Source organism: Neophocaena asiaeorientalis, unplaced genomic scaffold (genome assembly GCF_003031525.2).
Source record: "Neophocaena asiaeorientalis asiaeorientalis breed wild unplaced genomic scaffold, Neophocaena_asiaeorientalis_V1.1 scaffold322, whole genome shotgun sequence".
Taxonomy (NCBI): Eukaryota; Metazoa; Chordata; class Mammalia; order Artiodactyla; family Phocoenidae; genus Neophocaena; species Neophocaena asiaeorientalis.
In genome coordinates this window covers 2,602,916-2,747,094 of record NW_020185329.1, presented here as the reverse complement: position 1 = coordinate 2,747,094, position 144,179 = coordinate 2,602,916, and the positions used below count along the sequence as shown (strand labels likewise).

At 45.1% G+C, this 144,179-nt stretch overlaps 1 protein-coding gene across 2 annotated transcripts; it reads left to right on the top strand.

The window, feature by feature from the left end:
• The first annotated feature begins 55,576 nt into the window (after positions 1 to 55,576).
• Positions 55,577 to 118,539, top strand: ST8SIA5 (ST8 alpha-N-acetyl-neuraminide alpha-2,8-sialyltransferase 5). 2 transcript variants are annotated; one of them, XM_024734694.1, is made up of 8 exons: positions 55,577 to 55,707; positions 82,624 to 82,731; positions 95,893 to 95,985; positions 105,807 to 105,893; positions 109,288 to 109,432; positions 113,536 to 113,648; positions 114,421 to 114,513; positions 115,640 to 118,539. In XM_024734694.1, the coding sequence occupies exons 1-8, from the start codon at positions 55,577 to 55,579 to the stop codon at positions 116,106 to 116,108; spliced, it is 1,239 nt and encodes a 412-aa protein (XP_024590462.1). In that variant the 3' UTR covers positions 116,109 to 118,539. The 2 variants fall into 2 exon arrangements, with proteins under 2 accessions (XP_024590462.1, XP_024590461.1); XM_024734693.1 differs by lacking the exon at positions 82,624 to 82,731.
• Positions 118,540 to 144,179: the final 25,640 nt, after the last annotated feature.

Here is a 144,179-nt window from a genome sequence, read left to right as displayed (position 1 = left end):
TTTTCAATCCTAAAATTTCTGTTTGGTTCTTTTTCTTCGCTGAGACTTATTTTTCCAATTGTTTCAGAATGTTTGTAATTGCTTATTGAAGCATTTTTATGATAGCTGCTTTAAAATCCTTTTCAGATCTGATTTTAACATCAATGTCATCTCAATGGAATCTGTTGGTTTTTAATTGAATCTTGGACATTGGGGTGTTATGAGACGAATTTAAGTCTTCTGTTTTATCAGGCTTCTTCTGGCTTTGCACTGGTGAGACAAGGGGAGTGTCTCAATACTTCTAGATGTAGGTGTAAGTCCAGATTCCCTCCTCGGCCTCCACTGACACCCCAGGGGGTAGGAGAACCTCCTTACTGCTGGGCAGAGATAGGAGTACTGGCTCCTCGCTAAGCAGGAGCCCTCCTGGTTAGGAAGGATAGGTTTGCCTTGTTACTGTTCCCCACATGGCCTTCACTGACACCAAGGGGAGATGGTTGGGCTCCTTACTGCCAGGCAGTGGTCAGAGTCCTGACTCTCCACTAGGCCTCCTCTGATACTAACACAGCACAAAGGTGGAGCAGGTGGGGTTGAAGGTCCAGGTACCCCACATATTCTCCACTGACAGTGGGGTTAGGATGAGGCTTGATAACGCCTGGCAGGTATGACAATCTCACTCAGCCTTCTCTGACCTCACCCCCCGCAACCAGAGGGGAAGGGTACCTTGTTACTTCTGGGCGAGAAAAGAAGTCTAAGCTTTTCACTCGGCCTTTGCTGATGGGTAGGAATGGGGCTTGAAATTTTTCCTGTGGTGTTTGGAATGATTAATGTCTAAAATATTATTGAAAACACAAAACCCTAAGGTATCAAGGTGTTTTGTTTTCTCAATTAAAAGGCCATATAACAAGTGTTGGCTAATAGAAATCTCTAAGGAAAGAGTTCTGCAAATTGCTAGAAGTGTTTTTAAGAAGCTCTCGGGTAAAGAATTAACAGTGGTTAATCTCGAATAAGCTGTGTATTCAGTTAGTCTGTTGCTTATATGGTATTTCATTGTTTTTTGCAAAGTTCTTTAAATTTCAGTGAACCCCTTGTTGGTCACAGATTCTGAATAGTTAACCTGCCTGTGGTTTTGTCATCCCCTTCTTGCTGGCAGCCATGGCAGAAGGTGAATGATATCAGAGAAGGATTTCCTGGGTGGGGAGAGCAGGAGAGAACAGCTTTTCTGAATACAAAAGTAATACACATTCATTGTAAATGAGTGATTATTGATGTAGGTGGGCTAATATATACCATATTTTTTTCCTGTTTTCTATTTGTTGCCCATGTTCTTTGTTTTTCTTTCCTCTCCTCTTTTTCTGCCTTCTCTAGTTTTAATTGAGCATTTTATATTATTCCATTTTTTTCTTGTCAGCATATCAATTTATTTTTACAATTTTTCTTTCTTTTTTTTTTTAGTGTTTGCTCTTGAGTTGGCAATATACATTTACAACTAATCCATGTTCTCCTTCAAATAACACTGTACGGGTAATGTAAATATCTTACAACAGAGTATTCCCAACTACTCCCTCCATCTCTTATGATATTGCTGTCATTCAATTAATTTATCGATAGCTATAATCACTGAATGTTTTGTTGCTGTTATTATTTTTAACAAACTGTTAAAATAAGAATAAGGAAAATAAAAGATTTAATTTTACCTTCATTTACTCCTTTGATGTTCTTCCTTTCTTCATGTAGATCTGAGTTCCTGACCTATTATATTCCTGAAAATTTTCTGTCAACATTTTTTGCTATGTAGGTGTACTGTCAGCTAATTCCCTTTGTTTTTGTTTGTCTGGAAAAATTTTTATTTCTCCTTCATTTTTGAAGGATAATTTTGCTAGATACTGAATTCTAGGTTGGTGGACTTTTTTCCCTAACACTTTAAATAATTCACTACACTCTCTTATTGCTTACATGGTTTCTGAAAAGAAACCCAATGTAATTCTTATCCTGACTCCTCTATAGGAGGATTTCTTTTTCCTTTGGTTTCTTTCAAGAATTTCTCTTCATCTTTTACTTTCTGCAGTTTGAATATGATATGCCTAGGTGTAGATTTTTTTTTATTATTTATCTTACATGTTCTCAAGAGATTTCTGAATCTGTTGTTTGGTGTCTGCCATTAATTTTAGGAAATTCTCTGTGATTACTATTTCAGATACATCTTTTCCGGATGTATGCCCAGGAGTGGGATTGCTGGATCATATGATGACTCTGTTTTTAGTGTTTTAAGGAAACTCCTTACTGTTTTCCATAATGGCTGCACTAATTTACATCCCTACCAACAGTGTGGGAGTGTTCCCTTTTCTTCACCCTCTGGTATTCCCATTATGTGTATGTCATAACTTTTGTAACTGTCCCACAGTTCTTGAATGTTTTATCCTTTTTCTTTTCTTTGTCTCTTTGTACTTCATTTCTGGAGGTTTTTATTGACATTTCTTCCTTCAAGTTGACTGATTCTTTCCTCAGCCATATCCAGTCTATTGATGAGTCCGTCACAAAGGCATAGTTCATTTCTGTGATAGTGTTTTTTATTTCTAGCATTTCTTTTTGATTCTTTCTTAGAGTTTCCATCTTTGTTCTTATATTACCTATCTGTTCCTTCATGTTGTCCACTTTTTTCATTAGACCCTCTACCGTATTAAGCATAGTTGTTTTAAATCCCAGTCTGACAATTTCAACATCTCTTCCATATGTAGGTCTGGTTCTGATGCTTGTTCTATCTCTTCAAATTGTGTGGGGTTTTTTTGGTAAATTTTTAATTGAAGTATAGTTGATTTACAATATTGTGTTACTTTCAGGTGTATAGCAAAGTAATTCGGTTATACATATATATGTATATATATTTGTTATTTTAAAAATTCTTTTCCATTATAGTTTGTTACAAGATATTTAATATAGTTCCCTGTGCTATACAGTAAATCCGTGTTGTTTATCTATTTTATGTATGGTAGTGTGCATCTGTTAATCCCATACACCCAATTTATCCCTACCCCCACCTTCCCCTTTGGTAACCATAAGTTTGTTTTCTTTGTCTATGAGTCTGCTTCTGTTTCATAAATAAGTTCATCTGTACTATTTTTTTTAGATTCCACATATAAATGGTGTCATATAGTATTTGTCTTTGTCTGAATTACTTCACTTATTATGGTAATCTCTGTGTCCATCCATGTTGCTGCAAGTGGCATTATTTCATTCTTTTTTATGATTGAGTAATAATCCTTTATCCGTTCCTCTGTTGATGGACACTTAGGTTGCTTCCACGTCCTGGCTATTGTAAATAGTGCTGCTATGAACATTGGGGTGCACGTATCTTTTCAAATTAGTTCTTTTGTCTTTTCCGGATATATGCCCAGGAGTGGGATTGCTGAATCATATGATAACTCTATTTTTAGATTTTTAAGGAAACTCCATACTGTTTTCCATAATGGCTGCACTAATTTACATTCCCACCAACAGTGTGGGAGTGTTCCCTTTTCTCCACACCCTCTCCAGCATTTATTATTTGTAGACTTTTTGATGATGGCCATTCTGACCAGAGTGAGGTGATACCTCATTGTAGTTTCGATTTTCATTTCTCTAATAATTAGCAGTGTTGAGCATTTTCTCGTGTGTCTGTTGGCCATCTGTATGTCTTCTTTGAAGAAATGTCTGTTTAGGTCTTCTGCCCATTTATTGCTTGGATTGTTTGTTATTTTTGTTATTGAGTTGTATGAGCTGTTGTATATTTTGGAAATTAAGCCCTCATTGGTCATATTGTTTGCAAATATTTTCTTCCAGTCCGTAGGTTGTCTTTTCATTTTGTTTATGGTTTCCTTTGCTGTGCAAAATCTTCTAGGTTTGATTAGATCCCATTTGTTCATTTTTGCTTTTATTTCTATTGCCTTGGGAGACTGACCTAAGAAAACATTGGTACGATTTATGTCAGGCAATGTTTTTCCTGTGTTCTCTTCTAGGAGTTTTATGGTGTCATGTCTTATATTTAAGTCTTTAAGCTATTTTCAGTTTATTTTTGTGTATGGTGTGAGAGAGTGTTCTAGCTTCATTGATTTACATGCAGCTGCCAGCTTTCCCAACACCACTTGCTGAAGAGACTGTCTTTTCTCCATCATATATCCTTGCTCCCTTTGTTGAAGATTAATTGACTATAGGTGGGTGGGTTTATTTCTGTGCTATCTGTTCTGTTCTGCTGATCTATCTGTCTGTTTTTGTACCAGTACCACGTTGTTTTGATTACTGTAGCTTTGTAGTATTGTCTGAAGTCTGGGAGGGTTATGCCTCCCGTTTTGTTCTTTTTCCTCAGGATTGCTTTGGCAATTCTGGGTCTTCTGTGGTTCTGTGTGAATTTTAGGATTATTCTAGTTCTGTGAAAAATGTTATGGGTAATTTGATAGGAATCACATTAACTCTCTGGATTGCTTTGGATATTATAGCCATTTTAACTATTAATTCTTCCAATCCAAGATCATGGGATATCTTTCCATTTCCTTGAATCATCTTTGATTTCTTTTATCATTGTTTTCTAATTCTCAGCTTGTGAGTCTTTTCACCTTGTTGGTTAGGTTTATTCCTAGGTTGTTTTTGTTTGTTTTGTTTTTTGATGCAATTTTAAATGGGATTGTTTTTGTTGTTGTTTTGGGTTTTTTTACTTTCTCTTTCTGATATTTTCTTGTTAGTGTAAAGAAATGCAAAATATTTCTGTATATTAATCGTATATCCTGCTACCTTGCTAAATTCATTTATCAGTTCTAATAGTTCTTGTGTGGAGTCTTTAGGGTTTTCTATATAGAGCATCATGTCATCTGCATATAATGACAACTTTACCTCTTCCCTTCTGATTTGGATACCTTTTATTTCTTTTTCTTGTCTAATTGCTGGGGGTAGGACTTCCAATACTATGTTGAATAGAAGTGGTGAGAGTGGGCACCCTTGTCTTGTTCCAGAATTTAGCAGGAAGGCTTTCAGCTCTTCACCATTGAGTACTGTGGGTATGCTGGCTGTGGGTTTGTCATAAATAGCTTTTATTATGTTGAGGTATGTTGGGAATTCCCTGGCAGTCCAGTGGTTAGGACTCAGCGCTTTCATTGCTGGGACTTGGGTTCAGTCCCTGGTCCAAGAACTAAGATCCTGCAAGACGCGTGGCCAAAAAAAGAGAGAGGAGAGAGAGATATGTTCCCTCTCTACCCACTTTGGCAGGAGTTTTTATCATGAATGGATGTTGAATTTTATCAAATGCTTTTCTTGCGTCTATTGAGACAATCATGTAGATTTTGTCTTCTTTTGTTGTGGTGGTGTCTCACATTGATTGGTATATGTTGAACCATCCTTGTGACCCTGGAATGAATCCAACTTGATCATGGTGTGTGATTGTTTTATGTGTTGTTGGATTCAGTTTGCTAATCTTTTGTTGCGGATTTTTGCATCTATATTCATCAAAGATATTGGCCTGTAATTTTCTTTTTTGGTAGTGTCTTTGTCTGGTTTTGTTAGTATTCCCTACTCTTTGATCTTTTGGAAGAGTTTAAGAAGGATAGGATAAGTTCTTCTTTGTATGTTTGCTAGAATTCACCAGTGAAGCCATCCAGTCTGGATTTTTGTTTGCAGGGAGGCTTTTTTCTTTCTTTTTTAAAAATTTTATTGGAGTATAGTTGATTTACAGTGTTCTGTTAGTTTCAGGTGTACAGCAAAGTGATTCATTTATACATATACATATATTCATTCTTTTTCAGATTCTTTTCTCATATAGGTTATGACAGAATATTAGGTAGAGTTCCCTGTGCTATACAGTAGGTCCTTGTTGGTTATCTATCTTATATATAGTAGTGTGTGTATGTTAATCTCAAGCCACTGATTTATCCCCACCCCCCCACTTTTTTTTTTATTTCAGATTCTATTCATATCTAGTGATTGGTCTGTTCAAATTATCTGTTTCTTCCTTATTCAATTTGGGCAGGCTGTACATTTCTAGAAACTTGTCCATTTCTTCTATGTTGTACACTTTGTTGGCATATAACTGTTCATAATATTTTCTTATGGTATTTTGTATTTCTGCAATGTCAGTTGTTATTTCTTATTTTTCATTTCTTATTTTGTTTATTTGGGTCCTCCCTCTTTTCTTCTTGAAGAGTCTGGCCAGAGTTTCGTTGATTTTGTTTAGCCTTTCAAAAAACCAGGTCTTGGTTTTATTGATTTTCTTCTGTTTTTTAATCTCTAGTTTATTTTCTCTGATCTTTTTTATTTCCTTCCTTCTGCTAACTTTAGGTTTTGTTTGTTTTTTTCTAATTCTTTTAGGTGGTAGGTTAGGTTAGTTGGGATTTTTCTTTTTGAGGAAGGCCTGTATCATTATGAACTTCCCTCTTAGAACTGCTTTTGCTGCATCCCATAGATTTTGTATGGTTGTGTTTTCATTATTGTTTGTCTTGAGGTATATTTTAATTTCCTCTTTGATTTCATCATTGACCCATTGGTTTTTTTCAGTAGCATGTTTTTTAGTCTCCATGTAATCATTTTTTCCTCATTTCTCTTTCTGTGGTTGAGTGTGCATTGTAATTTTTTTTTTTTTTTTGAGGTATGTGGACCTCTCACTGTTGTGGTCTCTCCCGTTGCGGAGCACAGGCTCCGGATGCGCAGGCTCAACGGCCATGGCTCACAGGCCTAGCCACTCCGTGGCCTGTGGGATCTTCCCAGACCGGGGCGCAAACCCATGTCCCTTGCATCAGCAGGCAGACTCTCAACCACTGCGCCACCAAGGAAGCCCTGCATTGTAATTCTTGTTGTAAGCCAGACATGATCTACTGGGTAGAAGGAACCCAGTACTCATTCCTGTGAAGATTTCTGTTCTTGGGCTTCTACTATTTTTAGGTGGTGATTCTCTATATCTGCTTGTCCCTCTTCAATTTTGAGGGCAGTGGTTTGCACTGTGATGTTAGTTTTCTGCTGGATCTAAGAAGAATTGTTGGTTTTCAGCTTGCTCAGCTTTTTTCTTATTGTTAGGGTAGAGTGACAACATCTGAGCTCCTTTCATGCAGGACTGGACTCTCTCCAGCTTTTGAAGGAGACTGTTGGCCACCTCCTGTGGCCTGCTCTTGCCACTACTCCCACTTTTGCCCTGTGGCATAGAAATCTCTTGAGGAAGAAAGATGGGACAATCATAGGTATCATCTGGTTGATTTTCCCATCTCTCTGGCATTGCTTGCCTTCATTGCCAAATGTCCAGTGTCTTGAGAACTATTATTTTGTATATTTTGTTTTTTTTATTCAGGTAGAGGAGTAAATATGATTGCTGTTATTCCATCTTGGCCTGAGGCCAAAGCAACAGGTTTTATTTTTAATAATAATATTTAATGCCAGTGTTCCTCCCAAACACTCTCTACTTACAGCTTTATTTTTTGAACATGTCTAATACTTTAAGTGAATAAGGCGAGAATTAAAGGAAGCACCCCTTTCTCTACCCAGTGGAGCTGTGTCTAAACCAAATTTGGCAACATTTATCTTTGGTTTTCCAAGCTTCCCTGTTCTAAACTCTTTTCCTCACTGATTTTACCTCTTTTTGTCCAGGATTTAAGAGCCCACGAGGCTTTTCTCCCATATGCTCTTACCTCCAAGTCAGTCTTTTTCTTTTATGTCATCAGATGATAGCTCAACTTAGAGCATCCCCAGCCATGTCTTAAGTTAAAGAAATAAAACTCTAGCAGTATGATTAGGTCCTGGAAAGCATTTTACTTTAGTGGGGGAAGAAGTGCCAGTAATAGCATTCTAACTTAAAAATGCTATAGAGTTGTATTTTCCACATCATGATTTCATCTGAATCTTGTAGTCTCTTTGTATTGTAGGTTGGACAGGTGATGTTTGATGACCTTTGCATCACTAAAGCAATGTGAGTTACCTCTGAGCAGCACAGTAGTCCAGGAAGCAGAAAGGAAAGTGAGCTATAAAAAACCCTGAATTGTATTTTACAATTGACTATTGAACAACACAGGTTTGAACTGCACAGGCCCCCTTATATGTGGAATTTTTTTTTTTTTAACTAAATACATACTACAGTACTACATGATGGTTGAATCTTTGGATGTAGAACCTAGGATATGGAGGGCCAACTGTAAAGTTACACATGGGTTTTTGACTGGGCAGAGCGTCAGTGCCCCTAACCCTGACATTATTCAAGGGCCAACTGTATTAGCTAATTTTGTTCCTATTTTCAGCTTGTACACTCTTCCCCATTTCCTTCCCTGCAGCTGCCTTTAAGGCAGACTCAAGGAAAGCCTCTTTCAAGTTGCTTTACCATTATCCCCATCCTGCCATTTTTGTCCTTCAGGTCCATCTCAAAATTCACTTGCCTCTAGCAAAAAGTAGACATAACTAATGAGGAGTGAAGCACTCCCTGTACATGGTAGAAGATAATCCTGAGTAGCTGGGAGAAGAGAGGAAACTGTTTTGTTAATGTGTACCTTTCTGTAACTTTTGAATTTTGAACTGTATGAATATATTACTTATTTGAAAAGACTAAGTGAAAAGAGGACTTTGGTTTTTTTTTAAAAAAATGTGGCATATGAGCCAATACTGGTCTCTTGATGGTTTACATAATGATTTGGAGAAACCACATATTTTCAGAGATGATTAGCTGTCTCTTCATTGCATTCATGTGTTGGGGATACAGAAGCCCAGCTTTTAATTCTTGAGGAAAACCTTGTTCTATCTCAGCAGGTTATGACGTGTGTTTTCCTGCTTCTTTGTATGCCTAGTAATCTTTGTTTAGATGCCAGACATTGTAAATTTTACCTTGTCAGGTGCTGAATATATTTGTGTTCCTATGAGTAAACTGAGCATTGTTCTGAGATGCAGTTATGTTACTTGGAAGCATTTGATTCTTTCAGGTCTTGCTTTTATGATTTCTTAGGAGCTTCCAGAACAGTGATTTCTCTAAGGTTAGCTATTTCCCACTACTGAGGCAAGAACTTCCTGGTTATTGTACCTAATTCCCCTTGAATTGTGAGGTTTTACACTCTAGCTATTGGGAGTGGGCACCATTCCTGGTCCTGTGTGGGTTTGACATTGTTCCCTCAAATTCTTTTGGATGTTTTCTCCCTAACCTCAGATAATTTCCTCACATGCATTTATTGATAGCCTCTGTGATGAATTCCTGAGGGAGTCCCTCTCTGTTTAGCTCCTTGTCTCTGTTCTCTGTCCTGCAAATTCTCACCACCTTGGTCTCTCTGGACTCTCAGCTCCATTTCCTCAATCCGGGGGATCTGATGGGCTTTGCCTGGGTTCTCTTCTGTGCTGCAGCTTGGAAACTCTCAAGGCAGTAAGCTGGGGCAATTGTAGGGCTCACCTCATTTGTTTCTGTTCTCTCAAGGATTACTGTCCTTGATTGCCTGATATCCAGTATCTTAAAAGCATTTGTTTCATATATTTTGGGGATATTTTGATTGTTGCAGGCAGAAGGATAGATCCAGTCTCTTCTTGGTTGGAAGGGAAGTCACTAAATTTTTATGTTTTGGATTTCTCTCCTGGAATGTAATGATTAAAAGTTCATGATGGAGAAATGAGATATAACACTTTCTCTAATGTTATTTAATTTAAACCATTGTCATAAAAAACATTCACATCGCTAACAATGTTAGGAAATATAGTAATAACTTTTGAGTCTCATTTTTGACTTGAAAAATATTATCCTTGATAATATTCTTTCTGAAAAACGAACTCATCAGAATTGAAACTCAGAGTAATGACATGTTTACCAACAGTGGATTATACTTCTATGCATTTAGCTTGATTAAGTGCAAACTGTGTTAAAATAAAATTCAAATAATATGACAATGACCCTTCCATTAGGAACTGACCTTAATAAGCTAGGTAATCAAATGGAACCTCATTCTACAAAAGATTAAAAGACCTGTTCCTTCCATTTCATATATTCATCACGTGCTCTTCTCTATTTTTCCTGTGCTATTTGTCTCAGTTGGCTGTAGTGTTTACTGAGATACATCTAGTTCTTGTAGAGTTCGTAGGTGTGCTCACTTAGGTATTTTCTATTCTAATATCTCTTTTGGTAGATATTTATAATATCTATCTATATATATATATATTTGAAAATACTGATTGTGACTCACTACACTGATTTCCTGACACATTAAATTGAAACATCGAGTTCTTGCAAAGAGTCTATAGCTATTTTTCTATTCTATTCTGATATCTAACTGTTATTTTAAAATTCTCATTGTGACCCACTTCATTGATTTCCTAACACATTAAACTGGGTAAGCCAGCAGTTTGATAAGCATTGCCTGACAACACTGGATGTTGTCCAGTTCGCCAGGTTCAAACAGGCACCTATTTGAACCTAGCCAGGTTAGTAGCTCCTGCTAGAACAACCAAGAATCCTAGATTTTAAAAAGTACTTTTTTTAAAAAAAGGCTTGAAACATTGATTAACTAGCAAAAAATCAAGGAATTCTCAAGGAAGAAGTTGAGTAAAAGTGGGAGATCCAGAGAGTAAAGCATAGCACTGCTGCAGCTGGCTTCAGCAGTTATTTGTTGCAGTTATTTGTTGAACCAGAGGAATTGACTTTGGCTTTCACAGGCTCTGGGGCATGACTACAGCAAGCAAATCTCAGAGGTTCTAAATTGTCTAATATGTGATATTGTCCCCACAGAACCAGAGCCCAAAGGGCTGTGCCCTTAGTATAAAGATGACATAGAAATAATCCCACTCTATGAGGGAACCACAAGGAATCTTAGCTTTAGCGAAGGAGAGAAATTACTGCTAAACATTGGGAACCACATGGCTTCACACAGTCTTGCGGCTTAAATGCACAGTATTAAATGTTTTGACAAAAACTTCAACCTAAGAAGTTAGTGTCCCTCCAGAACGGTAGTGCTCCATGGTGCCTGGCAGATGTAAATGCAAATTCACTCTGGAAGAACCTACATTCACCCCAGAAAAACTTCTGAGGCAACTGAGCTGCTTGAAGTAAAACAAAAATCTTCAGTTTACGATGATCAAGAGGAAGAAACAATGAAACAACAAAAACCTTCACGGACTTCAGATAATGAAATTATCAAAGACTATAAAATGACCATCTTAGCATGTTTAATGAAGTGAAAAACAAGACTGAAAAATATATGCAATAAATGAATTATAAAGTATATCCACCTAAATGCTGAAGGGTACCAAATAGAACTTGTAGAAGTGAAAATGATTGAAAAATTGAAATCTATGTACAGGTTTAACCACAGATTAAACTCAGGTCTGAAAGTTAACGAACAAGGTAAATGCTTTGCAAACTTTAATGTGCATGAAAATTATGTGGGAATGATATTAAAAGGCAGGTTATGATTCTGTAGGTGTAAAATAGGGCTTGAATTTCTGCATTTCTAAAAAGCTCAGAGGTGAGCAGGATCCTCCAGGTTCAAGGAGGAATAGCAAGAAATTTCAGAATAAGTCAGAAGTCATCTAAAATGCAGCTCAGAAGTATAATGAGTTGGAAAATATAAAGAAGTGGTTATGGGACATGAATGATAGAGTGAGAAGGTCTAATATGTTTCTAGTTGGAGTCCCAGAAGAAAGGAAGAGAATGAATGGGAAAGAGACAATATTCAAAGAGATCATGGCTGAGAATTTTTCAAAACTGATGAAGGATATCATGCCACAGATTCAGGAAGGTAATAAATTCCAAACAGAAATAAGAAATTTATACCTTGACGTATCAGAGTAAGACTTTAGAACACCAAAATAAAGAGGAAACTATTAAAATCAAAGAGAAAATAGATATCTTCAAAGGTTTGACAGTTAAACCAATAGATGATCTCTCATTAGCAACAATGCAAGCCAAAAATGGACACTTCAGTGTACCCTGGAAGAAAAATAATCTAGAACTCAGTACCAAGTGGAACTATCTTTCAAGCATGAGAGTAAAATATAGTTTCACTTGAGAACAGAAATTTGCCTTAATAAACCTTCGCTAGAAGATGATATAAATCAGATAGGATAGAAGGAAGAAATCCCACATGGAAGAGCTCAGATGTGAGACAAAGGCCACAGAAAGTGACTGATTAGCAGATGTTGACTAAATAACAATTCATTGTGGGATTTTAAAAAGGGAAAAAAGATAGAATTAAAATCATAAGAGGGACTTCCCTGGTGGTCCAGTGGGTAAGACTCCACACTCCCAATGCCGGGGGCCTGGGTTCGATCCCTGGTTGGGGAACTAGATCCTGTATGCATGCCACAATGAAAATTCCACATGCCACAACGAAGATCCTGTGTGCTGCAACTAAGACCTAGCGTAGCCAAAATAAATAAACAAATAAATATTTTTAAAAAATCATATGTGTGGCATATGAGTGGGGAGGAACCTAAATGCCCATCGACAGATGAATGGATAAAGAAGTTGTGGTACATATATACAATGGAATATTAGCCATAAAAAGGAATGAAATTGAATCATTTGTTGAGATGTGGTTGGATCTAGAGACTGTCATACAGAGTGAAGTAAGTCAGAAAGAGAAAAACAAATATCGTATATTAACACATGTATGTGGAACCTAGAAAAATGGTACAGATGAACTGGTTTGCAGGGCAGACGTTGAGACACAGATGTAGAGAATAAATGTATGGACACCAAGGGGGGAAAGCCACTGGGGTGGGGGGATGGTGGTGTGCTGAATTGGGCTATTGGGATTGACATGTATACATTGATGTGTATAAAATTGATGACTAATAAGAACCTGCTATATAAAAAAATTAAATTAAAAAATTAAAAAACATGAGTGGCATATGAGTGGGGAGGAAGTGATGAGGCTTTTTATTGGCAAAAAAGAGGCTAAGATATTAATCTGCTTTAGATTACATGTTGTCATTATTGGAATAACTGCCAAAAAAAAAAAATGGAGACAGAGTGAACAGCTTCCAAACTGGTAGGGGGATAAATGGGATGTAAAAACATAACTCAAATGATAGAAATGGAAGATAGAAGTAGAAACATCAAAATTGTGGGATAAATGGAAAGCAAAAATTAGTTGATATAAGTCCATATATCTCAAAAATTACATTGTGAAAATGGACTAAGTGCTTCAGGTATATTACAAAGATGGTCAGATATCAAATAATATGCTGTTTATAAAAGACATTTGAAACACAAGAGTGCAAAAATGCTAAACTTAAAAAGATTAAATTCTGGGCTTCCCTGGTGGCGCAGTGGTTGAGAGTCCTCCTGCCAATGCAGGGGACACGGGTCCGTGCCCCGGTCCAGGAAGATCCCACATGCTGCGGAGAGGCTAGGCCCGTGAGCCATGGCCGCTGAGCCTGCGCGTCCGGAGCCTGTGCTCTGCAACGGGAGAGGCCACAACAGTGAGAGGCCCACGTACGGCAAAAAAAAAAAAAAATCAAACGGCCACAAAATTATTAGATAAAACAATTTAAAAGTTATATGCACCTAGTAACATAGCCAAAATATATATTGCAGAAAATGTAAGAACTGCAGGGAGAAAAAAAAAAAAAAATCCAGTCATTAACAGGAAATAGTAACACACCTGTCTTTGTAAGGGATAGAGCAAACACTTAAAAAATTAGAAATGTACAGAATTAAGCATTAACAAACATGATTTAATGAATATATATAGAATACTATATCAAACAACTGCAGAATATACTTTTTTTAAGCATAGATGGGACATTTCATAAAGATTTCAAAAAGTTAAAATACAGAAGTATGTTCTCTAACCACAGTGCAGTTAAGCTAGAAATCAGTGCAAAAACTTACATGTCTAGAAATTAAGCATAAATAATTCATGGGTTTAAGAAGAAATTGTATGACTATATACAAAACAGAAACAGACAGACATAGAAAACAAACATCGTTACCAAAGGGAGAGGGAGGGGAGGAGGGACAAATTAGGAATATGGGATTAACAGATACAAACTATTATATATAAAATAGATAAGCAACAAGGATTTACTGTGTAGCACAGGGAATTATTCCCAATATCTTGTAATTTATTACAAGATAATTACAATATCTTGTAATAACGTATAATGAAATATAAACTGCAAAAAAACTAAATCACTGTGCTGTACACTCAAAACTAGCACAGCATTGTAAATCAGCTATACTTCAATTAAAAAAATGTTTTATTAGAGATCAGAAAGTATTTAGAATTGAGTGACAGTAAAAACACAATATATATAAACTTTTGGGATATATCTAGAGTAATATATTTTGGAGGGACATTTGTAGCCTCAAATATGTATATTAGAAAGGCTAGGCTGAAAATTGATGAGGCGAACATCCATATTAAGTTAGAAAAAGACTGGCATTATAAGTCAAGAAAATAGAAGGAAAAAATAAGAGTAGAAATAAGTACAACAGAAGAATACAATAGATCAATATGTTTTCACCCCACTCCCCACAGCCTTCTTCCCCTTGCAAACTGTAACCCTTCAGATTCCAGTTTAGCCATCCCCTCATCTAGGGTAGTGGTTCTCTAAGTGTGCATTCTGGGAATTTATCAGAAATGCAAATTTGTGGTTCAGACTTACTGGGGGTGAGGCACAGCAATCTGGGCCTTGATGCTCTGTATACATTAACCAGGAGCCCTTCAGGGGATTCTGATGCCTGTTTAAGTTTAAGAACCACTGTTCAAACCACTCCTGAAACTTGAGTTTGTATCAGAATCCCCTGGAGGGCTGATTTAGTGGAATTTCTAACAAATTCCCAGGGGATGTTAATGCTCTTCTTTTAGAGACCACTGTTTTAGGGGCTTTTAAAACATGCCCAGGAGATTCTGGTTGGATTAATCTGGGCTGTGGCTTTGGTTTGGCAATCTGACAAACTTCCATGTGTTCCTAATATACAGCCACTTCTCCAAGAAAACTTCACCAACAATCTGTGCCCTCCCAAGCTTTGAGCACATCTCTCTGGGGAGTTCTCCTAGCACCCTGTGCTTCTCTTCTCTGTAGCAATTGTTTTGCAGCCCAGGACGGACAACTGTCTACTTGTCTGTCTCTCTCACCAGAGGATAAAGCTCTTGTAGGCAAGGACCTTGTCTCCTTTGCTCTTCTACCCTTAATGCTTCAGTAGGCATTCAGTAAATATTGGTTGAATAATTAATACACGAAATGCCTCTGACTGTTAATAGTGCTTACCAGCTGGGTGGTGATAGTCTCCTTTGACACTCACAGAAGCACAAAGAAAGGCATGCGTTCTGTAGTTTGGGATGAGGTTTCTGGAGGGAGAAGAATCAGTAGGGGAACTGAATCAGACATTCCCTGTCACTTGGAATTGAGCAGTCTGGCAGGACCCTGTCGTAATGGCTAAGAGTGTGGACTGCCTGGGCTCGAATTCTGCCTCCCTGTCTGCCATTTACTAGTGTGATCTTGGCAAAGTTACCTAAGCACTCTATATTCCAGTTTTCTCTTGTGTAAAATGAGGATAATAAAAGTACTTTCCTTTTGGGTTTGTCTTTTTTGAGAATTAAAATATATGTAAAGCTATCAGAGCAATACCTAATACTTATTAAGTACTATTATTCTACTCCCTTTTAATTTATGGAAGTGATGAAAAATTATTCGATTATTACATCTCAGGCCAGAATAAATGGCTCACATTTGCCAAGCCTTTAATTAAGCCCAAATATGATTCTTCCCCCTAAGGATGACCACAAATGCGACCAAAGTAAAAAAATTAGTGAAGCAATGAAAGCTGATAAAATTATTAAACCAAAGGCATTAAAGTATTTGCTAACATGAACTCATATTTTTCACTCAGTTTTGGTATATTTTCTAATTGGATGTATTTGGCATATAATAAGGTTATTACACTTTTCTTACTTTGTAGCTAGTGCCAAGCTTACATTTTATTGGTCTTACTGATTTGGCAATCCACCCCCTGCCCCCAGTTTGAGGTTCTCTGTTAGGCTTAGAGATAAAATTGCTGTGAGCTCTGTAGAGAGGTAAAGGTATTAAAACACAGTTCCTGTACTGACATACTGACTTTATTAGGGATATTTAAAAATAGCCTTTTATGTAACTTTTTTCCCCAAAGAGCTATATCCCATAATCCAATGAGGAATATACAGCAGAAATCTCTCTCTCTCTCTCTCTCTCTCATTTCCCCAAAGGAAACCAAGCCACAGACTGTTCATCAAAGGTCAAACAGGACTCCAAATTGATTTCCAACCCAAGACATTTCCCATCAGGCGTGCTGTCTCTGGAAGGAGCAGTAGCCATCTTACGTGAGGCTTGGGAGGTAGTGGCAGGTAGTCATCAAAGGACACTGTAAATTCACTCATTTCATCCAAATCCACAAGGTCTTACCCCAGTGGTTCCCAGCGCTGCCTGCACGTCCGAGTCACCTGGGGAGCTTTCACAAAGTAACCTGTGACTGGGCCCCACCACAGACCAGTTAAGTCAATTTCTGGAGAATGGGTGTCAAGCATGGACATTTTTTAAAAGCCTGGGGCAGGGGAGTGGGATGGGGAGATTCTAAGGTGCAGAACCATAGTGCCTGGAAGTAGGATAAATATCTGGAATGAATGAGTATGAGAATGAACCCACAGGACTGTAGGAAGTTGCAGTGCACTGAGGCTCAGTCACCTGCCCGTGGAGAGGGTTAATTGTTCCAGAGGCTCCTGTCTACAGGAGAGAATTCTGGCCCAGAAGTTGTCAAATATAAGGATAGAAGGAGAAATAAATATTGAAACTCTGGTTCCTTTTCCTTCTCCCCCTACCCCCCGACTCCCTCTTCCCCTTACACCCAGATTAGATGTTCATCCCAGTTGGGTTCCAGCCCCCAGGCCTTTGTGCTAAGTTAGAAAGTTGCCTGGCCTTGCTGGCTGCCCCACACCCGCCCTTCAGCCCTTTGTCAGAGTATTGCTGCAGGTTCTGCAGGGTTTGGGAAGGTCTGGTTCTCCCCACCCAGACTAAGACAGTCTTCCAAGCCTGGGAGGGAGACGGTGGATTTCTAATGGTGACGCAGTACCCCTCAAGGCTGCTGCTACTGAAGGGGTTGAGTGGGACTGCCAGGGTCAGTCAGCGGTGTGCCAGGAACTCTGTTCCCACTCAAGTCAAAGAAACCTACAATCCAGGAACCAATGATCTGTACCCGGGACCTCTCAGACCTCAGCGCCTCTTCAGTATGCGAGTGGGGGAAGCTTTCCATGTACTTGAGGCTGAATTTCCTGCCTCCTCCGAGGGTGGGGGTAATGTGGAGGTGCAAGCAGGATTATATTTATTTAAAGGAAATAAACACAAATGCTGGAGTTTATGGACAGATCCACTCCTATGCATGCCAGAAAACAAAGGGATTAGCCTTCACTGAGTGTCTAATAAGAGCTAACAGTTATTGACCCCTTACTCCGTGCAAGGCACTGGTTAGCTCATGTAGTCAGCCCAGTGACCCTGTGAGGGTGGAGATGTTGAGGAAGTGAGTGGGAATTACTCGTCCAGATTCACACAACTGCTAGGTGAGGAAAATGAGATTAGAATTCAGGCTGCCGCATTCCAGCCTCTTACTCAAATTGCTGGCTATGTCTCTTCACCTACATCTTCTCACTCAGTCCTCAAAACAAACCTTAAGGCCAGTGATGTTTCACCCACTTTACGTCAAGGAGACTGAAGCACTAGGAGCTACACTTGCCCAACATCTCACAGCTAGTAGATGGTGGACCCAGGGTCTGTCAGGTGATAAATACAAATTCTTTCTAATTCTGCATGTTGCCTCTGCCAGATGCCTCACCTCATTCTGTCTCCCCTCCCTCCCTGAGGGAACAGTTGATGACAGAGCCGGTCCTTGCCTGGTTCAAGCAAGGCAGACACATAACCATCTGTAATGTAAGTAATTATACTATAATGTGATAGGTGGTAAAACAGAGTTCCATGTAAAGTGTTATGGGCAGTGGGGATGGAGTAACTGCTCTTTCTTAGAGGAGGGAGGGCAAAGTTCTGGCAGACAGCCGAAGGAAGAAGGATATTTTCAGGTGGATCCACTCATCCAAGTGAAAATGTCACCATGGGAAAAGGCCCAAGAAGTGAGAGGACTTGTATTTAAGCAAAGGTTGATCCAGGTTTTGTAGAATTTGGAAATTATACGATTTTGGGGTCCCTCTTTAGGAAAATACAATATTAGGAATACAAGGTTAGGTATGAAAGTAAATATTCACTGAGAAAGAAACAGATCACACAGTTCAAAATTTTAAAAGCTAATGTGTTGAAAGTCCCCAAGACCACCCTCAGGCTCAGTGATAAACTAGAAGGCTTCAGAAAAGCTGTTATGCTCATGGTTATGGCTTATTACAATGAAAATGTACAGATTAAAATCAACAAAGGGGAAATGCATAGAGGGTGCTTGTGTTCAAATAACCCATATTTTACTTAGTAATGGCCCCCAAATGCAAGAGTCATGATGCTGGCAATTTGGATATGCCAAAGAGAAGCTGTAAATTGCTTCTTTTAAGTGAAAAGGTAAAAGTTCTTGAAATAATAAGGAAAGAAAAAAAATCATATACTGAGATTGCTAAAATTTACTGTAAAAACGAATCTTCTACCTGTAAAATCGTGAGGAAAGGAAAAGAAATTTGTGCTAGTTTTTCTCTTGTACCCCAAACTGCACAAGTTACAGCCACAGTGCATGGTAAGTGTTCAGTTAAGATGGAAAAGGCATTAAATTTGTATAATATATTTTGAGAGAGAGACCACATTCACATAACTATTATTACAATGTGTTATAATTGTTCTATTTTGTGATGTTATTGTTGTTAATCTCTTACTGTGCCTAATTCATAAATTAAAATTTACATAGTTATGTAGGTATAGGAGAAATCATGGTATATATAGGGTTCTGTACTATCTGCAGTGTCAGGCATCCACAGGGGATCTTGGAACATATCCCCCAACGATAAGGGAGGACTACTGTACCCTCCCTTAGGATACCCCCTCAGAAGGGGGGACTTCTGATAAACAACAGAAATTTATTTCTCATAGTTTTGGAGGCTGGAAGTCTGAGATCAGGGTGCCAACATGGTCAGGTTCTTCTGAGGACCCGCTTCCAGGTTGCAGACTGCCGACTTCTTGTGTTCTTAAGTGGTGAAAAGAGAAAGCTCTGGTCTCTTCATCCACTTATAAGGGCCCTAATCCCATCCATGAGGGCTCCACCCTCATGACCTTATCACCTCCCAGTACCATCACACTGGGGGTTTAGGTTTCAACATATTAATTTTGGGGAGGGGAAAACACAGAAGGAGGTCTGCAAAGCTTTCTCCTTGAGGCCCCTTGTCCTGGAGTCCAAATCTTCAGATTTAGCTACGACCCAGGCTCGCTTAGGATTGGAGGGCAAATTGGGGGATAACTGATAAAGCAACAAATCAGGAAACTTCTTTATTACTAACAGAATGAATTTTGTAAAATATAAACCTAGATTTCTACTGCATTTAGCATATTGATAGCTTTTTACCAAACTTATTTAGTAAGCAAGATTGAAACTTATTCAGTGTATAATTGAACACTGGTTTATTTGTATTTAATGGGTAAATGAAACAAACTATGATTACTAAAGGCTACTGGTATGATAAAGCTAACTGAAAAAACACTGATATATAAACTAATGAATAAAAATAGATGTAAAGTGCTTTATTTTAAAATAAGCCATAAATACAAAGTTAAATAGAAAATGTACAAAATTACAACATTTAACAAAGTGGGCTACAAAAAACGTATTTTAAAAAGATGACTCACAAGACAATATAAACAGCTAAGCAGTGTTTTTAACATTAAGACACAGAAATGGAATGGATGGCCATTCACAGGTTATCTCCCTGTGCTTTCAGTGGGGAGAGGGCTGTGAAGAGGGGACCAGAGGCAGTTACGACCCTCAGACTCAGGCTGGGCAGCAGAGCTGCTGCTCTGCTCATGAACCTGCTCAGCTAAGAATACCGTGAGAGATGAGTGACAGCTTCTGCAATCTGCAGCGGTAGAGCTATTAGAAAAAACCTGGAGGAGGTGGATCAATCTAAAATCAACGTCTGTAACAAAAGGCTTCACCCTGCTCCCCAGCACAAACATGCCACTGAACAGCAGCTAAAACGTGAGCATCTCGAGACTTTGAGAGCCTCATCAAATTCACCCTGTTGTCCCCACCCTGAGCTTCTGATGGTACTAACGGATAACATTTAGGTAGCACTGTAGTTTAAAAGCACTTTTACTTATATTCTCTTATTTAATCAAGCATCATCAGAGAATGATTTACCAAAACTGATGGAAAGAAAGATACTCTAAAATTTAAAGAGGTCATTCTCAACCATAGCTAAACATTCAAAACACCTGGGGAGTGAAGAAAAATCTGTGATGCCCAAGCTCCACACCAGGCCAATCAGACTTCAGGGGCTAAGGAGCCAGGTGGGAGCAGTAGTCACGTGTAGAGCTGTACTTTCTGCTTTAATGTGCATCTGGGCCTTGGCCTGGGTGAGGGTTGGGAAGGGCCTCTGGCCTTTGAATATGCTCTGCATCATTGCCCAAGAACAGCGGGCCCTGCAGTGGGAGGGACGTGGAGCCTGAGGCGGGAGGGCCAGAGTAGGGGCTTTGAAGAACTTTCTTGGTGAACAGAGGCTTAATGAAGCGAGAACCCAGTCTGCTGCCAGCTGCCCCAAATTAATCTGAATTTAGAAAGGAACACACAATTACAGCAAGTGCTGTATCTTCTTTTAGCCCAGGCGAACCCAAAACCATGGGTAGAAGAGAAAAAATAAAAACCCCATTCAGAACCTACCTCCTCCAAGAATTTGGGAGATTTTTCATCTGTCTCCCTGTGAAGGATCATTTCATAATTCAGAGCAGCTGTTTTTCTTTTATCTTTTTGTTGTTGTTGTTGTTCATTCAGCTTTAATGATAGAATTTCAACATCTCGAGGTGATGGGGAGGGAAGAGTATTCCAAGCAGAAAGAGACACGAGCCTCTACAGAAAGGTAATGGCTAGTTCGTCCATGAGGCACTTCACATGGTCTGGTTTGTTATGGGCAAAAGGAGAATGAAAGAGGGACAGCAGAAAATAGAGTTTTGAATCCAAAGTGAATAAATTTGGCCTTTAATCTACAAGCAACAGGGAGCCAGTGAAGATTTTCTATCATCTTAAAGATGAGTAAACCTACAGCAGCGATGTGTAAGATGGGCAGGTAGGAGAGTGATGCTAGAGGAAGGGCATCAATGAGAAAGGTATCGCATTCCCACTGTCCAGGGGGTGATAATGACAACTTTGACTAGGTGGAGGCAGTGGGTATGGAGAGTGGATGGATGCCAGAATTAATGTAGGGTAGAATCGACAGAACTTAGCAACTGACGGGAGCAAGGGAAAGAAAGAAATGGTGTCAAATGTAGACACTGATGTTTTCAAGCTGGAAACTCATGAGAGTATTAAAAAAAAAGGGGTACCCAGCCTGGAAAGCAATTTGGGAGGGAGGAGACCAACATATATTAGGGAATATTTAGCATTTATAGCACTTACTGAACATCCCAGAAGAAAGGACCAAGACTCCTGGAGGTAGCTAGATAGTGACCACTTAAGCTGGAGCAGAGCGGGGCTGTGTTTTGGGAAAAACACGTACAAAACGGGCTACAGAAATCTTACCACTGAAGCTTGCCTGGGCAGGAGTGAAAGGTGTAGCACCACTGAAGGAATCCACTTTTCACCGCCTGCCCTCGCCTCACGTTCCTCACAAAGACTCCCGGCGCAGGCGGCCGGAAGTAGCCTTTCCCTCCCTGCTAGGCACAGAAATTCCAGAACTTCCGTCCCTACCCGTCACCGGCTCCCAGTCAAGGGGGCTCAATATACAGCGATGCGTCTCTTCCTGCACAGCCACCAGGCAGACCGAAAGCGCACGGAGGGCACCATCACCTTTAGCCCATCAACGCACCACCCTCGTGGAGCTACATGCGAGCCACCAGCGTTGGAAGAATTCTTTCTTTTACCTTATAATCCATCTTCATTGTTAATCAAGTTGCTGAATGTATTTTGGCCTATTTCTGTGCTTTCTATTCTGTCCTATTGGTAATCTATCAATTCAAGTATCACTACCACACTGTTTTAATTATTGAGGCTTTATAATGCATTTTAATATGTGGTCAAGCTATTTCCATCTTATTGTGCTTGTTTTTCAGAGTTGGAGAATAAGGTTTAATCAAAGTCACAAGTTTATCTAGCCTAGATCTAATCTTTCATGCCAGTGGTTTGTAAATGCTTTCTCTCTTTGCCCTGGATCCCTATTCTCTTTTCTTCATCTTTGGTGACACTTTTTCTTTCAAATTAAATCTTATGAGTAGATGAAGAGGAGTGACCCCGGTGAAATGGGGGTAGGGCCTGGAGCCTATCTCTGGAAGCGTTGCCATAGAAACCTGTGGTTTTGAAGAAGGGTCTGAAAATCAATGACTTACGTACTTATTATCATGTTGCATGATAATTTGCTAGAAATCGCAAGCCATTCTTCTAAATAACTGCAATTGATATTTTAATATTGGCAACACATTAAATGTTTTTCTCTTCTCACTGTATAAACACTCCAGTCTATTGACTATTAATAGTATTCTCTTACCTGATGTCTCTCGCCCTCCCTCTCTCTCTCTCTCTCTCTCTCTCTCTCTCACACACACACACACCCTCCCATATTTCTCAGAGAACAGACCTACATCTTGCCCCACATTCCCTCAAGACTAGTGTCAGGCATGGCATGATATCAGAGCAAGAGCCCCTTAAGACCTTCTTCATCTAATTATTGATGCCCCTCATTTCCTTTACAAGAGAAAAATCCTTGACATAATAAGAAACATTAATGTGAATAAGCACTGCTCCATGCAGATATGGATAGCTGCCATAGCAAAAAGATGAGGAAACCATGGAGGCCACTGAGGGAAACAAGGTCATAGGAAAGGAAGGGTAGGTATACAGAAGACGCTGGGACTTCACAATTTCATAGTGGTCTCTTGTAATTATCTTTCTATCTCCATGTGTACAGAGAGAACTATGGGCAGATGTGAGCTGGGTCCAGAAAGATGCAGTGAAGCCTCTAATTATAGAGCCTTCATTTTTCTTTGTGGGTAAATTGGCCTGTCCTGCCATCATTTAATTGAGCATCTGCTGTATGCCAGGTGCTGTAGGGAATATAGAGATTTTTTAAAAAGTGATGCTTCCCTCAAGGGAGAAATAGGCAACGATCTCACAAAGAGAAGTGAATGACAAATTCACTAGAAGATAACATAGGTGAAAATCTAAATGACCTTGGGTATGATGATGACTTTTTACATACAACACCAAAGCCATGATCCAGGAAAGAAATAGTTGATAAGCTGGATTGTTTTTGTTTTTAAACTTCCTCCCCTTTGAAGTCTAGCTTTTATTTTTTAAATTTATTTTGTAAGCCGCATCGTGTCATGGGGGATCTTAGTTCCCTGACCAGGGATTGAACCCGTGTCCCCTGCAGTGGAAGCATGGAGTCCTATCCACTGGACTGCCAGGGAATTCCCCTGTAAGCTGCTTCTGCTCTGCTAAAGACACTGTCAAGAGAATGAGAACACAAGGCACAGACTGGAAGAAAACATTTGCAAAATATATATCTGGTAAAAGATTGTTATTCTAAATGTACAAAGAGCTCTTAAAACTCAACAATAAGAAAACAACTCAAATTTTTAAATGGGGAAAAGGCACCTCATCAAAGAAGATATACATCTGGCAAATAAGCATATGTAAAGAAGCTTAACATCATGTCATTATGGAATTGCAAATTAAAACAACTTATTAGAATGGCCTAAATCCAAAACACTGATACCACCAAATGCTGACAAGGATGTGGAGCAACACACTCATTGCTGGTACAGACACTTTGGAAGACAATCTGCTAGTTTTTCATAAAATTAAACATGCTCTTATCATACCATTTAGCAATCACATTCTTGGTATTTACCCAAAGGATTTGAAAGCTAATGTCCACACAAAAACCTGCAGCTTTAGTCATAATTACCAAACCTTGGAAGCAACAAAGATGTCCTTCAGTAGAAGAGTAGGAGAGTGGTACATCCAGACAATGGAATATTATTCAGTGCTAAACAGAAATGAGCCATCAAGCCATGAAGACCTGGAGGAAACTTAGATGCATGTTGCTAAGTGAAAGAAGCCAATCTGAACTGGCTACATACTGTATGATTCCAACTCTATGACATTCTGGAAGAGGCAAAACTATGGAGACAGTAAAAAGACCAGCAGTTGTCAGAGGACAGTGGAGAGGGAGGGATGAATAAGGCAGAGCACAGAGGATTTTTAGGGCAATAAAACTACTCTGTATGGTACTATAATGGTGGACACATGTCTTATACATTTGTCAAAACCTATAGAATGTATAACACCAGGAGTGAACCCTAATATGAACTATGTGCTTTGGGTGATAGTGACATGTCAATGTAAGTTCATCGATTGTAACACATGTACTGCTCTGGTGGAGAATGCTGAAGTGGGGGATGTTGTGCATGTGGGGAGAGGGTGGGCAGGGGGTATATGGGCACTCTGTACTTTCTGCTCAGTTTTGCCGTGATCCTAAAACTTCTTTGAAGAATAAAGCCTTTTATTTTGTAAAGGCAAGGTATACAGCAAACAGTTTAAACTTTATTAGCTTAAAAAAATTGCATGGAAATACATCAACTGTCAATAGTCAGTTGCCTCTAAAACATGGAGAACATCTTTATAATCTTGTGTTAGGCAAAGATTTCTTAAGCCAACACCATTAACATCCACTAAGAAGAAAATACATTGAGCTTCATCAAAATAAAGTTCTGGTGTTTTTTTTTTTTTTTTGCCTTTCTTTTGTTTAATTTTGTAATTGCATTTGTATCTTAATAATCCACATAATTGTAGTGTTTAAGACTGTTTACAAAAACAACATTCATGGGAGGTCTACGAATCAGTACTTCTCTGGATCTTTTCTGTCACTTTGAAAACTAGTGACAGACTTCGTTCTTTTTTAAAAAAACCCATCATGTATGTGTGATAAAAAATTCAAGGAGGACAATGTCAATGCCTAGTCCAGAGCAAGGGTGACAAGACTTTAGTTTCTTTAAAACAAAGGAGGTGCCCTTGCACCTGCAGGACAATTTGTTGCCCCATCCATAGGGAGGAATAAGCTTCCTGTTATGGCTGCAACTGCTAAGAAGCCAGCCTTGCTGCGATTTCTCCCAGATGGTTTTAGATACCGTGTGGCTGACAGGGTCTTGGTGCTCCAGCCAGGTGTCAGGTCTGAGCCTCTGAGGTGGGAGAGCCGAGTTCAGGACATTCGTTCACCAGAGACCTCCCAGCTCCATGTAATATCAAACAGCAAAAGTTCTCCCAGAGATCTCCATCTCAATGCTAAGACCCAACTCCACTCAATGACCAGCAAGCTACAGTGCTGGACAGCCTATGCCAAACAATTAGCAAGACAGGAACACACCCCACCCATTAGCAGAGAGGCTGCCTAAAATCATAATAAGGTCACAGACACCCCAAAACATACCACTGGGCACAGTCCTGCCCACCAGAAAGACAAGATCCAGCCTCATCCACCAGAACACAGGCACCAGTCCCCTCCACCAGGAACCCTACACAACCCACTGAACCAACCTTAGCCCCTGGGGACAGACACCAAAAACAATGGGAACAACAAACCTGCAGCCTGTGAAAAGGAGACCCCAAACACAGTAAGTGAAGCAAAATGAGAAGACAGAGAAACACACAGCAGATGAAGAGGCAAGGTAAAAACCACCAGACCAAATAAATGAAGAGGAAATAGGCAGTCTACCTGAAAAAGAATTCAAAGTAATGATAGGACAGATGATCCAAAATCTTGGAAATAGAATGGAGAAAATACAAGAAACGTTTAACAAGGACCTAGAAGAACTGAAGAGCAGCAAACGATGAACAACACAATAAATGAAATTAAAAATTCTCTAGAAGGAATCAATAGCAGAATAACTGAGGCACAAGAATGGATAAGTAACCTGGAAGATAAAATAGTGGAAATAACTACCACAGAGCAGAATAAAGAAAAAAGAATGAAAAGAATTGAGGACAGTATTAGAGACATCTGGGATAACATTAAATGGAGCAACATTCGAATTATAGGTGTCCCAGAAGAAGAAGAGAGAAAGAAAAAAGGGAATGAGAAAATATTTGAAGGGATTATAGATGAAAACTTCCCTAATATGGGAAAGGAAATAGTCAATCAAGTCCAGGAAGCACAGAGAGTCCCATACGGGATAAATCCAAGGAGAAACACACCAAGACACATTAATCAAACTATCAAAAATTAAATACAAATAAAAACCGTTCAAAGCAGCAATGGAAAAGCAACAAATAACATACAAGGGAATCGCCATAAGGTTAACAGCTGATCTTTCAGCAGAAACTCTGCAAACCAGAAGGGAGTGGCAGGACATATTTAAAGTGATGAAAGGGGAAAACCTACAACAAAGGTTACTCTACCCAGCAAGGATTTCATTCACATTCGATGGAGAAATTAAAACCTTTACAAACGAGCAAAAGCTAAGAGAATTCAGCACCACGAAACCAGCTTTACAACAAATGCTAAGGAAACTTCTCTAGGCAGGAAACAAAAGAGAAGGAAAAGAGCTACAATAACAAACCCAAAACAATTAAGAAAATGGTAATAGGAACATACATATCAATAACTACATTAAATGTAAATGGATTAAATGCTCCAACCAAAAGACATAGACTGGCTGAATGGATACAAAAACAAGACCTGGATATATGCTGTCTACAAGAGACCCACTTCAGACCTAGGGACACATGCATACTGAAAGTGAGGGGACAGAAAAACGTATTCCATGCAAATGGAAATGAAAAGAAAGCTGGAGTAGCAATTCTCATATCAGACAAAATAGACTTTAAAATAATGACTGTTACAAGAGACAAAGAAGGACACTACATAATGATCAAGGGATCAATCCAAGAAGAAGATATAACAATTGTAAATATTTATGCACCCAACGTAGGAGTACCTCAATACATAAGGCAAATGCTAACAGGCATAAAAGGGGAAATTGACAGTAACACAATCATAGTAGGGGACTTTAACACCACACTTTCACCCATGGACAGATCATCCAAAATGAAAATAAATAAGGAAACACAAGCTTTGAATGATACATTAAACAAGATGGACTAAATTGATATTTTTAGGACATTCCATCCAAAAACAACAGAATGCACTTTCTTCTCAAGTGCTCATGGAACATTCTCCAGGAGAGATCATATCTTGGGTCACAAATCAAGCCTTGGTAAATTTAAGAAAATTGAAATCATATCAAGTATCTTTTCCGACCACAACGCTCTGAGACTAGATATCAATTACAGGGAAAAAATCTGCAAAAAATACAATTACATGGAGGCTAAACAATACACTACTTAACCAAGAGATCACTGGAGAAATAAAAGAGGAAATCAAAAAATACCTAGAAACAAATGACAATGAAAACACGGCGACCCAAAACCTATGGGAAGCAGCAAAAGCAGTTCTAAGAGTGAAGTTTATAGCAATACAATCGTACTTCAACAAACATCTCAAAAAAACAACCTAAACTGACACCTAAAGCAATTAGAGAAAGAAAAACAAAAAAACCCCAAAGTTAGCAGAAGGAAAAAAATCATAAAGACCAGATCAGAAATAAATGAAAAAGAAATGAAGGAAATGATAACAAGGATCAATAAAACTAAAAGCTGGTTCTTTGAGAAGATAAACAAAATTGATACACCATTAGCCAGACTCATCAAGAAAAAAGAGAGAAGATTCAAATCAATAGAATTAGAAATGAAAAAGAAGAAGTAACAAGTGATGCTGTAGAAATACAAAGGATCAGGAGAGATTATTACAAGCAACTATATGCCAATAAAATGGACAACCTGGAAAAAATGGACACATTCTTAGAAAAGCACAACCTTCTGAGACTGAACCAGGAAGAAATAGAAAATATGAACAGACCAATCACAAGCACTGAAATTGAAACTGTGATTAAAAAATCTTCCAACAAACAAAAGCCCAGGACTAGATGGCTTCACAGGCGAATTCTATCAAACATTTAGAGAAGAGCTAACACCTATCCTTCTCACTCTTCCAAAACATAGCAGAGGTTGGAACACTCCCAAAGTCATTCTACAAAGCGAAAATCACCCTGATACCAAAACCAGACAAAGATGTCACAAAGAAAGAAAACTACAGACCAATATCACTGATGAACATAGATGCAAAAATCCTCAATAAAATACTAGCAAACAGAATCCATCAGCACATTAAAAGGATCATACACCATGATCAAGTGGGGTTTATTCCAGGAATGCAAGGATTCTTCAATATATGCAAATCAATCAATGTGATAAACCATATTAACAAATTGAAGGAGAAAAACCATATGATCATCTCAATAGACATAGAAAAACCTTCCGACAAAATTCAACACCCATTTATGATAAAAACCCTGCAGAAAGTAGGCATAGAGGGAACTTACCTCAACATAATAAAGGCCATATATGACAAACCCACAACAAACATCATTCTCAATGGTGAAAAACTGAAACCATTTCCTCTAAGATCAGGAACAAGACAAGGCTGTCCACTCTCACCACTACTATTCAAAATAATTTTGGGAGTTTTAGCCACAGCAATCAGAGAAGAAAAAGAAATAAAAGGAATCCAAATCAGAACAGAAGGAGTAAAGCTGCTTCTGTTTGCAGATGACATGATACTATACATAGAGAATCCTAAAGATGCTACCAGAAAACTACTAGAGCTAATCAATGAATTTGGTAAAGTAGCAGGATACAAAATTAATGCACAGAAATCTCTTGCATTCCTATACACTAATGATGAAAAATCTGAAAGAGAAATTAAGGAAACACTCTCATTTACCATTGCAACAAAAAGAATAAAATACCTAGGAATAAACCTACCTTAGGAGAGAAAAGACCTGTATGCAGAAAACTATAAGACACTGATGAAAGAAATTAAAGATGGTACCAACAGATGGAGAGATATACCATGCTCTTGGATTGGAAGAATCAACATTGTGAAAGTGACGATACTACCCAAAGCTATCTACAGATTGAATGAAATCCCTTTCAAACCACCGCTGGCATTTTTCACAGAACTAGAACAAAAAATTTCATAATTTGTATGGAAACACAAAAGACCCTGAATAGCCAAAGCAATCTTGAGAACGAAAAAAGGAGCTGGAGGAATCAGGCTCCCTGACTTCAGACTATACTACAAAGCTACAGTAATCAAGACAGTATGGTACTGGCACAAAAACAGAAATATAGATCAATGGAACAGGATAGAAAGCCCAGAGCTAAACCCATGCACATATGGTCACATTGTTTTTTGATAAAGGAGGCAAGAATATACAATGGAGAAAAGACAACCTCTTCAATAAGTGGTGCTGGTAAAACTGGACAGCTACATGTAAAAGAATGAAATTAGAACACTCCCTAACACCATACACAAAAATGAACTCAAAATGGATTAAAGACCTAAATGTAAGACCAGACAGTATAAAACTCTTAGAGGAAAAAATAGGTAGAACACTCTATGACATAAATCACAGCAAGATCCTTTTTGACCCACCTCCTAGACAAATGGAAATAAAAACAAAAATAAACAAAGGGGACCTAATGAAACTTAAAAGCTTTTGCACAGCAAAGGAAACCATACACAAGACCAAAAGACAACCCTCAGAATGAGAGAATGTTTTTGCAAATGAAGCAACTGACAAAGGTTTTTTTTTTTTTTAAAGAAGATGTTGGGGGTAGGAGTTTATTAATTTACTATTTATTTTTGCTGTGTTGGGTCTTCATTTCTGTGCGAGGACTTTCTCTAGTTGTGTCAAGTGGGGGCCACTCTTCATCGTGGTGCACAGCCCTCTCAATAATGTGTCCTCTCTTGTTGCGGAGCACAGGCTCCAGACGCGCAGGGTCAGTAGTTGTGGCTCACAGGCCTAGTTGCTCCGCGACATGTGGAATCCTCCCAGACCAGGGCTCGAATCCGTGTCTCCTGCATTCGCAGGCAGATTTTCAACCACTGCACCACCAGGGAAGCCCCTGACGAAGGTTTAATCTCCAAAATTTACAAGCAGCACATGCAGCTCAATGTCAAAAAAACAAACCACCCAATCCAAAAATGGGCAGAAAATCTAAATAGACATTTCTCCAAAGAAGATATACAGATTGCCAACAAACACATGAAAGAATGCTCAACATCATTAATCATTAGAGAAATGCAAATCAAAACTACAGTGAGATATCATCTCACGCGGGTCAGAATGGCCATCATCAAAAAATCTACAAACAGTAAATGCTGGAGAGGGTGTGGAGAAAAGGGAACCCTCTTGCACTGTTGGTGGGAATGTAAATTGATATAGCCACTATGGAGAACAGTATGGAGGTTCCTTAAAAACCTAAAAATAGAACTACCATATGACCCAGCAATCCCACTACTGGGCATATACCCTGAGAAAACCATAATTCAAAAAGAGTCAGGTACCACAATGTTCATTGCAGCTCTATTTACAATAACTAAGACATGGAAGCAACCTAAGTGTCCATTGACAGACGAATGGATAAAGAAGTTGTGGCACGTATATACAATGGAATATTACTCAGCCATAAAAGGAACGAAACTGAGTTATTTGCAGTGAGGTGGATGGACCTAGAGTCTGTCATACAGATTGAAGTAAGTCAGAAAGAGAAAAACAAATACCTCATGGTAACACATATATATGGAATCTAAAGAAAAAAAATAATTGTTCTGAAGAACCTAGGGGCAGGAAAGGAACAAAGACGCAGATGTAGAGAATAGACTTGAGGACATGAGGAGGGGGAAGGGTAAGCTGGGACCATGTGAGAGAGTGGCATGGACATATATACACTACCAAATGCAAAATACCTAGTGGGAAGCAGCCGCATAGCACAGGGAGATCAGCTTGATGCTTTGTGACCACGTAGAGGGGTGGGATAGGGAGGGTGGGAGGGAGACGCAAGAGGGAGGAGATATGGGGATATATGTATATGTATAGCTGATTCACTTTGTTATAAAGCAGAAACTAACACAACATTGTAAAGCAATTATACTGTAATAAAGATGTTAAAAAATTCAAAGAGGAAAGGTAGTTAGAAAATAAAATGCATACAGGAAGATATTTCGTTCAAGATTTTTTCTTTTTTTTTAAAGAAGTTGTTGGGGGTAGGAGTTTATTTACTTATTTATTTTTCCTGTGTTGGGTCTTCGTTTCTGTGCGAGGGCTTTCTCTAGTTGCGGAGCGGGGGCCACTGTTCATCGCGGTGCGCGGGCCTCTCACTGTCGCGGCCTCTCTTATTGCGGAGCACAGGCTCCAGACGCGCAGGCTCAGTAATTGTGGTTCACGGCCCCAGTTGCTCCGCGTCATGTGGGGTCTTCCCGGACCAGAGCTCGAACCTGTGTCCCCTGCATTAGCAGGCAGATTCTCAACCACTACGCCACCAGGGAAGACCTCGTTCAAGATTTTTAAAAGCCACCTAGCTGACATCAAAAGGCTGTAATCAATGAAAGCATACCTCTCTTCCCTACCACAAAATTTACAATAATACATTCAATATAAAGGTGACAATATTAAGGTGACTCCAACAGGTGAATTTTCATTATGGTGTCTATAGCACTGTGAAATATCTGTCAAATGTAAGCAAGATGATTCCTGGGCTGGACTAACTCAGGCTTTCTCCTGTTGTGTGTTAGCAGCCTGTATTGATCTCAGCAGCCCACCTGCTGATGACCAGTGTGACACGTTCCTGAGATGGGAAGCGCTAAAGTTCTGTGTTTTGAAACACACTGTTGAAAAGAGGAAAAGATGAGTTATAGACTGGGAGAAAATATTTGCGAAAAGCATATCTATATCTCTCTATATAATATATATGTAAATAATCAAGAATAAGAAAACAAGCAACTCAGTTATTAAGTGGACAAAGTATTTGAACAGAAATTTCATCAAAGAACAGGTATAGATGGCAAATAATCACATGAAAAGAAGTTCAACATCATTAGTCACTGGGCAAATGTAAATTAAAGCCATAGTGAGACATCATTATATACTTGTTAGCATAGAAAGAAAAAAAAATGACGATACCAGTACTGGCAAGTTCAGCCCTCATACATTGCTGGGAGGAATGCAAAATGTTACACCACTTCAGAAAACAGTTTGGAAATTTCTTATGTTAAACATTCACTTACAATATGATCTGGCAATTCCATTACTAAGATAAATGAATATTTATTCCCACCAAAACCACTATTCCCACGAAAACCTATACATAAATAGTTATAATAGCATTTTTATTCATAATTGCTACAAACTGGAAACAACCCAAATGTCTTTCAACTGGATAGATATTAACTGTGATACGTCTATACAATAGAATACTTAGCAATAAAAGGAAATACTGCTGATATACACAATAATATGGGTGACTCTCAAATGCATTGTTAAGTGAAAGAAGATAGACTCAGAAAATTATGTAACATGAAATGCCCTTTACGTGACATTCTGGAAAGGGCACGAAACAGATTAGTAGTTGCCACCAGATGGGGGTGGCAAGGGATATCGACTACAGAGAGTCATATGGAATTTGAAAGGGGGGATAGAACTGTTTTATTTATTTTAATTTTCATGGTGGTTACACAACTCTGCTTTTGTTAAATCTCCTAGAACTGTATAGTTTAAAGGGTGAATCTTAAGGTAGGTAAATGTGATGGTTAATTTTATGTGTCAACTTGACTGGGCTGAGGGGTGCCCAGAGAGTGGTTTATGAGGAAGTTTCCAGAAGAGATTAACATTTGTATTGATAGACTAAGTAAAGAAAGTTGCCCCCACTGGTGCACGTGTGCATCATCCAGTCTGTTCTTGAGGGTGTAAATAGAACAAAAAGGCAGAGGAAGGGTGAATTTGCTTTTTTTTTTTTTTTTGGCTTGAGCTGGGACATCCATCTTCTCCTGCCCTCAGATATCTGCTTGTGGTTCTTGGGCTTTTGGACTCAGACTGGGAATTATACCATTGGTCCTCCAGTTCACAGGTCTTTAGACTTGGACTTACACCATCTGCTCCCCTGGTTCTCAGGCCTTCAGACTCTGAATTACACCACCAGCCTTCCTGGTTTTCCAGCTTGCAGACAGCAGATCATGGGACTTCTTGGTCCCCATAATAACATGAGCCAATTCCTGTAATAAATGTCCTCTTTATCTATCTACCTACCTATCTACCTATCTATCTATCTATTTATCTGTCTATCTATCTCCTATTGTTTCTGTTTCTCTGGAGAACCCTGACTAATACACTAAGTATATATCAATAAACCTGACCCGCCTAAATAAAAAATCCATATCAACAGAATAAAGAAGAATCATATAATCATCTCAATAGATGCAGAAAAATGTATTTGAAAAATTCATTAAAAACACTCATTCATGATAAACATTCTCAACAAACTAGGCATGAAAGGGAACTTCCTCAACTTAATAAAGTATATCAAAGAAAAACCTACAGATAATATAATTAATGGTGAGATACTGAACAATTTTCCTCTAAAATGGGGAAAAGGTAAGGATAGCCACTCTCCCATTTCTATTCAAAATTGTTCTGGGAGCCCTAACAAATACAGGGAGGCAAGAAAAAGAAATAATAGAGTTACAAAGGAAAAAAATATTAACTTTGTGTGCACAGATATGATTGTATATGTACAAAACCAAAGGAATCAATAAAGAAACTTCTAGAACTAATAAGTGCTTCGTACTATGGGGCACAAGATCAATGTTCAAAATTATTCCTATTTCTATATACTAATGGTAAACAGTTGAAAAACAGGGTTTAAAAGATGCCATTTTAAAGCAACACGTCCTCAGTCAGAGAAAAATACTGTATGATATTGCTTATACGTGGAATCTAAAAAATACAACAAACTAGTGAATATAACATAAAAGAAGCAGACTCAAAGATACAGAGAACAAACTAGTGGTTACCAGTGCTGAAAGGTGTGAGGGGGAGTGGGAGGTACAAACTACTGGGTGTAGAATAGGCTCAAGGATGTATTGTACCACGTGGAGAATATAGCCAATATTTTGTAATAACTGTAAATGGAAAGTGACCTTTAAAAATTGTATATATAAAAACAACAACAACAACAACTCCTCAGTAGCAGTGAGCACATCTAGTGGCCAGATCTTTGTTTCTAAAACCGTTCTTCAATGAACAGGAGCAGGGTCCTTGATGAAATGGCTGATTCTAGGACTGGGGCAGGAAATTTACAGGATGAACCTGGAGCATCCTGCAGTGCCAGAGAGTAAGTGCTAAGAGTAAGTGCAAACAAACAAAATCAAAGCACACTTTGATAGGGATATGTCAAAGCGACACAAGAAACTGAAAGAGCTCCCAAAGGCTCAAAGCTGGAACAATTTGTTCAACAAAATAAATAAAGTAGTACTAGATTATAATCCAAAGTATGTAATAAATATCCGTGAATCCATACTCTTATAAACAAATGACTGACTAAATAAATAAATGGGGAAGGAAAGATCACCCATGCAGAAGAATTCCAAATAATTTATGTAGGTATACTACTTCCACACTCCCAAAGTGTGGCTGCCCACAGTGACTTCTTTCCAAAGAGTATGTATGGAGTATAGTATGGAGAGGGGGGGGAAAGTAACTTTACAGGGGAGAAGCCTGACCAACACTGCCTCAGCCAGGTGATCAAGGAAGGTAAAATCAAGAGTGATTAGTCATGTTGATAGCATGTACCCTTGATATGATATGATGAATGTGGCACTTTACCTCCGTGGTCCTCTTGCCAAAAACCCATACTCCAGTCTAGTCACAAGAAAAACATCAGACAAACCCATCTGAGGGGCAGTCTACAAGATATCTGACCAGTACTCCTCAAAACTATCAAGGTCATCACAAATAAGGAAAATCTGAGAAGCTGTCACAGCCCAGAGGAGCCTAAGGAGACATGATGACTAGATGTAATGTGGTGTCCTGGATGAGATCCTGGAAAAGAAAAAGGACTTTAGTTAAAGACTAAGGAAATCTGTAAAACTCAGACTTCACAGAAAGTGAGGGGAGATGAATCTGAATGTGGAATGTAGAATAGTGGCTACCAGGGACCGGGGGGAGGAGTGGGGAATGGGGAGTTATTGCTCAATGGGAACAGAGTTTTAGTTTGACAAGATGAAAAAAGTTCTGTGGATGGATAGTGGTGATGGTTGCACAACAGTGTGAATGTACTTAATGCCACTCATTAAACTGTACACTTAAAAATGATTAAAGTGATAAATTTTATGTTGTGTATATTTTATCAAAATAACAAAAATAAATTTTTAAAAATAAAAATAATTTAAAAAGGAGGCTCAATAGGATGCTCTTCCACAGAAGACTCAGATGAAGTGTGCAATGTTCACCGTCATCTAACCGAGTTGTGATAATGAGATGCCACGGCCAGTTTCATATTTCTGATTTTTGACTCTCTATAAAAGGTTGCTTAGCAAAATGATGTTGTGTCCAATTTCAACTTAATAACCCTATTATTAATAAAATTTGTTTTCATATTGCAAAGACATGTCCTCATAAAAGAAATATAATTATCTAATGATACAATAAATATTTGTTTAAAAAATTGGGGGGCAGGGCTTCCCTGGTGGCGCAGTGGTTGAGGGTCCGCCTGCCGATGCAGGGGACACGGGTTCGTGCCCCGGTCCGGGAGGATCCCACATGCCGCGGAGCGGCTGGGCCCGTGGGCCATGGCCGCTGAGCCTGCGCGTCTGGAGCCTGTGCTCCGCAACGGGAGAGGCCACAACAGTGAGAGGCCCGCGTACCGCAAAGAAGATAAAATAAAAAATAATTATTAAAAAAAATAAAAAAATTGGGGGGCAAAACTAATAAAAGCAAACAAAACCTGTATCAATGTCTAACAAATATTCTTAGAAACCAAATTTTATAAATGTAAAACATTAAAAACGAAAGTCATTGAACCTTCTTGATACAATCTGTACAAAAAAGACTAAGGAAGTCTGAATACTTAATAGTATTCAGATAAGAGTCCAATAAGTCTGGACTCTACTTAATAACAGTGTATTAATATGGGTTGATTGATTGTTACAAATGCACCATACTAATGTAAGTTGTTGACAACAGGGGAAACTGAGTATGTGGGGTATATAGGAACTCTGGACTATCTCATAATTTTTCTTTAAAACTGTTCTAAAAATAGTTTATTTTAAAAATGCCACTCACAATAACATCAAAAAACATAAAATACCTAGGAAGAAATTTAACGAAAGACGAAGAAGCCCTCTAAGCTGAAAACTACAAAATATTATTGAGAATAACTCAATAAAATATGAACAAATGAAGATGTATTCTATGTTCAAAGATTGGAAGATAATATATTTCAGATGTCATATTGTTAGGATGACATCCCATTTTTGTTTTGTTTTTTTAATTTGAATTTAAAAAAATTAAAGTGTAGTTGATTTACAATATAGTGTTATTTTCTGGTGTATAGCAAAGTGATTCACATATATATGGATATATATATAATCATTTTCAGATTCTTTTCCATTATAGGTTATTATAAGATATTGAATATAGTTCCCTGTGTATACAGTAAATCCTTGTTGTTTATCTAGTTTATATATAGTAATGTGTATCTGTTAATCCCATACTTCTAATTTATCTCTCCCAGCCCCTTTCCCCTTGGTAACCATAAGTTTGTTTTCTATGTCTGTGAGTCTGTTTCTGTTCTCTAAATAAGTTCATTTGTATTAATTTTTTAGATTCTACATATAAGTATTATCATATATTCATCTTTGTCTGACTTCACTTAGTATGATAATCTCTAGATCCATCCACATTGCTGCAAATGGCATTATTTCATTCTTTTTTAGGGCTGGGTAATAGTCCACTGTATATATAAACCACATCTTCTTTATCCATTCATCTGTTGATGGACACTTAGGTTGCTTCCATGTCTTGGCTATTGCAAATAGTGCTGCTATGAACATTGGGTTGCATGTATCTTTTTGAATTAGAGCTTTTGCCTTTTCTGGATACATGCCCAGCAGTAGAATTGCTGGATCATATGGTAACTCTATTTTTAGTTTTTAAAGGAACCTCCATACTGTTCTCCACAGTGGCTGCACCAATTTACATTCCCACCAACAGTGTAGGAGGGTTCCCTTTTCTCCACACCCTCTCCAGCATTTGTTATTTGTAGACTTTTTAATGATGGCCATTTTGGCTGGTGTGAGGTGATGGCTCATTGTGGTTTTGATCTGAATTTCTCTAATAATTAGTGATGTTGAGCATCTTCTTGTGTGCCTGTTGGCCACCTGTAGATGACATCTCAGTTATAATTCCATCAGACTTTTTGTAGAAATATCAATTTCTGCTTATTAAAGCTGATTCTAAAAATGCATATGAAATTGCAAAAGGATCTAGAATAAGCAAAAAAATCTTAAAGATTGAAGTTGGAGGACTTATACATTCAGATTTCAAGACATATATAAAGTTACAATAGATGAGACAATATGTACTTGGCATAGGGATTATTAAATAGATCAATGGAATAGAATATCAAATCTGAGTAAACCCATAGATACAGTATAACTTGATTTTCTATAAAAGCACTAATGCATTTTGATGGGAGAAAAACGTCTTTAACAACAAACGGTATTGGAATAACTGAATGTTCTTATGGAACAAAAATGAACTTTTACCTCTACTTCACACCACACACAAAGATTAATTTGAGATGGATTATAAATTGAAATACAAAAGCTAAGTCTATAAACCTTCTAGAAGAAAACAGAGGGCAATATCTTTGCAACCTTGGGGTGGAAAAAGAATTCTTAGAACTCCAAAGTACCTAATCAGAAAAGAGAAAAAATAGAGAGATTTGACTTCATCAAAATTTTAAATTTCTAATAATCAAAAGACAATATTAAGAAATGAAAAAAATCACATTCTAGTGGGAAATATTCATGAGCCACATAGATCTGAAAAAGGACATGTATACAGAATATATTTTGAAAGCCTCCTACAAACAAATCCATAATAAAAGACAAATATAACAGCATTATGAAAAGGGCAAGAGTTTTAAACAGGCTCTTCATAAAAGAAGATATAAAAAGCTGCTAATAAGCATATGAAAAAGCTATCAATTTCTCTTCCTTTTCCTCCAACACCTTCTTTAGCCACAGGTATCAGATAAGTGTGTGTGTGGGTGAGGGGAAAAGGAACCAATAGGGTGAGAGTGTGTGTGTGTGTGTGTTTGGAGAGAATGAGAGAGAGAGAGATTAAGGAACTGGCTTTTGTGATTGTAGAGGTTGGGGAGTCTAAAATCTGCAGAGCAGGTTGGCAGACTGGAGACCCAGAGAAGAGCTGAAGTTGCAGCTGAAGTCTGAAGGCCAACTGGAGGCCGAATTCCCTTTTTCTCAGAGGAGGTCAGTCTTTTTTCTCTTAAGGCCTTCACCTGATTGGGTGAGGCCCACCCACATTATGAAGAATGATCCACTCTACTCAGAGTCTACTGATTTCAATGTTAATCTCATCTAAAACTTCTAGAACAGTGTTTGACCAAATATCTGGGTACCGTGGCCTAGCCCAGTTAACACGTAAAATTAACCATCACATTCAGCAAACACTGACTGGACGTAGCATCCCTAGGTATGCCTATTGGTGATATAGTAATGAAGGAGAGAAAGGTTCCTGTCCTCAGCTCTCCACGGTGTGGCCAGGTAGGGCAGCTGCACGCAGAGGAGGCGGCAAAGAGCTTAGCCTGCAGGTGGGCATGAAGGAGTGATGGGAGGGAAGGTGACATTTGAACCAAGTCTTGAAGGTTTATTACTATATCCTGAGCTCCCAGAACAGTGCTTGGCACATAGCAGGTGCTCAACAAGTATTTGTGAATGAAGCTGAAAGCCATAGAAAGAGAGGTAGATTAAGATAGTGACAGTCATCACATGCCTGGCTGAAGAGTTGAACACAATGGAGAGTGACGAATGGATTTTAAACAGCACATGAGATCAGCATTGACAAGCAGTTGGTGGCCGTGAGGAGAAAAGACTGTAGGGGCTGACAGGGAAGACAGGAAGAACCATCCAGAGTCTAGTACACTAGACCAGGCATGACGTAAATAGGAAGCTAGCTAAGGCGTTGACAAGCCTAATTGGTAAGGGGTGAAGAGGAGGTTTAGGAGGTGGGACTGAACGTTAGAGAGGCTCCAGGGATGCACCCAGCACAGAAGGCCCTCATATACCCTTATTTTACAGATGGGGAGTCTGAGACACAGAGAGGGGAAGCAACTTGCGTGTGGCCACACAGCATGCTGACAAGCATATATTGGACGGCAACCCAGCTCCCATCTCTGGTCAGGTGTTCCTTCCATGCCAGACAGTCTGTGTTCTGCTCTCTCTTGCTCTCTTAGCCAATCTTGTCCTCAGGAAATTTCCAAAGTCATCCCAGCCTCTGCAGTGGGAGGGGAGTCCCCAGGCCTCCTTATTCAGCGCTGCCTCTGGCTGCTGACAGGCCGGAGAGGCAGTGGGTACCGCGGTGAGCGAAGGTCACCTGAGGCTTCTGGAGCAGCTGCCTGCTCTGCACAGCTATGAGGCTGACCCCCAGCGGCAGTTGTTATTTTAAGTAATTCATGCTGGAGGAGGAAGTGACTGAGGAAAATGTGAAAATGAGTAGCTATTGCAAGATGTGTGTGATAAATGAAGCAGGGAACATAAAGACAGACCAAGAGGCACATCTGTTATTTTTGTTCCTTTTATAGCAACCTCTAAGTCAGACTTTTCACACCAAGTAGGAACCTTAGCTGCTGAGTGATTTCCTGACCCAAGCACTCATGAGCCCGGATGGCAGGGGAGGAGGGAGGGTGCCGTCGGGGCCCTGGGAACAGTGTGTGAGCCCTCAGAGCAGTACCCCAGGCCCAGGCGCCAGGCACAGCTGATCTGAGGCTCTGAGCAGGGGGGGCTGGAGGGCTTCGAAGGCCAGTGTTCTTCTCACTTCCCCTCCGTTTACTGAAGAATAGGGTGGCGACCTCAGTCAGCCCCTAAACCCAGGGATGTCCGCACCCACACTGCCCCTCACCAGCAGCCAAGGATGCAAGGGGGCCGTTTTCACAAGAATATGGAGCCGGTACCCTGAACCTGGGGGAATGCTGGCTTTCTCTTTCAAGGCGCTTTCCCTCTGTTGAGAGGCAGAGGGAGTGCCTGGTGCCCCCGTGCCAGTGGGGACTGAGCTTGGGGGTGGCCACAAGTGTCCTGGCGGAGCGAGCTTCCTGCAGGGGGACTCTCTCTGTTCCTAGACTCATCAGCGGCTCAGAGGAGGGATTGAGGGGCTGCTGGGGGAGCCGTATCCCTGAGATGGCCCCAGTCAGCCTGCTCAGGGCCTCCCCTGGATGCACACGGGAGGCTCTGGAGCATCCTGGGAGCGAGTAGGGATTAAGCCGTTAGCCATGAGCGCCTTCGCTCTCAGCACACAGCTGAGCGCTACTGTGGGACTCAGGGAGAGAGGGGGTCTGCCCTTGCCTGGGCACAGTAACCTCCTGGTTGGAGCTGGAGCAGCTTCAGAGAAACAAGAGGTACAGATGAGCGGGAGGACAGGAGGCAAGACCAAGGCTGGGAACAGGGGCGGGAAGAGGGTTTCAGGAAAATGATTGAATACTTGGAAAAATTGCAATGAGGCATGCAGCAGAGAGGGACATGGCCTTGTCCAGGAGTGGGGCTGGAAACCACACGTCCACAGACCTCCCTGTCAGCATGACTGGGTCGTTTTCTCCAGCACTGGGGACAGCCTGGAAGCAGAAGTGGATGGCGAAGTCATCACTGGCTGTGCATTGGCCAGGCAAGCCCTGCACAGCAGGAGGACCATCCTCCCCTTCTCCCATTTATTTGGAGCAGGAAGTAAGCAGCAACTAGGTGTGGCTATGTGACCAGGTTCTGGCCGATGAGAGATAAGAGGAAGGTGTTGGATGGGAAGGTTCCAGAGCAGGATGACAGACTGCTGGGGCTCTCCCTTTTGTTCTCCCCTCCTCTTCCTTCCTCCGTTGTGCTGTCTGGAACGCAGACACCATGGCTGGTGCTCAAACAGCCATCTTGGACTATGAGACAACGTGCAAACAGTTAAGAGAAGAGCATGGGTCCCCCATCCACTTAGAGCCACCATCCCCTCGGGGCTAACTACCTCTGGATTCCTTTTATGTGAGAGAAAAATAAACCCTGATGACCTTAAGAACTGCTATTTTGAGTTTTCTATTATACGCCACTGAACCTAATTCTAACAGACACAGATCAAGTATGAGGAAATTGGGGGTAATTATAAGGATGTCAGTAAAGTGATTGACCATGGGGTCTGAGCAAAGTAGGAAAGAAGCCAGGAGGTGGCCGGTACACTGGGAATGGGGACTCCAGCACCCTTTGGGCACTAACGCAGCAGAGTAGTCTATTGGGAGCAGGGGATCTTTAAGAATGGAAAACAGGAAGCTGTGGTTAGAAAGCAGAATTTCTGATTTTATGGTTTCAGAGTCTGCGTGACAAGATGTGGTCATAGTAAGTGCTAAGGTTTCCTAAATACTTCCTGTGCGACCGGCTCCCTTTTAAGTAATTGGTGTGCCTACACTCACTCCTCACTATAATTCTGGAAGGTAGTTTCTTTTATTAGCCTATTTCATAAATAAAGAAACTGAGGCTCAGAGAGGTCAAGAAACTAATCTGAGGGGACGAAACTGGTGACTGGCTGGGTTGGCAGTAGAACCCAGGCGGTATGACTCCTGCGCCCAAGCTCTCAGCCAGCCCTAGCTTCTGCCTTGCACGGCACTGGGGACCACCGAGCAGAGCGGGGAGAAGCGTGTGAGCCCAGCGGGGTGAAGGCCTGCGAGGCTGGCTGGAGGTTGGGTGTGCGAATCTTCCAGCACGGTGGCAGGAGGTGAGGTGGAGGGGAGGCGGCGAGTCACAGCACCAAGCGCTGAGTCGACAGATCCCTGCCCTGGGCCCTGGGCTTCTGAGGGCTTGGAAGACGACACAGGGCCCTAGGGAGCCAGCACCCTGCAGTGTGAGTTAGATTTCGGCTGAAGCAGAAGAAAGGTAGGCTCTAGAACCAGATGGCCTAGGGTCAGATCCCATCTTCCTCACCGTGTCACCTTGGACAAGTTACTTAACCTTTTGTGCCTCAGTGTCCTCCTGTGTATGGGCATAATAGTAGGTCCTACCTCATAAGACTATGCAGATAAAATGAATTAACACCGGGGAAGCACTATGGACAGCGCCCGCAAGGTGAGCACTCAATACTCTTGCCGCTGCTGTTTCACAGAGCTCCGTGGAGAAGGGAAGGGGCAGGGATAGAGTGGATCAAGGTGAGGGCAGACGGTGAGAGGATTCCATGCAGGAACCACGGGGCCAAGCCACCTGTCAGGGAAGGCTCTCTTCCTTCTCCTCTGCACATCACTCCTGACGTGTCCCTGGGCCTCCTCTCCTGGGTCACTTGCTTGTCAGTCTCATGTTTATAAGACTCCTTCTAAGTAAATGTCTGAGCATCTCGGGAAGGGTGAGGAGTTTTCCTCTAAACTCCCATGGGTTTCTGAACCCATGCCCGGGTATCACTAGGCACCTGTTTCATGGTCACTGTCCACATGGTGTTTGTTGGATGACGGCAAGAGCTGCCCAGCTTTGCTCATGTGGCCAGGATGCGACCTGACTTTGGTCCACTGCCCTCCTCATCCGGCCAGGTGACCGGTTTCCAGCCCCGCCCCTGCCCTGGCTGTAGACACTGCCTTGGCCCTGACTGTTTCACATTCCATCTGGTTCCAGAGGGTCCCACACACTATGCACGGCTGGTGATTTCCTCACTCATGTCTGCAGTTATTATTAGGCGCTGTTGGAACACAATCCTGCTGAGGGAGCTGTTTTTATTAGCAAGTGTCGTAAGGTTGGTATTTGTGCATCTGTTTAGGAAACATTCTGGAGACTGAGACAAGTATTAGTGAGGATGCCAGCGAGTCTGGGAAAGAACCAGGCATCCCTGGGCCAAAACAGCACCTGGATGGCTACAGGACTGTGGACAGGTCAGAATTCCCTCCCCAGTGTCCCCACCCCCCGTCAGGAGGGCTGCAGCTCCAGGCAGTGGCTGGCCCAGCCTCGGAGCCCAGGGTCTACCCTTACCGGTGCTGCTGACCTGCTGTGTGATGATGGGCAAGTCGTCTTGCCTCAGTGGGCGTCACAGTGTCAATCTGTGAAATGGGCATAATGAGTGTCATCTCACAGCGCTTTTAAAAGGCCCAACCAAAAGTATAAAAATGAAAGTGCAGTGGCTGTCATATGGGCCCCCATGTGTGGCGTGCCAGCACGCACGGGTATTGTGCGGAGTACAGGGACCAGCAGATTTGACCCTCAGGACGGTGTGTGGGCTGGGGTGAGAGAGGTTACGTCTCTCCAGATGCACAGAGGCTGTGAGCAGAGGGGCTGAGATCTAGATCTTGGTGAGCCTGGATCCAAAGGTCATGCTGCTCCAGAAGGCACAACAGCCTCAAAAAATTACCACCATCCCGCCCCCCACCCCGCCCCGACCTCCGGCTTGTCTGGGAGGCCCGGGAAATGAGGAGAGCAGAAGAGAAGATGGGGCTAGGACAGAGCTGCGAAGGAAAAGGGCGAAAAAGGAAGGATTCCAGATGGGCAGATTGAATTGGGGGGAGCACAGGAGGGCTCTGGGCGCTGGTGGTTTGTTTTTTTTCCTTAGTGGCAGTTACCTGGGTGTCTTCACTTTGTGATAATTTATGGAGGCGTACACCATGATTTTTACACTTTTCTGTACACATGTTATACTTTTTTAAAAGGTTAAAAGAAAATAGGACTTTGCAGCACTTAGTACAAATGTATTTTTAAAGTTCATACTCATTATTACTTATGCAGATCTCATCTGCATCTATTTTAATGACACTAAAAAATTATGTTTAAGAATCTGAAGGTATCCAAGTACAATTCCCAAGAGCCCGGGTCAATGTATAAATCCCAGAACTGAAATTCCGAGGATCACTGACCCTTCCCTGTGGCTGACTAGCTCCTGACATGGAACCCACCAGCGGTCGTAGGTCATCCTTCCTTCTTTTCCCATCTAGAAGGTGATTTCCTCCAGCTTCCCTTTTATTTAGGTTGACTACAAAACTCAGGTTAGCTAATGAGGTGTGAGCAGAAGTGTTATGTGAAACTTCAGAGAATGTCTTTTTAAAAAAATTTTTACTGGAGTGTAGTTGATTTACAAAGTTGTGTTAGTTTCAGGTGTAAAGCAAAGTGAATCTATTATACATATACATATATCCACTCTTTTTTGGATTATTTTCCCATATAGGCCATTACAGATTATTGAGTAGAGTTCCCTGTGCTATACAGTAGGTTCTTATTGGTTATGTATTTTATATATTGTAGTGTCTATGTGTCAATCCCAATCTTCCCATTTATCCCTCCATCCCTTACCCCCAGAGAATGTCTTTAAATGGAGAAAGACCTCCATTTCTTTATCTCTTTCCTCATCTTGTTCACTGGAACTTAGATCTGATGGCTGGAGCTCTGGTGTCTATTTTGGAACATGAAGACAAGAGCTACTTCCTTGGAATATTAAAGTGATGAGCTAGAAGGAGCTTGGATCTTCAAAGACTCTTTTGAATGAAGCCATTCTCCTAGCCCTAGATTGCTGTTGGATGTCTGTTATATAATAGAAGAGAATGTATAACTTTATTGGATTTCTGTCCCTCAGAGCTGAACCTGATTCTAACTCATATTCCCGCCATGAAAGACATGATGGCTTTTCCTTGTCCTCCTTGGGCCTCACCGTTAACCAAGGAGCTGTTGGGAAGCCAAGCTGTCACTCACCAGCCTGAAAAATACCATTAACCACTTCAAAAGATTAGGCTTTAAATGAAAGCTGAATGGACAACCCAAGTTGTATGATCTTAGGGGATCCAAGGGGTCTCCCAACTACCTCCCTCACACACATGGTGCCTGAAATTCTATCTTTATGTATTAATTCATAAGATTATATGGCTATGAGAATTCCTACTCAAATACAAATGATTCTAGTAGGGGTACTATACTATATTATATTATATTATGTTATATTATATTATATTACTTCTCACATTAGCATGAAGGCTTTTATCTTAGAAGTAGAGACTGAGTTAGAGAATTTTAAAGATGAGTGGGACCTTGGGGGATCATTTAGCCCAGTGTTTTCAAACTATGCTTCAGTAAGCCCATGCCTCTCTATGAGGGTGCCTAGGGAATGCCATTTGGGCTGAGAATGGGCGCAAGGGGAGGGATGAAGAACACAGAGCACCCTTTTTCTTTGAAGCCAGGATTTTAATGCTGGAAAAAGTTTTAAAAACCAGAGCTCTCTTTTCTTTTATAGGCTCAAAGTCCAAGGTTGCCAATAGATTAATCAAGCCTGAATTCAGATGGTCAGTTAATGGCAGAGCCAGACCTAGGATTCAGGTTTTTGATGCTTAGGATCATGCTTTTTCCATGATTCCATACTTCCTTAGGTCAGCTTCAGGTGTGTAGTGAGACACAAGACAGGTAATCTTTGGTGGGAGGAAAGTGAAGGGGGCAGATCATGGTCTGGGCTCCAGTGGGGATTTGGGCCAGCAGATAGGCTGGACCAGGAAAGCCACCGGGGATTCCTGACCACCTTCACAAATTCATTAAGACTCAACTCTCCCTCTATCTCCAGCCGTAGTAAATACTGCTGTCTAGAGTTGTACAGCTTTAGAGTTTACAAAATGCTCTTACATTTAATCTTCACAGACTCCTCCTTTGAGGGGTAGGTAGTATATTTTCTGGTTTACATATGAAGATACCAGGGGGCTACAGAAGGTAGCTGTCTCTCCCGAGCTCATAGAGCTGTGACCTAAAGCGTGTCACCTTCTGCCCCATCCCTAGCTCTTTCCCACTATCCAACAGCATCCCCACACTCCAGGACACTGTCAACCACTCTCTCCCTCCTGGCAGGCTTTGCAGCCAAACACCAGGGCATTCAGAAAACAAACATAATCTGCTTCCTCACTTGTAAGTTGGCCAACCTGTTGCCTGGCTTCTCTCTTTTCCTCTGAGCTTGGTGGCTGTAGTCATGGGTGTAGCACCAGTAAATCAGTAACATGTGTTGGGGGTTGGTGGGATAGGCAGGAGACAGAGCCATGGGTGATGCTGTACATGGCTCTGAAATGGCATTTCTGGGATGTTGAAGGGGCACATGTCCCTACTCTCTCATTTCTTTTTTCTCAGCACTACTCGGTCACAGCAACAGTGTCCTATTAAAAAGAGGAAAAGGGAAACATAAGTGAAAAATAAACGCTGCTCTTGGTGGACACGGCGATTGACTCTCCAACATTCATTCCATCTTCAACTCTGTAGCAGCAATGTGGTTTCTGGAATTGACCCCAGCTCTTGGGGAGGGTTCTTAGTAGACTAAGCCAACTATGATAATACCATTACCTTGTCAATGATTGGTTCAAGGACCCAGATGTAAGCCAATCCCGTGCGTGGCATCCGTCCAGTGATTATTATGGGTCCCAGGTTGGAGGAGAGTGTCTTTCTCTTTCTTCCTCTCTCTCTCTTTCTCTCTCTGTTCTGCTAATGTCTCAATTATTGCTGAAAGCCACCATATAACCATGAGGACAGCCATGCTTAGGAAGAAGCCTATACTTTACATGACAGAGCTAAAGATAGAAAGAAACTGGGTTCTAGAAATACTGGTTAGCTAATTGTTGATCCCACCTCACCTCTAGTTTTTCTGTTATGTGGGAACATAAATTTCCCTATGGCTCCTGTTATTTTACTCAAAAGCTCTTAACTGGTGCACTGACCTTCAAGACACAAGATTTATTATCTCCAGAAGTGAGATGGAGTCTCATCAAGCAGCCCATATTCATGCTCAGTGGTTCCTGATGACCAGGGGCATGTATTTATGGTACAGCTGGTCAAAGTTAGAGGGCATTCTATGCATGGGAATGTCATCCTGTGATCTCCAGGCTGCACTTCAAGGATAAATGAATCTGTGCTAACCTGTTGACAATGGATAATGGATTAACATGTTATCATCTATCAGGCCTTTGTAGACATAATGCCTGAACGCAGGGGAATGCCTTTTACAGTGACTCTTTATGTCAGTGGAGTAGGACTTTTGCGTAGGGCTCTGCCTATCACATGATATGGACCAGGGGCAGCCACCTACCGCCTGGGGGCCAACTCTGGTCATGCCCATTCATTTCTGTATTGGGCAACGGCAGAGCTGCCTGCAACAGAAGGGGATGGCCCATGAAGCCTACAGAATCTGGCCTTTCCAGTAAAAGCTTGCTGACCCCTGGTATACAGCACCATCTGCTTGGCCTGTAAGTAACAACGGTCTGGGCTAACCCACCACATAGCAAGGCCAGGCCATCCTACTGGTGACTATGCTTGTGGACGAGGCTCTGTTTTCAGGGTCTTCAGGCAGAACACATCAATCCTGTTGTTTTTCATATGAAAGTACTGACAAGAAAACATTACAAGAAGTTTCCTTTAAAGAGCCCTGTTTCCACTAATTCCTATTATATCATCAGATCCATGTTCCTCCAGAAAACCACTCTCCATTAGATTGCATTGAAGACACAGGAGGATGTGGTCAAGGTGCTGTTCACCTGAGGGTTTCCTTCCAGTACTCTCTGTGCAGCTCTCCTGGGACTGGCCTTTGTTACAGGCACAGATGATACTTCACATTAAATTTCCTTCCATCACGAGCACTGAACGAAAGATTTTCCCAAGAGCAGGGCTTTAAAAGGGAGGGGAAAGAGTGTGTTTTTGTACCAGGAACCAGAGGGAGCCCTGGAAAGTGGAAAAAAAAAAAAGGTGTATCAGAGATGGGCTCTGAGCTTCCCAGTGCACAGTGGACCTGTTCCGAGCATGCTTACCGATTTCCATGAATATCAAATGAGCTGGATGGTGAAGCACTGACTACGGTGACAGCTTTCATGAAGCAGTGAGCCTGTGCCTCTACTCCTTGCCTGCTGCCCTGGAAGGGGCAGAGAATGCCTTCTCAAGTTGGTACCATAACGAGAAATCCATGGTGGGGCCACCTGCCAATGGGGTGTGGGGCGCTGCAGCAGTGGGGAGGGGTCTGTCACATCCGTGTCTTTGCAGGCATTTCTCCCTCACACTGTTCTCCACCATCCTGCAGATTGATTTATCTAAAATGCAAATCTGAGCATATCATTCCCCTACTTAAAATCTTGCAATATGGGCTTCCCTGGTGGCACAGGGGTTGAGAGTCCGCCTGCCGATGCAGGGGACACGGGTTCGTGCCCCGGTCCGGGAAGATCCCACATGCCGTGAGCCATGGTCACTGAGCCTGCACATCCGGAGCCTGTGCTCCGCAATGGGAGAGGCCACAGCAGTGAGAGGCCCGCGTACCGCAAAAATAAATAAATAAATAAATAAAAATCTTGCAATAGTTCCGTGGATAAGTCCCAGCTCCCTGTGCTCTGGCTCCTGCCACCCCCAGCCTCATCTCCAGCCACACTGAGCTGGTTGTGCCACGCCTGCTGCTGCCCACATGGCTCCTCTGCCCAGTATGCCTCGTCCCAGTGCTCTACCTGGCCAACCTCCTTACCTGTCTCAATTCATGCCAAACACCGCCTCCTCTGGACATCTTCCTTGCCATTCGGCCCCTGCCCACCTCTCCACCCCGACACACCGATTTGGGTTTACAGTCACACTTATCCTGCTCTAGGGCGCTGTGTGTCTGTCCTCACTGCGCTGTGAGCTCCTTTAAGGGCACAGACTATGACTTACTGATCTCGTTTCCCTGGCATGTCATACAATACCAAGAACATGGGAGCACCTCCATCATGGCTACCGAACATCTGGAGTTTTAGGACCCAGGACGGTGGGTAAATGACACGTGCTCTGCTGAGGCCATGGTGTTAGGGCTGGGAACCTCCCCTGGTGCTTTAGAAATGGATGATCACAGGGGAGCAGTCATCCCTTTCCATTTCTCAGGTACCTAAGAAACATTAAACATTTCTAGGCAGCTACATTGATAGGCATTTTTTGAAATTCTGGCACTATACAGACCAGCAGCAAAATGTGACTCGGGGCCAGCCCTGGGTTGTAATGAAAAACATTCAGCTGAATTCATCCGTGCTCTTCCTCAAAGGACAGGACCTGATCCCAATGTTTCTACCCCAGGACTCTGCCTTTAAGGTGAGCACAGGAGATCCCAGGTCCCTTTTTGGCCACCATGTCATCTAAGTGTGTTTGGTTTTTGGCTGCGTGGCACGGCTTGTGGGATCTTAGTTCCCTGAGCAGGGATTGAACCCGCGCCCTTGGCAGTGAAAGTGCGGAGTTCTAACCATTGGGCAGCCAGGGAATTCCCTCTAAAAGTGTTCTGAGTGACCTTATTATAAACCGTGTAGCAGTTTCTATCTGTGGGAATATGACATGCCCGAAGTAGAAATGAATCTCTCTGCACTGCAATGCCCTGGATGCATAAACTATTATGGAATAATAATAACATCTCCACCTTTTGAAGCAAACTGGGTAAACTGGGGCAAGTGCAGGAGAGAAATACCTGTGTAAACAAAAAGTGTTGCCCACCTTTCCGGTTCTACAAGGATAAAGCCATTAGCCACTGCAGTCACCCACTGACACTGAGCCCTGAAGAAAATTCAGGATGGAGAAAAACAGGAAGCATTCTGTGCTTTGGATATACTGGCCCCTAGATAGTTAAGATGTGTATCTAAAGAAAATTTTCAAGTGATCCCAGATTCTTGCACCTTCCCATACATAGAAAAGCACTAAAATCATTAACTTGAGATGTCTGTTCTTTGCGCTTAGCAGTCATCTTTTGATGTTTGACTACATGTTTTTTCCAGCAAAAAAAAATTCATGTATACTGCCTCCTCCCTTACCTCTTTGGCATAGTTCCTCAGAGCTGTCTGTGCTATAGTCCTCAGTAAGGTCCCCAAATAAAACTTAACTCACAACTTTATGTCGTGCATTTTTCTTTCAGTTGTCACCTGGGAGGTGGTGCTGAGACAGAAGAAGGATGTTTCTCAGGTTGGAGATGTGAAGGCCAATGGTGACTTCATATCCATGTTCAAGGGACATGAACATGTTCAATTCCCTTCATAAGGGAACTGAACAAGGAGTTTAAGTTATAGTTACAGTCTATAATAATAATTTATTGAAAACAAGACTGATGGCACAGAGTCCAGTGTCTGAAGCTGCCCATGCAAGTGGCAAACCCTGGCTCTCTGGATTACGAGGCCATCCCTGGGCATTTCTAGTCAGTGGCCACAAGACACCCTTATCCCAGAAAAAGTGTCTCCAAACCACAAATCTGCCTTGTTCCTACAAATATAAAGATGCACAAGAACGGCATGTTCTTATCACAAACTCCTTGAACACATGGGTGGAATGCCACTTACATAACCTGGCAGGCTGCAGTTGTGCCGTTTGTTACAAAACCCAGCTTTCTTTTTCTTTTTTTTCACCAAAATTAAAAACCTTTTGTTTTAAAGGAAAAAATCAAGAAAGTAAAAAGACAACCCATACAACAGGAGAAAAGTTTTGCAAATTATATATCTGATAAGGGATATAGTGGATATATTTTAAAAAAGTAAAAAAAAATTTTTTTAGATTGGATGTATTTTTAAAAATTTTATAGTGGATGTATTTAAAAAATTCTTTTTATTGGAGTGTAGTTGCTTTACAATGCTGTGTTAGTTTCTACTGTACAGAAAAGTGAATCAGCTATACATATACATATATGCCCCCTTTTTTGGATTCCCTTCTCATTTAGGTCACCACGGAGCACGGAGTAGAGTTCCCTGAGCTATACAGTAGGTTCTCATTAGTATCTATTTTATACATAGTATCAATAGTGTATACATGTCAATCCCCATCTCCCAATTCATCCCACCACCCCCCTTTCCCCCTCGGTAAACCCAGCTTTCTTAAACCAGTAGAAACCTCTAAGATCTTTTCAAAATAGGAATCTTTCCATTTTCCATTGGAGACAATGCTCACAGCATGAGTAATGCCCATCAGTTATCAGTTATTTAGCAGACTGTGCCAGTGTTGACATTTATTCTTGGCTTAATTGTGCATGAGTGTGTGTTTTAAACAGTGATGCAGCTGTCCCCATTCCCGGCAATTAGGATATAAAAATGGTGTTCGCTGAATCTGGCAGAGGGACCAGTTCTCCATGTGTTTACTCTTTTGTTTGCAAGGCCTTCTGAGTACTTGCTGCAATTCTACAATCAGAATACCAATTTGGCTTAAAATAAAACCATGTTTCCGTTAATAGAAACGACAGGGACTGCAGACCTCCGTGTTTCAAGATCTTCAGGCTCTGACTCCATCATAGATGCTTGCAATTGTGTGTATGTGAAAGACACTTCTTTGACTTCCTGTGGAGACAGGTTTAAAATGCCATTAGGATCAGAAGAGCAGTGTCAGCAGAGATTTGGACTATTGCTAGTCCAGACTATTGCTCTGCAGAGTATCAAGCGATCCAAATACCTCCCATATATAAGTTCCAGGGCCCCAGTGGACACCAAAATCCACCAGTGCTCAAGTCCCTTACATAAAATAGCATAGTATTTGCATAAAACCTATACACATCTCTAGACTGCTTATATTACCTACTACAATGTAAATAGTTGTAAATACAGTTTAAATGCTATGTAAATAATTGCTGGTACACAGCAAATTCAAATTTTGCTTTTTGGAACTTTCTGGAGTTTGGAATTTTTTCCAAATATTTTCAGTCCCTGGTGGGTTGAATCTGAGGATGTGGAACCTGTGGATATGGAGGGCCCACTCTACTGCCACGAGATTCTATCTATGGCTAATGCCAGCATCAATATTCTTCACTGCTGATTCATGCAGGTGACCAGGCCATTGAGGAGAGACAGTATCCAGGGTCTAAAGCTGTTATTTTCTCTTGACTGTTTTGGCTCTTGGCTTGGTGGGCTTTTTGCTATTAGATTAGCTAGTTAGTATCAGCTAGGATGGGACCAGTTCCTTATTAGGTCACGGCAAGTCTGAATAAATTACCTATGAAAAAATAACTTATCCCTTTGGAAACTGTTTAGCAGTAGTCACTAAAGCTAAGCATAAGTTACTCCATGCCCCAGCAATTTCACTTCTAAATCCTGATAGCCAACCGATACGCACGCATATATTCACCAAAAGACGTGCTCTGGAATGTTCATGGCTGCAACTACGCAGATGTCCGTCAACAGGAGAATGGATAAACAAGTTGTACTACAGTCCAACAATGGCATACTATAAACTGAACTCTAACACACGAGGCATTCGTTTTCTGTTGCTATGAAACAAATTACCACAAACCTAGCGGTTGAAATCAGCACACACTTACCAGCTCACAGTTGTGCTAGTCTTAAATCCAGGCCCGGTGTAGCTGGGTTTTCTGCTGAGGGCCTCACAGGCTGAAGTTAAGGTGTTAGGTGCTGAAGCTCAGGATCCTCTTCCATGTTCATTTGGGTTGTTGGCAGAATTCGGGCCCTTTCTTGTGACTGGAGGACTGAGGTCCCTATTTCCTTGCTGCCTGTCACCAGGAGCCAATGTCAGCTCTTAGAGACCATCTGTATCCATGTGGACCCCTCGATCTTCAATACCAACAATGAAGAATTTCCCTTGTGTCAATTCCTCTCATACTTCATTTCCCTTTCACCAGAAAAAGCCCCATCCTTTTTCAGGGCTCATGTGATCAGGCCCACTGAGGACAATCTCCACACCTTAAAGCCAACTGATCTGGGTCTTAATTACATCTGCAAAATGCCTTTACAGCAGCACCTAGATTAATGTTCAGTTGAATAACTGGGAGAGGCTGCGAGTACAAGAGAGGATGAGGAATCTTGGGGGCCATCTTAGAATTCTGCCTACCACACAACAGGGATGAATCTCACAGTCAATAGTGGGCAAAGGCAGTCAGACATGAAAGAACATATAATGTATGATTCCATTTCCATCCTCCATAAAATGCAAGAAAAGGAAACACTGATGTTTGGTGTTAGAAGTCAAATGGTGGTTATTCTTGAGTGTGTAGTAACTAGAAAGCTGCAGGAGGAGATTCTGGGGGACTGATAACGTTTTTGTTTCTTGATCGGTGTGTGCCGATTACATGGTGTATTTAACTTGTGAAAACTCAGCAAGCTGTACATTTTTAGAATAATTTGGATTTATTACTTTAAAATAGAGTTGTTTGGTTTTTCCAGGGAAGCGTGCATCCAAAGACAGCTATAAGTGTCGGTACCTGACGTGAGTGGAGAATAAGCAGGAAAGGAAAGGAGACAAGAGAGTGCCTTGCCTGGCGTGATGGTGATATACCTTATCCACACTGCGGGCAAGGGCCAACTAAGTGAAGAGCTAGGACTCTGTTAACTTGAGCCTGCGTGCTGGACCTACTACATAATTTATGTGGCCCATTGCAAAGTGAAGTACTGGACCTCCTTCTTAAAAAATTGAGAATTTGAAGACGGTAAGAGTGGAACGTTAAGCCAAGGCTGAGGGTGTGGTTACGGCACTGGTCCCACTCCCTGGAAGCCAACCTTGCCTGTGGGTGTGGGAGAAAGAGCTACCTCTCCGATTCCAGTCTTTGAGCTTTGAACCTATTGACTGTAGACTGGGTTAGCCGGAGCCTAGGAGGTGCTAACTCATTAGTACATGCAAAAGCAAGCATTTTGATGTGCAAGACACCAATCAAATGTGGGGATTATAATAATAATGGACCATCTAAGTGTTTATGTATTATTTCTTTCGTTGGCTAAAACGCCTACTGGCAACCTCATGGATAATATGCATTTGATACACAGATAGCACAGGGTCCACTTTCACCTTGTAAATTAGCATGACTTCCAAGACATTGGTGGAACCCTAATCATGAGATTTAACCATGTGTTCTTTGGTCTTTTCAGTTCAAAGAGCGAACTATTAAATGCCGAGACCAGAATATTGGAGTCTGGGTACTTCACCGTCAAAGTTCTTTTTCTCGCTGAGAGATTCGAGTTCCAGTCAAGTTCCAAGTTGAAGCCCCGACCTGACTCTAGAACCTCCCCGACTGGCTGGAGGGACCTGGGAAGGGGCGCCCTTCCAGTGAGGGCTACGTGGTGACCGCCGGGGGCACGTGACTCCCAGGCGGTGGAGACTCGCAGTGCCAGGCTGCCAGGGCTGTGGCTGGGCGTGCGGGGTGGGGTGCGGGGTGAGGGGAGGAGCGGGGAGCACAGTTCGAGGTTAGGATTTCTGATGCGGTACGGCTTTGGCATTGCATTTGTTTATTTTTCCCTGGTGTGCACTCTTGAAGCACAGACTTTTCTAGACAGTGACTTACTAAAGCTTTGGGGGACAGTGGCTCCCGAAGGCGGCCAGCTGCCTGACCTAAGATTTACGAGTGGTTCCAAGGATGAGACAAGGTCCCAGTGTCTCGGTGACAATGAGGTCTTTGACGAACAGGCGGGAGCTGCGGCTGGGGAATGCGAGGAGGCCTGTGGCCCTGGCAGAGAGCCCCTGAATCTCCTCCCTGCTGGAGTGGGGCTCCGGGGACGCGGGCGGGCGATCCCGCAGGCCATCAGCATGCAGGAGCCGCGCGCTCCGTCCTTGAAGGGCTACCCGGCTGACCTTGCTCCGCTTTCTCCAGAGAAATCTCCCCGAGAGCGCGAGGACTCGGCCGCGGCGGTGACTCGGTGCCTTGCGCGTCGCATGCAAACGCTCCCCTCCAGCCAGCCCAGCTCCGCAGCCGCGGTTTCCCTTCCTGCCTCCTTTTTAAATTCCACGATTCAAACCCGGCATTTTCCGCTCCACCCCTTCCCCTTTCCATCGCCCGCCTGTCTTCACCCAGACTGTCCGGGTGTTTTGTCCCCTACCTCCCATCTGCAGAACTGAAGGCCGACCTTCGCGCTCCCTCGCTGCGGGCCCGGAGATCGGACTTGGCCCGCCAGGGCCGGGCACTGCGCTCGAAGACCGATCCGGAGCCCGGCCGGAGGGGGCGGTGTGCGGCGCTCTCGGGCGCACAGGCGGACCTTGCCCGTGCCCCGCTCCCCATTGGCCGCCACCTCGGCGGGAGGGGCCGCCCGCGCTCAGGGCACCTGGCGTCGCCGCTCCGCAGGGAAATCGGAGGCTGCCGGGCGCGGACGCCGGGAGGGAAAGGCATCCGGAGGGAAGGCCCGGGGCCGCTGTCGAGTTCCCAGAGGCCTGCCCTGTTCTGCCAGCCGCCCCGCCGCGGGCGATGCTCGGATGCCCCTGCTCCGTCTTCGCCAGCCGGAAACTTTGCCCGGAGAAGTCCTCCACCCTCCTGACCGCGCGCAGAGGCGCCTGGTGGGCCGCGCGCCCCCAGGGGCCCCGCAGCCCCGCGCGTGATTGCGGGGGCCCCCAGGCGCCTGGCGCACGCCGCGACCCGCCGTGCGCGAGCGGCCGCCAGGATGCGCTACGCGGACCCCTCGGCGAACCGGGATTTGTTGGGGAACCGAACTTTGCTCTTCATCTTCATCTGCGCCTTCGCCTTGGTGACCTTGCTGCAACAGATCTTGTATGGCAGGAACTACATCAAGAGGTAAGAAAGTCCGAGCGCGGGTCGGGGTGCGCGGAGCCCGCGGGTGAGTCCCCAGGTGGCGGCCGCAGCATCCGCCTCGGCGTCCCCGGGGTGAGCGACCGTGGGTCTGAATTTAGCCTCGAGCACCGCCGCGTTAGGTTCGGGTCACCGCGCTCGAAGCGCATCTCTACTCCCAGCTAGAGGAGAACGCCTGCCCAGCGCTGGCCGGAGGCGCCCAACAACTTTGTTCTGTTGTGAAAAATGGGGGACAGGTTGGAGTTCGGAGCGGCCAAGCTGACGATAAATCCATGTGAATGCCCTGAGCGGCCGCAGGGGTCAGATCGGTGTCCCCAAATCTACAGCGCCATTTGGCCATTTGGTTGGAGGAGAGGCTGCCGGGTGTGGAGGGCTCAAAATCGGATAGGCTTACCACTCGAGTCCTGAACTTTTGTGGTGGCCCTTAGGGGAAAAAGCATATTGTTCCCCGCAGGAGTGCCGGGTTAGGTTGGGGGGATAATGGGCTAGGACGATGCGACAGAGATAGTGAATCCTTATAAACCAGTAACCACTGGATCTGTGAAACTCACACCCTGATCCCTCTGAAACAGATGGTTCTTTCTCATCCTTACGCAGAAGGTCAGAGCTGCAGCAGAAGTTAACCCTCCCCTCCTGGGCTCTCCCCCCACCCCACCTCATCCACGGGCAAACTCCATTAAGAGACAGAGCAGTAGGAGGTGTCACTCAGAAACTCGGGCCCAGCCTCAGTCCCTGTGTGTGCGGAAAATATACGGAAATACCAACCATTTTCATCTGCCTGCCCTGCTGGCGGGGGAACAGCTTCGGGTTACTCTGCCTGGTTTCAGGGCTTGGGAGAGGGCTGCCCCAGGATCCTCCCATTTCAGAGCCTCTTTTGGAAAGAACCCACCTCTCTTTTATACTGGAGGTTTTTCCTTTGCTGTCAGTTGTCTTCCTACTCTCGCTGCCCCTCCCCAGCGAGGCTGATAGAAAACAAAATGCCTGGCTAGCTATATAAACATCCCGTCTTCTCTAAACTTCTAAATAATAAAAGAGTTGTTCTCTTTTCGTCCTTTGGATTCCACAGCAGTCATTTGTGCCCCTAGTCTGGGCGGCACTCAGGGATGACAGAGTGACATTGCTGCCGGGCCTTGGCTCACAGCAGGAAAGCCAAGCAGTTAGGCCATTTTCCGCTCCATGTCCCAGAGCTGGGTAGGATGAGGCGCCTTGGCCAGGACATTTGTTTCCAACCAGCCGCTGCTCCTGACCTTCCCAGAGAGCGTTTTTCTCTGGTTGAGGACAGCTGACGAGCTCTGCCTGGTGCTGATATCTTTAAAGGATATTTTCAGAGAGTCTCCCGGCTTGCCAGAGCCCATTGGGCCTGCTGCCCCCCAGAGATGACCCTGCTGGGCCCCAAATGGCCTGCTTGCTGCACTTACTCCTCAGCAGGTTGGCTGTGGGTTCCTTCCTACCCCCTGCTGGCACCTACCCAGAGCTGCCGGGGCTGCCGGGATCATTGCCGTCTCGTCAACAGTGGGAGAATATCCGTGCCCACGGCAAATGGCAGCTCAGCTTCTAGGTGCTTGCCCTGGCAGGCCCTCCCTGATCTTGGGTGGGTGTGCCGGCTGCCCGGAGCTCAGCGGGCATACCAGTTGCATGCCATCCTCTCACACAGAGACCCTGAGCCCCTCAGTCTCAGAGGCCGCCTCACAGGCCTCACTCCAGGGACTGAATGAATCCAATCAAGCAAGCAAAAGTTGCATGCATTCAATCCTGGAAGGGCACCATGGGGTCTCTAAAGAAGATGATGTGGTCCTGGTGTTCAGGGGGCTTGATGTCTACTTGGGGAAACACAATGGCCACACATGAGATAGGAATGAGTGTTGAAATGTTTAAGGCGGGAGGCACCACTGGGCTGGAGCTGTTAGGGAAGGCTGCCCGGAGAAGGCTTGACCTGAGTGGGCCCGTGAAGGAAGGAGAAGCTTTGGGCAGGTGAGCGGAAGTGCACATCAGGAACCGAAGGGGGCAGGAGCAAAGGTGCGGAGATGTGGCACCGCCTCCTCGCACCTCTCCCAGGTTGACCCTACCTGTGCTGTCACACTTGGCTTAACCTTTGGTTAGCTGCTCCTGGGGCTGTCCTGACCCTCAACCAGGGTGCGGCTGCCACATCGAAGCACGAATAGCACCTGCTCCCCTATCTTGTTTCCTACACATCTCATCACCGTAATGAATCAACTTGATGGGATTATTGGTCTGTCTCCTGTGTAGAAACACTTGAGTGTTCCTCCAACAGATGTCCTGGAACAGCCTGCATCAGAGTCACCAGCATGGCCATTGACATGCAGATTCCTGGGCCCCTCTCTGGGGTGGCATCCAGTAACCTGCTTTTTTAACAAGCTCCTCAGATGATTTGTAACAAGTCCTCTCTGCTGCTCTAGGCCCGTGGCTCTCAATAGAGGGCAGTGTTGTTCCCCAGGCAATGCCTGGAGACACTTTTGCTTGTCACAATGGGGAGAGGAGAGCATCTGGCATCTCGCAGGCTGAGGCCAGGGATAGGGCTAAAGATGCTGCAATGCATGGCCTGTCCACGACAAAAGACTTATCCAGCCCCAAATGTCAGCAGTGCTGAGGGGGAGAAACCCTACTCTAGATGAAAATTCCATGAGGTAGAGGTTCAGTCTGTTTTGTCCCCAGCTGCCCTGAGCGCCAAATATGGTGCCTGGCACGTAGTAGGTTCTCAAAATATTGGGTAATGACTGAAAGTGGTGTGTGCGTGCACACGGGCAGGGGTAGTGATCACAGGGACACAGTGAAGACGTGGATCCCACTGGCATAAGGGGGAGTGTAGGGAAGGAGGGGACAGACGTAATATTGGGTCAGCGGCTTCAGTGAAGTTCTTTGCGGATTGGGAAGGACAGCTGGAATTTGGTTCATTAGGCCATAGGGAGCCACATGTGGTCCTTGAGTAGAGTAGGGATGTGATCAAAGCCTTTTAAGGAAGGGGTAGAGAAAGGGAGAGAAGGGGAGGCTGTTGTCACAGCCTGGTCAGAAGTGAGGAGAACGTGGTACTGGGGGCAGATCTACTTTGGCGCCAGGGATTCATTTGTCCATTCTTTGCTTCTGTGCTGAGCTGTGTGGGTGCATTCGGCAGAGCCTTCATTGTTTGATGTGACACAAAGAGCTCAGGGGCACAAAGAGGGCCAGCTGTTCCGGTGAGAATCAGGGACAGATTACACCCAAAGGAAGTGGGGGTGTGAGTCAGTCTGCATTCTTTCTTTGGGCCCCTGGCTTCTCCCTGTGCTGTACAGGGGACACTGCCGGGAAAGGGAGCGGAGGGGAGACGGAGGGGAGGGGGAGGGAGGAGGAGAGGAGGAAGGTGGGGCAGCGCACGTGGCTTAGTGGGCTCAGGGTCTCTACAGGAGAAGGCACACTGTATGTGGATTAGGAGGGAAAGGCAAGAAAGAAACAGAGCTGTGAAGTTTGCCCTTGGTGCTTCCTGGCTCCACATCTGCTCTTGATTGAACAAATCCTTAACGAAGATTTCCTACACGCTGAACACCACAATGGTGTGCAAGACAGACACAGCGCAGGGTTCTCGGGAGCTCACAGTCTATGGGGAAGACAGAAGGACACATAACACATACACAAGCCACACTGGAGTTGTGGACAAGGAACTCTAAGGATGTGGAGGGAGCCATAGTGAATCAGGGTGTCTTCAAGGTGCAGGGAGGCATTTGAAGGAAGTCTTAAGGAAAGGGGAATGACCCATAAAAACATGGGAATGTGGAAGGATGGTGGAAGGTACCCAGGTTGAACAACGGTAGAAAGGTGCAGGGGAGACTTGAGTAATTCTTCATACCTCCTATATATCTGGGGGGCAGGGTGGGGCAGGGTGAGGTGGGCAGGGCCGGGTTATGCAGAACTAAGTGGGAAATATGTGAGAAGGAGCTTGTCTGGAGCAAAGAGGGTAACAAGTTCAAGTCTAGATCTGCTCAGATCCTGCAAGGCAATCCACTTGGAACTCTCCAGCAGCTCATTGGAAAGGAGCTCGGGAACTGTGGGTGGACAGGAGCCAGACTAACAATGGAGATCTTGGAGTCGCCAAGCATCAAAATCAGCATTTTTCCAACTTTTAGGATTGTTATCCACAGTTAAGAAATATGTTATACCCAGGAATCCAGGACACACTCACATATACATCCATCTGAAACAAGCATTTTGTGAAAGAATATTTGGCCTTATTATGAGAAATTCACTTTAGTATTTTCTATTCTACTTCATTAAAAAATTCTGTTTCACTTCATTTAAAACATAAATTCAGCCTTAAAAAGGAAATTCTTTTTTTTTTTAATTGTGGTATAGTTGTTTTACAAAGTGTGTTAGTTTCTACTGTACAAAAAGGAAATTCTCCCTTTGAAGCCCTCCACTGCTCCAAATTCCCCTTGTTAGTGCTAAAACCTTCACATAAACTCATATCCCTGGAGTGTTAAGGACTTCAGTTACTCATACTTTAACAGAGGGGTAAGGAAAGGGCAATGTTTCTGTTTTTTTGTTTTTTTTTAAGGAAGAAAGGACATTGTGTGATCTGGTCGCAACCTGCCTTTTAAACTTAATCTCAGAGGACGACTAGATAGGCATGGGCCTTGAATGCCCTCCTTCACTGTCTCTCAGTGGAGCTTTATAATTCTCCATAAAGAATTTGAACATTTTTTGTTAGATTTATCTCTAGCTACATAGTTTTTACTGCTACTGTAAAAAAAAAATCTTTAAAAAATTATATTTTCTAACCATTTGTAGCTAGTATAAAAAATAAATTTTATTTTTTTGTATATTGATTTTATAATCAGCAAGCTTGATGATAATAATAATTATCAACACATAATGATAATAATTTATCTGTAGAGTCTTCTGGGATTTCTTTGTAGACTTTTTTTCCCTTTCATTACAATCCTCATACCATTTTTTAAAAAATTAATTTTTATTGGAGTATAGTTGCTCTACCATGCTGTGCTAGTTTCTACTGTACAGCAGAGTGAAGCAGCTATATGTATATATATATATATATATATATATATATATATCCCCTTATTTTGGATTTCCTTCCCATTTAGGTCACCACACAGCACTGAGTAGAGTTCCCTGAGCTATACAGTAGGTTCTCATTTGTTATCTATTTTATACATACTATCAATAGTGTATACATGTCAATCCCAATCTCTGAATTCATCCCCCCCTTCCCCTCTTGCTGTCCATATGTTTTTTTCTCTATGTCTATGTCTCTATTTCTGTTTTGCAAACAAGATCATCTATACCGTCTTTCTAGGTTCCACATATGTGTTAATATGTGATATTTGTTTTTCTCTTTCTGACTTACTTCACTCTGTATGACAGTCTCTAGGTCCATCCACCTCACTACAAATAACTCAGTTTTGTTTCTTTTTATGGCTGAGTAATATTCCATTATATATATGTACCTCATCTTCTTTATCCATTCCTCTGTTGATGGACATTTAGGTTGCTTCCATGTCCTGGCTATTGTAAATAGTGCTGCTATGAACATAGGGGTGCACTTGTCTTTTTGAATATAGTATACGTCCAGTAGTGGGACTGCTGGGTCGTATGGTAGTTCTATTTTTAGTTTTTTAAGGAACCTCCATACTGTTCTCCATAGTGGCTGCACCAATTTACATTTCCACCAACAGTATAACAGGGTTTCCTTTTCTCCACACCCTCTCCAGCATTTATTGTTTGTAGATTTTTTGATGATGGCCATCTGACTGCTGTGAGGTGATACCTCGTTGCAGTTTTGATTTGCATTTCGCTAATAATTAGTGATGTTGACCATCTTTTCATGTGTTTCTTGGCCATCTGTATGTCTCCTTTGGAGAAATGTCTATTTAGGTCTTCCGCCCATTATGTGATTGGGTTTTTTTTTTTTTTTGATATTGAGCTGCATGAGCTATTTGTATATTTTGGAGATTAATCCTTTGTCCGTTGCTTCGTTTGCAAATATTTTCTCCCATTCTGAGTCTTGTCTTTTCGTATTGTTTATAGTTTCCTTTGCTGTGCAAATACTTTTAAATTTAATTAGGTCCCATTTGTTAACTTTTATTTTCACTACTCTAGGAAGTGGGTCAAAAAAGATCCTGCTGCGATTTATGTCAAAGAGTGTTCTGCCTATGTTTTCTTCTAAGAGGTTTTATAGTGTCTGACCTTACATTCAGGTCTTTTATCCATTTTGAGTTTATTTTTGTGTATGGTTTTAGGGAGTGAAGTAAAACTGTCACTGTTTGCAGATGACATGATACTATACATAGAAATCCTGAAGATGCCACCAGAAAGCTATTAGAGCTAATCAAAGTCACAGAATACAAAATTAATACACAGAAATCTCTAGCATTCCTATACACTAACAATGAAAGACCTGAAAGAGAAATTAAGGAAATAATCCCATTTACCACTGCAACAAAAATAATCAAATACCTAGGAATAAACGTACCTAAGGAGGTAAAAGACCTGCACTCAGAAAACTATAAGATGCTGACGAAAGAAATCAAAGATGACACCAACACATAGAGAGATATACCATGTTCTTGGATTGGAAGAATCAATATTGTGAAAATGGCTATACTATCCAAAGCAATCTACAGATTCAAAGCAATCCCTATCAAGTTACCAATGATATTTTTCCCAGAACTAGAACAGAAAATTTTACAGTTTGTATGGAAACACAAAAGACCCTGAATAGCCAAAGCTATCTTGAGAAAGAAAAATGGAGCTGGAGGAATCAGGATCCCTGACTTCAGACTATACTACAAAGCTATAGTAATCAAGACAGTATGGTACTGGCAAAAAAACAGAAATATAGACCAATGGAGCAGGATAGAAAGCCCAGAGATAAACCCACGCACATATGGTCACCTAGTCTATGACAAAGGAGGCAAGAATGTACAATGGAGAAAAGACAGCCTCTTCAATAAGTGTTGCTGGGAAAACTGGACAGCTACATGTAAAAGAATGAAATTACAATCCTTATACCTTAATTTACTTTTCTTATCTTACTGTGCTGATTAGGACCTTTTAATATCATGCTCAATAAAAATGTCATAGTGAATATCCTGGCCTTAATTCTGATTTTTTCCTTAAAAAAATTTTTAAAAAAAGAATAGCTATATTGAAATATACTCATAAATCCACCCATCTATAAATTCATAAAATTCACCCATTTGAAGTATACAATTAAATGGCTCTTAGCATATTCACACAGTTATGCATCCCTCACCACAATCAATTTTAGAACATTTTCCTTACCCTGCCAAAGAAACCCTGTACCCCTTAGCCATCATCCCCTAGTACCCCTATATCTCCCAGCTCTAGAAATGAATAAATACACTAATCTGTCTCTATGGATTTGTCTGTTCTGGACATTTCATATAAATGGAAACATACAATATATGGTCCTGTGTGACTGGCATATTTCACTAAGCATATTTTCAAGGTTCATCCATGTTGTAGCATGTGTCAGTTCTTCACTTCTCCTTTTTTAATTTTTATTTTATATTGGAGTATAGTTGATTAACAATGTTGTGTTAGTTTCAGGTGTACAGCACAGTGATTCACTTATACATATACATGTATCTATTCTTTTTCAAGTTCTTTTGCCATTTAGGTTATTACAGAATATTGAGCAGAATTTCCCATGCTATACAGTAGGTCCCTGTTGGTTATCTATTTTAAATATAGCAGTGTGTATATGTCAGTCCCAAGTTAGTACTTCGCTTCTTTTTTTTGATGAGTAATATTCAATTTTTGGGTACGCCATATTTTATCCATTAATGATGGAATTTTGGGGTTCTTTCCGCATTTTTGCTGTTATGAATAAGACTGCAATGAGCATTTGTGTACAAGTTTTTTGTTGTTGTTGTTGTTGTACGCAGGCCTCTCACTGTCGTGGCCTCTCCGGCTGCGGAGCACAGGCTCCGGACGCGCAGGCTCAGCGGCCATGGCTCACGGGCCCAGCTGCTCCGCTGCGTGTGGGATCTTCCCGGACCGGGGCATGAACCTCTGTCCCCTGCATCGGCAGGCGGACTCTCAACCACTGCGCCACCAGGGAAGCCCTGTGTACAAGTTTTTCTGTGGACATGCGTTTTCATTTCTCTTAGGTATATACCTACAAGTGGAATTGTTGGGTCATATGGTAACTCTATGTTTTACCATTTGAGGAATTGCCAGGCTGTCTTCTGAAGTGGTTATACCATTTTACACTCCCTCCAGCAGTGTATGAGGATTCCAAGTTCGCCGCATCCTTGGAAACACTCATTATTTATTTGTCTTTTTGATCAGTCACCTTAGTGGTTTTGAAGTGGTATTTCATTGTGGGTTTGATTTGTGTTTCCCTGATGGCTGGGGATGTGAAACATTCTTTTGTGTGCTTATTCTTGGCCATTTGTATATATTCTTTGGAGAAATGCCTATTCATATTCTTTGCCCATTTTTAAATTGGATGATTTGTCTTTTCATTATTGAGTTTTAAGTGTTCTTCATAGATTTCAAATATAAGTCTCTTGTCAGATATATGATTTGAAAAACATTTCTCTCATTTTATTGGTTGCCTTTCACTTTCTTGATGATGTCCTTTACAGCATGAAAGTTTTAATTCTGATGAATTCCAATTCATCTACTGTTTTCATTAGTTGCTTGTGCTTTAGGTGTCATATCTAAGAAACCATTGCCTGTGTACAATATCCAATGTCACAAAGATTTACACCTATGTTTTCTTCTAAGAGTTTTTATAGTTTTAGCTCTTATGTTGAGGTCTTTGATCCATTTTGAATTAATTTTTGTATATGGTGTCATTAATCCTGATTTTAAGGGAAATGGTGGTAAAGTGTCACCACTGAGTCTGTGTGCTTGGTTTTGTTTTGTTTGTTGTTGTTTTGTAGATATCCTCTAGTAGGGTAAAGAAGGTTCCCTTGTGGAATATGCTAAAAAGTTTTGTTGTTTTACTGTGTTTGGATACTAATTTTAATCAGATGCTTTTTCTACATCTATTGGACGATATGGACTTTTTCTCCTTTACTCTTTTGATGTGGTAAATTGTACTAATAGATCTTAAACTTATAATTTTAGAGATAAACCCATATTGTTCAGGGTACATTATTTGTTTTATATGATGTGAGATTTTATTGACTAATATTTTTATTTAGGATATTGTATCTCATGTTCTTGAATGATAGTGGCATGTAATTTTTTAAATGCTGTTTTTGTCTAGTTTTAAAACCAGTCTTGTAAAATGAGTTGGGAATGTTTCCTATTTATCTGTTTTCTGGAATGGTTTATGGAAGTTTGACATTTATTTTTTGAAAACTTCATAGAATTCACCTGTATAGCCACCAGCACCTAATGTTTTCCTTGTTAAACTTACTAGAATTTTAGAATTAAATTATTAATTATTAAAATTAAATTACTAATTCTGTTTCTTTAATGGTTTAAGACTGCTTAGGTTTTTATATTTCTTCAATCATTTTTTGGCAAATTATATTTTTACAGAAAATTTTCAAAAGATTTCATATTTATTCATACAAAGTTCATAATATTCTCTGTTACATCTGAATTTTGGCCACTTTTTTTATTCCTAACATTGTTTATTTCTTTTTCTATTTCTTTTACTGATGTTTATTAAATGGCCAGCTTCGGGCTTCGTTGATTCCTCTCTTGTATCTTTACTTTCTATTTCATTAATTTTTATGCTTTGGTTTTATTCTAGTATTATTTTTCTAACTTCTTAAGTTGGATGCTTATCTCTTTAATTTTCAGTCTTCAGTATTTTCCATTGTACACTTCTAAGGTTATAAAATTTCCTCTAAATAATTCTTTAGTTAAAGCCCTATGTTTTGGGATGATGATGATGATAACAGCAATTTGGTGTTATATTGCATTTACCATATGCCAGGTACCAGCCCAAGTGGTTTATATATCACCACACTGAATTCTAACAACAAGTAATAGATGCAATTACTATTCTCATTTTCTAGGTGAGGAAATAGAGGCACAGTGAAGTTAAGTAATTTGTTCAAGGTCATACAGCTTGTAACTACCAGAAGTATTTTCATTGTCTTAAACTTTTTATTTATTTATATATTAAAAAATTTTTGGCTGCGTTGGGTCTTTGTTGCTGTGCACGGGCTTTCTCTAGTTTCGGCGAGTGGGGGCTACTCTTCATTGTGGTGCGTGGGCATCTCATTGTGGTAGCTTCTCTTGTTGTGGAGCAAGGACTCTAGGCACGTGGGCTTCAGTAGTTGTGGTGCACGGGCTCAATAGCTGTGGCTCGCAGGCTCAGTAGTTGTGACACATGGGCCTAGTTGCTCCATGGCATGTGGGATCTTCCCTGACCAGGGATCGAACCCCTGTCCCCTACATTGGCAGGCAGATTCTTAACCACTGCGCCACCAGGGGAGCCCCTTTCATTGTCTTGAATTCCAAATATTTTCTAATTTCTCTCATGATTTATTTATTTTTGCTCATAAATTTAGAAATTTTTTAAAATTTCCAACTACTTTATTTATTTATCTTTTTGAATTTTTAACCCAAATTCATTGTGATAATAAGAGAATATGGTATTTATAATGCTGATTCTTTGAGATTTGTTGAGATTTTCTTTGTGATCTCGTATGTGGTTGATTTTCATAAACATTAGGTGTGTACTTGAAAAAAAATGTGATTCTCTCATTGTTAGGTGCAGTATTCTTACTTGTCTTTTCTATCAAGTTGTTTTTTAAATTTTTCAATCTTCTGTATCATTATTTTTTTTGTTTTTTGGCTCAGTTGTTCTGTCAATTTCTAAAAGATGTGTATAGAAATCTTCCTCTGTGATAGTGGATTTATCAGTTTCTCCTTGTCAACTTACCAATTTTTACCTTATACATATTGAAGTGATGTTATTTAATGCATACTAGTTTAGACAAATTGTCTTTCTAGTGAACTGAATCTTTTGTTAAAGTGTAGTGAGTTTATTTTTAGTAATATTGATACATTGAACCTTAAGGTTGACGTTGTCTAATATTAATATAGTGAAACAGCTTTCATTTGGCTAGTATTTGCTTGTCATGACTGTCTCTATCCTTTTTTTCAACGTTTCCATGTCTTTCATTCCATGTCTATGTAACCAGCATATAGTTACAGTTTTGATATCTAGTCTGACAATATTTATCTTTTACCTGGAAAGCTTAGTGTATCTACGTTTATTGTGCTTACTGATGAATACCATATGATATTAGAATATTATTTCTGCCATCATATTCTGTGTTTTTTTATGTATTCTGCTTTGCTTTTTTTTCTGTCTTGCCTTTGGATTATTTGTGTTTTCCTGGCTGTAGGAAGAGGTTTCCAACGAGAATCTGCATTGTAAGTAGGCTCTGTTGCCATTGCAAGGGAAGCATGAATCATGGGGATTGAGCGATGCCCCTAGGATAGCCGCTGGCTTTAGAACTCATCTACTACTTTCCTTGCCATATTATTCATCCATTTAAGAAGGAGTTTTACACATATTATGTATATTTTAGTTGTATTTTAGTGTTTTGTAGTGGGAGATGTTACAGATTGAGTTCCCTGGAAAGCAGACTCTTTGCCAGAGACTAGAATGCAGAAGGTTGATTAAGATGTGCTCTTGGGATCAACACCTGAAGAAGGGAGAAGGAATAAGATTGAGCAGGGGGAGAAATTGAGCTGCAGTGCAGTCCCAGAGAAGGCCTTAGCCACCCTGTGGGATTCCCTGAGTTGAGCCTTCCTCAGGGTGAGGAGGCTGGGCCTTTATACCTCTGGGTTGGATTTTCAGTCATTGGATGCAGCTGCCTCTGGAAGAGGGTGGTCTTGACCAAGTTGGCTCTCCTTACATGAGGCAATTCCCAGAGGGAACTGAGAGCTGGGGGCTGTGAACTCTGGGCACCCCCAGAAGGTGGGGAAGAAATCCTTCATTCCTGAAGGGGCACCTGCCACAGAGGGTTTTTCAGTCTGCCATTTTGCCAGAAATAGAAGTCCTCAAATGTCTCCATCCCCTACGCCCTCCCCAAACAAAAGTCTTACCCCCATGATCAGCCTGTGCCTAAAGCCCCACTATTTTTTTGAAAGAATAGAGTTCTCAAAGCTTTATTAAAGTGACTTTTCCAAAAACTTGAAGAGCCCACTATACTTTTCCAAAAACTTGAAGAGCCCACTATACCCCTTTAGTGAAGACGGAACAACCCACCTTGCAAGCCCCAAAAGGACCACCTGAAGCCCTACTCTTAAAGGAGAACATCGCTCCTGCCAGCCAAGGGTCTTTTATACACATCACGTCTGTCCTGACTTTGTGCCTTTACCCACACTGTGTTCCCACCTGCTATGCCTCCCTGACTGTCTCTGTGCCAGTCCAAATCCTGCTTCTCCTTTTGTTCTCAGTCCACAGTGCGCTTCCCCTGCCCTGAATTCACAGCACTTGTGCTGTGTGTACTTAGCACAGGCTGCCCAGCACTGTCCTGTTGCCTTCTGTGTGACTGCACAGCAGGCAGGAGCCCAGGCTGGCCCTGCCTTGTCCTGTCTGGTGTAGACAGGACTCTTCTATACTCTGTCTTCCCTCCAGCCTTCCTCTTTCCTGTGCCTCAAGGGAGCAGATCTGGGCTGCCTGCGTATGGCTGGTGCAGGCCTGAAGCTTGAGGATATGAAACTGGGTCAAGGAAAAGTACAGCCTGACTTCGTGCTGTATCTCAAGTGCACATTCGAAGGCTCTCGCCGCTGATCCAACTCTCCCCCTACCGAGGGGCAAAGCCCTCTGTTTGACTGCCTGGAGAGACAGGCACAGCCCCAGGAGGTGGGGATCACAGGGACTGGAGGATCTACCGGGGGGTGGCTCTGGAGGGGGATGGTGCCTAGCGGGGAGAGGGTGGAGTTGGAGGGCGCCCTAGAGAGGAGGAAGGGGCTGAGCTGACCACCGCCTGGGGTCTGTGCTTTGCTGGCAGAACCGCTACAGTTTTGCTGGTCAGAGCTAGTTTTGATGGGGCACCTGCTGTAGGGCTGGGACTGGGGAGAGGCAAGCAAGGCACCCAGGGGACAAAGTTTAAGGAGGCTCTCTCTCAGGTGTCGACCCTGCGCTTGCACAAGGTGGAGGGTGGGGCCGCCCTCGATTTTGTGCCCTGGGTGCCTTGCTTGCCTCCCTCTAGTCCTGGCCCTGGGCTCTCTGTGCCCAGCTTGCACTAGGTGGTGGGTATTAATCAGCTTCCTGTCCCTTCCCCAGATGTCCCTCAGGGATGCAGAGCTAGCCTCTCATTCCTCGCCCTTGCCCATCTCTCTCTCTAGTTTTTTTCTTTTTGATATTTGCACTTTCCAGGCAAATTTTACCTCTTAGAGGATCTGGTTTCTCCCCTTTGACTTATCCAGGCCTATTCACTTCTCATCTAACAGGCTCTCATCCAATAATTCTCAAATTTAGCTCTTAACCCTCTGTGTAGGGACACCACCCCCCCTCCACATACATACACCTACAGGTGATGGTTTCATCAGGTAATTACATGAATTATTAATATTCATTAAAGGTTCATGAGCCAGACTCTAATTTAAGCAGATAATCCTAAATGAGGATTATCTCATTTAATCTTCACCATAGTCCCGTTAAACAGATCCAATCCTCCTCATTTAATACTCAGAGAGGATGAGTAACTTCTGTAAGTCCGCACAGCTTATAAAACCCTTGTAAGAGATATTTTATTCATCTCTGAATTCCCAGGACCTAGCACAGAGCCAGACATTAATTGTTGAATGAAAGGTGCATACAAAGAGAATACCCCAATTTTTGCCCTACAGTCAATGAATGTCCATTAAACACTCATTCAGCTTTGTGCTGGGCGAGAAGGGATGTTACTCAAGAATTATTAAGTATGCTACATGTCCTTAAGGAACTTACAGAACCCTGAAAGAGACAAACATGAAAAATAGGTAAGATGGTATATAAATACATTTGGAATTGTGTGACAAAGACTATAAATCTTGTAGGTTTCAGAGGAGACAGCAATCAGGATGGCGAGTAGCGAGGTGGGACTTGATGTGGGCTTTGGAGAACTAGTGGGTTGCAGACACTGGGGTTGGAGATACTCTGGGGGACAGGCTGGGGTGCTGAGGCTGGAGGAGCAGGTGATGGAAGTCACTGAAGGCTTTTACATTTGTCTGTGTTCCCTGGCGCTCTGAGGCCAATGGCCTCTCTGGTCTCGGTTTAGTCTTAGGTAGTATGAGTGGGTGGCCTAGATGCTTTTGTCACAGGTTGGGCTTTGCCAGACCTTTTGAGGGTGCCCACAGGTCCTGCCGAGGCCCTGGACTGTGGAGGGATGGAAATGGGGCAGGTAAGCCAGGAGGTGTGTGTGTGATGCCATGCATAGAGGGTGGGGTTATTGGGAGAAACAAATACCCAAATCCACAGATGCTCAGCTTCCTTACAGTCAGCCCCCTGTATCTGCGGATTCCACATTCATGGCTTCAACCAACCGTGGACTTGGACACTGCCAGTGCGAAGGGCTGACTGTATCACAGTCTGGGGGCTTAAACAACAGAATGTTATTATCATACAGTTCTGGAAGCTGAAGTTTAAGATCAAGGTGTCTGCAGGCCATGCCTCTCCCTTAGTTTCTGGTGGTTTGCTGGTAATTTTGGGCATTTTTTGGCTGGAGATCTCTGCCTTCATCTTAACACAGGTTTTCTCCCTGTGCACATGTCCGTGTCCAAATTTCCCTTTCTTTATAAGAGCACTGGTCATATTGGATTAGGGGTCCACCGTACTCCAGTGTGACCTCATCTTAATTTAACTAATTACATCTGCAACAGCCCTATTTCCAAATAAGGTCACCCTGGGATTAGGACTTCAACATATGATATTTTTTGGTGGGGGCAGGGAGACACAATTCAACCCATAACAGCCAAAGGAACTAAGAGGAGGCAAGGCTGGGGCAGGAATGAAATGATTGGAGAAGTTTAGCTGGACTGGGTTCCACAGGTCTGGCCAACAGTGTGAGGTGCTAACCTCGGAGGCACCTGCACACGGAGAATCTGGGGGCTGCCATAGGATGGAGAAAATAGAATTAGTGGGCGCTCTAGAGAGAGAGAGTAGTTGGAATGAATGCTTGGATGAGTGTTTGAGTGAACCCTCCCCCATGTCCCCATCACTCCACTGCCGTCCAAGGAGGGAGGGGGCCCCCACTCCGCTCTCTGTGGTGTGCTGTTTGCGGCCTGAGTCCCGGAAGAAGCTGGAGGGCTGGTGTGCGCACCCGTATGGTACCCCATGCTCCTCCTGAAATCGGCCCCCCTCCTTGAAATAAATGTTGAGCAAAGATTTGACAAAGAGTAGCTGGAAGGGCTGTAACATTTTTGGATGGCTTCGGGTCCCCACTCTTTGGGTCTGGCCCTGGCAGTAGAGGTCTGGAACGCCAGGCAGCGGAGCAGGACTGTTTGGGAGTTGGCCAGGGGGGAGCCCAGCTTCTCTGTGACGCAGAGGCTGGGGTGGGGCGAGGTTGCCCCAGAGTTGTGCCTGGAGCTCATCTGGTTTCTCTCTCTGGACCCCTCCTATGACTGGTGCCCCCGTGTGCACCCTCCCCTCCCTTCACGTTGGCACTGGCTGTACTTGGACTCCCTGCGGGCCACTCCTTAGCCAGAGGCTTCCGCAGAACCATGGATGGCCTTGGCATCCAGGAGGCTCACCGACACCAAGGGCCTTTCAAGGAGGTCAGCCCTTTGCCACTTGCCCGCGGACCCCCACCCATGCCAGTGCCCACCACTTGCACCCAGCCTTCTTTCCCCTCTGGGGGTGGAGAGCATGGGGGTGTCAGCCTGGGGAGCGCCCCCCATTCCTGTCCTCAGGATGCTTCACCTGCAGCATCTTTTCTGTTGCCCCCAATGAAAGGCTCCACAGGCAAACCCTGGGGAATGAACGCACTTCCCTTTCCCCCTGAGGTTCTTCTTGGGGGTGATGTTACCGTCTGGGAAATAAAGTGAGTCACTAGTGAGTCAGGATGGAGACCGGGTGAGGGAGTACGTGGAACCTGGTAATTATGCCCATTAATCCCCCTGCAAAGGCTTCCCAGCTGGCAGGCACTTCTTCTCTGAGCTGGGTGGGGAGGGCCTGCACCTTCTCCGAGAGGGCCTTCCTGAGCACCCACCCCAGCTCCTTTGTGGACCTGGGGACAGCGGAGGACTGTGGGAGGGGAGGAGGGCAGTCTGCAAGCCCCGGAGGGGTTTGTCCAGAAGATGTCCAGAAGATGACATTGGTCACCTCCCTCCTAGATGGCTTTGAGGGGCCGCAGAAAGGTGGCACTGCTTCACCTGCCACCTGCCCTGGACCCCTTGCCAGCCCCAGAACGAGTCACTGGACTCACGCCTCAGGCCACTGCAGGTGCCAGTCCTCTTCTGGACCATTCTCTTCCCGATCCACCCGTTTCCTCATCACCTACTTCTTATCCTGCTCAGATGTCACCTTCTCAAGGAGAAGACCACCCTGTGTGGGATATCTCCTCACCCCAAACTCCTTACTCCCCTTGCCGCCCTTTATTTTTTCCTCAGCGCTTTTTACCGTTTGACACATTATGTGTTGTGTCTCCTGTTAGCTTATCTGTCTCCCTCTGGTCAAAATTAAGTGTCACTGGGGCAGGGCCTTTGCTAGTTTGTTCACTGTTGAACCCCAGCCTGGCATGGCTGTTCAACAAATATAGAATAATAAAATAATATATGTATATATATATATATATATATATCTAAACTGTATCCACCAGCTGGTGGGAAACCTAGTCTATCATTATTGAGGTGCCTTTCCTCCACCGCCCCACAGGATAGTGTGAAGGTCCTGGAGGCTTGTGTGGAACAAAACAGCTGGGGAGCTCCCCGGGCCATCCCTGCCTCAGCCAGTCCACTTCTGCTCCCTGGAGGCTTCTGGAACCCTGGGTCGAGCCTCCCAAAGTGCCCCAAGCAGCAGTCCTTTTGAGGCCCTGCTGTCCATTTAGAAGGCAACAATGGGGAGGAACTCCAGACCACCATCATGGGTTTTCTGGACTTGAGGAACTTCCTGCTCAGCCATGGTCCCACCCACCCATCCCCAGACCTGAAGGGCCTCCCACTGCCGTTGGCCTTGCACAGTTTCTTCGGTGAGCTGGGAAGCGTTCAGCCTCCACAACCCACATGGTCCTAAAGTAAGAGGTTGAAAAAGCCAAGCTACCTTCTTGGACTGGAGGAGGGAAAATACAAATGAATAGTTCAATAGGTTAGCCTCCCAGGAAAGTTAAGTACTGCTGTTTTGTGAATGATTTTCTTCTTCTATTATTCTTTGCGAATAGAGCCGACTCGAGGTTATCTTGTCATAACAGCAGCTCAGTAATTTGCATTCCTAATATACTCTTTGTCCAGTGGGAGGGAAAGGGCGGTTGCAGGCAGGGCTCAGGAGCTGCACACCCCTGGGCTTCCTCTGTGGGTGCCTTCTGTGATGATGAGGCCGTCTGTTGTGCAGGAGGCAAAGGCTGAGGGTCGCTGACCCAGCCCCCGAGATGGAAGACCCCAAGGTGTGCTGACTCCTGGCATAGGATCCCGCACTTTGGTGGCTGAACTGGGAGGCCAGTCTCCTCAATTCCATGCCTAGCTTTGCCTCCAGCTGGCTGAGAGGTAACTCCAACTCTCGGCCTCAGTTTCCTCAGCTGGGAAGGATGATACACACTCTGTCTCCCTCCTAGGACTAGCGGCAGCATCGAGTAAAAGGATATAAGTCAGGGGCCGTCACTGGGGGTCCCCAGGCTGCGTGCAGCCCTCAGCAGGGGGTATTTGGTCTGCACAGCATTTAAATTGGGAAATTAAAAATAAAAGTCTGGGTTTCCAGCATCTCTTGGAAGAATGAACAAAATGGCAACACAGGGCCTATCTTCTCATATGGCAGCAGCGGGCTGGGGCTCAGGACACCTACCCAGGCAGGGGTAGCATAAGAATCCCAGCTCCTTCTGCCTCTGCTTCACTCATTCACTTCATTCACTGTCTGCCTCCCGGGAGACTTGCCCACTCACTGGTGGAAGTGAAGCACAAGTATTGATGTACAGTTGGATTTTTATTGGATGTTTTATCCAAGGTGTGTTACAGGTGAAATGGCCCAAGGAGAGTGAAGATGATGATTGGTTAAGGGAGAGTAAGGGCATTATGGGACCATCCCCCGCTTTAGGGATCAATGTCAGGGAATGAGAGTGGCCCTTCTGACCAGCACGGGGTCCCTCAGGGGGCAAGGGCACCATGTTCTTGGTGGCCCACCAGCTTGAGACTAAGTTGACTCAAGGAAAAGAGGTGGATTTGGTTGCGTTCTTGGTCAAGGCCTGAGTCAAGAAGGGCTTTTAGCTCAACTGCTGCAGCCACTTCCGGCTGCTGATCCCTAGGTCCCGATCCTCACAGGGGCCTGGGCTCTCCTGATGATGCGGGGAGAGGACAGGGGCCACAGTCTGGGTGACCCACACAGCAGGTCACTGGCCCCTGAGGGGCTTGGGTGGCAGCAGTTACTCTGGAGAAAGGCATAAAACTCTCTGGAGCAGCTCCTCCTCTCAAATCTCAGCATGAAAAAACTTCCCCTGCTTGGTTTTCCCCATTTTCCCTTTCTGTGTGAATACCAGCTGTCCTCATCACCATCCCTCCTGTTTGTGCAACGTGAAAGAGTTACCAGAAGGCTTTTGCATCTGCTTTTTCTTACTTGAGAAAGTCCAAGCATCATCTACGAAGGACCTACTAAGTGCCTCCAAAGGTCTCTAAAGTTGTCTGCGATGATTGTTATTTATTATTATTACCATTATTATTGTATTGCTCTGAGTTTGCATTGTTTCTACTTTTTTACTGTGATTATAAAAATAATACATGTTTGTTTTAGAGCTTATGGAAAGGACAGAAAAGTATAAATAAGTGGGGAAAAAAATCCCTCATCATACCACATTCAGAGACATATTAGCTTTAGGGAATGTTTTCTCCTAGGCTCTCCTCTGAGCATTTTTTTTAAAGAAATGAACTTACACATATATTCTATTTATTTATTTATTTTTTACTTAAAGTTAATGATTTCCCTGCGCCGTTTAAAATGACTTCATAGATATGATGTTTTGGGGGCCACATGGCCACCTGTCATTTAGCACCACAGTTCCTTAGCCTTTCCCCAATGTTGGGCATTTAGGATGTTTCCTGATTAATAAAAGATTCCAGACAACTGTGTGTCTGGTTCGAAGCCCTCTGATCTGTCGACAAAAATTCAATTAACTATCAAGTTAAGAAGAAAAAAAGGGAATTTTATTTGAGCCAAACTGAAGATTATAACCAGGGAAGCAGATTCTAAGAAAGCTCTGGGAACTGTTCCACCTGATAGAAGTCGAAGACACAGTCATGTACGTTTTTTTGTGTTTTTTTTTTTTTGTTTTCTTTTGCTGTGTGCGGGCCTCTCACTGTTGTGGCCTCTCCCGTTGCGGAGCACAGGCTCTGGACGCGCAGGCTCAGCGGCCATGGCTCACGGGCCCAGCCGCTCCACGGCATGTGGGATCTTCCCGGACCGGGGCACGAACCCGTGTCCCCTGCATCGGCAGGTGGACTCTCAACCACTGCGCCACCAGGGAAGCCCAGTCATATATGCTTTTGAGACAAAGGTTTGTACATCAAAATGACATACTGGTATTTTACATAAAGTCCACGTAAACACATACAAAGCGAACAGCAAGTCACCATGACCGCCCACAGAAGTGGGAAAGAACACTGTTCTTTTAAGAAGTTACACTGCTAGCTTCAGCAGAAAGAAAAAAAAATTGATCTTTATGGTTGAGCAGGCGCTCCCATCTTTGAGGAGCTCTGCACCTTAATGCAGCTGTGCCCTGCACATTAGGGAGGGAGAAGGCCCAAACAAACACAGAGAGAGAATTTTATGTTTAATTTTTCTTGTCCTGCCTTAAAATATAAATTTTATTTCATCAGATCAAAGTTCAATCATTTCCCGAGGATCCTGGAAGGGTTATCGTTGGGACTGAAGGTATAAACATTCTTATACCCTTTGATACATATTCCCAAATTCTCTTCCTGAAAGGTGATTGACACCAATGACCAGCCCTAGGTATTAACATTACATGTATTTTGTCAACTTGATAGGTTAAAAAAAAAGAATTGCATAACTTTCATTTGCAAGTCTTTGGTTACCAGTGAGATTAAACCCACACCACAATTTTCCTTGATTTTGCATGTGTAAGATTCAAAAAGCACAAAAGGGTACGGATGTGGAAAGTAAGACTCCTTCTCACCTAGTCCTCCAACAGCTTTCTTGTCTTCTCTGGAAGAGAACACTGAGTTACATGCATTTAAGTTGTATGTTATTAGATTTAAGCTCTTACACATTTGTTAGAATTTATATATCTGCTTCTGTGGACTGTTTATATCCTTAGGTCGAGGTTTATTTCTCCCCTTTGACAGGCGAGGAAACTGAAGCTTCAAGAGGTGAAATGCCAGGAGTCACATAGTTAGCAAAAGCGGGTGAGCTCTGGGGGTATCTCTATCCGGGAATCTTTGGAGGCAGGAATGAGGCAGCTGCAGGCACGTGTGACTGGGAGGGAGCGCCTTCTCATCTAGGAATGTCTCCCTCATCAAATTGCTGCTGCCGCCTGAAATCCCACCAAAGGCTGGCCCGCAGCTGGGCCATTCCAGTGTCTGAGAACTGCCAGTTTCTGAGGTGAGCACTGCACATGGCACGTGGCCGAGCCCTGGCCCTGCCTCCTCTTCTCCGCTTTTCTGGTACCCTCACACCCCACCCTAGGCCATTTCAGGCCCCCTAGCCAGTTGCCCTTCAAATCCAGCCTCTCCCTGCCTGGGAGGGTGAGAGTTTAGAAACACCTCTGTGTCTATAACCCCTCTACCCACCCCAGGAGGGCTGGACCCAGTGAGCCATCTGGGGTGTGTCCCCCCACCCTACCTTGTTTCTTCCTCTTTCCTGGGACGTGAAAACCTCCTGCTCTAATTTTCCTCAAGAGGGACCCTGGAGAGGGTGGGATTCAGGATCCTGGAGTTCTAGAACCTAAAGGTACCCGAGTCAGCCCCTTTTCCCCACTCTGCTTGCTTAAGGGATCTTGGGTAAGACAATTTTACATCAGGTTTATATACACGTCTCTTCTCTAGAAAGGGCTACAAGCATGTAGGGACGACATGCAGAGAGGTAGGCAAAGGGGACCAGTGACTCGGCAGAATGTGTGGTGCCGAGCGACTTATGCTGACTGGGCCAGGGGGCTCAGGGAGGAGAAGACACTTCAGCTGGACTTTGAAGTTTGGGTGGGACTCAAGTAAGTGGGGGATGGGATGAGGGTGAGTGGGAATGCCAAGGGCAAAGGCGTGAGAGTTGAAATGCCATGGCGGGTCACGAGGCTGCAGGCAAAGCTGCAGGCAGCTGCTGGAAGGGCCCCTGAGTTGAGGGTTTGGAACTTGTCCTTTGGTGATGGGGATTCTTGGAAGGTTCTGGAACAGAGGAGGGGTGCTGCTGGCACGGTTCTCAGGGAGCCAGATCTGAGGGAGCATAGGAGTGCGAGAAGACTGGAGATGAGGCTCAGAGGTTGGTGCGCTCCCATCCTCTACTGACCTGGGGAGTGTAGAAATGACAGTGGCTTCAGTCTCCCCCTGCAGAGCCCGAGGAGGCACGGCCTTCCTTGGAGGTGGCTTGTGAGGACAGGATGCAGATGCCATTTCATCCGGAGGCACCCGGCCAGACTTTGCGTGATCTGGGCTGCAGGCCCAGTGCCCCACTGGGTTGGGCACTCAGCGCCTGGAGTCCTGGGCTCTGGCATCAGGGGTGCGATTTCCCAAGGAAACCCAAGTGCCCACAGTGCCCAGTGCCCTGCACCCCACGGATTCAGCCTGTTTTGGCTCAATGTCCCTGGTGATTCCGACATCTGAGGCGGCATTTCCTGACACTTGGCCCCAGGGCCTGCTGTATGCAAAGGCAGGTGGTGCAGTTACCCACACACTGTGAATGGAGCGCTATGGATGCACCACACCCCCGCCCCCATAAGCCATCTCCACTGGCCTCCTCCAGTGCTGAAGTCCCAGGTTAGAAGTCTGTGACGCTCAGTCTCCCATCAAAATGGGGGAGGGTCTCAGAGAATATTTAAGCAAGCTCCTTCATTTTACTATAGTCTATGGTTTGTTTTATATAAAAATATTATCACTAAATGATTGACGGCAAAGGCAGCAGCTCTAATACTTAAAATAATAATAATATACATTTATAAATAGTTAAAAATATTGGATAATGACAGATACTGTATGACATCACTTCTATGTGGAAGGTAAAAAATAAAACAAACTAGTGAATATAACAAAACAAAAATAGACTCACAGATATAGAGGACAAACTAGTGGTTACCAGTGGGGAGGGGATGAGAGGAGAGGCAAGATCGGGGTAGGGGATTAAGAGGTACAAACTGTTATGTTTAAAATAAGCTACAAGGGTATATTGTACAACACAGGGAATACAGCCAATATTTTATAATAATTGTAAATGGAATATAACCTTTAAAAATGGCGAATCACTATGTTGTACATCAACTATACTTCAATAAAATCTTTTTGCAGAACACTGGATATTAGAAAAGTCGTGTGTGTGTGTGTGTGTGTGTGTGTGTGTGTGTAAAAAGCAGGGGACAAAAGGGGAGGAAGAAGCAAGGGCCTTGGGATCAGACATGGACTTGAATACTTTCTCTGCTCCTTCCAGGTTCTGGGAAGAATATGTGCCGTGTGGCTTGTGGGATCTTAGCTCCCCGACCAGGGATCGAACCTGGGGCCCCAGCCGTAAAAGCACAAAGTCCTAACCACTGGACTGCCAGGAATTCCCTGGAACATATATTTTTTAACTCACTGCCATACATCTTAGTAACACTTCATAATTTTTGGAAGATATTATCAATGGAGGTAATGCCACTCTCATGGGCACTTTTGTCTGTTTTTAAATTGCTTCTCCAATGTATAATTTTGTCTTTTGCCCTGAAACTCCCCCTGGTAGTTGACTCTGGGAAGCCTGGGCTGCTTTTGCTACCCTCCGACGGCTGCAGGAATTACTGCCATGAGAGTCAGGGGTTAACAGACATGACTGTGGGTTACACAGCAGGAGACCTAGCAAGCTGGGCTGTCGTCAGCGACAACAGAGTAAAGCTGAGCCTCAGAGACAACAGAGTAAAGCTGAGCCTCAGTGAGCCTATCACATATTTCATAATCAGAAAGTCTAGACCGGAGCTATTTGAATTTTAACAGTCACAGAACTTTTAAGTAAGTACAAGGTGTGAAGTGGCACCCTAAGCTTTTCGGTGCTCAGGGCCTTAAAATATCTGAATCCAGTCTTGAATAACTCAGTTTAAATAATTCTTTACATGTCGGATTTCCCCAGGTTTAAGGCAATGTTTAATGTTAGTTTCACCAGCAAGGTGCAAAGATTTCTCGAGGCTGCCACAGCCCAGGAAGTTCCCTGCACCGACTCCAAGTCCTGTTAGTGATTTCAGTTCTGCGCTTTAGTTTTTAAAAATTATTTTAACACATTTTTATCATGAACAAATTGAGGAGAAGATGGAGAACAATGTGACAAACAACCATGTAGTCACAACTGTGAATTATCAATGTTAACAAATGTTAACATTCTGCCCTGTGTGTTTCAAATCTTTTCCTCTCTTTTAAAATAAATTAGACATAAAAAGCAGAGCACCCTTTGTAGCACTTGATTGCTAATATTTTTTATCTTGTTTGCTAATATTTTCATGTGTGTTTGTGTAATCACCGGAGCTGTAGGGTAAGCATTGAGAAAACAAGAGTTTGCTTACCTTGGGGTCCTGACCCAGGCCCCGGCACAGTTGCTGGCGCAGAGTAGATGCTCAATAGATTTTTGTTGAATGAATGAATGAGTGAATAAAGCTTCTTTTTCCTTGTTATCCTCCTTCATATCTCCACGTACCCTTTCCTCACTGGTGTTTCGCTGGTTAATAATGGACAATTCTTACACTTAGCTCAGGAATAGAATTCAAATTACTGTGTAAAATATGTTGGTTTTGAAACTTACACAATCAGGTTTTTTGGAGATAAATTAGAAGATGTTGCTAAACTGAAAGAAGGAATAAACCTGAATCCTCCTTTCAAAGATAACCAGCTTTATGGTTTAAAAGCCTACAAAAATGGGATCATTAATGCATATCCCCTTTTATAACTTGCATTTTTCACTGAATTTATTATACACACCTTTCTGTGTCATAGTTCCTGCTAAATATTGTAATAATTGATGTCTTCTTAGTAGTCTGTCACTTCTACGACCCTGGGAGGACGGTCTTGTGAAGGGACATCCGGGTCTCACAGGGGCCAGTTTGGGCAGGAGAGCGAGGGTGCTTCTGGCTCACCCCTCGTGCACTCGGTGGACACGAGTCTCTCTGGCCGGACTCTCTCTAAGGAGCCTGTGAGTTTCCTAGCTGAGTGCTGGGCTGGGAATTGCTTGAATATGCTTGTGAACCAGCTAATTTTCAAAATCGCAGGTGGAAATACTACTGTTTTCTTGGCCTATAGACAGTCTGGTACAAGCTTTTAGGAATAAAAGTGTTTACAGTCAGAAAGCCAGAAAGTGCTGGGTTTAAACCTTAGGTTGGCCACTTGTTAGCCTTGTGGCCTTGGGCAAGTTACTAAACCTCCCTGAGCTGCACATGTCATCACCTATAAGTGCAGAAAATGGGACTTGCCACATTAGCCTGTTGCTGGAATAGAGATAATGTATGTGAAGGGCCTGGTTCACTGTAGGTGCTCAGTAAATGTTTTCCTTCCTGATAAACCAAACCCAAATTCTCTCTAAGAAATATCTTGCAATATTACCTCGAAATATCTCTTTGAAAGGAAACATAACAGATACATAAATAAAGTTATTTATATTATAGGTGTTTATAATATATTTATAAATGCATATAAGATAGATTTACATATTATACGTATATAATATTTATATTATGAATAGATAAATATACAAAGAACTTGAGCCAGAACCAAGTGGAGCGCTGCTGTTCCCTGAACACTAAGAACTGGATGGGCATTTTGCTGTGGCTTCGGGCTCTGTCCTGTGAGTTGTGCCTATTCCTCTCCCGGGCCAGCTCCGCTCTGCCGAGGAGGCTGGAGAGTGTGAGAAGAGAATCGGAGTCACTTGGCAAAATCATCGATTGAGCACCTCATGTGTGTAGCCTTCTGCTCACGGGGCCCCAAGGGCGTCCTCCGCCCAGCGTCTGGCTGGAAATGGGGCAGACTCGCAGGCGGGAGGTGACCTGGCCTTGCCATTGAGGACACAGCTCAGCCCTATAAAATTTTCGGTCAAGAACTTTGGAGACATCGAGACAGTTCTCCCGACTTGAAAGATGGGAATAGAGGCCTAGAGAGATGTAGAGACTTCACTGAGGTCACTCAGCTCATTAGTGCTGATCCGGGTGGACCAGAGCCCAGCTTCAACCACTGTCGCTGCCCCATTTCCCTTAGTGTAGAGACTTTATTAGAGGGCTTTATTTTTAGGGGTTTAACTGTTTTATTTTTGCTTGCTTTATTCTCTACTTAAAAGTTAAAGTTTACCCCACGTACCAGGGTCTTTAATGGGACTTTAAAATTCACATTTAAGGGCAAGCCAGTCTCTAGAAGGTGCACTGAAGCTCCGTGTTGCGGGCAGTGGTTCTTAACAGGGTTGATTGTCTCAACAGGGGACACTTGGCGACGTCTGGAGACAGTTTTGGTCATCACAGAAGGAGGGTGGAGGATGAGGACCTGCTGGCCTCAGAGAGTAGAGAACAGGGGTGCTGCTCACCAGAGGATCACAGGACAGTCCCACAGCAAGGACTGCGCAGCCCCAAATGCCAGCAGTGCCAGATTGATGGGGCGGCGGCAGCCCTTTCCTCTGTAGCCTTCTCTTTTGACTTGGTCAGGTTCCCTCCGGGAAACCCATCCATGCCCAGACCTTTGGGGGCAGGTGGCTGGGACCGGGCGTGCTCAGTAAGCTGACTTCCAGGTCAGCCCAGCTGTTTTTAGCCTAGTATCTCGGTATATGAAGAGTGCCGTCTGCAGGGTGGGCAGGCAGAAGGCCCGGACTGCTTGGGCTTAAGGCAGGGGACTTGGGTGTGTGGAGGTGGGGAGTGTTTAACGCTCTTTATAAACCTGAAGCAACTCTTCTGCAGGGGGCTCATGGCCCCGGTGGTGCCATGAATGCCCGAGCCTTCCCACATCCTGCACGGAGAATAGATTTACTTCTTACAGGCGGTCAGGGCTCCACTGTCTCTGGCCTAAGGCAATTTACCCATCTGCTTTGCATCTTCCAAAATGTTGTCGCTGGCCCCTGCTACTCCTCTCCGTCCATGCTCACGCCCTTGTTTAATGCCTTTGCTGTCCTTTCAGTCAGGTTGGGGGAGGGAGTGAAGAGAACCATGTGTGTTGAGTCCATCATCTTAAACCAGGAGGTGTGTCCTTATGAGTTGGAAAACTAGATTTCATTAAAAGCTTTGCCATGTGTGGGGCCTCTGGGGAAGGCAAAGAGCTGGCGAGCTGGAGCTCTTCTGGTGTGAGTCTCTGGAGGCGGAATTGAAGGGCGCACGAGATGGGGTAGGGGAGCTCTGCGACCTTGATCTCGCTAAGCCTCAGGTTCCCTGCGTGTATAATGTGTAACCCTGCCCTGCCCGTAAAGGTGAAGTAAGGGCACGGATGTAGACGAGCAGAGAACACCGTAAAGGGCTATGATTTATTACTGTCATCCTCCTGGGTGGACATCCCTCTCATCTCCACTAGGCGTGATCAAGGCGAGGTGTCACGTGGCACACGCCAGAATGTGACTGTCTGGTGATGGGCTTACCCAGCACGTGAGCGTGAGTACCGACTGCCTCGTTCTCTTGCCAGAGGTCTCCAGTTTGGTTGGCAGAGTGGTGACCAGCTGGCCAATTGGACGGGGCTCTTTAATGTCATGGACGACCCAGCAGTGCAGAGTGGCAGTGACTCCAGCTCCAGGTACAGACCCCGGCGAACGACCAGGGAAGCTCATCCCAGGGTGACCCTGCATCCCCTGCCCCATGGCCTACCCCCCAGGGCTGCCCTCAGGGAAGAAGCAGTCTCAGCACAGTGGCCCAGAGCTCACTTTGGGATCCTGCCTTGTCTGCTTTGACAGGAGGGGTGAGGGCTAGAATCCAGCCAGAACAAAGCAGGGACTCCTGGGCCCCTCTCTTTTGGGGTGGGGGCTGGGATGGGGGCTGGAGAGGGAGTCTGGGTCTCCAGCCTCCATTTGAGATGGGGGCAACATTCCACCCCTGCTGCAAGGCTTCCGGATACCAGGCCACGGGTGTGTGTAGGTTTGTGGGGGATGAAATCAGGGTGGGTGAGTGTCGTGGGCTCCCTGTTCCTCTGCAATCCCACTGGACAGGCCATCCCTACTCTGCCCATCTGTGAGGCTGACCTTGGCTGGGGAAGAATGTTTTCATCAAGATACGATGCTGAGGGCTTCCCTGGTGGCATAGTGGTTGAGAATCCGCCTGCCAATGCAGGGGACACGGGTTGGAGCCCTGGTCCGGGAAGACCCCACATGCTGTGGAGCAACTAAGCCCGTGCGCCCCAACTACTGAGCCTGTGCTCTAGAGCCCGTGAGCCACAACTACTGAGCCTGCGTGCCGCAACTACTGAAACCCACGTGCCTAGAGCCCGTGCTCCGCAACAAGAGAAGCCACTGCAATGAGAAGCCTGCGCACTGCAACGAAGAGTAACCCCCGCTCGCCACAACTAGAGAAAGCCCGCACGCAACAACGAAGACCCAACACAGCCAAAAATAAATAAATAAAATAAATAAATTTATTAAAAAAAAAATACGATGCTGAGAATTGACATTCTACCACCATGTGGTTATTTCTTCTTGATCGGCTGTAGTGTTTGGAGTTAAATAAGTCATTAAGGGCACTCTGTATATTCCGGAGTAGGAATTCAGAAACTATTTGTAGAATGAATGAAAATGGAATATTCCCAGGCAGGGCACACTCATTGCGGGGGGCAGGGGGGAGCATTGCGGGGAATTTTTCTGATAAGACGGGATGCTCTCTCTGCTTGGAGCTGGGTGTGGCTGGAACTTCCCAGCTAAGGGTTTCCTGGGGCTAAGTGGTTTGTTTCCTTAATTTTTGCATTTATAAGTATGGGCTAACTTTCAGATCAGTTTACCTGGGAAAGAGGCCTGAGTTTTCACTGCTGTTAATTTTGACACCAAAACATCAAATCGATCCTGCAGAGGAGAAGTAGTATGTTTCTCAGGGACCTCAATACATCTGATTTTGTTCAATGCTGTGAAAAAGAAAAGGTGTGGCTCCAGTGTCAGAAGCTGTTTGGGAAGGTGTCCACAGACAGGCCTTGGGCTGTGGTGGGTGGCCTCAGGCCGTGGCCTGGGATCAAGGGCTTATTCTGGCCTTTTAGGAGCCCAGTTCTTTCCACATATGCGTGGTGGGAGCCCTGGCCAGCCGCTTGGCCCCTGGGATGTCACCCAGTGAGAGTGACAAGTCCAGAGTTGTCTGTTCCTTATGTTGAGCCTCCAGTGTTGGTCCTTCTGCTGTGTGACCCGCCCACACAGGTGGGGGGTGGTCTAGATAAGTCTTCAGGTGTCTCCCTGGGAAGGGCTCCTTGAAGGGCTCACCGAGAGGTTTTGGCTAGAAGGTGCTAACAAATTGAGCAAGACAGAGCAGGCCCCTGGAGGCCATTCTGGGCAGATGTCCTGGGCAGGGGCTGCATGAATTCTAACTTTTCCTCCTGCCAGCGGCTTTGTTCTCTCTGCCCTTTTCCTGCAGTCTTGTCTCTAATTTCTCTACCTATCTCACCCCACCTAGTCTCTCCTCTCCCTTTCTTCCTGTCACCCGTTCTTTGTCCACTTTTCTTTCTCAGCCCCTGTGTTCTGCCTCTCTCCTCCTCCCTCTCATCTCCCTTCCCCTTTATCCTCTCTCCCTCTCTCAGCAACTCAGGCCAGCCTTCCCTTCCCTGTCTCCTGGGGTCCCTCAGGGCCAGAGACACCTCTGGCATCTGTCAGGTGCCCTTTATTCAACATTGTTACCAATTGAGTTGATTTCCTTCCAGAGAGCCGCCATTTGACCAAGAGCTCCCTTAGCCACTGAATAAATGTGATGGCCACACATTCCAAGTTCTTCTGGGACACTTCCAACTCGTATCCCAATTTCCAGTTGACCCCCAAACTCCCCACATATGTGAGAAAACATGGTATGTATTTCACACGTGTAGAAAATAATGGTTAATGTAAGTAGAACTGACCTGTATGTTGGTGATTCTTTTCTCTGGCGTGGGAACAGCTTCTGCCTTCTTTAAAATGGGCAGGACAGCTCCTGGCAGCAGACGTGCAGGGCTTGGGGGAGGACCTAATGACACCGTGAAAAGGGCTCTGCAGAGTGAAAGTGCATCATCCCAGCGGACAGCTCTCCGTGCCTGCAATACGGGATGAGCTTTGTGGTATTGTGGTATTGTTCACGTACTGAATAATTCGGCGTATGCCGTATTTTGCTATACGTAGCTGTGTGGTATGTTGAAGCGTGGCACACCTGATGTCATTTTTTATTAACACTGTTGGAAGGGAAGTCAGGAGGTACCATTTATAACAGAGGATAAAGAGGGGCAAAAAAAGCAGTGACTCATAAATTGAATACTCAACCAGGAGCCACAAGAAGGAGCAGGTCCAAATGATGTGTCTGGAGCACTCCGAACAGGACCGCAAAGGAAATCCAGGCCAGATGGTGCTCATAAAGGCTGTGGCCAGGTCTTCACTTTGGACATGAGCTGGGGAAGTCCAGACCCAACTGGAAAGTGTATGAGTTACAAAATATACATTGACATATGGCTTTATTGATTTCAAGTCTAGATCTAAAAGCATCCAATAAGCATCCCTGGGAGAACTGCTTTAGTGAACAGATAGGAATAATTGTTAATCAGCCAATGCTTCTATTTAAGTGGGTGCTTTGAACAAGCAGGAAGGTCTTTGAAGACAGCTCTCATCATGTTCAAATTATGTGTTTATGTTTCTGTCTCCCAACCTAGACAGTGATTGTGCTTCTCCATCTTTGAATTTTTAGCACCCAGCATGGCACAGGCTCAACAAATGTTAATTGAATAAAAGAATGCATTAAGCAAGAACATAGTAAAGACTTTTGTTAAGAACGCAAACTTCAATGTCAGTGCCCTGGAATTCTCCCTTAGAGATTTATTCTTTTGGATTAAACCTTGTCTTCTGGCACTGTCTTTGAAAATTAATCCCTGGGGAAGGGAAACACTTTGGAATCAAAAACTCATTCATAGTTTGGAATGACCAGAGAATTTTTTCTCTTGAGAAGAGCAGGTAGTAAGGAAGTCTGAGAGTTCTGGGTGGCAGGGTGGGAAAGGGGAAACTGATAGTGGAGGAGGGGTATGTAGGAAAATAGAAGGCAATGAAGGCAGATGATGTACTTTTGCAATAACTGACTGAGAACTACACCCCCCCAAACCACCCCCACCACGGCGCATGGTGATTCTGGAAAGGGTAGATAGGGGAGGGGAAGGGGAGGGAGGGCACTTGTCCTGTCAGCCCACTGCTTTGACCTCTCCAGCCTGGCCAGCTGCCTGCAAGACCAGTGACCATCTGGAGGGCAAGGGGAGGCACAGCAGCCGTCTGTCCTGCAAAGTGCATAGGCAGCGTTGCCTCCGCTGCCTCAGGACATCCCAAGGAAAGGTCCCCCAGTCACAAGGGCTGAGGGCAGCTGAGGCAGGAGTCCCCAAGGGGCTGACTCACAGCCTGGCTTGTAGCCACAGCTCAAAAGGCTTCACTCAGCTTCTGCCAAATAGATCCTGTTCCATATCCCAGCCCTTGTCCTCCTGCCAGGATCCACCTCCCACTAGGCCTCCTCCTTGAAGCCTTCCCTGATAGCCCCTTTCACTCTAAGATGCGTCTGCACAGAGGGCTATTTCTATCATTACGCAGGCAGAGAACTCTCCAGCTAGTGCACACGAACCACTCTGTGTTTGCTTGGGCATTCCCCAGACCTCGAGGAGCCTCCTACCCTGGGGAACTGGGCTGGACTGCCTGTGCATGCAACTTCAGGGCCCTCCGGACACGATAGCTTCAGACACAGCCCACAGGCGGCCTGGCTGGCTGGCCTCCTCAGCCCCTCCTCCCAGGGTGCACACAGCCTTGGCCCCCTGGTCCGAGATGGTTGGCAGGAGATGGCTTGCAAAGACAGCTCAAGGAACACCTCTCTCTGAGGTCTAGGGCAGAGCTGGCCCAGACTGTCGCCCGCCCAAGCTGTCTGTTCCCGGGACAGCGTTTTCCCTGTGCTGCTGGGCTTCTGACTGGGGTGCTGGGGACTTTCTACAGAGGAAGGTGGCACCAGCCACAGGAGTAAAGGGCAGGCCCCAAACTGGTGACACAAAAGCCTCTTCGCTCTGTAGAACAGCAGACCGAGTAAGTGTCAAGGCTAGAGCTTCTCTCTCTGGGTCAAGGTCTGTGTTGTGCCTAGCATCTACTGTGCAGTATGGGGTGTGGAATCGTCATATTTCAGAGCTGGAAGGAACTAGACTGAATTCAATTTAGCACTTTGTTATGCTCTATTGAATTGCTCCCTAATTGTTTCAAGACAGTGTATAATTAAGGAATAAATTGTGCGATACAAGTGCTCCAGGAGCCTAGTGTAGAAGTCAGAGGCGCTTCCATGGAGGGGCTAGACTTGGCTTGGATGTGGATGGGTGATGCCTGTGGTCCAGTGCTACCGGGGGCTGGCTGTGTGCCAGGCATGGTGCTGGGCGCCTGACACGTATTACTGCAGTTAATCCTCACACTCAGAGCTTTGAGGTGGGTACTGTCATTGCCCCCATTTTACAGAGGAGGAACTGAGTCCCCACTTCCAGGTGTGGTGGGTGGTGCAGCTGGAGCACACCCCATGCAGTGTGACTCTGAGTCCTATCACTAGTGGGCCATGCACGATGGAGGGATTCTTCTTTCTGGGCTGTGGACAGACATCCAAGGTTGAGTTGGGTTGGGTCCCCTCGTTTCTCCTTGCCAAGTCCTCTCAGACCGCCTATTCCTGCCCTCAGCTCCTGGCTCTTAGACTGGACTAAAATGGCCATATTGATCTAAGTAGGTGATTACATGCATATCTTCTTCGACTATTGTCATTAGCACTAGAGGCAAGACAATCTTTAGGGTCTTTCATCCCTTCCTCTCCTCCTTCCCACTTTTTTTTTTTTTTTTTGCGGTACGCGGGCCTCTCACTGTTGTGGCCTCTCCCGTTGCGGAGCACAGGCTCCGGACGCGCAGGCTCAGCGGCCATGGCTCACGGGCCCAGCCACTCCGCGGCATGTGGGATCTTCCCGGACCGGGGTACAAACCCGTGTCCCCCACATCGGCAGGCGGACTCCCAACCACTGCGCCACCAGGGAAGCCCCAAAGGGGAGCTTCTTAGGGCTCCCTGGTCTGGCCCAGAAAATAAGGCTGCCATGTATGTACTCTTGCAGGGAATGTGCTAGATATTGGATCTGGGGCCCTGCAGAGCTGCTGGCTGGGGAGGAGGAGTGTCAGCATGAGGCTTTGCCCCTGACCCTCCCCCTAACCTGTGCCAGGAATAACGCTCCACTGAGGTTCACGATGGAAGCAGATTAATCGCAATACAATCAAGGGTTGCGCTCAGAGCGTCAGGCTATGTAGCTTTCAGTTCTGATTTCTCAAAATAGCTCTGGGGATTCCTGTGGACAAATGAAGAGACACTGGTCCAGAGAGGGCCCTGGTCCACGCAGGGGTCTGAGTCAGGTCCCTCCACCACCCAGGAGGGTCAGTGTGTCCTGGCAGCTGTGACCTGCGATTGTTAACAGCTAAGCCCTTCTTGCCTCTCCCTGCACCTAGCTGAGAAGACACTCCAGTCCTTTGTGTGTCAGGCTGTAATTTTTAGACTTTGATTTCTGTGTGTTTGCCCTCACGGTTAGTATAGTATCTCAAGATGGCAGCTGTTCTGCTCTAAAATAGCACTGAGCTCACTGAAGGGCTGTCGGCCTTGGGAAGGGGAGGGGGCTGCTTACTGAGAAGCTCTCAAATGACCGTGGCTTATGGCAGTCAGGGAGACGGGCTGCACTGAGGTGACTAAGGACATGGGTTCTGGGCTCTTGAAAGTGTGAGGTTCCTTTTTTAGTGCCTCCATCCACTGGCTGAATGACCCTGGGCAAGTTACTTTACCTCTTGTAGCCTGAGTCTCTGGTGTAAACCGGGGCAGTAATGCCTGCCTTTTAGGGCTGTTGGGAGGATTAAGTGAGGCCAAGTTAAGGATCTAGTATCAGGCTACCACATACAGTTGTGCCAGGTGGGCACTGCACAAAAGTATCTAGCCAAGTGGAGTTGCAATCCAGCTCACTCTCATTTGACAAGCCATGTGCCTGGCATGTGGAGAAAAAGGTGCTTTTTCCTAATTCACACAGAGGTGCCATACCCACACTGTTCCTACCCAGTGTGGGATAAATAAACCACTCTGTGGTTCTCTGAGACTCTGCACCAGGCTTGACAGGGGCCCAGGGGTTCAGATTGCTGAGCTGGGGCAGCTTCCCTATTCCTGGGGCTGGTGGAGGTCCAAGAGGTGTGCTCTTGCATGACACAAGGACTGCCCTGGGCTCCTGTTTTCTTCAACAGCATTAGTATCCAGGGATGAAGCGGCGTATTAGATAGAAAGCTGAATGCGTGGGCTTCATCTTGTACCAGCCAGTGGCTGCTGGGTCTCAAAGTACTGTGGCCCCTAAGGAAGGTCCCACGGTCCTGAAGGAGCTCTGGAGGTGGGATCAGGTGAACAGGGGAGCCCTCTGTGGGGCAGGCTCATGTGGAGGGGCTGGGAGGAATGACAGAGCCAGACTCTGCACACTGGATCCTGGGCATGCTGAAACGAGGCCTCCTCAGCCTTCCAAGCGGGAGCCCAAGCCTGCGTGGGAGGAGGGGAACCAATATTCAGAACCGTTGCGGTCACGTCTTCATTTGTCTTCTCGCTTAGTAGGGGCCCTCGCCTGCTGATCCGGCAGCAGCGCTGCCCAGCTATGCCCCCCACACTCCTGAGGGCACAGAGACGGGGGCAGGATGGATGCAGCGTGGCACCAGCATTGGACTTGGCTGCCAGAAGCCAAGTGGCATCTGAGATGAGCTGGGCTCCTGATCTGAGCGGCTGGGACTATTTATACCTGTGAGGTGCCCGAATGTGGTGCCAGCGTCCCCTCCCCTTTGAGTGGGTAGAGATCGTCTTTCCAGAATTGAAAGAAGAGACAGCGACTAACTCACCTTGAGAGGCTAATGGAGTCGAGGAAGTTGGAGAAACTGTTGCTCTCAGTCTTATAGCAGCTCAAGGGAAAGCTGGAGATACTTAGAGAGAGATCCATGATTTAAAGGGGCCTTTCTTTAGTGGTTTACAGTAGTAAGAGAAAACTTATAAAAATATAGAAAAGTGTTTTTTGAATCATTCATAATCCCATTACTCAGAGAAACCTACTATTTTTTTTTAAACATCTTTATTGGAGTATAATTGCTTTACAATGGTGTGTTAGTTTCTGCTTATAACAAAGTGAATCAGCTATACATACACATATATCCCCATATCTCCTCCCTCTTGGGTCTCCCTCCCTCCCTCCCTATCCCACCCCTCTAGGTGGTCACAAAGCACTGAGCTGATCTCCCTGTGCTATGTGGCTGCTTCCCACTAGCTATTTTACATTTGGTAGTATATATTAGTCCATGCCACTCTCTCACTTCGTCCCAGCTTACCCTTCCCCCTCCCTGTGTCCTCAAGTCTATTCTCTACATCTGTGTCTTTATTCCTGTCCTGACCCTACGTTCTTCAGAACCTTTTTTTTTTTTTTTAGATTCCGTATATATGTGTTAGCATACGGTATTTGTTTTTCTCCTTCTGACTTACTTCACTCTGTACGATAGTCTCTAGGTCCATCCACCTCACTACAAATAACTCAATTTCATTTCTTTTATGGCTGAGTAATATTCCATTGTATATATGTGCCACATCTTCTTTATCCATTCATCTGTTGATAGACACTTGGGTTGCATCCATGTCCTGGCTATTATAAATAGAGCTACAGTGAACATTGTGGTACATGACTCTTTTTGAATTATGGGAGAAACGTACTATTAATATCTTGTTGCAGTCCTTCCCTTTTCCCATGTGTTCACGTATGTATATATAATTCGTTTTGGAGATCATAGTTTTGTAACTTGCCTTTTTCACTCAACATTATCATGAGCATCTTCCCATTACACACAAAAGCTGAAGCATCATTTTTGATGTCTGCATCATGGTCAGTATCCAGACCAAAAAGGGATTTCTATGGCTTCCTCCAGAATGCCGTCCTTGGGCCTCCTGTCAGAAGCAGAATCGAGGGGTGAGCCGTGTGGCAATGCTTCTTGCAGTCTTATTTCCTCAAGTCATTCGTCTTTAAAGAGTGAGATGGAGCAGCACAACCTCCCCAAAGCAAAGCACAGATATGCTGGAGAAAGAAGCAAGGGCTATTAGCTCCATTTTTCAGATGGAAAACTAGGCTTTAGACCCAGGCCTGGAGTGATTTTGATGACGTGGTTGAGGTACCACATGGAGTGTTTTCGGAGTACCTGGGATTTGTTATCATCACGTGTGGTAAGACACACAGACGTGGAAATGACTGTCATGAAGGAAGAGGTTTTTATACTTACAGATCTCTAGAAACAGGAAGCACACCATGCCATGTAGGACCACACAGGAAGCACCAGGGTCGGTCAAGAAGCAGGAGGAGTGAAGGGGAAAAGTGGGCAAGAGCCATATAGGCAAAGCCTATATGGAAGGAATGGATGCAACAGGGTATGCAGACTTAAGATTGGCTAGTGTGAATAATTTCAGTGGGCTCTGGGGCAGAGGGCTGTCTCTAGCTGTTTGGCAGCTGGCCTTGGGGTGATCAGGGCAGAGGGATAAGTGGCCCTAAGTGTGAGAGGAGGAGGTGGTGGTGGTGGTGGAGTATAAGCTCTGGATTGCTTGGTTTGTGTATGATAGGTGTGCTCATGGGCTGTTTACCATCTCTAGGAATTGACTCGTTCTAGGAGAGGCAGTCTCTCCAGGGCCAGCAAGGCCCCGGATGTCAAAGCATCAGAAACACATAGTTAATCTGTGGAGTCTGCAGCAGAGATGGGTGATCAGGGACATCCCCACGTCCAAGCAGAATTCAGCATGGGCTTTATCCTCAGGGTGGTAGGGGAGAGGTTTACTAACAGCAGCAGAAGGAGGATGGCAGCCAGTCCAGATGGTGGAGAACTTCCTGAGTTATTCATCTCTGACTCAGCTCTGCCATCAACTAGCTGAGGGACTGTAAGCATGTCTCTGACTCCCTGGGCATCCACTGGCAGCTCTGGTCCTTTAACGGCAGGAGAAAGGGAAAGAAGGGAAATGGACATGCCTTGGGCACTTCCTGTGTGCCAGGTACTGTACTAGTGCTTTCTCTGAAATTCTCATCAGTATCTCCTCTCAGCCCTGTCACAAGTGTACTGCATTTTTAATGCTGATTTTGCAAATGAAGAAACTAAGGCTCAGGAAAGTGATGGGCCTAAGGTGGCTAATGAGAGGCAGAAGGATGTGAACCTTATTCCGAAATCCTCTCCACCTGATAGCCACTAAACACACCACACAAGACCATTTGGAATCATTGAACTGCCTAGTGATGTGCATGAGTGATGTTGGGGATTCAGGAAAAAGGAAGACTGAGTGGAGGCTGGCAGAGGTAAGGCCAGGATGGCCTTGTGAAGGCAGCGGAGGGGCTGGCTGATCAAAGGGAGGTGCTGCTTGGTTTTAACTTCCTTTGAGGGTTTCTTTCTCCTGTTTGTGGATCATTAATTCATAGTATTGTTCTGGCTTGGTTAGTAAGTGGGAAAAACTGAGGGAAACTTGGGGATTGTATTTAAGCGCTGGGTGGGACTTTAGATACCACCTCTTTCAGATTATTTTTAGGAGGAGAAAAAAGAGGCCCAGAGAGGGGAAGTGATTTACCCAAAGCCACACAGCTGGTTTAGAGGCATATCCTAGATGTGTCTGCAAGTGTCCCAACTCCCTGAGAATGCTAGGATAAGCCTCCTCTCAATAATCTCCTGCGTCATTATAATCTGGAGCTTTTCTTAGTAGCATCCTGAGATCATGGCTTCAGATGACCCAGTGGATTCCAAAGGGCTTTGTGTCACTGGCTCTGGTTGCAAATGATGATCTTTGTGATAAGACACCAGACCTCACTTACTGTTATGTGACTGGAAAAATGACATGAGTTGGAGCCAAGGTCATGGACTTTTTTGTAGCCCCAGGCTGACACCTTGTTCTTAGTTGCAGATAACAGAATCCATTTTAGCTAAAGCAGAAAGGGATTTATTAAGGGTAGAGATAGCACAGAATCATTGGGAAAGCTGAAGAAAGACTCTAGGCTAGCTTCCAGGAATGTCTCTGCAGACTGCATTGTGAAATTGGGCCACCGTGGAAGCTGCTGCCTCTGATATAATCGCAAAGGTGCTGCCACCACTACAATTTCCAAGAGCCATGCCACCTCTGCCACATTCTGCACCAGCAAAACAATACATTGAGCTTTGTTATTCTTCTAGAACATGGCTCTGACTCAGTCTCATGCTCCTGATTGTTGAACCTCAATTGCTTCAAGGACCCTAGCTACAAGGGAGTCTGGGAAATGTAGTTTTTAGCTTTCTTGTCTCTATAGTACAAAAGGTGCAGAGATACCAAAGACAAAGTCCCTGTGTTTGAGATACTCCTCATTTGGAAGGGGAAATAGATATATAAACAGACTATTATGATACAATGATATCTGCTCCAATTAGGGGCAAATGTATAGAGGGACCCTGAGAGTGAGCATTAGGAAAGGCTTCCCAGAAGTGGGGGCATTTGAGCTGGGTACTGAAGGATCAATATGAGTTTGCCAGGTGAGAAAGACAGAGAAAGGAGTTGTAAAACACAAGGGAAACAGAGAAAGGAGAGTGTGATCTTTTGGGGATCCTCAGTGCCTAGTTCTTATGAAATCTGCTTAAATTCTTTTAAGACATGAGAGAAAGGAGAGGATTTATTTTGTATAAATAGGAGCCAATTTGTTGTATAAAATATTTTAATATTCTAAAATATTATTTAAAATTTCTTAAATATATAATTATAATATTTTAAAAATTATTAAATCACATTAAAATGAAAGAACAAATATTTACAAATATAATAGTTTTAAAGTGTTAAATATTAAATTGTATTTTTAAATTATTTAAAATACCGATATTTTAAAAAGAAGCCAATTTACTGGATAAATGTCTCAATATTTCTAAAGCAGCACAGACATAAGTTTGTCTACATAAGTTAGTGAGAATATATGTGAAATACCTGCTACCACATTTTGGGAGGTTTGTGGGAAATGCTCAAGGACTGACTTTGTTTTAAATCCTTGGTTGTGGCTTGCAGTGCCCAGCAGCAGTCTTCAGGTGCGGCTATGGGAGGCCAGAGGGCACTTTCCAGGGGATACCAGCTGTCCTCGTAAGTGGGTGGACAAGAGCAGTCTTGAGTGTATGCACTGGTTCACAACGCAGCTTTGCCACCTGCCACCCACACGACTCTGGCAAGTGAGTTAACTCCCAGAGCCTCCTTGTGATACCCACTTTCCTGGTGGGCTAGTGATAAAGATTGAAAGGGAATATGATGCTTAATGAAATAAGTCAGACAGAGAAAGTCAAATACTCTATGGTATCACTTATATGTGGAATCTAAAAAATAATACAGATGATTGTACATGCACAACAGAAACAGACTCACAGACTTAGAAAACAAACTTGTGGTTACCAAAGGGGAGAGGGAAGGGGGGAGGGATAAATTAGGAATATAAGATTAACAGATACAAACTACTGTATGTAAAATAGATAAACAAGAAGGATATACTGTATAGCACAGGGGATTATACCCATTATCTTTTTAAAAAATTTTTTTTTTAATTTTTTGTGTAAGCGGGCCTCTCACTGCCATGACCTCTCCCGCCGCGGAGCACAGGCCCCGGACGCACAGGCCCAGCGGCCATGGCTCACGGGCCCAGCCGCTCCGCGGCACGTGGGATACTCCCAGACCAGGGCACGAACCCACGCCCCCTGCATTGGCAGGCGGACCCTCAACCACTGCGCCGCCAGGGAAGCCCTATATCTATTATCTTGTAATAACCTATAATGGAATATAATCTGCAAAATACTGAATCACCATGCCGTATACCTGAAACTAACATAATACTGTAAACAACTATACTTCAATTAAAAAGAAAGAAAAGTGAATGCTTCCACGTAGAGTGCCGGGCCCTGAACGTGGCCCATGACAAGGGCTCAGCAGTATTGGCTGAAATTGCTACTGTTATTCTGCGTGAAGCTGCAGAAAGTACTGCGAGGTGACTCTGACATGCCTGGAGCCAGCTGGTGTGGGAGTGGGCTCGGGCCCCTCTACACTGACAGCACCACCTGGAGTGCCACCTGTTTAGCCTCAGTTTTCTCAGCTGCCAAATGGGGAGAAAGAAAGAGTCTCACCTAGTCACAGCGCGAGCATGGGCATCAGTGAGCTAATGGAAACAAATGCTTTTTATAGTAGAAAAAGCAGCTTGTGTTTTTTCAGCTATGCTTGTGACTGTCGTTGTGTGACACTTCTCCCAAGTGGAGGAGAAAGGAGAAAAGAGCAGGAAAGGGCAGGACCAGCTGAAGACCTGTAGCCTCACTGCCCCGGCTCCCAGGGCTGCCTCCATCAATGACTGGTCAGAGGAAGAACGCAAATGAGAACATGCCCAGAGCATCCTCTTTCTCCTTCGAAGCCACCACGTGGAGCCAAACCTGCTTCTAAATGTCATGATTTACTGAAATGGGTTCATGCTTATACTTCCAGGTTGATGGGGGTGCTGAGGGTCATCAGCCACCAAGTGATCAGGCCAGAGGGTGCCAGCAGTCCTGGAAACAGACCCTCTTCAGGTCGTCTGCTGGGGTGGGCTGGTTTGCTCTATTAATTTGGCCAGATACCACCCCTCTGCCCCCCGCCTCCCGAAAACAAGAGCCCCGAGAGGTCCCTGAAAGTCTGGCCGCTTCTCTGCGTAGTAACCTCTGTCCCTATTGGTCCCCAGGTACTTTGAATTTTACGAGGGCCCTTTTGAGTATAACTCCACGAGATGCCTGGAGCTGAGGCACGAGATCTTGGAAGTGAAGGTGCTTTCCATGTGAGTGTGGCCGGGTGGGTGGTGGGTGCAGGGTGGGGCATGTGGGGACAGGCAAGGCAGGGCGGGGTGGGGGGTGAGGGATTGGCCCAAGGAAACTGGAAACTTGGTGCATCACTACAGAGAAAGAATTAGGGTGCTTCCCCGGGGCCTCTGGCATTCAAAGAGCTCTGGAGGGCTCGATGCAGGGACAACTGTTCGTGTTTTATGAAAATTGCCAAGTTTGCAAGGTTACCTCCGGTGACTGGGCGTTCCAGTCCCCGGCTCAATTACCAGCGTCCATGGTTATCATCACTGGGCTCCTCTTGGATAGAAATCGAAGAGGGCACCGGAGCATCTTATCTGAAATTCAGTACTTTGTGGCTTAAGCATTGCCCTCTTGCTATTCATTAAATTTTTAAAAATTATTTAAAGGATACAACATTCAAGTGGTACAAAAAGATATACAGTGAGAAGTCCCCTTCCCACAGCTATCCCCCTCCAGTCTGCCCCTCAGAGGCCACCCATGTATCCTCCTGCATCCTTCCAGAGGGTCTGCATAAACCAGCACCCATGGGTGGATGTCTTTTACCTTTTTTTTAATACAAATAGCAAGAAAACTGTGCTCCCCACTCCCCACCAACAGTGTATCACCTGTGGCTCTTTTACAACCTGTGTGAGGGAAAACGCATTACATGCTGGACTCACTAGTGTGTATGTGCCTCCCTCACAGCACTGCCATGAATTGAGAGGAATTTGTGTCATGTTAATCATGGCAGGATGTATGTTTATTTGAAAACAGTTATCACTGACCCTTGAGCAACATGGGTTTGAACTGCGCAGGTGCACTTATATGCAGACATTTTTTGAGAGCAAATGCTGCAGTGCTGCTTGGTCCGATGTTGGTGGGATCTGCGGATGCCAAGGAGCTGTGGTCAGGGAGGGCTGACTACAAGCCTTGCGCTGTTCAAGGGACAACTGCACATCTGATGTGGGAGAAGTACAGTTGATTTGGAGCCAGGCAGTGCTGGGTGCTTATGTGGACTCATGGGCCCTGACACGATCCCAGGACTTCCATCCATGGCCCACAGGCAGGAGCCACTGCTCCTTTAGCCACTTGACATGATTTCCAGGTCATGTGGGTCATTGAAAGAGCTTGGAGCTTGGGGTCAGGCAGACTTGGGATCCAAAGCTGACTCTGGGCCTTAGAAGCTCTGCATTTTTATGCAAATTACTTAACCTCTTTGAGTCTTTCCTTACCTATAAAAATGGGGACACAATTACCTACTTTTGAGGGTTGCAGTAAAGACTAGCTGAAGTAACATATGTGAAATAGATAGCCCAACAGTGCACATCTACAGCAGCACACGTAGTAGGTGCTCAGTAAATGTTAATGTGCCCTCTCTCTCTCCTCCCTCCCCTTTCTTTCCATTTTGGAACCAGCAGCAGCTTTTCTGGGCTGACATTCACAGACTCCATCAGCTCAGTAGTGCGGGAAAGCTCCGGGGATAAGGCCAAACGTCCAGCTGGGATCAGCTGTGTTGTTCACGGTCCTTGTTCTGTTCGAGGGTCTGTATAGCTTCTAGAGGGACCGCAGGAGGCAGCTCACCTTCTGTCCATCCCACCCAGCCCTGAGCGGAGCACACCATGGAGGGCGCTAGGAGTTAACTGGGCCAACAGGATTCTGGAGGGGACAGTTTGTGCCAAGGCCTGTGTCAGGAGGGGCCCACTGTGTTCCAGGCTCTGAGAGCTGGCCTGAGGGGCAACAGGAGCCATGTCCCTGGAGGAGCAGGCAGGGCTAGACCTTGTGGAGCCTTGCAGTGTGGACCGGGATTTAGATTTTGTCCTTTTCTTAGGTCCATGGGCACCCATGGGAAAGATTTTAAACAAGTGGGGGCGGGGGGAGGATAATGTGATTGGTGTTTGATACGCTCTGCCGAGGAGCTGTGACTTAGTGACAAAGACGTCTGTCCAGCCCGCAGGCAGGAGCCAAATGTATAAGCAGAGGGCCTTATCTTTTCTCAGAACTCAAAGATCTTGGCCCCTTAAATGTCTCGCTGGGGACAGCCGGAGCACTCTTCACTGAGAACATACCTTAGAGTTTTCAAAGGGTAAAGAATTAATCTTTAAAATTTTTAAATGCAGACAGTTTCTTCATGGTTACTTCAAGATCTAGACAGGAAGTCTGAGAGACCCTGTAAATGGGCCATCCTTCTGTCACATCCCATCCTCTACCCATATATTTTCTCTGCATTAGTATAAGTCCTTGTTTTGGTTTGCTATGGCTCTCATAACAAAGTACCACAGACTGGGGGGCTTAAACAACAGAACTTTATCTTCTCACAGCTCTGGAGGCTGGAGGTCTGAGATCAAGGTGTCGGCAGGCTTAGTTGCTCCCGAGGCCTCTCTCTCTGGCTGATACATGGCCATCTTCTCTCTCTGTCTTCCCAGGGTCTTCCCTCCGTACCTGTGTCTTAACTTCCTCTTCTTATAAAGACATCAGTCATATTGGATTAGGGCCCATCCTGGTGATGTCATTTTAGCTTAACCACCTCTTAAAGACCTTACCTCCAAATAGAGTCACATTCTGAGATATTGGGGTTTAGGGCTCAACAGATGAATTTTGAGGGAGATATAATTCAGCCAGTAATAATCCTCATCACAGCTTCCATTTAGGGACCATATTAGAAGTTACCGGGCCCTTTGTTTCAAGCCTAAGTCTTGAACATTGCGGGGTGTGATGGGAACCTCATTTCCCCCCATGATCTGTGGCCAACCTTCGTCCCTTGTCAGGGACTTGTGTTGGTGACAAAAGGTCCTCTGTGTGTTTGGCTCTACTTCTTTTCTCTGCCTTTGGGGCACCCTCTCTGTTCTCCTGAGCTGAGCGGCCATCCCAGCTGGCGACCTGTGAGCTTTACCGCATCTGTCTCTTCCATGTCAATTGCCCTCCATGTGGTCCCCTGGCCCTGGAGTCTTGTCGCTGGTGGTACTGGGGGTCTGAGAGGAGAGAGGCCGGGCTGTTCATGGGGCATGTGAGCCTGCTGGGTCATCAGGGAGCAGTGATACCAAGCGATATCTTTCCTGAGTGATACCTTTCCTGAGTCCTCAAGCTGAGGTCAGTGGGCTCCCCCAGGGCTGGAATCGGAGAAGCCAGAGGCTGGTCTCTAATCCGACTCTTTCTGATGATACCTGGGCACCTGTGGGCGTCACTGTGCTCCAGCCCAGAGCCAGGAGTGGTGCTCACGGTGGAGACCCTGAGTCATCCGGAAAACGTTAAATCTCCATCTGTGAATGGAAGGGGCTGGACGGATGTGCCCAGAGGCCCTTCCGGTATATGAACGTCAGCTGGCATTCCATCTGAGGAGACAGTGGGGTGTGTGATTCATCTGGGAATGATTCCGATCCAAAACTGCTCCAGTCAATGGTAAAAATCAGTCAGCTGGAAAATTCCCATATGGTGAAGGCCTCGTTCCCAGACAATATCCAATACAATGAGGATTTACTCTGTGATGATTTGTTACGAAATCACATTGTCCCTAATACTTGTAAAAATTGTTTATGCTGACTTTTAGTCATTCTGGGGCCTCTTTGTTTTTAAGCCAGTTGCTGTCTGTGCTCACACACTGATGGGGGCCATGCCTGGGACCTCACCCTTGGTGTCTCCTGCCACCGCTTCCCCATCTTTCCGGGCTGGGGAACCCTGCACAGAGCCCTGTAGTAAGACCAGGAGAGAGGCTGGGAGCAGGGCTGGCTGGGCAGAGCTTTCAGGCCTGGATGTCCCTTTGTGCCCACACTTTTCTGAGTCTTGTTTGCCTGACCCTACCCAGGCTCAGGATGTGTCTGTTAAATGAGTGAGAAAGTGGACGAAACCTAGGTGGGAACAGAAGAGGCCACGGCGGAAAAGGGGGGAGAACGATGAGGGAGAACGAGATGAAGGTGAGCGTCTCCTGCACACGACTAGAAAAATCAGGTAGAATACAAAAGTTTATAATAATAAAAAGCAAAGGTCCCCTTCCCCACAGCCTCTCCCCCAGGCCTGCTACTCAGCTGTTTCTTCTGGGAATTACCTTGTACCTCTCAGTCCTATGCGTGCCGTGTATGCCGTGTTTAGCATTCACTGACGTCCTGGTGTGGTGGGTGAGGATTCAGCTCCCTTACCCAGCCCAAACCATTCCCCCCACTTTTCCCAGTTGAGGGGTACTGCTATTTTTAGTTCTTCTATCTATAAATCGCCTAAGTAACCTATTTTTTGTTCTACCAAATGTTGGCAGTATCTCTTGATCCTGTACTTTGTAAGATGAGGCTATTAAAATTACCCCAACTTTTTAATTCCAGCCTCTGGCTTCAGTCATCCGTGAGTTTACCTTTAGAATGTCAAGGCTGATAACATTTACATTCTATTTGTAACCATAGCAAGCCTCTTTGGGGCCTGCTATGGGCAGACTCTAAAATTTGAAGATCAGAAAACAGTGATTCTCATCTCTTTTCCTATTCATTTTTTCCCCTTTTTTTCTCGAGCTTCTAGTCATCTTTTCCCTTTGAACACTTTGTCTCTATCATGCCCCCCCCCCTTTTTTTTTCCTGCCTGTCCATCGACCAGGCATTCCCCCAGGGTTTCCCCTCATCCTCTTTCTCCATCCTGGACAGGCTGCTCTCTTGGTGGGTCACACACTGTTGTCACTTCCCTTCTCTGCCTCCGTAGGTTAGATTCACCTGGAGCTGCTTCTTTCTTGGTTTACTCCTTCATTTTGCTTCCACCCATCTTCAAGTAAATTCCCCCCAAATAGTGGGTGGAAGGTAAGGGTTTGAGTCCTTCTGTGTCTCCATGACCTAATTCTTCTCTTAATTTTTGGTTTGGTGGGGTTGATATTTTAGGTGAAAATCATTCACCCACAGAACGCTGAAGACCTTCTCCATCATCTTCTGGTATCCGGGGCTGTATGAGCACGGTACTAGTTGTTCCTTTGGAGGTGACCTGTTTTCTTCTGTCCGGAGTCTTTACAGATCATGACAGTTCTGGAATAGCCCGATGGTGGACCTCAGGATACACGCTCATGGAGACCTCTTAATCTGGAGCTCACTCCAAACCCTTGAACTTTCTCTTGGATTTCTTCATATTTCCTCCTCTCCAATTTGCTCCACTTCGTCTTTCGGGTACCTCTAAGAGTGGTATTCTTCTGGATTGCTCCTCGAATATCTTTTAATCTCATCTTTTCTATCTCTTTGCCCTTTGCTTCTATTTTCTGAGAAATTCCTTGACTTTACCTTCCAACTTTTCTAATGAATTTTCATTTTTCCCCAAGAGCTCTTTCTTTTTAGATTGTTCTCAGAGCAATCTAGTCTTTTTTATCCCTCTTCTGGAATATTAGTCATGTCTTGGGTGAAAGGAGGCAAGTGGCTGGCTCAACCCTTCATCTTAGAGTAAAGGTGATCTGTGCATTTGTAAAGCAACTTATAGAATTTTTTAATACATATTGCCTCGTTTGATCTTTCTGACAACCTTTGAGATCAGCAGAGCAGAGGTTATATCTGTCTTACACATAAAGCAGCTGAGTCTCAGAGAGATTAAATGACTTGTCTGAGGTCATATTGCCAGTTACAGATGGAACCAGGATTCCAGGCTGGATATCCAGGCCCTGACCTTGATCCAGTGTGTGACAAGGACATTGGAGGCACAGAGAATGGGGTCTGGACACTGGTAACAGTTGAACTTGGGACCCTGGCCTTCAGTGTTGCCAAGGTTGTGTTTCTGGAGGCATTAGAGGCATTGGCTGTTCAGGGTGCTGCCCTAGGGGCCTGTGGGTTGCAGGGGGTGAAGGAGGGCAGCAGTGGGTAAGCAAGGTTGCCGCTGTGTAATGGCACCTCTCCTCCAATGTCACATGAGCTAAATAAGCAAGAGCTGCTGTGGGAGGTTTGGGAAAGCTGGAAGGAAGGCATCAGGATGAGAGGAGGGACTCCTTCCAGCTCTTTAAAGCTGCCAGGCAGGTTCCTGCCCCAGGGCCTTTGCACTCACTCTTCTCTGCCTGTAATACTCTTTCCCCAGATGTTTGTGTGGCTCACTCATGCATCATTTCAGTTCTTTGTGCAAGATTCCCCTCTTCAGGGAAGGCTTCCCTGATCAACCCATCTGAAATAGTCACTTTTCAACCCCTGATTCATTTTTCTTTTTTTTATTATTTCTTTTTTTCTAAATTGAAGTATAGCTGGTGTACTATATTATATAAGTTACAGGTGTACAATATAGTGATACACAGTTTTTAAAGGTTATACTCCATTTATAGTTATTGTAAAATATTGGCTGTATTCCCTCCTTAGAGCCTCTTGCTTCATTTTTCTTTTTTTTTTTAAATGGATTAATTTGGTTTTTTTTTTTTTTAAATTTGGTTTTTTGTTTGTTTTCTGGGCTGCACCGAGCGGCTTGTGGGATCTTAGTTCCCCAACGAGGGATTGAACCCGGGCCCTCGGTAATGAAAGCATGGAGTCCTAACCATTGGACCACCGGGGAAGTCCCTTGCTTCATTTTTCTTTGTAGCACTCACCACTCCCTAACATGACATTAAATATCTGGGTCTGTTTTTTTTCTGATTGTGGTAAGAATACTTAACATGAGATCTACCCTCTTAAATTTGTAAGTGTCCAATACAGTATTGTCAACTGTAGGCATTAAGTTTTACAGCAAATCTCTAGAACTTATTGGTCTTACATAACTGAAACTTTATAGCAACTCTTCATTTCTCCTTCCCCGAACCCCTGGTATCTATCATTCTACTCTGTTTCTATAAGACTGACTATTTTAGATACCTCATACGAGTAGAATCATGCAGTATTTGTCCTTCGGTGACTAGCTTATTTCACTTAGGATAATGTCCTCCAGATTCATCCAAGTTGTCACATATGGAAAGATTTCCATTTTTTTTAAGGCTGCATAATATTTCATTGTATGTATATAATACATTTTCTTTATCCGTTCATTCATCAGTGAACACGTAGGCTGTTTCCATATCCTGGTTATTGTGAATAATGCTGCAGTGCACATGGGGGTGCAAGTATTTCTTCAAGATTCCGATTTCAATTCCAGAAGTGGGCTTGCTGGACCATATGATAGTTCTATGTTTAATTTTTTGAGGAATCTCCATACTGTGTTCCATCGCAGCCACACCATTCTACACTCCCACCAACAGTGTATGAGGGTTCCCTTTTCTCTATATCCTTGCCAATACTTGTCATCTTTTGTTTCTTTGATAATAGCCATTCTAACAGGTATGATGTAGTATCTCATTGTGGTTTTGATTTGCATTTCCCTGATGATCAGTGGTGTTGAGCACCTTTTCATGTACCCGTTGACCATTTGTATGTTGTCTTTGTAGAAATGTCTTTTCAAGTCTTTTGCCCATTTTAAAATCAGGTTATTTGTGTTTTTGCTATTGCATTGTAGGAGTTCCTATGTATTTTGGATGTTAACCCCTTATCAGATACATGGTTTGCAAATATTTTCTCCTGTTTGGTAGGGTTGTCTTTTTACTCTGCTGATTATTTCCTGTGCTGTGCAGAAGGTTTTTAGTTTGATGGAGTCCACTTGTTTTCATTGCTTGTGCTTTCGGTGTCGTATCCCTGTATATTCGCTTCCCATTTGTGAGGTCTATGTGGGCAGGGAGTTTTTTTGTTCACCACAGTATCTCCAGTTCCTGCCATAACGAGGAATTCAATAAATAGTTATAGAATTTATTTGAACTCAGACTTATTGATTCATTCATTAATTATTGATATACTCAACAAATATTTACCACTCATCTGCTATGTGCCTTAGCACTGGAGTCACAGTCAGGCATGATCCCCTGCCCCAGGGTATTTACTATTTAGTGGGAAGTATCAGGCATAGGTAATGGCAGGTTATGGGTTTTACAGAAGGGGAAAGTACAGGGGGCTGTGAGTCAGCATTGTCAAGACAGCTTAGTTTAACAGTAATAATAACTTACACCTGTAGGGCACTTTCCACGTGCCAGACACCATTCTTAGTCATTTATTGCATCGTCTTAGTTAGTAGTCTTAACAAATCTGGGCGGGTGAGCAATAATCTAGTGTTATGACCATTTTCTAGGCGAGAAAACTGAGGCTCAGAGCAGTCACATAGCCTGCCTGAGGTCCCATAGTTAGGAAGTGCCTAAACTGGGTCTGAGGCCCAACTCCCCTTCTGGTTCCAAAATCTATGTACTTAGTCACCATCCTGTATGACTTTTCCTGCAATCATCCCTCCCTGCACCAGTCATATACTCTCTCTGTAGGTGAGGCTTGCCTAGTCTGGGAACAACTGTTTCCCCCTCCAGTTAAACACAGGGGGACACAGCTCTGCAGAATGAACCTGTTTTTTTACTTTACAGTTAAGTATTTGCCGTTTTTTGAAATCATGCACCTTTTTTGGAAGCTGATGAAAGCTTCAGATTTTCCCTAAGATGTGCACATGGGTGGACAGACAGGGGATTTCGCCTATAATTCAGAGGGTTCATAGGTTTCCTTAAGACCTTTGGTGGACCTCAAAGTAAGAACCACAATTAATGGTAGTTTTTTGATAACACTCAGCTCCTGGGGGCTTGTCACTTTCCCATTCATGACCAAACCGGAATGACCTTTAAAGGCTCCCCTTGCATCAGTGTCCAAGACAAGCCAGCATCTGAACCGGGCCACAGCCAGGTAACCCTGGACAACTGTATAATGCCTAACTGTGGGATGGGGAATGTGGGAGGTTAGGAGACAAAAGTCATGGCTCTGCCTTTAAGGAACTTATGGTCTGTCCAGCATCTCCCAGCATTCCTGAGAACTCCAGTCAGAGGCACCGCTCAATGGGAAAAGGGTTCCATGATCCAATTCTTTTTGCTGGCTTCAGTCAAAGGAAGAATCCTACATGATTTAGACATTCCCTTTCCAGGGAGTGCTTTGGGATGTCACAATGCTGAGATGTCTAAACCCAACTGGCATAAAGCCTTGCAGATGGTGGTTCAGACAAAAGGCTTCTCACCTCTCCTTCTCTGTCGCTGGAAATTGTGATCTGCCCTTGAGAAAAGAGAAAGTGAAGGGCATTGTGCCTTTGCAATGAGCCCTACTGTGTGCTGAGCACAGTGTGGGGTGATCTACAGACCTTAGGGAAGTGGTCTTACACCCTCTATAGACAGATGTTCCTGGGAGAACTGTGAAGGCCCTTGGGGGTGGGCATGTGAGGAAGGTGTTTTAAAATGTTCCGGGATTTGTTTTGATCACATATAGTAAGACACACAGACATGCAAAAGGCTATTGTGAAGGAAGACGTTCTTATGCTCACAGATTCCTAGAGACAGAAGGCATGGCACACCATGCAGGGACACATGGGGAAGCACCAGGGTTGGTCAGGAGGTAAAGGGATGAGGGGAAAGCAGAGGTGAGACCCTTTATTGTGGTTTTCGTGGAAAGGAATGGACAAGGCAGGATAAAAAAGTTCACGATTGGCTAGTTTGAATAATTTCAGTGGGCTTTGGGGCATAAGGACTGCCCCTGGTTGTCTGATCCTTAGCTCTGGGCTGATGAGGGCAGGGACTAGTGGCTCTGTTCATAAAGGAGGTGATTGAAGGTGTAGGCTCTGGACTAGCTGAGGTGTGTATGGAAGACATGCTTGCAGGAGAGTGGTTTGCTATCTCTAGGAATTCACAAGTCCTCAGATGTCAGAGAATCAAGAGTATAGCAAATTAGAAAATACAGTTAATACAAAGGACCAGTCCAGGATTTGGCATAAGGGGGAAGAGGAAGGGAGCATGTTTGGGGATGATGATATTGTTCAGCCTGGCCCTTTCATGCACTCTCTGTCCTCCACTCCCAAGGGTGAAGCAGTTGGAGCTGTTCGACAGGTGGAAGAGCCTCCAGATGTGCAAATGGGCGATGAACATCTCTGAAGCCAACCAGTTCAAGTATCTATGACTCATCTGTGCTCCCCAGCCCTTCTGTTCATATGGTCCTCCCAGGCACCTCTTCAGAGCTCCCCCGTCCTGCAAGGCCAGCCCCCAGGGACATCTTCCCCAGAGCTGGCTCTGATTGGGCTTTGGAATCTGGGAGTGGGGAGGTTCTGACTCAGCACACAGGCTGAGGCTGGCATCTTGCTGAGTGTTGTCCACCATGTCCCCGCCCTTAGTCCTAGCAGCAGCCCTGTGTGGTCAGTGCTATTGTCTCCAGTACAGCCCCTGACTGTGAGGTGAAGTGCTTGAGGTCTCCAGGAGGCCCGTGCGTTCAGCTACATGAAGCATCTTCCAGGCCTCACCCCGTTCCCCACCCCGCTCCTCGGGCAGCTGCTCTAACTTAGCAGTCCTCTCCTTCTCAGAGCACTTGGGCTTCTACAGCCTAGACCAGCCATTTGAGCCCTGCTGTAGCTTATTCCCTAACTGCTCTCTAACCGAAACTGACAGGTTATAAGCTCCCAGGAGGCAAGAGCTGTATCTTAATGTTCTCCTGTCTTTGAGAGCCTAGCAGATGTCCAGACAGTCTCTGTGATTAGTGGTGAGCTATAGGGGCCTCTCCACTCTAAAATTCTAGGAGTTAATGGTATGTTTTTAGTGCAGGGTAGACCTTATTGAATGGAATTGACAGAATCCTGGGAATGTGTGTATAAATCGGATTTTAGCAACTCAGGCTGTAGTTTGAATGTGCTGAAGAGCCATCTGCATGAAGGAATCCTACACGGGAAGCTGTGAAAAGCAAATAACGCTAAGTATTTTGTATTTTCTGTATAAGTCATTTGTTCCAGTTTGTTGCAATTCTGGGCCAAGTTGAGAGGCAGTTTTAAGTGGCACGTTTTGGGAACGTGCTGCAGGTGCCAGCAGCCCCCAACCGGATGCCTCTAGGAGACTCTGCAGAAACCCAGCTAAGGCCCGGCAGTAGTTTGCAGAGACCCACGTACCATAGACTAGAATGTGGGCAACGGGTCCAAGGTCTGTGCTGTAAACGCAGCCCCAATTCCGCCCTTAGAGCGAAGCGATACTGAGGGTGGTGCATGACGGGGAGGCCCAAGCACACTGAGGGCACACTGAAATCGAACTCAGCGTGGACGAGGTCAGTGAGATGCCAAAGGATGTTGTCCAGGCTGAGAGCTGGACAGAAGCCTCGCCAGTGGGACTCACATACCTAAGGAAGTAATGTAGCAACGAGAAAATGGTGTGGCAAGAGAAAAACCAGGATCCGCGGGGGAGCCTTTGGCAGGGATCAGCCAGCACGATCCGGGAAGAGGCTCTGGGGGAGCTGAGACCTTTCTGGTGGTGGGGGAAAGAGAAGGGACATCCAGTCTTGCTATGCTCTGAATGGGAAAAGCTTCAAGGCCAGTGGGTCGTCCCCCTTTGCTCTCATTACAAGCTCGTTGAATGATGATAAGATTCTTAATTTAGGTGCAAGCACCTGGTGCAGTGAAGTGGCGTGGAATGCGGGAGTGTGCTAGAACACAGGCATGAGCATTCCAGTGACAGGAAAGGAATCCTGTAACAGAGGCCCTCCCCCGCCCTGCTGCTTACAAATGGGCACTCTGGCATTCTGGTTAATACATCAGTCACTCGTGAGCTTGGCTAGTTTGAGTCAGTCTCCCTCACTTGGGTACTCGCCAGTGGGCTGACAAAATGGAGTTTCTGGACCAGCCAGATGCTTGTTTGTAATGCTGACCTATGGCTCCTGCCTGGCCAGGCCTCTGGCCTTGCCCCTGGGAAGCCTCAGTCACATTTTAAAACCCAACCCTCCCCAGCAGAGACCGCTCTCTATGGCCAGCAGCGAACTGAGCTCCCCAGTGAAGTCCCTGCAAGAGATAAAGTCACAAAAAACAATGGGTGCAGCCTTCCTGGCTTTGGCAATCTGGAGTCACAGGATTACAGAGGGTCAGAAGAGCCAGCCCTGCATTCTACAGTTGAGAAAACGGAGGCTCAGAGAGGGGAAGAGACCTGCCCGAAGCCCCACAGCTGGTGGGGGCAGAGCAGAAACTAGAAGCCCGGCCTCCTGACACCAGGTTGGCGGCTCAAGTTTCCATGCCACATCTTCGGTGTGGGTTTTCCAGAAAGCTCGTCCTCAACTTTAGTTAGTGGTCATCATCCAGACTCCATGGGGATGGCGTTCCGTTCCTCCCAGGGCTGCCCAGAGGCTGGATGTAACTGTGCCCAGAGCCAGTGTTGGGGGACGAAGGCCAGCGTGTACTGGCCCCCTGCTGCTGTTTGTGGAGAAAGTGGGTCCTCGTGGGCTCACAGCCCCCTGTGAGAGGGTGGCATTTTGCATCCTTTGTCAAATCCAGCCCCTCTGCAGCCAGGGTGGGGCTTTGGGTCCCCAGGATAGGGGAGCAGCGTGTACCTAGGATCTGACCCCATCACCAAGCCTTGCAGGCACCCTGGGAGAATACATTGCCGGGCAGAACACTAGCCGCAGAGAAGAGGAAATCGGGATTCTCTGGCCTGACTAGCTCCCAAGCCTGCCTCACAGCCCCACTCTCCCTTGAAGGCTGTTTTTTTAAGCCTGCTTGCATCGTCTGAGCTCTAACCTTTCTGTAGCTCATGTCTGAGTGTTTTTGTCAGTGAAAACCACAGCGATTTTTTTTTTTTAAATAATGAACTCCTTAAAACTTCTGGAAGCCAGGTTCCACTTTCTGCAGGCAGTCATCTAGTATCAACCCACCATCCCAATTTCTGACCCTCCCCTATTCCTAAGACAGTTTGTAAATCACTGAAATGGCACATTTCTGTTGACTGTGTATGTCTTGCTTTTTGACCCTATCAGACAGGGTTAGCCTTGTCTGGAGTCAGATATGGGGGCCAAAAACCAAGGAAGAGCTCTCATGCCTGTGTTTTCCTTTAGAGCTGATAAGGAAGCATTTCTGAGAAGTAGTAGAAGGCTTAGCGGCTCTTGTGAAATCTCATGTGGGGAATGCTTCAGCCCGCAGTTGGCAGGACTTTGGTAGCTGACCCCCACGTGTCTGCCATTGTGCAGGATCCAGAGAGGCAGGGTCCCTGCCACGCAGGCGCTTTCATTCAGGCGGAGAGGGAGTTGACAGATGATGAGGCAAGCGGTGCCCAGTCTGTGCTCTGGGCCTTTAGAGGCCAATGCGGCCAGTGGGGACAGGGCAGCTGGGAGCTCACAGAGGGAGACCAGGCTGGACCCTGAAAGGCTTGGGCATTGGGAGGAATACTGAAGCAGAGGTGCGGGGGCAGGGGCAGGGGTGGGTGGGAAAGTATGGCGCTCCCTGGCCTCCCCAAGGGACCTCAGTTCCATGACCCCTCAGTTCTCTGAGAGGCTCTGCCCTGCCCTGTGTCACTGGTCTCTCTCCTTCTATCTCCTGCCCGGCAGGTCCACTCTGTCCAGGTGCTGCAATGCCCCCTCTTTCCTCTTCACCACCCAGAAGAACACGCCCCTGGGGACGAAACTCAAGTATGAGGTGGACACCAGCGGCATCTACCACATCAACCGGGAGATCTTCCACATGTTTCCCAAGGTGCTGCTTTGGGCAGGGCGGTCCAGGTGGGACAATGGAGCTGACCCAGTAGGGCCCTCTGTGGCCATGCCCGTGTGGCGTGGCATCACTCAGCTGTGCCCTGCACCCAGCTGTCCTGGTCCTGGCTTGCCATTCTCTTAGGCTCAGTAGACCGTCCTCCGGGGTTCCTGGGGGTTCTGTCGGAGCACAAAGAATGCCAACTGGCTGTTATTTGAATGACTGTTGGCAAGAAAGTGGTTGTGAAGTCTTGGTTATTCCCTTGCTTGCAGAGAACATCCCAAAGCTATCTGGGAGCAGGATTAAGCATTTGTCCCCATCCCGAAGGAGGCACAAGAGCAAAAAAGTACATGCAGGGACTTCCCTGGTGGCGCAGAGCTTAAGAATCCACCTGCCGATGCAGGGAACACGGGTTCAAGCCCTGGTCCGGGAAGATCCCACATGCCGCGGAGCAACTAAGCCCGTGTGCCGCAGCTACTGAGCCTGTGCTCTAGAGCCCTGGAGCCACAACTACCGAGCCCGCTCGCCTAGAGCCCGTGCTCCACAACAAGAGAAGCCACTGCAACGAGAAGCCCGCACACCACAACCAAGAGTAGCCCCTGCTTCCTGCAACTAGACAAAGCCTGTGCGCAGCAACAAAGACCCAACACGGCCAAAAATAAATAATAAATTAATTAATAATTTTAAAAAATGTACACGCAAAGGTTGTGTGCACAGGAAAGCGCAAACCATACAAAGCAAAGCGCTGAAAGGTTGATCTCTTATTGGCTGACCTTGGGCAGTCCTTTTTGTCTTCCAAGGCTCCACTCTCACTGTCTGTAACACCGGGGTTTGGACTAGGAATAGGTTTGGCTACTTAGAACAGAAAATCTAAAATATCAGAGACTTAAACAAGAGAGACGTTTACTATTATTTTTTCCTTCACCTATGAGAAGCCTGGAGGGAGGCTGTTCATTCAGGGCCAGCACGAGGCTCCTTGGCCAGGGGGACCACAGAATGAGTGACCCACGTGAGCAAAGTGCTCAGGTCACAGAACCCAGGCGCAGGCAGGCGCTTCTGGCCTAGTCGTGGCACCAGACCCTTGGAGAAGGGACCCTGGTGCCTGTATGTTCAGCGGATGAGGATGGTTACCACCTGAAGAGGAAGGTTCCATGCAAGGTGTTTATAGGCACCCCCTGGAGAGTGCCGGCCCAGGGCAGGGTTTAGTGGGTCCAGTTTGTAGAACTGCTGGCGTTCTAGCAAACTAGGGGGTGGGGTGGGTTCAGTTCTTGCTGGATGAAATGTGCGGGGCTGGGCTGCCCTGCTCCGGGGAGTGCTAATGAAGCAAAGCCCAGGGGTTCCCTGCATTCCTTTTTATTTATTTATTTATTTAAAAAAATATCTTTATTGGAGTATAATTGCTTCTTGCTACGAGCACCAGAGTGCACTGGTATGACTGGGCCTGGGGGGGTGGAGGGGAGCAATGGGGAGGAGCTGGAGGTGGACGGGTGTCAAACATACCCTCCCACAGCAGCGCTGGAGGACGATGGGGTGTGAGTCGTCTTTACGAGGTGGGTCTTTCAAGGCCTGGAACGTGAGACTGGTGACAGCAGGTGAACTTGCAGGTAATGCCAGTGGGTGACACACAGCTCGGGTATGACATATGGATGCAAGGAGGGCCGTGGGGATGGGCCACTGAGGCCCAGGGAAATGGAACAGGGGTTGCCAAACGCGCAGGCCATATGGTCTCTGTCACAGCTACTCACCTTTATCGTTCTAGCATGAAGCAGCCACAGACACGAGTAAGCAACAGAGTGTGGCTGGGTCCCAATAACGCTTTAGTTCCCATTAGACATTGAAATTTGAATTTTATATGTTTTACACATCACAAAGTATTCTTTTTTCCCACCCTTGAAAAAATATAAAATCTATTCTTAGCTTGCTGGCTGTACAGAAATAGGTGGTGGGTCAGATGTGGCCCACAGGCCGTAATTTACCACCCCCGAATTAGAGCATGTGATGTAGAAGTATTTCCCAAACTTCCCTAAGGTGAGTTTTTTTGGGGGGGTTGAAAAATAGGCAGCTTCTTGGGCTCCTACCCTGACCCTGAAGCTTCTGATTCTGTGGTTCTGGGATGGAGCTAAGAATGTGTATTTTCAGAAAGTACCCAGGTAGTTTTCGATTTACAGAAGTGTGAGAAACACTGACATAGAACATAAAAAGCCCTTGATGATCTCTCCAAAAAGGACTTTGTTTTTATTCTTTCTCTGGTCAAAGTCAAACAGTGCAGTTCCCCGCACTGGCCATGAGACGCCCTTGTTTTCCCCGTCCCGGTTCCCGGAGCCTGTCCCTCCGGGGAAAATGTGCCATGAAGAAGGACAGTCTCCCACAGACAGGTGCAGCATCTCCTTTGGATTTAGCCTAATTGCTGATGATCCCATTGTACTGGGATTTTCCGTGACACTTGTCTGGAAGTTGGTTCCAACGTAAGCCCCAGGTGCTGACCAAGGCCACTGTCACGCAGGGCTGGCCAGCTGGTGTGAGATAGGAGGAAAGCTGCCTGGCAGCCTCTGGGTGACAGAGATGGAGGGTAACTTCAGGGCCATCCCGTAATAACCACCTGGTCCCCTTGCAGAGACACCTCTGTGCCAAGCCCTGCAGTGGGTAAGCTTTTCATCTACTCCAGTGGTTCTCAACGTGGGGGGCAGGGAGGTGGAGACACTTGGCAATGTCTGGAGATGCTTTTGCTTGTCATGATGGGGGGGGGTGTGCTCCTGGCATCTAGTGGGAAGAGGCCAGAGATGCCGCTACACATTCTACACTGCACAGCCAGCCCCGCCACAAGGAACGAGCTGCTCCAAAGTATCAGTAGTGCCAAGTTGAGAAGCTCTGCTTTACATCATCTCAAATGTAGAGTCACAGGAAATACACGTTACTATTCTTATTTTACAAACTACAAAGTTTAATTTGTAATAAACTTTACAAAATTTACAAAACCAAGTCACCGAGGGCTCAAAACACATGTCCGTGGTTTCCTCACCTCATTGTGGGGCAAAACCCGGATTGAACTGGGTCCGTTGACTAGGGTGCCCAATCCTGGTTTGACCAAATATAAGTCCTGCATCCCAAGCAAAGTGCCCTAGTCCTGGGCCAGCTGGGATGGTTGGTCACCCTACCCTGGACTCCAGGTCTACACTCGTGCCCTGAGCCTGCCTGGTCCCACCACGAGGCCTAGAATGGGGACGTGGCCTAGAACCAGGTCTCCTAATCAGGCCAGTATTTGCTTTTTCCCGCCTACTTGCCTGTGGTCCCCTGGAAAGCATGCCCAGGGAGTCTCTGTGGGCAGCCAGTGCCCAGACCAAGGTAACACCACCAGCCGAGGCATGACCGGGTTGGAGCGCTGGGGGATGCTCCCTCCCAGTGCCCCCGTGGCTGTCATCATTACTGGAGTGAGTCCTGAGCTCTCTGTGCTCAACGCTTTTTCTTGACAGAGATCCCAGTGTCCCTGCCTCTCACTGCTCCCCTTGTGTGGCCTTGCTTGCCCACCCCCGTCAGTTGTCTCAGCTGCTACCAAGTCCTGGCATCTGTCCCAGTCTATATGACCTTTCTATCCCAGGCCTGTGCCCTCCCCACAGAGCAGAGGGAGGGTCTGTACCTTACCCTAAGCTGAAAGGGGTGAGGGCTAGGTTTAGGGCCCTGGTCCCTGGTGGCTCTGCCACATCTCTGCTGCTGTCATCTCGCAGAAGGTCTGTATTAACCATTAAAATATGTGGATTAGAAGTAAAAGAAGCTGAGCTTCCACTGGGAAAACCAAAGGCAAGCAGGGTTAGCCATAACTTGTACTCTCATCTTTCTGGAAACCGGAGGCATCCCAGGCCTTATTGAAAAAGGCTGTGGAGATCTGGCTTCCAGTTCTAGCTCATTCCTAATTGCCCGTGGAACTGAGAACGAAGCTTTTGACCTTTCTTTTCACCTGCAAAGTGGAATAACCACTTTTCTCCCACATTTACTACAAGGCTGTCTTGTGAGGCTACGAGGAGTGGAGGTGGACGTGGGCGCAGAGGTGAGAGCACCAGATGAAGGCAGGGGGGGCATCGCCTCTGACAGCTGTGCCCCTGTCTCCCCAGGACATGCCCTACTACCGGTCCCAATTTAAGAAATGTGCCGTGGTGGGCAACGGGGGCATCCTAAAGAACAGCCGCTGCGGGAGGGAGATCAACAGCGCTGACTTTGTCTTCCGGTAAGAATTGCCCCGGGTCTGCACCTGCCACGGCCCTCCCCCTCCGTGCCTGTCCCCTTTCTGGTTCCCCAGCCTGCTAATGCTGCCATTTACGTGATCAATCCCCACTCCCCACCCCTGCAGACCTCATGCTCTGGGTTGTCCCTTCCCCCTTTAACTCTGTCCCTTGCAAGGGGTTGAATCTCTCAGGTCCTCAGTCTCCACATCTGCAGAATGGGAGCAAATGGCATAATAGATGTGAAGACACTGAGGACTCCCAGGGGTCATGCAGATCTGTTGGTGAGGTCGTCTGGGCAGCCACCTCTCTGGCTGGGCTCCACTCTTCTGGAAGCACCGCTTGGAACCAGGGTAGTCTTGTGGCTGACACCAATATGAGCTTCACCCTGGCCTTACCTAAGCTAGACACTTGTCCTTGTATTTCTTCTTCCTTATGTAGAAGCCCTTCTTATCTCTTTGGGGACCCTCACTTACCTCTTTAGCCTGGGTGAAGAAGATAGGTTCAAAATGAGAGTTTAAAGCAAAGAGACTTAGGTTGAGGCTGCAGTGGGATCTCATGGGTCGTGGATCTACAGCCATTGGGTCACCCAGGGTTGGTGAGGGAAGGGGTTGAACTTGCCCTTCCATGCCCAGGCACGAAGATTCCACCCAGCTGGTTTCCTCTGTGTCCCTCTGCCCACGTGATCACCAGCCCTTTCTTCGCCACACCCCAGCTCCCCGTCTCCATCTAGAATGACATACCACATGCAGTCGGGCTGCCTCATCTCTTCTGCAGGTGCAACCTACCCCCCATCTCGGAGAAGTACACCATGGATGTAGGGGTGAAGACAGATGTGGTCACGGTGAACCCCAGCATCATCACAGAGAGGTCAGTGGCCCTCTTTCTAAACTTGTGCTGTCCAATATGATAGCCATTCATCACGTGTGGCCACTGGGCTCTATCCAGATTGAGATGTGCCATCTGTAAGTGCAAAACACACACTTGATTTAAAAAGCTTAATATGAAAAAGAGGATGGGCCGTGCCTTATTACATTTTTATATTGATTACATATTAAAATGATAGTATTCGGGGTATATCAGGTTAAATAAAATCTATTGTAAAAATTAATTTCACCTACTTCTTTCTACTTCTCTAAATGTGCTTCCTAGAACATTTAAAATTACATTTGTGGCCTGCATTATATTTCTTTTGGACAGCACTGGTCTCTTTCCCTAGAGATGGGCCAGAGAGCTTTCCAGTGTGTGACGGGGGCAGGCAGCTCCCTACACAGTGTGTCCGCCTGGCAGTGGGGAGAAGCCTCATGCAAAGACCTCAACCCCCCTCTCCTGACTCCCCTCCTGGGGTCGTCTGGGAGGCCTGGGGGAGGGGCTAATGGGGTTAAAACTCCAACTGGGGCATAGTCACACCTCCAGGTCAGATGAAGGGTAAGAGGAGGGGGAGTTGTTAAATCCGGTCAGATGCCCGGGCACATTTACAAGGAGTCAGCTGAGTGAGGGAGCATTCAGAGAGGTGCGCAGTGAGCCAGCTGGGAGGGCTGTTCAGTGTAAAGAGAAAGGCGAGCGAGGGGAGGAAGGGCTCAGAGGACAGGCAGCTGGTTTGGTGTTCTTCACTGGGGGAAGGCAGTGACAGCTGAGTCCTTGGGGAAGGCAGGACAGGTGAGTCCTGAGGACTCTAGGGAAAGCCTCCACTCCCTCGCCCCTTCCCCTCTGAGCCCACCCCGGGCACCCTCAGCCGTATGGGTTAAGTATTACCCTTCCCCTGCAACCACACACGAGATATTTGACCCTTTGGGTCCAGATTGCCCTCTCCGGCACTCACTTACAAAAATATAACCGTCCCGGAGGAAGGTGGACATTCATCTGCTAAGTGACTGAGCCGAAAGAAGCGGGGGTGGCCTTGAGGGGCTCCTACGTCCTTTGAAAAGACCCCAGTGTGCAGGCGTGGGGCAAGCGGAGGGTCCCGGGGCCCCGTCTCACCCTGCGCTCCCGCCAGGTTCCACAAGCTGGAGAAGTGGCGGCGGCCCTTCTACCGGGTGCTGCAGGTGTACGAGAACGCGTCCGTGCTGCTGCCTGCATTCTACAACACGCGCAACACCGACGTGTCCATCCGCGTCAAGTACGTGCTGGACGACTTCGAGTCGCCGCAGGCCGTGTACTACTTCCACCCGCAGTACCTGGTCAACGTGTCGCGCTACTGGCTTAGCCTCGGGGTGCGCGCCAAGCGCATCAGCACCGGCCTCATCCTGGTCACGGCGGCGCTGGAACTGTGCGAGGAGGTGCACCTGTTCGGCTTCTGGGCCTTCCCCATGAACCCCTCGGGCCTCTACATCACCCACCACTACTATGACAACGTCAAGCCCCGCCCGGGCTTCCACGCCATGCCCTCCGAGATCTTCAACTTCCTGCATCTGCACAGCCGCGGAATCCTGCGCGTGCACACGGGCACCTGCAACTGCTGCTGAGGGCGGCGCAGGCTGCCCGCCAGCCCGGCACACGGAACCTCGCTCCTCCTCGCCCGCCCACCCGCAGGGCAGGGCGAAGGCCTGGCGCTGAGGCTGGCACGCCCTCGGACGCTCGGCTTCGGGCTTGGGTCCTGTGGGCTGGGAGGCTGGGCTGGGGGCCAGGCGGAGTCAGCTCCATGCCGAGCGCCCCCCACCTGCGCATGGGTAGCGCACTGCTGGGCCACAGCTCAAGGTCACGGCCCTGGGGATTGCAAGTGAATCAAGCACATTTCCACTCAGTTTTAGCAACCAAGAGAGCACAAACTGTATGGCCTCTTTGCAGCTAAAGGAAGGCCCCAGAGGAAAGGAAAAGAGGGAGACAGGACATGTGAGCATGGTTAAGATTTAACTCAGGATTTTGGGTTCCTGAGCCTTATATCCAGGCCTCAGCCCTGAATTGTTGTAGAGAACCTCAGAGCTTAGAGGCCAACCCAGCGGCCAGACCTTCCTGTGGGGACAATGGCTCAGAGAGGTCCAGGGATTACCAACCAAGGTTCCACCAACCGAGTCCACTAAGCGGCACTGTGAGATCTGATGCAAGGCCTGTGTGTTCCAATCTTCGCCGAGACACCGTCAGCCAAGGAGAGCCACACCCTTCAAACGCATCCGCAGGCACACACATAAGTCTTGGTGCCTCCAAGTTCAATCCTGCGTTTGATCTTTTGATGAGAAGGAAATAAACCAGACCAGCCATTTGCACTAAGGTTTCCAAGCCAATGTTATCAACTCAATAAGTGCTTAGCGACTTGCTTCCTCTTCTGTCTCCCTATCGTCAGCTCTGTTTTAACCAGGAGTTATTTATAAGATCCATCCCTCTGTGTGTTCCTGAATACTGCACAATCCTGCTGTATAATGTTCCTGAATTGGAACTGTAAGGCTCCAGACTGGAAAACGCTGACATGTGACTGGTGAGCTTAGCGATGGAAGTGAGCCATGGTCTCTAACACCAGCATCACTGAGGTTCTACCGTAAAGGCGGGACTTCCCACAGCACTCAGCCTGGTGGCCTTCACAAGCACGGACCCACAGGGCCTCTGCTTTGGGAAGTCAGCTGTACCTAGGCTAAAAGGGGTTCACATGTCATTTCACATCCCTTTGCTTCCCCCGTGGTGTTTTGCCTTAGAATTTTGCGTGGTATGAATTGCCTTAGAATTTAGCTTTGTGGAATCGTAGAGTATTAGTCCTGAAAGACCTTCAGCTCCCTCCCTCCTCCCTCCTTCCCTCCCCCCTCCCTTCTTTGCTCTCATCCTTCTTCCCTTCCTCCTTTCTCCCCTCCTTCCCATAAATATTTCCAGAAGCCTATTCTGCTTTGGTTTGGGGCTGGGCTTGGGAAGACAAGGTGACACATAAAGGCAGTATCTCTGTCTTCTAGGAGTGGAGGGCAGACCATAGGCAAATTCTGGCCCCGCCCACTGGGTGTTCAGAGGGGGAGGGACTGTGAGAGCACAGCAGGGAACGGGACCTTTCATCTGATCACCTCATTTTACAGGCAGAGCAATAGGCCCAGCTGGTGAGAGACAGGTGGGCACAGGCCTTGTCCTGGGCCCCCAGGCTCCCCATCCAGGGCAGAACCCCTTCCTCTTGCCTGGATTCCATGTTGGTGGGCCAATATCGAGCAAGTACTCCATGCACGACACTGCTCTACATGCTGGCTTTGCTTCTGAGCTCTGGTCCTCACTGGGAAAACCTGGGGCTGCTCTGAACCCGTCTGCTTGTCTGCAGAGCAAGGAAGTAGCCAATGAGGTAAATTAGGCCCAAGCACTTGGCGAACCGGGAAACACTACTAAGGATGGTTGATGGTTATGCTTTCTTGTGCGCTGCCTATTTCTCCCAAGGAAGGAATGGCTGGAAAGGTTCCAGTTAACTGAGGTTTCCAGCCACTTGTTTGTGGTTAATTGAGCGCCTTTCTTGAAACTACAGAATGTCAGAACTGGGAGGCTCTTAAAGACCATTTTGTCCCACATAAGGAAACAGGCCCAGAACAGGGAGGTGACCTGGGTCAAGTCGTGCCAGGGGCTCTGTTGAGTGCCTGCTGAGGACAGAACCCTCTGCCAGAAGCCCTGTTTATGTTCCAGATAGGGCAGTGTTTGGGGGCAAGAGCCTTGGTGAGTCAAATACCATGGTTCTCACAGCCAAGGGTGTCATGGGCTGGTGTCTGCCCCAGCCAGGTCCCTTGTAGGGGCTGGGGATGGAGCCTCATGACCCATCCTGTGAAGGAGCTGGACTCCTTGCTCTCGGTCCTATTTAAGTCGCTGGGTCTTAGGGCAAGTCCCTTCCCCTCCCTTAGGGTCTCCGTTTCTTCATCTCTACAACTAAAGGCTTAAAAAATATCCCTAGGGTCTCTGTAATCTTTAATTTTATTTAAGTTTTTGGAAGTACTAATGATGTATGGATCTAAGCCATAAATAATATTTATTATTATAATAGCTAAGATTTGCTGTACGCTTATTCTGTGTCAGGCCCTACACTGGACACTTTCTTTGCACTGTCTCCTGTGATCATCACAAAACCCCCTTGGGTAAGAAGACTCCATTGGGCAGGTGGGGAAACTGAGGCTCAGAGCCATTCAGTGTCTGGCTGATGGCCAAGCACCCGGTGGAGGAAACCGTCTGTAGAACCCCAAAGCCAGTGCTCCAAACCTGTCTTAGCTGCTTCCTAGCCAGTGTCACCAGGGCTGGAACAAGAGGGATCCTGACTGAGAGGCCACTGTAGGGTGGTGCTGGGCCCCGCTCTAGGGACAGTGCTCTGGGAGGCTGTTATGGGTCCAGGAGGGAGGCTGCTTGTAGGTTTTTCCCCCCCCACCCAGCCCTGGCCCTGGCAGCAGTACAGATGCACCCACAGTGCAATGTATGCAGGGGAGTTGAGGCCGTCTCCACATTTTGCAGAAGGGGTACATATTAAAAGACAGCATGTTGGGGGACTTGCCCAAGGCCACATGGCCGGCTAGTGACTCAACTGGGACTCAGCCTCCTGACTTCCAGGCTACACTTTTCTCCTGCAGCCAGTGTTTGTAGGCAATGCACCTTTTCAAAGGCTCGAAGAGACCTGGGCATTGACTCAGGAAGCCCCACCCCACCACTTTCCTCGCAACTCCACCCCCATCCCACCATGCAGACTACCAGTGACACTCTTGTATAAGGGAAATCAATTCCCCAAAACAAAACAACCATCGTGTCTTCCTTTGTGCTAAGCCCACTGCTCCAGGCTTGAAAGGCAGCAAAAACAAGTAAACGACTTGGTGCTCAGCCAAGCACAAAGGAAGGTGGCTCAAGGTCAGATGTGGCCTCTGAGACCGTTTCAGCAATGCTGCTGCGACAGCTCTGCCCACTGATCACCTGGTGCTGCAGAGAGCAGGGAGCCCGTTGCCCTTGACTCTGCTGAGTAAGTGGAGAAGGGGGGAAGCAGTGGCAGCACTTCCGGACAACTGAAGGACAGCACAGAGCTGGCTTCAGCCAGGCATTCAGCAAATTGTTACTGAGTGCTCATTTTGTGCTGGGCATCGTGCAAGGGGCCGTTGAACTAGTGATGGGCAGAATGCAGCCCCAGCCCTCTTGGAGCTTATGGTCCGGTGGGCATGTCCAGATGCTGAACTGAGTCCCCCAGGCACACGTAGGAGCTGAGCTGAGTGCTAGCAAGTCTGGGCTCAGGGACAGTTAGCACGAGAGGAACACCTGGCCATGCCGGGGTCAGTCCTGAATTCTGAAGGTTGGCAGAATGACTGTAATTGTCAAAGCAGTGGATCCATGTCAGGCCTCATCCTCAACATCCATGTGACGTGTGACAGGGTGACCACACTGGTCTTTTGAGTCCTCTCTACCTTTTTGTTTTTTTATAAGGAACCACTTTCCCCCGACTTTCCTCCTGCCTCTCTGAACGCTCCTGCTCAGGCTTCTTTGTTGACTCATCTTCTGTGAAGCTTCCTCAGGGTTCTTTTCTCTTTCTAGGAGCATTTCTCCAGAAATCACATCTGTTCGCAGCCTCAAATCTCTCCTGTCCTTGCATCTTACACCCCTCTCCTGGAGGCCATGTCTCCCTTGGAGCATCAGGAACACGCTTGCCATGGCCGTCTGAATGTCTGTACCTGCTCAGCATCTCTGACCTCAACATGTCCTCAACTGGTACAGTTAAAAGGGCAATCTGGGTTCAAAGTCATGTGCCCTTACTTACTAGTGACCTTAGGGGAGCTACCAAAGCCCCTGGAGGCTCTGACTCGTCATCTGAGGTTGAGGCCAGGACACCAGCCTCACCAGCTGTGGAATAGGGTTGCACAGTGCCTAGCACAGTGCCGGCACAAACTAGACACCCAGAGAGCAGTTTCCCTCTTCCTCCTTTCTTCCCCTGCTGAATGGCTCTACCACATCAATGGCCCTTCAGCCCCAAACCTGGGTCACTCTTGGCTCTTCCTTCTTCTTCACTTTCTATGTCTATTTGTTCACCAAATTTGATCAATTCTGATTCATAAATATCCCTTGAATTCATTCCCTACCTGCATTCCTTCTGCCACTGCCCTAACTCAGACCCTTTTGACTGACCGTTCTGCTTCTAGAGAATTAACTTCTGGAAACACCTTTGGTGAAACCCATTGCCATCTTATACCATATAGTCCAGATTCCTTACCCAGATGTGCAGAGTATGTCCCAAGCTGGCTCACTCACCTTTCCAGAGACCCTCCTGCCAGCACCATCCCTCTAATACTCCTCTAGGTGCTATACCTTTGCACAAGCTATTGGAAATGCCTGGAATGGCTCCACATTCCAACCTCCTCCCTCCTCCCCTTTACCCCACCACTTTTGCAGATAATGTCAGGTGATGGTTCCCGCCTCTTCCCCTCTGTGAAGCTGGGCTGGGCACTCTCTGTGCTTCTGTAGCAACCATCACTGACTTCTATTAGGACGTCCTCACAGCATACTACATATGTCCTTGGCCGAGGGTCTGTCCTTTCCCCAGGAGAATGCATTGTATCTGGCTCATCTTGGGGCCCTCAGCACTGGCACAGAGCCATGTGTTAACTATAGCAGTGGGGTGTCTGTTAGCTGGTGGGTTCCAGTGGTTCAGGAGACCCCATTAATAAACCGAGTAACACCCTGGGGTAATTGTCAGCTTAAGAGAGTACTCTGCTCATTATTTTTTTGCCTGGTACCTTCTATGTGGGAAGCACTGAGCTATACAAAGACTTGCCCACCTGCTTTTGGGGAGTTTGGGACGCAGGAGGCTGAAATGTCCCTGTTGCAGTTGCTTGTCGGTTCCATCACCTAGTCTCCGCTACCTTCTTTTTGCCTCCTCCCATTATAATCTTGCTCGTCTGCTTCTTGCCTGTTCTTCAACCCTCTTTCTCTAGTTTAAACAAAAGAGGGAAAGATTTTCTTTTTTCCCTTCCCTCCTTCAGAACCATAGAGATTTGTCAGGATCTGAAACTGCTGTGCTGAGGTACAGGCTGGGTAGCAGTACACGAGGGACTTTTCAATAATGGCTCAAGAACAAGTGCAAAGTGCTTTATTTATTGGCTGGGAAACAGATGAGCTGAGCTTTGCAAAATGTCCACTCCAGTTGCCCAGTGGAAGGCAGGAGCTTGGGGGTCTCCCTGTGGGGAGGGGACGGTGCTGCTCTAAGTTCAACACACACCCTGACCTCTCTCCCTGCAACCAGGGCACCCTTCTAGGAGGAGGCTGGCTGTGGCTTACAGCCAGGTGAGGCCAGGCTTGGGGTGTGCTGAAGCCCAGGGTGTGCCCTGTTCTCTTGTTCTTTGGAGGGCTGGTCAAGCCAGGACAGCCTGAGGTTGATTACGTCCTACAAGGCGTCCTGATAAAGCAGTGTGTTCTTCAAAGGGTAGACTGTAGATCACCTATATCAGAATCCCCTGAGTGTTTGTTAAAACCCCTCCCTCTGGACTCAGAACCTGGGGGAGGGGTGGTGATGCTGAGCAACCAGCACTGTGACATCTCCCGGTGGGTGGTCTTAGAGCCCATGTCCGCTGGAGAACTGGGCTCTGCACCGCTTGTGGGTCAGTGGCTACTGCCAGGTGAGTGGTGACGTCTGGCTTGATATTCAGACTGGAGTCTTAAGTGATAAAAGAGCAAAACCAAGAATCTGGCACATAACTTCAGCGAGTTCTGGAAATATGAATATATAATATAGTCCACTATTAAATTAGCAACAAAAATTAACTGCTCAGGAATCTATAACATTTATGAAATCTGTTTTGGCCTCGACACTATCAGAGATTTTTTTCCTATTTTTCAACTATGGTAAAATATACATGAGATTTACCATCCTAGCCATTTTTAAGTGTACAGTTCAGTAGTGTTAAGTTGTGCAGCCAATCTCGAGTTCTTTTTTAGTTGCAAAACTCAAACTCTATACCCATTAAAGGACAATTCCCCATTTCCCCTCCTCCCAGCTCCTGGCAACCACCACTCTGCTTTCTGTTTCTTTGAATTTGACCACTCTAGGGACCTCGTATGAATGGAATTGTACAATATCTGACTTTTTGCGACTGGCTTATTTCATATAGAATCATTTAGATATAAGCTGCTCTCAAATGACATGAACTGTTTTTAGTGTCCCTATAATAGGATTCTGATTTTGATTTTTGCCTGGAGCAGTTGTCCTGGGCCCTTGGTTGGTCCCTAGCTTCTGGCAGCCTCAGCATCCTTTGCTGAGGGTCAGAACAGACCTGGTCTTGCTTTGCTAGCTTGGCTCAGCTGTGCTGGCCAGCCAGTGTCCTAAGAGGCAACAGCACAGCTTCTATACGTGTTTAGGTATTTCCCCTGCATGGTCTCTTCAGTGAACCTTCTTTTTTTCACTAGAGAGAGAGAGAGACAAACATACATACATACATATATTACAGTGACTTAGCTCTTGGCACAAAAGCCAGAAATCAGTGACTCTCTCTCTTTCCAGTAGGGAGATGGTTCCCTTGGCAACCAAGTAACTCATTTTTTTTCAACTAAATGACTTGCTCAGCTTTGAGGTAAAAGTTTTATTTCCTCTAGAATTATGGTTCTCAACCTTATATGCACATTGGATTCACCTGGGGATCTTTATAAAACCACCCCCATGGGCTTCCCTGGTGGTGCAGTTGTTGAGAGTCCGCCTACCGATGCAGGGGACACGGGTTCGTGCCCCGGTCTGGGAAGAGCCCACATGCCGCGGAGCGGCTGGGCCCGTGAGCCATGGCCGCTGAGCCTGCGCGTCTGGAGCCTGTGCTCCGCAATGGGAGAGGCCACAACAGTGAGAGGCCCGTGTACTGCAAAAAAAACCAAACCAAAACAAAACAAAAAAAACCACCCCCATTCCAGATCCTCATCTTCCCAGAGAATCTGATTCACTTGGTCTGGGGATGGGACCCCATATTCTTATTTTTAAAAACCTCCTTGAGTGACTCTGTTGTGCAGTGGTTGAGGCTCGTTGTCCTGAGGCTGAAGGTCCCTGCCTTGGTGGCACATCGGGGTCACCTGAAGAGCTTTAAGACCGACTCGTGCCTGAACTTTGCGCCCAGAAGTTCTGACCCAGTTGGTCTGAGGTGTGATCTGAGTGTGAGGGCTTTTCTGACTCTCCAAATAATTCCACTATGCAGCCGAGGTTGAGAACTGTTGTTCTAGGTCAGCAGCTCCTGTGTCAGAATCCCTTGGAGAGCTCATTGGTTCCTGGGCCCCTCTCTGGAGTCTGATTTGGCAAGCCTGGCGTGGAGCTTCCTCGCTGGTTCCTAAGCGGTGCTGAGGCTGCTCCTGGGACTACGTGTTGAGGAGCCCTGCTCTACATGCTATTGTAAGAAGCTCAGCCCTGCTCTGCTGCACTTGTTTCCTGGTTAGGGGTTGGGAGCGTCGATTCACGCTTGAGATTTCTGAAAGGTACCAAACAGCTCTTTTTCTGAACATTTTCAACATTTAAATAAACATTAGAAATCTTTTGAAAGCAAAGTTACCTAGATTTCTTCTCCCAGGGTTAGTAGGCTCAGAGTACCTGAATTAAGAATTCATCTGTGCCCAGGATCAGGCTGCATTCTGGGATCAGAGCTAAGGGGTTGGGTCTCTGGAGCTTGGAACCAGCCTGTGACCAGCTGAGGGTCACCCTGTAACTGATGTTGGGGTAAGATCAGAGCACAACAATGCTCTCTTTAACACAAAGCTGGACCAGGCACTCTGCCTACCATGCCCATGGAAAACAAAAAAGGAAGGTGGTGATGAGGAAACATCTCACAGAAATGGGCTAATGTGACCCAGGGCTCACACCTGCATTATGTTCCGCCTTCCTTTCCCACCTTCCGCTGGAAAAGGCTCCAGTTGCAACCAGCGAGGCAACCAGGAACCTGCCTCAATCTCTTCTGTCTCCAACTGGAGGCAAGTCCCCTGCCCCTTCCCTCTGAAGATGCCCCCAGCAGTGTGGTCCCAGCGAGCACTTTATCCCCATGGCAGCTCACAATTCCTCATTCAGCCACAAAAATTTGTTAAGGGAGGAAATAGTCACTGTGTTATTGAAACAAGGTCAAAGCACACCTCACTTCCCAGGGCCACTTACCCAGCAAGTTCACTCAGCCCCAGGCAGCTGTGGACTAGGTAAAGGAAAATTAATTTTAAGCCCCCAAAGTAGCTGCTATAAAGCTCTGTATCAAAGACCAAATATTTTGCTAACAGCAAATCCCTCATGGCATTCACTTTAATTTTAAATTCAAATCTAATGAACTTGATTCTGGTTTCTAATAATAAAGCAAATTAAGAGAATGATAACAGGTGCTAGATTTAGCAAGAAGTGGCAGCTAATAGACTAATAATAATGGCATTAAAAAGACCAAATCTATACATCTCAGAAAATACCAAGTGATCTGAGGCTATTTAGTGGAGGGACAAGTAGTTTAGTGGAGGGCCCAATATGTAGTAATAACCCCAAGGGCAACAAATGACCCCTCAGAGCTGCCCATCCTGCGGTATCCACAACCACGTAGAGGTACGAAAACGCTCAAACAACGTTCGGTAGACTGTGTTTAAGAAGGCAGAGAAGCGTTTTATCCACTTGGAATTATTTCCATCCCCAAACACTTAAAACACATTCATAGATGTCTTGGTGCTTAAAGGATTAGCCCTTAGTTATCTTGAAGTTCAGGTAGGTGAACTAGTTCGTTATCTGATAATATAGGCTTCATGAGATGGGCAAACTCACTCTTTTAGACTTAGTTTCCCTCTGACATTGGCTGCCCCCCCCCAGCCCCCAAGGAGGAGGGAGAAGCGCACCCCTTCTACTTTCCCGTCTTAAAGGGGACGTGCAGCGGGGCTGGTTGTGGTGGCCGGGGTGTCTTCTTCCTGCACCTCTGCTTCCACCTGTGGTGTCTCTATTGCACGTGGGAGGGGGATGCGGATCTCAGCCGGGGCCAGGGCAGGCTCTGCAGTGACTCGGCCTGGATTTATTTGTGAATTTAAGAATATGACTATTTTTTTCATATTCTCATGAAAGTAAACACTTCTACTTTCTACACATCTTCATCATCTAATTTCTCATCAGCCCTCGCTGTGTTCCCAGGAGGAGGGTAAGGCAGGTGGTGGCATCCCGACTGGACTGAGACCCAGGAAGGTGACAGAGGCATGCCCCGGGTCACATGGAATGGTGGTGAGCTCCGGTTGGGTGCCCAAGCTCCCCAAGGGGCAGGGGGAGGTAGCCGTGTCTTGCTCTCACCCCTGAAGCCCTTGTGTTTTCTTCCCTCTGGGTTGTCAGGCTGACTGCAGTGTGGTTCAGGCCTGAGCTTTACCCCTGGCCTCATGCCTTGCCCAGCGTCAGTGAGGAGGGGCCTTTTTGGGCTCCGTTCCCCTCCAGGCCCCAAGCATGGGGCTGTACCTGGTGTGGGGAAGGTGGCAGCTGCCCTTGGCAGAGGGTCACCCAAGGCCGTGGCAAAGCAGGAGTGTGGAGGGCGTTGGCAGCAGACACAGCGACGCAGCCCCCTGGTGCTGTGGCTGTTTACGGGGGGCGGGGGGTGCTGCTGGGCTCCCAAGTGACAGCTCCTGCCAGCCCTCCTGCACCTTCTCGGGCAGGACCCTGGCCCCACTGTGGCAGGCTTCTGAGCCAGTCCCTCTTCCCAAGGTTTGGGGGACAGCTGGTCCTCCCCGAGGCTTCCACGCTCTGCACACATGTTTTAGGGGTGAAGCAGGGTCTTGGTGGCCTGCAAATTCCCTTTCTGGACCCACCTGACCTCCCTTCAGAAAGCCATAACTCTTCTTCTTCAAAGCCGTATTGTTTGAACTGTGAAATATATGTAAATGCATATGTGTTTTTTAAACTAACACTTTAACTCAATGAGCGTTCAACTGTTCAGTGCTACAGTTTGGATTCAAAAGCCCCTGCCGCCTTGCTCCCCAAGTGAAGCCAGGACAGATGATGGCGGACCACAGGGGAGCTGCGGAAACCTCGGCCCTGCAGCCGCGTGCCCCCTGCCCTGCGCCTGCACGTGCTTTCGGCCAGGCTTGATGGCAGTTTCCAGGAGTGCATGTGAAGGCAGCCAGCGGAGTACCTCCGAGGGGCTGGTGGTACGGACTCACCCCTAAGTGGCCACCGTGTGTGAAGACAAAGTGGCCACGCGGACGTGACATGCATGTGCTCTGCAGCCCCATCCCTCCCTTCCTTTTCTCTCTCAAGGGCCACATCACATGGCACTGTGTTCTGTAGAGCCTTTCCCATTGGAGAAGAAAAGGGAGACTGAGATGTTGTTTGCTGGGATGTAGAGAAACTCGATCTGGGTGTGGAGCTGGAGCATTGCTTAAAAAAAAAAAAATCCCTCCCTTCCTCTGGTTGATTTGCTCCCTCTGTTTGCCCTGGAGAGAAACACTCTGTGCCATTCCAAAGCGTTGGGGAGATGGGGCTGCAGCCGTTATCTTATTGTCATGCAAATTTTGTTGAGGAGCAGGGGTTTATACAAACTCCTGCAGCATAATTCTGGCTTGTATGTATGTGGCTGTCCTTGAGTGATCCTGAAGTGGTGACTGTGACTTATGCCTGAGAACATAATCAGGGTAATTTGTATCTGTCACTGTTTGAAAAGCCCTCAATTTCCATCCAGTAAAACCAGTCAAATGGCTTATTTAGCAAAGACTCTCTGGCTGTGGCCGTGTGTGTGTGTGTGTGTGTGTGTGTGTGTGTGTGTGTCTGTGTGTGTGTCTGTGTGTGTGTCTGTGTTTGGGGATGAGGCTGAACTAGGCTGATGCAGCACAGCCCAATGTGGGGAGGCTCCCAGCTCTTGTGAAGAAGGCATGGCCACTTGGGGCCCATCTTTGGGCAGCGTTGGCCTGTCTGTGTCTGACAAGAGTGGCGATGTAAGCATAGGGGCTCACAGGAAGGGCTCAGAAACCAAGATCTAGACTAATTTGGGTGGAGTGCTGAATTGACAGTATACAGGGAGCAGGAGGGCATGGAGGACCGCAGGCTTCCACTAAGGAAGGAAGGTCCCTGAGGGCTGGAGGGCTAGGGCAGGTGGGATCTGAGATGTGCTCACACCTGGAAACAGATCCATTAGCTACATAGACTTGTCTCTCTCTAAGCAAACTAGCTCTGTCAAGGTCCGGAGTCACAGCAAAGGAATCTGAACACTAATTACCTTCTTATTTAAAAAGAAAGTTCTTTCAATGCCAATATCCATGAGTGTGTTTAAAATAGGATTATATTAAATAAATAAAAAAAAATATTCATGCACAAACTGCCTGGCTGGGTCTGACCTGCCCTATGGGATGCAGATAAAATGGCTTGGATTCCACGGATCTACATTTTGGGAAGTCCAAAGCCTTTCCTATGATCTCTGCAAGCTCCCAGGGGCTAACATTTTCATGATCCCGTGGCCTTCAGACTTTTGAGCTTCTGAGCATGTTTCTGTTTTATAACCCTTAACCACCTAGATTAGATGCAGACCTTTCCTTGACATCAGTGATCATATAATGCATTCCAGAATGATGTGGGAAGAGATGGGAAAGGGATGGAAAACATTCCAAACAAGCAATCTCAAATGTAATGTTGGGTGTCCTCTGGCTAACCCACTGGCCAACCTCCCAATGGGGATACTTCATGTGGCCCCAGCCTCAGTCCATCTATCTGGCTCCTCCTCTCCTCCCCCTTCTTTGGCCTCCTGTTCTTACTCCCCACCTCCCTCTCAATGGAGAACACATTTCTGCTATTTCTCTTTGGAGCTGTTTAAACATCCTCTGTGTGCTTGGTTTCCTGCAGAGCCTAGATCTCAGCTCGCCTTTTACCTTCCCCGTAACAAGAATTTCCATGCCAGCTGGAAGATATTTAAACTTTCCTTATTACCATTGTAAAATGCCAAACACTCAAGCAAGCAACTATGGAACCTAAGGATACTGTTTGAAGGTTATCCCTGAGACCTGGGCACTGTCTATTATAGGAAGAAAAAGAGCTGAGGGTCAGGGAAATAGGACTTCAATATGTATATTTGAATGAATGAATGAATTACCACCCAAAGAACTGGGGAAAGAAGTTGAATGTAGTTCATTTATTTAATAAATAGATGCATACAATTTGTCACTTCATTCATTCATTCAACAAACATTTCTTGAGCCCCTACTTTGGGCAGGCAACTTGAGAATTGGGGAATACAAAGGTGAGCAAACACACATGCCATCTCTGCACTTACAGGACATAGAGTCTGGCCAGAGCAATAAAGGTAATCAAAAAATTCCACAGTTCAAAGATTAATTATAGACAGTGCTTCAAACGAGTGTGCGGTGCTGCGAGATGCTGGGCAAATGTCCTTGGCCTAAGGTTGAGCACAAAGAGCACTCTGCTGGAGAAGGGACAATTGAGCTGAGAGCTGGAGAGTGAGGAAGGGTTAACCAGGTGAAAGGTAAGGGTGGAGTTGTGTGGGAAGTAAGTCCAGGTAGAGGGCCCCTGGATGGAGAGAGAGCTTGGGACCTTGGAGGAAGGATTTTGCAAGGGTAAGGAGGGGGTACATGGCAGGAGATAAGTCTGGAGGGCTGGATGGAGGCAAGACTCTGTGGGGAAGAGGTGGGTCATGTTAATGATTCTGATTTTGATTCGAAGAGAATCAAGTAGCCCTTGAAGGATTTTGAGGAAGAGGACATAGTCAGATTTACACTGAAAAAATTCCTGAGAGGTGTGGCCAAGGTAGCAAGTAGGAAGACCCTGAGCTCACTTCCTCCCATGGGCACACCAAAATTACAACTATTTACAGAGCAACTATCTATGAGCATGACCTAAAGACTGGCAGAAAAGATTTTCCACAACTAAAGATATAAAAAAGGAGCAATGACATGGGTAAAAGGGGCAGAGATGAAGTATAGTCAATACCTACATCCCTGGGTAGGTGACCCACAAATAGGGGGAAGATAATCACAATTGCTGAGGTTCTCCTCAAGTAGTGAGGGGTCCAAGTCCCACAATGGACTCCCAGCCCAATCCTGCACTGGGAAAACAAACCCCCAGAATGGCTGGCTTTGAGGGCCACTGGGGCTTGCACTGGGGAGAGCCAGAGGACTGCAGGAAACAGAGACTCCACTCTTAAAGGGTGCACACAAAATCTCACACAATCTGAGTCCCAGCACAGAGACAGTAATTTGAAAGGAACCTGGGGCAGACCTATTTGTTGATCTTAGAGAGCCTCTTGGAGAGGCAGGAGACAATTGGACTCCCCCTGGGGATGGGAATGATAGCAGCAGTCATTTTTGTGAGTTTGTCCTACTGTGAAAACACTGGCATTCGCAAGCGCCATTTTGGAGTGCTCTACCTAGCCTATAAGTGCTGGGAGCTTACCCACCCACCAGCAGGACAAGGCCCCATCCACTACGGGGATGGCAACAACCCCAAGATGCTCCTGGGTCATACAGTCAGCTGCCCCAGGACATGGCCCTCCCCATAAGTGGGCTGGTAGTCACCATTCAAGGCAAGACCTGGCAGCCAACTGGGCCAGAGTCCAGCCCAGCCTGCCAGCATGCTCACAGTAGTTGACCCCACCACAAAGAAGTGCCCACACAACCCACATAGGGGGTATCCCTAGAGCATATAGCTCTGATGACCAGAGGGGAGAATGCTGCTGGGCCTCATAGGACATCTCCTACATAAAGCTACTTCTCCAAGATTGGGAAACATAACTGGTCTATTTAATAAATAGAAATAATCACAGAGAATTAGGCACAATGAGGAGACAAAGGAATATGTTCCCAATAAATTAACAAGATAAAACCACAGAAGAACTTAGAAAAGTGGAGATAAGCAATATATCTGATAAAGCAGTTCAAGTAAGAACAAAAAATGCTCAATGAACTTGGGAGAAGAATGGATAAACACAGTGAAAATTTTAACAGACTTAGAAAATATAAAGAAGAACCAAACAGAACTGAAGAATACAATAACTGAAATAAAAATACACTAGAAGGAATCAACAGTACATTAGATGATACAAAGAAATGGATCTGTGAGCTGGAAGACCTAGTAGAGGAAATCACCCAAGCTGAACAGAAAAAAGAAAAGGAATTTTAAAAAAATGAGGGTAGTTTAAGAGACCTCTGAGACAACATCAAGCATGATAATATTTACATCATAGGGGGTCCAAGAAGGAGAAGAGAGCAAGTGACAGATAACTTACTTGAAGAAATAATAACTGAACACTTCCATAAGCTGTGAACGAAAACAGATATTCAGTTCCACGAAGCACAGAGAGTCCCAAACAAGATGAATCTAAAGAGGTCCACATCAAAATACATTATAATTAAAACGGCAAAAATTAAAGATAAAGAGAGACTCTTAAAAGCAGCAAGAGAAAAGCAACTAGCTATGTACAAGGGAACCCCCATAAGATTATCAGCTGACTTTTCAACAGAAACTTTGCAGACCCAAAGAAGTGGCATGATATATTCAAAGCTATGAAAGGAAAAAAACCTACAACCAAGAATACTCTATCTAGAAATGGAAATAAAATAAACAAATGGAACCTAATGAAACTTAAAAGCTTTTGCACAGCAAAGGAAACCATAAACAAGATGAAAAGACATCCCTCAGAATGGGAGAAAATATTTGCAAATGAAGCAACTGACAAAAGATTAATCTCCAAAATATACAGGCGGCTCATGCAGCTCAATATCAAAAAAACAAACAACTCAATGCAAAAATGGGCAGAAGACCTAAACAGACTTTTCTCCAAAAAAGATATACAGATTGCCAACAAACACATGAAAGATTGCCAACAAACACATTAGTGATGCTCAACATCACTAATCATTAGAGAAATGCAAATCAAAACTACAATGAGGTATCACCTTATACCGGTCAGAATGGCCATCATCAAAAAAATCTACAAACAATAAATGCTGGAGAGGGTGTGGAGAAAAGGGAACCCTCTTGCGCTGCTGGTGGGAATGTAAATTGATACAGCCACTATGGAGAACAGTATGGAGGTTCCTTAAAAAAACTAAAAATAAAACTACCATATGACCCAGCAATCCCACTACTGGGCATATACCCTGAGAAAACCATAATTCAAAAAGAGTCATGTACCACAATGTTCACTGCAGCTCTATTTACAATAGCCAGGACATGGAAGCAACCTAAGTGTCCATTGACAGATGAATGGATAAAGAAGGTGTGGCACACATATATAATGGGATATTACTCAGCCGTAAAAAGAGATGAAACTGAGTTAGTTGTAGTGAGGTGGATGGACCTAGAGACTGTCATACAGAGTGAAGTAAGTCAGAAAGAGAAAAACAAATACCGTATGCTAACACATATATATGGAATCTAAAAAAAAAAAGAAAGAAAAAAAATGGTTCTGAAGAACCTAGGGGCAGGGTAGGGATAAAGACACAGATGTAGAGAATGGACTTCAGGACACGGGGAAGGGGAAGGGGAAGCTGGGACGAAGTGAGAGAGTGGCATGGACATATGTACACTACCAAATGTAAAATGGATAGCTAGTGGGAAGGAGCCACATAGCACAGGGAGATCAGCTCGGTGCTTTGTGTCCGCCTAGAAGGGTGGGATAGGGAGGGTGGGAAGGAGACACAAGAGGGAGGAGATATGGGGATATATGTTTATGTATAGCTGATTCACTTTGTTATAAAGCAGAAACTAAAACACCATTGTAGAGCAATGATACTCCAATAAAGATGTTTATAAAAAACTAATAAAATTTAAAAAAGAATACCTAGCAAGGCTTTTATTTAGTTTTGAAGGAGAGATGAAGAGTTCTATAAATGAGCAAAAGCTAAGAGTTCAGTACCACTAAACCAGTCTTACAAGAAATGTTTAAGAGACTTCGTTAAGCAGAAAAAAAAGGCCACAACAAGAAATATGAAAATTATGAAAGGAAAAATCTCATTGGTAAAAGCAAACATACAGTAAATGTAGAAAATCAATCACTTATAAAGCTAGTAGGAAGATTAAAAGACAAAAGTAGTAGAATAATCTATATCCACAATAAGTAGTTAAGGGATACATAAAACAAAAAGAATTAAATCATGACATCAAAATAATTAAACATGGAGGGGGGGAGTAAAAGTAGGGTTGTTAGAATGTGTTCAAACTTAAGAAGTCATTAACTGAAAATAATTACATGTATATATATAATATATATTTATATCTATCTCTATTAGCTAGCTAGCTAGCTAGCTAACTATGTTGTTATATATGAGCCACAAACTATGGTAACCACAAACGAAAAACCTAAAATAGATACACAAAAAAGAGAAAGGAATCCAAACATAACAATAAAGATAGTCATCAAATTACAAGGGAAGAGAACAAAATAAGAAGGAAAAAAAGAACTATAAAAACAACCCCCAAACAATTAACAAAATAGCAATAAGTACATATCTATTAATAATTACTTTAAATATAAATGGACTAAATTCTCCAATCAAAAGACATAGAGTAGCTGAACAGATACAAATCAATCTTACATATATATATATGCTGCTTACAAGAGACTCACTTCAGATCTAAAGACACACATAGATTGCAAGTGAGGGGATGAAAAAGGTATTCTATGCAAATGGAAATGACAAGAAAGCTGGGTAACAATACTTATATCAGATAAAATAGACTTTAAAACAAAGACTGTAGCAAGAGGCAAAGAAGTATATTACATAGTGATCAAGGGATCAATCAATTGTAAATATATATGCACAAAACATAGGAGCACCTAAATACATGAAGAAAATATTAATAGACATAAAGGGAGAAACTGACAGTACTACAATAATATAGGGGACTTTAACACCCCACTTACATCAATGGACAGATCACCCAGACAGAAAACTGATAAGGAAACACTGGCCTTAAATAACACCTTAGACCAGATGGATGTGATAGATATATATAGACCATTCCATCCAAAAGCAATGTTCTTTTCAAGTGCACATGGAACATTCTCCAAGATAGGTTACATGCTAGACCACAAAACAAATCTCAGTAAATGAAAGAATATTGAAATCATATCAGGCATCTTGTCCAACCACAACACTATGAGACTAGGAATCAATTACAAGGGGGATAAAAAAAGGCAAAACCCACAAAAACATGGAGGATAAAAATATGCTACTAAATAACCAATGGATCACTGAAGAAAGCAAATAAGAAATCAGAAAATACCTGGAGACAGGTGAAAATGAAAATACAATGATCCAAAATTTATGGGATGCAGCAAAAGGGAAGTTCTAAGAGGGAAGTTTATAGGAATACAAGCCTACCTCAGGAAACAAGAAAAATCTCAAAGAACCTAACCTTACACCTAACGGAATTAGAAAAAGAACAAACAAAACCCAAACTTAGTAGAAGGAAAGGAATCATAAAGATCAGAGCAGAAATTAATGAAATGGAGACCAAAAAAAAAAAAAAGAAAAAAGAAAAGATCAATGAAACTAAGGGCTGGTTCTTTGAAAAGATAAGCCAAATGAATGACCATTTAGCCAGACTCATCAAGAAAAAAAGAGAGAGGGCCTAAATCAATAAAATTAGAAATGAAAAAGAAGTTACAACTGACACCACGGAAATACAAATGATCATAAGAGGTAACTACAAACAATTATATGCCAATAAAATGAACAACCTAGAAGAAATGGACAAATTCCTAGAAATGTACAATTTCCCAAGACTGAAACAGGAAGAAATAGAAATTATGAACAGACCAATTACAACTAATGAAATTGAATCAGTAAAAAACAAAACAAAACAAAACAAAACTTCCAACAAACAAAAGTCCAGGACCAGATGGCTTCACAGGTGCATTCTACCAAACATTTAGAAGAGAGTTAACACCTATCCTTCTCAAACTATTCCAAAAAGTTGCAGAGGAAGAAACACTTCTGAACTTATTCTGTGAGGCCAGCATCACCTTGATCTCCAAACCAGAAAAAGATATCACAAAAAATAGAAAATTACAGACCAATAACAGTGATGAACATAGGTGTAAAAATCCTCAACAAAATATTAGCAAAACAAATTCAACAGTACATGAAAAGGATCGTACACCATGATCAAGTGGTATACAAGGATGGTTCAGTATCTGTAATTCAATCAATGTGATACACCATATTAACAAATTAAAGACTAAAAATCACATGATCATCTCAATAGTTGCAGAAAAAGTTTTGACAAAATTCAACATCCATTTATGATAAAAACCCTCAACAAAACGGATGTAAAGGGAACATACTTCAACATAATAAAGGCCATAGATGACAAACCTATGGCCAACATCATGCTCAATGGTCAAAAGCTGAAAGCATTTCTTCTAAGATCAGGAACAACTCTTGTCAGTTTTATTCAACTGACAATTTAGTGTTGGAAGTCCTAGTCACAGCAGTTGGACAAGAAAAAGAAATAAAAGGAATCCAAATTAGAAAAGAAGTAAAATTGTCACTGTTTACAGATGACATGATACTATATATCAAAAGTGGTAAAGACATCCCCAAAAAGCAATTAGAACTAGTAAATGAGTTCAATAACATTGCAGGATACAAAGTTAATATACAGATCTTTTACATTTCTATACACTAAAAATAAACTATCAAAAAGAGAAGTTAAGAAGACAATCCCATCTACAATTGCATCAAAAAGGATAAAATACCTAGGAATAAATCTAACCAAAAAGGTAAAAGACATGTACTCAGAAAACTATGACATTGATGAATGTCATATTGAAGATGAGACAAACAAATGGAAAGATACACTGTGCTCATGAATTGGGAGAATTAATATTGTTAAAATGACCATACTATTCAAGGCAATCTACAGATCAAAGCAATCCCTATCCAAATAACTGTAGCATTTTTCACTGAACTAGAACAAATAACTCTAATATTTGTATGGAACCACAAAAGACCGTGAATAGCCAAAACAATTTTGAGAATGAAGGACAAAGCTGTAGGTATTAGGTTTATATATACAAATTATAGTAATCAAAAAGTATAGTAGTGACACAAAACCAGACACATAGATAAATGGAGCAGAATAGAAATCCTAGAAATGAACCCACAGTTATATGATCAATTAATTTGACAGAAGAGGCAAGAATATGCAGTGGGGAAAAGACAGCCTCTTCAATAAATGGTGTTAGGAAATAGGACAGCTATATGCAAAAGAATCAAACTGGACTTCTTTCTCACACCACAAATAAAAATAAACTCAAAATGCATTAATGACTTGTATGTAGGTACCTGAAACCATAAAACTTCTAGAAGAAAACAGTCAGTATGTTCTTTGATATCAATCTTAGCAAAATTTTTTGGCTCTGTCTCCTCAGGCAAGGGAAACAAAAGCACAACTTTAAACAATTGTGCTTGATGGGACTACATCAAACTAAAAAGCTTTTGCGCAATGAAGGAAACTATCAACAAAATGAAAAGGCAGCCTACTGAATAAAAGAAGATATCTGATAAGCGGTTAATACGCAAGGTATACAAAGAGCTCTTATAATTTAACAACAAAAAATGAACAACCAGATTAAAAAATGGCCTCAGGACCTGAAGAGATGTTTTCCCAAGGAAGAAATACAGATGGCCAAAAGACACATTAAAAGATGCTCAACATCACTAATCATCAGGTAAATGCAAATCAAAAACCCCAATGAGATACCACTCATATCTGTCAGGATAGCTATCATAAAGAAAAAACAACAAATAACGAGTGTTGGCGAGGATGTGGAGAAAAGAGAATCCTCGTGTGCTGTTGGTAAGAACGGAATTTGGTGCAGCCACTATGGAAAACAGTATGGGGTTTTCTCAAAAAAAATGAAAACTAGAACTGCCATATGATCCAGCAGTTCTGAGTATTTACCAGAAGAAAACAAAAACACTAATTCAAAAATATATATGCACCCCAATATTTATTGCAGTGTTATTTACAATAGCTTAGATATGGAAGCAATCTAAATGTCCATTGATAGGTGAGTGGATAAAGAAGATTATAGATATAGATAAATAATGGAATACTACTCAGTCATAAAAAATAAAATCTTGCCATTTGTGACAACATGGATGGATCTAGAGGGTATTATGCTAAGTGAAACGTCAGTCAGAGAAAGATAAATACTGCATGATCTCACTAACGTGGAATCTAAAAAATAAAACAAACAAACAAAACAAAATGAAAACAGACATAGATACGGAGGTGGTTGCCAGAGGGAGGGGGTGGGGAGATGGGTAAAATAGGTGAAGGGGGTTAGTAGGGACAAACCTCCAGTTACATAACAAATAAGTTATGGGGATGTAATATACAGCATAAGAAATATGGTCAATAATATTATAATAACTTTGTATGGGGACAGATTGTTATTAGACTTATCATGGTGATCACTTCAAAATGTCTACAAATGTCAAATCACTATATAGTACACCTGAAACAAACATAATATGTATGACTATATTTCAATTAAAAAATATTTTTAAACAAAGGAAAAAAGACAATTTTCCCTTCTGTGATGTGGAGTGTGGAATTGCTGGGGACCAGTTAGGAGGCTACTGATGGTGATGAGGACTAGGGTAGAGCAAAGGGGCAGAGTTGAGAGCTCTGGAGGAGATAAACAGAGTAAGGAGACCATGGATAAGGTTCAGAGATGTATTGGATGGGGGTGGGGGAGGGGAAGTGAGGTGTCAAGGATGACACTTTCTCAGCAGAGACACAGAAGGCTGAGACACCAGCTCTGCCCTGAGTATGGGATTGGCCGGTGGAGGAGAGAGATCAGCAAGTGTGACAAATTCACCAAATGCGAAGTTTCAATCGAGGTACCAACCAACAATGGATGCCACCTCCCCAGGAGGTGCTGGACCATGTACACAATTTTTAGACAAATTAGCTCCAAACTAGTTAAACTGTTCTTGGCCCCTTCATGCAGACTGAAGATTATAAAAGAGGTGGCAGAGTTGATAGAATAGTTGGTTTTTGAGAAGGATTTCCAATGTAGAGACCAGTCACCCCCCCCCAAGATAAAGGGGTGGGGTGGGAGTCAATGATACTTCTTAACCCCAGGCTTAGTGAGAGGGGCTTCCATGGGACCACCTGGGGAGCATGTCATGGATTCCCTGCACCTGGAATGCAGGGCACTGGGGCCCCACTCTTGCCTGGGGAAGATAAAGTGGCTCAGGGCAGCATGGTCCAGCGAGTGGGGAAAGTTCCAATAGAGTCCTGGAAGAGATGTGCGGCAGAGAGGTCAGCCAGAGGTCATTTGACAGGGGATTTCTGTGGAAAAGGGTAGCCTGCCAGGGGGAGGGACCCTTGGCAGTAGGGGGTTGTGGGGATGCACTGCTGGGGCAGAAGCTGAGGTGGGATTAGGAACTGTCCATCCAAAGGAGGGGCAGGGAGCTGAGCTGGAAGGAGTCCTGGGAGCAAACACACAAAGTTTCCCAAGGAAGAGTTGGCCTTAAATATCCAAGGGACCCAACCCTGCAGTGGGGTGGGTGTGGGGTGGGGTCAGACCTCCAGTCCCCAAGAAAGGGAGGAGGTCAGAGGGATAGAAGGCTGTTCCGCACCTCCCCCCTTCCCCGACCTTGTGAAAATCACAAAGAATGAGTTTGGTGAGTGTGTTCAGGCAGGGTGGGGTGGGGTACAGGGGCCTGGGACTGGGCTGGAGTAGTAGACAGCGCCAGATTTGGGGTCCTAGTCAGCGGAGCTAAGGAGTGGGTACTTTGTTTTCTAGGAGATGGGGCAACAAGGGAATAATGTGTCCGCATCAACTTTCTGGAAAAGCAACCTGGCAGAAGGACAGAGATTTGCTGGGCATCCAGCTAGGGGACATGGTCCCAGTGAGAGAGGAGGAAGGTGGAGACTTAGAAGGTGGCACAGGGGACAGAAAGGAGGGGTCGACTGCAAAGACGTGCTCTAAGGGGCTTTGCCCTTGACAATGGGTGTGTGTGTGCGTGCACTTTTTTTGATTGGGACGGGAAGAGGAGTGGGTGGAAATGGGGGTGGGGGGCTGGAGCCAGCATGGCTGGAGAATGGGGGGGGATAGTGAGGGGTGAGGAGATGAGAGCCTACGGGCCTTGAGGAGGGATCAGGACTTTATTCTAAGGGCATGAGAAGCCTTTGGAACATATACACTGGGGAGTGACATGATCTGATTTATTTTTAAGTAAAATCCCTCGGGCTGCTCTGAGCAGAGTGGATAGGAGGGAAGGGGGCGGAAGTGATTGAAGATGTACTTTCCTGATACACCAGGTAGCAGGAACAGGGACAGGGTTTGCCTAAAATGTCTGTGAGAACTAACATTTCAGTGAAACGGGAAAGCCACCAATCCCACATCACTGCATCACTTGTCCTGCTCCCAGAATAAGAGGTGGTTCATTTTGAGATACCAGACCAGCTAGTACCTTGAATGAGAAATTAGGGACACTAGGTGGGTAGGGAGCCACGAGAGGGAGCCAGAGCTGCCAGGACGAGCACTCCTGTTCTTTGCACTTGTATATGCTCTGTAGCCACCCCCAACACACATACCTGTAATTCACTCATTCACTCATCATTGCTTGAGTCACACTCACACTCTGCTAGGCACGGGGGATACACAGGACCTCCTGGGAAGGAGCTGTGTCTGGTGGAAGAGAGAAGTCATTGGGGAAGATTGAGTTTTTGCCCTCGTTCTCACCCCTCACCGTGTCCACACCCTTTGCTATGTACATTTACAGCCCTTGACAATGGGCTCGGACATGTGCATTGCTTTGTTTGGTTGAGGATGTTAGCAGGTTGATGAAAGTGCTTGCCTTGTCAGGGTGGCCCTCCTTGCTCTTCGACCATGGCCATGAGAAGAGCTTTCTCTGGGCAGCTGGACCCATTAGTGCAGGCCTGCCCTAGCCACAGCCAGCTGGTCCTGTAGCTGGATGCAGAGCAGTTGAGCCCAGTGTAGATGTCACCCCAGCTGAGCCCCAGACATGTGAGAAATAATGCTTATGCCACTGAGATTTCTGTGGTGGCTGTGTCGCAAGAGCTGGCTGGTACGGAGATGCACACTCTAGCTCCGACGTTAGAGTAGACTAGGCTCACACAAGGAAAGCACCAGGTACGTTTAGAAAACAGAACTTCTTCAGTTTAATTGCAGTGTGGGTTTCCTAAGGGGGAGGTTGGGTCAGATTACAGGACCTCCAATGCCATGGAATTCTATTAGTGCCGGGGGTATTTGTTAATCTTTTTTTGGCAACCCAACATCTGAATGCCCTTCTAAAGTTTGAGGAGAGCACAGGTCCCAGGGTAAGAGCTGAAAATGCCAAATCCTCACTTTCCCAGCCTCCTTTCCAGTAAGGTGTGGGCACACCACTTAGGCTCAACCAATCAGATGCACAAGCCCCAGACTCTGAATTGGCACAAGGCAGCAGAGTCCATTCTGGTCCAGCATCGGTGGGGGCGGGGCCTTACCCAACCACACGACCTCAGGCATCTTTCCAGGGTGCAGCCCCTAAGCATGGTTCTTAGCCCTCTGGAAAATCCTGAAACCCCTCTTCCCCCCATTAACTTTTAAATAAATAATTTTTCTACTTAAACTAGCCAGTGTTAGTTTCTGTTGCTTGCAATCCAGAATCCTGGCTGATAAAATCTGGCTGTACTGAGGTATAACTGAAGGTTTTTGAACTGGAGGGTGACACGACCAAAGGCAAGCTTTAGGAGAATTGATTCAGCAGCAGGGTGATGTAGTTAAAGGGGAAGGAGACTTGGGCAATGAGATCATTTTGTGTGTGTGAGAGAGCATGTGTGTGCAAGCACGCATTTGTGCACACGTGCCAGTGGTCAATGGGATAAACAGGCCCCTCCTTTAACCAGAAGTTTGGGGTCCCAATAATTATCCTGTCTGTACTTTGTGTCAGCTTTATCAAGAGTACAGAAGTATACATCCATGTTCAGGGCCTCATGGTAAGCCTAGGTTGGACGAGGTGGCTGACACAGACCTCACTCTGCCTGGGATGGAAGGTAGGTCTGCAAATCATGCCTTGAGCACCTTTTCCCAAGTCAAACATGTGCAGGGTCTTCACACCAAAGAGCCTGGGATGGGGATCGGGTCAGCAGCCAGGACTGCACTGGGGGCCTGGCCCAGATAAGCTTTCATAGTGGAAGACAGAAGGTGAGGCAGGCCAGTGAGAGACAGAGCAGAGCCTGAGGCCCAGCACTGCCCTCTCATGCTCCCTTCCAGTCAATGCCCTCCCCACGTGCCTAGCCCCTACAACCACTAGGCTAGTTTCAACACTTCTAGAATGTCAGATACATGTGATCAGACAGCATGTAGTTTATTCTGACTGGTTTCTTTCTCTACGAATAATGCTTTCGGGACTCATCCGTGTTTGGGCGTGTATCACCTCTTCTTCCCTTTTTTATGGCTGAATAGTCTTGGCCAGTCAATGGGCATCTGAGTTGTTTCTAGTTTGTGGCTATTGTGAATAAAGCTTCTATGAACATTCAAATGCAGCTTTTGTGTGGACAGATATTTTCACTCCTCTTAGGTAGATACCCAGGAGCGGAAATTATGGGTTGTGTGGGAAGGGTCTTTATAAGAAAGTGCCGAACTCTTTTGCAAAGTGGTGGTACCATTTTACACTGCCGCCAGCGGTCTGAGAGTTCTAGTTGCTCCACGTCCCCATAAACACTTGGTATGGTTTCAGACTCTGCTCTCTTAATCATTGTGTTCTAAGGCCATGGGATTCTCTAAAAATATTTTGGTTTCAGTTTTTTGAAAAAATTCCAATAAAAATTTAAATTATTTTTTCTCTGAATGGGTCCTCATGTAAAATTAACACTTCATTTCATTTTTTTCTCTGAATGGATCCTCATGGAAAATGTTATTTCCCTAGTGATTTCCCAGTAATCTTTTAAGGTCTCCATCCTGAACAACCGAATGCGTAATTAACCACGGAGGTCAAACCATATGGTGCCAGCAGGGGGCGTGCGTCACCCACACTTAAACTCCACTTCTATTCCTCATTCAGTCTTTGAGGGGACCCTATACCATCCCTCAGAACAGAGGAGGAGGTAAAGTTGATCTTTCCTGAGTGATGACGTTTAGGGCCAGAAATACCTTCCCCTGGTAGGGACTTGGGTGGCTCCAAAACACAAAGCTGCTCCAGGCTCTGGGGAGGGATGTGAGTGCTGACTGCTGCTTGGATATCCTGCATCACCCAGGAGCTTTGAAAACTCCCACTGCCCAGGCTGCCCCAGACTGATCTCTGGGACAACCCAGGCATCAGCGTTTAAAAACTCTCCAGGTGGCTCTGATGTGCGGCCGGGGCTGTGCACCCTGGGATGGAAGCTTGTTAATCCTCTCCCATGGCCCAGGTGAGCTGATCAAGTTAGTGAGTTCACCTGGGACATATAGGTCACGGTGGCTCCAAATTTCAGTACATAGAAAAATCCCTGGGAGGAGAGGGGGGTTGTTGAAAATGTAGGTTCCAAGTTTCCCCCTCAGAGATTTTGATTCAGTGGTTGGGGGTAAGGGATCAGAAATTATCATTTTGATGAGTTGTTCCACAGAGTCGAATCCAGAGTCCTGGAATCACACCTTAGGAAAAATTGACCTTGACAGCATCTCAGAGGGTAGGAGACTGAGAACAGAGAAGGGGAGGTGGTGCCAGGGGGTCCTGGGCACTGCGGCTTGAGGCTAAGGGCACTGTGGGTGGGCTCAGCTCCGGGCAAAGAGGTTGTGAGACACAGAGATGACAGAGAGGAACCGTGAAAGTCTTGTGGCTGTTGCAGACCAGCTCCCTCCTCCTCTCTGCACCCCACCTCAGGCTGGGGGGCCAGGCATGGCGGGCAGAGGCCCTCCTGCCCTCCTCAGTCCCCGGTGGTGGTGGGACAGAGGCCCCTCTGTCTGATCTAGGTTCTGCAGCAGAGCTAGAGCTGGCGAATCACGGTGGCCACTAGCTGGGGGGGCCTGTCATTGTTCCTCAATGTCCACCTGCACCTGCCACTCAGTGTCATAGAATGTCCCAGCTACCTGATGGAGAGTCCGCCAGGTCCAAATCCACAAAGGCCCCTGGAGCGCCCCCTGCTGTAGGCAGACAAGCAATGCTATCCAGCCCTCATATCTCTTGTGACACTGTCACCCCAGGCAGTGCTCTCATCCTTCTTCATGGATTGAGCTGAAACCTGCCTTTCTGTAATCACCACCTGCGGGTGTAAGATTGCCCTTTCAGCCTTAGTCTAGACAATCATTCACATTTGTAGACCCTTGAAATGTCCTCTTCTCCAGGCCAAACGTGCTCAGAAGGTTATTGGTTCTGGAACACTTTACCAATCTATCTTGTAAAGTGTGTTTGCTTTTCAGCCCATTCTGTTTTCCTTGTAGCTGCTTTAGGGCTCTGCTGCAGTTTGCTCATTCGTGCATCCATTCATTCACTGAACAAAGGGGTACTGAAGGCCACAGTGTGCCAGGCATCTTATAGGTACTGGGAACCTAACAGTGAGCAAGGGGGCACCAGCCCTGCGCTCACAGAGCTCAAGGCTGGGAGAGGCGGGAGATGGGTTACAAGTAAGCAGGGCCTTACAAGACAGTCCTCCCAGGAAACTGGATTTCTCATCTGTTCACTAGTGTCTCTGATGTGTTAGTGTGGGTCGGGACCCACAGAGGAAGGAGGACACCGGCGGTTGGTCCTTGCCTACGGGACCCGAAGGAGGGCTTCTGCGACAATCTGAGATGATAACGAAGCATCACACACAACCCACCACCCCTGCCCCCGCCATACAAAATAAGAAAGAGAAAAATCCTCAGTCATGAACTTTTATTAAGCTTCTACTGTCTTCCAGAGGCTTCCGCTTACTGAGTATTTTCTCCAAGTGCTCAATATGCTTTAATGAGTCATTCTCCCCCTTTTATAGGTGGGGAGACAGGCTTGCCCAGGCTGCACAGCCAGGAGGCGGTGGGCAGACCAGTTTTGTCTAATGACCTCACGCCACCAGGACAGAGGAATGAGAGGACTGAAAATTTCTAGCTTTCAGGATTTACATAGAAATCTTAAATTCGGGTTGTAAGAAATCTTAATAAAATAAAATAAGCAAGGAAGAGGAGTCCAGTGGCCCTAAGGGAAACTTGCTGATCTGGGGTAGAGAGGGGCCTCTGGTTCTCTCTCTCACTCAGAATCCCCGTGTGGGGCTGCAGGGATGGTAAGGGCTGAGTGGGGTGGGCATCCAGGTGAGCTCTCAGGGTTTCTATTATCTCCTTGCGAGCACAGAGGGCAATATGGGTAAATGGAGAGCTCTTGTTAGAACAGATGCTGGTTAATCTTGCCGGCCTGTCGGGGCACTGTGGGCGTCACCTAGGACTTGGCGGGCTTTCCCAGTGCCCTCAGCTCTGGCTGCAACACCAGGAACTCATGACTCAGAAAACACTCTGTGGGTGGTCTGAGGGCTCATCAGAGCAGCAGGTCTCTCCTGGCTGAATGGCCACTTCCAGAGCCAGCAGACTTGAGGAGGTGGAAGCAGAGAGCTCGAGAAGGATCCAGTAAAAACATTGCCTGCCCGTAAGATGAGCAGAGGTCATGAATAATAGAGAGAAATGGAGTCCTCTGAGTCCTGGGGGCCCAGCTTGTTTGGGGCCCTGCCCTCCTCAGAAAGGTCTCAGGCCCTG

Bases quoted from the DNA above. Each gene is read 5' to 3' on its own strand.
- ST8SIA5 (XM_024734694.1), top strand. From the start codon at position 55,577: ATGCGCTACGCGGACCCCTCGGCGAACCGGGATTTGTTGGGGAACCGA. The intron at 105,894-109,287 runs GTATCTATGACT...CCTGCCCGGCAG, and splicing joins TCTGAAGCCAACCAGTTCAA to GTCCACTCTGTCCAGGTGCT. The intron at 113,649-114,420 runs GTAAGAATTGCC...TCTCTTCTGCAG, and splicing joins AGCGCTGACTTTGTCTTCCG to GTGCAACCTACCCCCCATCT.